Source organism: Cottoperca gobio, chromosome 19, assembly GCF_900634415.1.
Source record: "Cottoperca gobio chromosome 19, fCotGob3.1, whole genome shotgun sequence".
NCBI classification, from domain to species: Eukaryota; Metazoa; Chordata; class Actinopteri; order Perciformes; family Bovichtidae; genus Cottoperca; species Cottoperca gobio.
In genome coordinates, this window is record NC_041373.1 from 7,434,322 (window position 1) to 7,540,724 (window position 106,403).

At 39.4% G+C, this 106,403-nt stretch overlaps 6 protein-coding genes and 1 pseudogene across 9 annotated transcripts; 4 read left to right on the plus strand and 3 right to left on the minus strand.

The window, feature by feature from the left end:
- Positions 1-4,179: 4,179 nt before the first annotated feature.
- LOC115024718 (interferon a3-like) lies at positions 4,180-5,390 on the plus strand. The gene is made up of 5 exons (XM_029456509.1): positions 4,180-4,311; positions 4,406-4,486; positions 4,642-4,788; positions 4,915-4,998; positions 5,295-5,390. The coding sequence occupies exons 1-5, from the start codon at positions 4,180-4,182 to the stop codon at positions 5,388-5,390; spliced, it is 540 nt and encodes a 179-aa protein (XP_029312369.1).
- A 322-nt stretch (positions 5,391-5,712) lies between these two features.
- Positions 5,713-10,706, minus strand: cd79b (CD79b molecule, immunoglobulin-associated beta). Of its 2 annotated transcripts, XM_029456397.1 has the most exons (5): positions 10,541-10,706; positions 8,939-9,256; positions 8,714-8,832; positions 7,801-7,854; positions 5,713-6,240 (listed from the first exon to the last, which is right to left on the minus strand). In XM_029456397.1, the coding sequence occupies exons 1-5, from the start codon at positions 10,590-10,592 to the stop codon at positions 6,151-6,153; spliced, it is 633 nt and encodes a 210-aa protein (XP_029312257.1). In that variant the 5' UTR covers positions 10,593-10,706; the 3' UTR covers positions 5,713-6,150. The 2 variants fall into 2 exon arrangements, with proteins under 2 accessions (XP_029312257.1, XP_029312256.1); XM_029456396.1 differs by lacking the exon at positions 10,541-10,706 and having other exon boundaries at positions 8,939-9,740.
- A 2,233-nt stretch (positions 10,707-12,939) lies between these two features.
- Positions 12,940-40,381, minus strand: scn4aa (sodium channel, voltage-gated, type IV, alpha, a). The gene is given in 28 exon segments (XM_029455513.1): positions 12,940-16,834; positions 16,925-17,195; positions 18,167-18,268; positions 18,407-18,544; positions 19,351-19,404; positions 19,502-19,783; positions 20,855-20,977; positions 21,110-21,283; positions 21,400-21,554; positions 21,643-21,775; positions 21,920-21,961; positions 24,551-24,877; positions 24,879-25,007; positions 27,259-27,615; positions 27,838-28,011; positions 28,103-28,341; positions 29,253-29,382; positions 29,482-29,655; positions 29,899-30,096; positions 30,241-30,382; positions 30,583-30,646; positions 30,811-31,104; positions 31,298-31,389; positions 31,617-31,745; positions 31,826-31,915; positions 32,138-32,256; positions 32,553-32,859; positions 40,120-40,381. Coding segments are annotated over 27 exon segments (5,691 nt in total). The 5' UTR covers positions 32,811-32,859; positions 40,120-40,381; the 3' UTR covers positions 12,940-15,533.
- Positions 40,382-42,930: 2,549 nt separating this feature from the next.
- On the plus strand, positions 42,931-47,163 carry dydc2 (DPY30 domain containing 2). Its single transcript, XM_029456450.1, has 9 exons — positions 42,931-43,008; positions 43,283-43,437; positions 44,619-44,741; positions 45,128-45,286; positions 45,505-45,747; positions 45,916-46,063; positions 46,362-46,499; positions 46,732-46,878; positions 47,003-47,163. Exons 2-6 carry the CDS (start codon positions 43,291-43,293, stop codon positions 45,988-45,990), a joined length of 747 nt encoding a protein of 248 aa, XP_029312310.1. The 5' UTR covers positions 42,931-43,008; positions 43,283-43,290; the 3' UTR covers positions 45,991-46,063; positions 46,362-46,499; positions 46,732-46,878; positions 47,003-47,163.
- Positions 47,164-47,840: 677 nt separating this feature from the next.
- LOC115024631 (peroxiredoxin-like 2A) lies at positions 47,841-50,012 on the plus strand (annotated as a pseudogene).
- Positions 50,013-50,860: 848 nt separating this feature from the next.
- LOC115024592 (PDZ domain-containing protein 7-like) lies at positions 50,861-61,241 on the plus strand. Of its 3 annotated transcripts, none has more exons than XM_029456339.1 (18): positions 50,861-51,061; positions 51,586-51,687; positions 51,772-52,074; positions 52,859-52,996; positions 53,097-53,271; positions 53,348-53,524; positions 53,620-53,767; positions 55,026-55,086; positions 55,211-55,388; positions 55,828-56,051; positions 56,148-56,312; positions 56,714-56,829; positions 56,977-57,068; positions 57,476-57,567; positions 57,691-57,762; positions 58,307-58,906; positions 59,447-59,547; positions 60,129-61,241. In XM_029456339.1, exons 3-18 carry the CDS (start codon positions 51,912-51,914, stop codon positions 60,270-60,272), a joined length of 2,646 nt encoding a protein of 881 aa, XP_029312199.1. In that variant the 5' UTR covers positions 50,861-51,061; positions 51,586-51,687; positions 51,772-51,911; the 3' UTR covers positions 60,273-61,241. The 3 variants fall into 3 exon arrangements, with proteins under 3 accessions (XP_029312199.1, XP_029312197.1, XP_029312198.1); XM_029456337.1 differs by having other exon boundaries at positions 51,592-51,687; XM_029456338.1 differs by having other exon boundaries at positions 51,592-51,687; positions 51,846-52,074.
- Positions 61,082-94,488, minus strand: LOC115024593 (leucine zipper putative tumor suppressor 2 homolog). Its single transcript, XM_029456340.1, is given in 8 exon segments — positions 61,082-63,847; positions 65,224-65,370; positions 66,046-66,168; positions 66,949-67,521; positions 67,523-67,546; positions 68,411-68,944; positions 81,660-81,790; positions 94,236-94,488. Coding segments are annotated over 6 exon segments (2,082 nt in total). The 5' UTR covers positions 68,918-68,944; positions 81,660-81,790; positions 94,236-94,488; the 3' UTR covers positions 61,082-63,139.
- Positions 94,489-106,403: the final 11,915 nt, after the last annotated feature.

Sequence of the window (106,403 nt, forward strand, 5' to 3'; positions counted from 1 at the left end):
AATCACATACTCACCTGCCTCGCCCTCATCGCAGTCGACCACCCGGATGACTTCAGGGAGGCCGTCTTCTGAAGGACGTCCGATGAGGTCGATCATGGCACCTGAAGGGAAATTAAATGAACAACAAAGTTAAAGTTTGTGTTCATTTGAACTGTTAATGTGAACCGTGGAAACATTTTTTATACTATACATATTACAAATATATTTAATATGTAGTTGAAGAGTTGGACTTTCTGATCTATTCTTTAGAATTGCTGAACAGAGAAAACACAACAGTGATAATAATAAAAATAATACAATTAATTAATTAATTAATATAATAATTAATAAATTAATAAAAACAGTTTTATCATAAGATGCAATAAAGTGAATGACGCTTCATAATTATTGGACGACGAGAGGAGGAGCTTTTATGAACGGCTCTGTTCAACATTTCTATGAATCTGGATTCAGATTCCAGCCCTTAGAGCCACAAAGACATTTTTAGAATAAAAACTAAGCACGAGAGCGATAGGGGCAATGGGGAGAGAGTTACACAAACAATCACGGTGGAGAGTGCAACTACCAGACACGTAGATAAAAACAACAACTTTAATCCGTTGGTGTATAGTGAGGAATATCTGAAAACAAGTTAATGTTAATATGATAAAATGTGAGGCTGAGAGGAGTAGTTAGAGGTTTCTGCATCAATAGGTTAAAGCTTCAACAATCAAAACAAGCGCACTGCTTGTGCGTCTTGACGTCCGCTCCTTATAGTTCCATCGTTACCATGGTGCACATTTAACACATATTTATGGCATTTTATAAAATTAGGCCCAATCGCCATTTTGTTTCAGTCATTTCGATGTCAAATTTTGAAGATTTGATGCTCTCAAACCAAAATAACAGCGTTTAACGTCACTACACTAATTGTTCATACATTCTACACATGTCCCGGGAAATGTTAGACATCTAAATCAAAATACTCATTTTACACGGAGAAATCGTCGAATGAGTCTGTTGTCACCAAATCAGTTTTTCCAACAGGCCTAACAGCTGTCCAGCTTAACATTATAAAAGTTACACTCATTTATATACCAATACAACTTGTTAAGGATGTTTCAGGGTTGAATCAATGAATCATAAATCATTTAAATAACAACATATAAATCAAAAAGTGGTCTTACCTGCACGGTTGAAGTCCAAACTGGCGACTCCCAACAGCAGCAGGTGTTCCTCTCCGACCAGTGGACGACCAAGGGCCTTTCCAACAGTTCAGGGATGCAGAAGTTTTGTTTACCAACAAGATCTGTTTTCCTGTAGATTCTCCAGCGGTTTTAAAACTCCAAAAGTTCGCTTTCAAAAGTTTGGTTTTGCAAAAGGTCCAATCGTGTCCAAGTCCAAGTGCAAAGTGATAAATCAGAATGTTCGGCAGGGTCAGAGGATCTACGTTCTATTTCCATGACACATGACGCACGTGCGTACATGTGATTAGCAGGACAGAGATACTTTTAATCTAATATTTGTCATATATATTTTTATTACCTTCATACCTGCCTTTTTTTTAGATTCCAGTCACTTGAATGTTGCAGCAGCTTAAAGTGAAGCTGATGTTAAACTTTGTATACTGCTGGGTAACTTCTTTATTTCTTCCCGGGATCAGTAAATCCTAATCAACAATAACACATCATAAATTGTTTGTTGATTATATTTTGTATCAATGAATAATAACTGAATCTGAAATAATCATCAAATCCTCTGGTAACAGCAACAGCTCAGTAGCAGAACTTTGTGTGTTTGCTGTGTCTGTGTGTTAGCAGTTGGACGTATTTCGTACTGTAGTGAAAGAACAAAGAGGCAAACTATCAATATATAAAAACTATAAAGTTGTACTGAAAAATCTCCATCCCCAATAAACTCGATTTTATTTGTTAAATACTAAAACATAAGAAATTAAAAGACATATTTAATTATGCTCAAAGCAAATGTATGTCAAAAAACTAAAGAGCATGTTGATCAACATGAACAAATACATGATCAATAAATACACAAATAAATAAATAAAGAGACTGCATGTAAGAAAATATAACACATATGTAATGTGACAGACATATTGTAGTTGGTGAGCAGAGATGAAGCTCCATAGATAGAATGACTTGAGACTATTTAAACAGTCTGCACGCTCTTCAATACAATAACAATATAAACAACAACAACAATAATTCTTAAAATGCATCTTCAGTTCTGTGTTTATTCCTAAAATTCAATAACCAATACAACTGCAGACGTGATTGCACTGTGTCCATTCCTGCACGAGGTGCCATAAACAGGAAGTTCCCTTCAGGAGAAAATGAAAGCGGCTCCGTGACTGCGGCCTGCGCTGTGACGCTCGTTCATATGAACTGCTCAGTGACATTTCACGTTGTTTTAACAAAAGCATGGCGACTTTAAACGTGGGAACCAGAGAAGGGGATTCTCCTTCACAGTTTAATTCATTAACAGATAAGAGCACATTTTCAGCCATCGATATGCACAATGAGTTATTATTATTATTATTATTATTATTATTATTATTATTATTATTATTATTATTATTATATAAATCAGATTACTACAGTAGTTTACAAACAAACATAAATTAAAATGTATCAAACTGATGATAAATCATATAATGTGATTTAATTACTAGCTACACTAATCTGCTGTAGGCTACTTTGACTTGCATGAGTTTCACTGAGTGTTTCTACACTGTTGCTATGTTTGCCTTGTACTAAGTAAAGGATCTGAGTAATTCCTCAATCACTGCTGCTATGAATCTGAAGATGTTAGGACATAAATTTAGTTTTCAAATTGCACACATTAAAATGATGTTGTTTCTAGCAGGTAGGAAGACTCCTCCCATATTTCATTTGTAGAATATGAGCTTTCATCAACACAAGATTTAGAGTCCCACAGGTCAGATTGAACAGATTACAGACATGTTTGCTGCATTTGCAGCACTGAATGTGAAAGCAAGGTGATGAAACTGATAGCACTGCAGCAGCTCATTCATAATGTCTGATGTAATGTGTAAATGTTTGTTTATTCAGTTTTAATGATCTGACTGGACAGATGAAAGTCTATTCTATCTTGTACCTTCAGTGAGTACCATGAGAGGTTTTACAGAAACACATGTTCCTGCACGTTAGTTGATTGTATTAATTAGTTTGTGATAGGAATTAAAACAATAAACACAGTTCCATGTGATGGAATACATATTAATTTAACTGACTATAAAATCATTTTTCTTTCAATTAAATGTTGTTCTCAGCAAAATAAAAAAACAAATGATCTGCCATCAATATAGACAGATGCCCTTTAACTTAATATTTAAATATATTACAAATTAATGAACGCATACGTTATAAATAAATAAACTAAGACATTATAAATAAATAATTAAATACATCATAAATAAATAGATTGCATGTGAACAATTAAATGAACACATTCTGATTTCTTTCTTCTTTTGGCATGTTAGATATGTGAACACGCTGCAGTCATATTTACAGTTGTAATCATGCAAGATAAATGTTACGAAACCACAAAATACTAATGTGGCAATCACAACAAATCGAGAATAATTGTTTTTTTTTAACACATGATTTCCATTGCAGGGAGATCCTGCAGACCGAATTAAAACTAAATGAATAAACAAAAAGTAATTTCTTCCCAAAAATAAATAAAAGGTTTGTGTGTACAGTCCTTTAAAAGTCGAAAAATGATTCCCATGTTACTCATTGTTCCCTATGGGACACATCTGTGTGATAATATAAAGTGAACTGTGATTATGTTGAAAGTATTCTTTAATATGAAATGTTTAGTGCCATTACTGTATTAAGTTGTAGCCTTTTAAAACTCGGTGCAGTATTTTAGCTTGATCTGCAACATTATCTTATTGTGTCACACATATTTCATTAGGAGACTGATTAGAATCCGAAATGTGTGTGACATTATACATGTTTGAATGTTGAGGTTTACCTTGAGCGCGTGAAAGCCGCACTTGTTTCCCGCAGGTGTTTCCCGCAGGTGTATGTCAGGAAAATGAAATAGGTGCGTCCTGCTGTATAAATGAGGCACTGCAGCTCTGCTCCATCACATCAACTGGTTCACGAGAGAAATCACTATTTACTCCATACAAAGGAAATTTACCTTTTCAAAATGCTCAACGGGGTCTTCTTTGTGTGCCTGTCTCTCAGTCTGTACAGTGCAGGCTCCTCTCTGAGCTGCAGATGGATGGATCATAAATACAGAGAGCTCAGTGAAAAGTCTTTGGATCTAATAGATACGATGGTAAGTGCACTTCTTTTGGAAGTTGTTTAAAGTCATTGAATGAGTTTACTTTACTGTGTGTTTACTTCATGATGTGTGTTTGTGTGTGATGCAGGCTAATAACTCCACTAACACCACTGAGGATGCTGAAGTGGACTTCCCTAACCATCTATACAACCAGGCGTCCAAAGCATCAGTAAGTCAGCCTCAACTTTTGGAATAAAAATCAAAAGACAAACACATTGCTTGATTTTCTCTATTTATTTTCTTCAGTGAAACGTGTAGGTTTGTTTTATCTGTTATAAATAAATCTCTTCCTATTGTAATCTGTGATTGATCTTCTTTTTCCAGGCTGAGGATAAACTCCATTTCACAGTTCAGGTTCTGGAGGAGATTGTTTCCCTGTTTGAGGAGGATCACAGTAATGCATCATGGGAGAACAAAGAGGAGAACTTTCTCCATGTTGTAACCCAGCAGGTTGAAGGCCTTCACTCCTGTGTAAGTCTCAGTGTGTATCAACATACCTGTTGAATGAAAGAATCAATTCATAGTACATGTGCAAAGTTAACATGGTATCTGTGTAATGAAGCTGTTTCATCATGTTTGACTTTTGTATTCATTTAGTTTGGGAGCCAGGGCCACAAGAAGAAGAACAAGAAGCTGCACATGTATTTCAAGAGACTCTCAAGCCACGTCCTGAAAAAAATGGTAAGTCTGTCTATCTATCTATCTATCTATCTATCTATCTATCTATCTATCTATCTATCTATCTATCTATCTATCTATCTATCTATCTATCTATCTATCTATCTATCTATCTATCTATCTATCTATCTATCTGTCTATCTATCTATCTATCTATCTATCTATCTATCTATCTATCTATCTATCTATCTATCTATCTATCTATCTATCTATCTATCTATCTATCTATCTATCTATAGATAGATAGATATATATATATTTGTTATTATTTAATAATGATGATATTCTTCTGTCTGCAGGGCCACAGTGCTGAATCCTGGGAGCTGATCAGGAAGGAGATGAAAACCCATCTGATCAGAGCCGACCTTCTGGCTTTATCTCTACTCACCAACTAACATCTGTCCGTCACATTACCAATGTGTTTATTTATCTGCTTACATGCTATTTATGTATTTATCCTTATATTTATTTATTAAATGATTGAGTTATTTGTGTATTTATTGATCATTCGAGCAGCATGTGAGCAGACCAGCTGGCTTCATATCTGCTCACCAACTAAAATCTGTCTGTTATCTGTCAGATTAATCTATTTATTTATTGCTTATTTATGTACTGAGTTGTTTACACATGTATTTATTGATTGGTTGATACTGCACACAAGAAGTATCTTTATAAATGAATATGTTGCAAAAGCCAATAAAAAAAGACATTCTCCAGCACATGGAAAGGTTTTTATTATTTTTCTATTTGTGTTACATAAACAAAAGGCATGCCGATTTTTTAGATAATCAATGATGCACACAGATTTCTGTAACATTTACAAAACAGATATTAAACTCTCATGTCAGAGAAGTCTTTATGAAATAATACACCTCTTATATTTATAAAAGCCTCTTAACGCACCACCAATGTAATAATAATACATTTTAGAATGATTTATTTACACTTCAAATCACATCTGATAAATTCACTCCAGCGTTACTAAATAGCAAAAAATAAACTGAACATATAGCAAGCGTTTTAGAAAAGGTATGTTGTTGAACACTTATAAACAAACATTTAGCCTACTAGAACAAAATGTCAAATCTCCTCTAAGGACTCTTAATAATGTATCATTTGTACTTCTATAATCAAGAACGTGTAACTGTGTGTGAGTCACTCCCATGGGGCCTCAGTTCCTTCAGCCTCGGCGTACGGCGAGAGTTCCTCGTACAGATCTCCTCCACACGTCTCGATCGCCAAGCCCTGAGAGACGGGATCAAGTCAATTTAAAGTCATTCAACATGTATATGTGTATTTCCCATGAGGCTTTTAGGACTCTCAGTTAAAGTATGTTTTATGATTATGTTTGGGTATATTTGTACCGATGTAATTTGCATAGTCAGTGATTCAGACATGACTCAGAGATAAAGATATGCAGCTGCTAAATGTCACAGCAGAGCAGTTGGCATTCAAATATATTTCGTATTATATAAACATCTCTGCCAGCAGCGATTAATTGATTTATTTTCGTCTATTAAATTATTCTCCAACTATTTGAATAATCGATTTATTGGTTTAAGTAATTAAAAAAAAACAAATGTCAAAACTCTCTGATTCTTGCTTCTTAAATGTGAATATTCTCTGGTTTATTTGCTCCTCTATGACAGACCAGTCAGAAATGTTCTCTCTAACTGAGAAGCTTGTTTGTGCTTTTCTTACAAGAAGGCTTGACTGTAATGCTTCACTTTCCAAAAAAGTGTATAAATCAATAACAGCTTGTGCAAGTTGGTTGTACCAAATAGTCTATGTTTTTTTAAGGTGCCAGTCAAAAGCTGACCTTTTGACACCTAGAAACATCTTGGCCTCTGAGTATTTCATTATACATACTTTAAACTACTATTACTGTCTGGGTCCATTCATTTTGTATGCTTCCTTGTATGTTAATGTAATGTACTCTGAGCAACAATTTCTGTATAAAAGGTGTTTTTCGTCTAGCAATAATATCTATTTTTTCAAGCAACAAATGCTGCTATTAAAGTTCAGCCTACAGTATAGGCTATGTTTAAAATGAAAAAAAGAATCCTGAGAGCTGCATTGACAGAAGAAGATAAAACTGTGGTTATGAGCTCAGTGGTGCGAGGACACTGTGTGTGTGTTTGTGTGTGTGTGTAAAAAACACAGCTGTGATGTGTGTTCCCTGTGGCAGTAAATGACCACTAATGACAAAAATAAATGATCTCGTCAGTGTTGAAATGTCATTAAATGTGTCATTTTTCAACTTCTACTTCTACTTCCCTACATCTCAGAGGGAAATATTGTACTTTACTTTTCACTCCGCTAGATTGGTACTACAATTCTTCACACCCTTCCTGTTCAGTGAAAAGTATGTATCTCCAAATTTGGTGATCGTTGATTGGAAAATGTGTGATAAACTGAATGATGTAGTTTTCATTTATGTGTTGAGTCACTGGACAGAGACAAAGATATAAACATATGATGACCTTACAAAATGTGATGCATTTCTGTAGATTAAACTACCCAACAGTATATAAGGGAGTTAGAATTAGCAGTAAAATGCAATTTACACATTAATGCATCAGAAATATTAATCCAGAAACATCATATGTAACAGTAAAACACTGACAGGGAACATTTTACAGCACAAATTATATTTTAAGTAAAACTTTGCTAATAATACTTTTACCTAAGTAAGGTTTTGGATGTCACAATGTCGTATTAGGACTTTTACTTAAAGGATCTGAATACTTCTTTCACAACTTGTTTTGATGAATATTACTGTAAAATTTAGATTTTCCAACAAACCTCATAGATGTGATCAGTTTCAGGCTCCTCATATATAATGTCCCTCTTTTCCAACTGTTAAAAAAATTTAAGAGCAAGTAAAAAGAGAAAATGAAAGAGTTAGCACCAGCTATTGATAAACAAACTGTATGAAATACATAAAAAATGAAGAAATATAAATGCTAAAATAAAAAGAGGTTAGCTAACGTTAGATCATGAAACATTCTAATCAAGACTAGCTAGCTTTGCTGCTTCAAATTAAATTTAAGAAGAGCTAAAAGGTGTGTATCTTTTGGTTATATCTACATCTGCAATAGTGGCATAGCTTTACACAAAGGGACTAAAGGTTAAACAAATGTCTGAATAAATGCAAAGATCTCTTGAAAAATGAAATGAAAAGGAAGGAGAGATCTGTTGAGAAGAAGAAGAAGAAGAAGAAGAAGAAGAAGAAGAAGAAGAAGAAGAAGAAGAAGAAGAAGAAGAAGAAGAAGAAGAAGAAGAAGAAGAAGAAGAAGAAGAAGAAGAAGAAGAGACTTCCACAACTTCTATCTATCTATCATGACTAACCTTTACAGAAAACATGTCAAAAATCCAAACTATTCAGAATATTCTTAATTAAGGTGGACTGTTGGTCAGATAAAACAAGCTATGTGAGGAATGTTGATACATTGATAAATCAGAAATGTTAGCAACAGATAAATAAAGATAATCATTAGTTGCAGATAGGCCCATGCTTTGGCTGACCTGTCAACATCTCTATAGATCAGTTTTATTCTAAAAAGCTGAAATTCCTTAGAAAACAAAGTTTTAAAAAAAACTTTGTTTTCAAACTTCTCGTTGTGCACATCATCAGCTCTATTCCATTTAAACTCAGCAGTGCAGTCTGGTAAAGCACAGATTTTTCTCAAATGTTTTTGTTCATCTTCTTCCTCACCAGTTGCCGTTTGCGTAGCAGTACAGCAGCAATACACACAGCCAACACCAGGCCCTGGAGGATAATGAGACCGTCCTTCATCTTGGTCCTGTACAGTGCCTGGGGAACGTCAATGGGTCCTGTGAGAGGAAAAATATTCAAAGTCACCTAGTACAGACCTCAATAACTTATCATGGCATCATGTGTGTGTAGGTCTGCATAAGACAGGGTGTCCCGGACACTTACTGGCTACTTGAACTGCAGTCCCAGGTCCCCATTCATTTCCTATCTTGCAGAAGTACACTCCGCTGTCTTCTACGCGCACATCACGGATGAAGAGAAAGATGTTTTGGTTCTGGCTGATGTTGTGAAAGACAAACTTTTTTCCTTCCTTTATCTGGCTTTTGATTTGATAATCGACGTCGTACTTATCGACCTTGTACCACTCGGCCCTGGCTGGCTGGAGTTTCGTGGAGCACAGACAGTAAATGCCCACATTGCGTTTGGTTTCCACACCATAGAACCGGGGCTTCTGGGTGATGGGCACGACAGGGTTTATGGCCACTGAGCAGACAAAAGAAGGTTGAGGGACATTGTGACAGTAAAAGCAGCAGTAACTGCAAATCTTACACATGTATGTAGATCATTTGATAATCAGTTGATAAGTACACTGTGTGCCTCCAATGGGATGCTGGCTTGACGTCATACTATCATGACAGGAGTCTATGTGTGTGTGTGTGTGTGTGTGTGTGTGTGTGAGTTTCGATCTTGCCAACCCTCAGACCAATATACTTCAAGCTTGGTGTGTGTGTTGCTGAGGACCCGAGAGAGTACAATGCCACGTGTGAAGTTATGTGGATCAGCGATTCTGTAGAAAACTGCAACAACCCGGTCCGCCCTGATTTACTTCGGCAATAGACACTTTGGTTAGCGCATGCGCTATTGAGGCGCATCAAAATCCACACAACAGCATGGCCACGTTTGCTAGCGGCCACTATACGACGTCTCTGTATGTTTTCTTTCACAAAATAGCACGCCTGTCCGTGCCATTACGTGTGTGTGTGTGTGTGTGTGTGTGTGTGTGTGTGTGTGTGGAACACTTTAGACCTTTATCTGTACCGTTATGTTCCAGGTGCTCTGAGAGGCCGTGCAGCAGCAAGAGACCATCAAGGCGAAAGCAAGAAATATACACAAATCTCTCACATATGCTGTGCAGATTAATCTCATTCATCTGGCAGTAGAAGCTTCTCTATTTCTCCACTTGCCAGTGGCACAGTACCGCTATGAGGTCAGCAGAATCCCATTAAAAAACAAGGAAATACCAATTCTGCTAGATCAAATGCAGCCTACCGATAAAATTACATTCACCAGCTTTTTCTGAATCTGTCCAAACATCTCCTGTAATTCGGCAAACACATCATCCACCAAAGAGCTCCATTATCTTTCTCCATTAAACGGAGTAAAGGTCTGAAATAAAGTAACCTGAGTAAGTAACCTCAGTTGATACATAACTGGGTGTAAGTAAACTGTATATACAGTATATTAAAAGAACAATTATTTGTCTCTGAAGACAACTTCCTCTTTTTCCCCAGATGGCCAGGAAGTAATGGTTCTGTGGAGTCTAAAATAACATGCAAAACGCTTGTATGCATTGTAGCTATGGTTAAACAGCCGTAAAAAGTACAATTGAATGACTCTGTAAAGCATTATGAAACGTTTAAGCTAATCATATGCTTTATTAACATTCAGCTAAGATTTCATTCTTAGCACCAAGACTGTAAGATTGTTTGTTTGCATCATTTTCACTTTTCAGTCACTGATTAAATTGATCATATTAAAAGAGTTTACCTGAGATATTGATCAAAGCAAGCCCACAGCATCCAGCCAGCAACCAGCGCATGATGACATGCAAAAGAAAAGATATTTAGAAAATGCTGAGGTCTACGCGTATGTCTCTCTGCAGGCATGAATATGTTGTGAACAAGGAGAAGTGTCTGCACCAGTGGGTGGGCTGTCTGTCACCACACAGGCTTTAATGGCAGGCAAATAAAAGGGAAGAGAGAACTGTAATGTCGAACCAAAATAACTCTGAACATCCCACACGCATAATATTAACAACCAATTTCATTCACGTGTGCCATTTTTAGGGACGAGTGAAACAAGATTGTAAACTGAACATTTGGGGTTTTAGGGTTTGTGTGCCTTACATTTCATTTAACACAAGCAGCCAAAGTTCTCAAAGGTAAATATTGGATACAATAAAATTGTCTAAATAAATGTTAGAATAGTTGAATAGTGTATATAAGCCCATATATATCGGGAGAGTTGTGTTTTTAGTGATAGTGTGTGTGCATGTGTTTGTAGTGATGGTGTGTGTGTGTGTGTGTGTGTGTGTGTGTGTGTGTGTGTGTGTGTGTGTGTGTGTGTGTGTGTGTGTGTGTGTGTGTGTGTGTGTGTTTCTGTCACTGTCATTGGTTTGGTTCCTTCCTCGGGTTAATGTTCTTGTTGACTCCAAAGCCAAAAGATTAGCAAGTAGATAATAAAATATGTGATTTTTTAACAGTGTAAAATGCAGAGGAAAATGTGTGCTTTTATTTTGTCTGTGCATGCGTGTGTGCATTGAAGGCTACAAGAGTGTGTGTGTGGCCTATACCAGACTTATAAAGACATTCATAGTCCCCAGAGAATGAATCCTAATGATCCCATGAGGTTGACATTTGTGGTATTTAGTGAAATGTCTCAACAACTATTTGATGACTTTAGCAATTCATGTTCCCCCTAATATGGTGAACTTGGTGAACATTATACCTGCAAAACATTAGCATGTGAACATTACCTGCGTGCCTAAGTAGCAGTGGTAGTAGTAAGCACCACAGAGGTGCTAGCTTAGCTGAACACTCTCTTTCAGGTCAGCCATGCTGATCATATTTCTTTAATTCCCTAAGCGAATATGCATCTGTACCCTCTCAATTTTTTTGTATACTGTATAGAGCTTGGTCAGTTTTCAGTGTGTGAGCAAGAGATATACTGCTGCCTCCAACAACCATGACAGGAAATTATTGTAATGATGGGGACTCAGTGAAAACTTGCAGTGAAGCTGCAAGTTTTTCATTTTCAGTCATTTCATTTTTTATAAGCAATGGTGGCTGCCCAAAAAAGATTTCAATCAAACATAGCAGTAAGAGGTGGGAACTGTTTTTTGTAAAGCTGCAACACAAAGTCTTAATCTATTAAATATATTTAAAACTATTTTAATAATTCCAGTCAATTTTCAGGATGCAATGCAAAACATTTTATGGTTCCAGCTTCTAAAATAGTGAGGATTTGTGGCTCGTCTTTGTCACATTATAGTAAATAAAATATATTTTATTTTGCAGAAGTCGCCTTGGACTCTAGATAATTGTTACTGACATGTTTCACTGACTTCTGAAGTTTTGAAGACCAAATGTCAAGAAAAGAATCAGCAGATTAATTGTTAATTTAAATAATTGTTAGTTGCAGCCCTAATTATTTTAGCTTGCTGGACATAAAGATATCCTGATGAAAACAGCCACAGTGAATAAAGCAGCTTTACTCTGCCAGGCAGTCAAACCTGAAAGCAGCAACATGTCCCTCTAAAGTAACTCCAGTCAGCACTGGGAGGCAGAGCGTGTAACCACAAAAATATGGAAATAAATCAGACACCCTACCTCCTTATTTCTTGTAAGAGGCAGTGCTTATTTTCGTCTGTTGACACTCATGTACAAAAAATAGCAACTGGGCAAGCGAGCCACTATCTAGTGCTGAAATGAGCAGCTGTTTAAGAGACAAGATGTCAGTAATGGAGATGAAAACATGACAAATGTATATATCTTAATAGCTAATATACAGTAGCTTATTCCTCTGTGCCATAGAGCTCCATTGTTGCCTAAACATTTATTTTAAATTCAGTTTAATAATTTTTTTATTCCTTCATTACCATGAGGACATTGTTGATGTTGAGTCAACCCCACATACATTGTCCCACTGCTGTAAATACTCACTGATGCACCAAATATGTGTTAATTTTCACACAAAAAATACACCATACAAAAAGATAAGGACACTCTTGATTGATTTCCAATTTGACAAGTCTACTTTCAAGTTTAGAAATTAAATGTGACAGAATGAAACGTTTATCAGTCAGCAGTGTGGCCTTTTCACTGTACAAACCATCAGAGGGCCTCAGTGCACCGGTGTAGTTTCACATAACGCAGCTAGTGACAACATAAACTCACAGCTTACTTTTCCCTACAAGATGTATTTTATTCTCACATAATAGTAACAATTTTTACAATAACAAAATGATATAAATATACAATACAGAAAGAAGAAAGAAAATGTTTTTATATACAAGCAACACTGACTGTGGATGTACCAGTAAAGCTCTGCCTCCGTTAGAAATGTAAACAAAAGGAGGACACCATCTTGTGAATTTCACTGTACCATCAGAGGAGACTATAGCTAAGTGCAGCAGCATGTCAATCTCATATAGGACGGCTGCAGGCCACATCATTAAGAACTGCCAGGCTGCGCAGCAGGATAAGACAAAGAGACCCCTTATAGAGGAAACATTCATGATTTTCTTTTATCCCCCAGGGTTGATGTTAAAACAGTGCTGAACACAGAAACAAGAGAAGAGACAACCTGCTAAAGTCTATTGTAAAAAAACAAACTAGAAAACTGTAAAAGTGCTTATGTTGATCATGTATATATATTCAGAGTAAGACGTTTTAAATTCAGTTAAGACTTACACAACGGCGAGTGAAGCAACCTTTCTACTTGGGACAGACTTCAAGGACAGATCATCAAGATTTTCTCTGTAAATATGCAGATGTGTGTGATTATCGACACCTTGGAAAGTTGGGTAATCCTTTAACTTCAGAGTCATGTATTTAACTACACCAATGCTGTGTTTCAGAAGATCAGGTTAAGTCAAGATCAGGTCAAAAGACAAAACATGTATATCTTTACTACAATGGTTGTTATTAAGTAGACAGATAAATCTAAATACTGAAATGGAAAACCAGTGGCTGCTTGGTTTGAGTTTTGATATCTCTCTGAGGGGACTGAAAAAATAGACAAAACATTAATAAGACATGCATATAAGGGATGAAATCATCTTAAAAACAGGAAGGTCTTACAACTGCTCTAACTTGACCTGGAAGGGATATAAATAGTGCAATATAAACTGGGCCTTCAGATGTTAACTGCATTAGCCGGCCCATGTTATTGTTTACTAATAACGAATGACAGATCAGGATTTCACTGCTAGAAAGGGATAAATGATCATGATTAGCCTAAATGTTCAGTTATATGTACAAAACTAACTCCACCATAGAAAATCATTGAGTGTCTAATTGAAATAATTAACATGTAGAGCCTGAACATCGATGAGATTCCACATAAAAGTGACGTAAAGTAAGCAGGAATTTTGCTGGGTTTTAATTTTTCAAAAATGAACACAAATGAGGGGACTCCCAATAGTACCATTTTAACCATGAAATGGTCGTGTGCATACTAATTTAATATTCAATTATTGCTCTAGAGTTGGATAATAGTGCTGAATTTATGTCATATCGGAGGAAGCAGAAAAAGACTGGATATCGTATTGCTTTTAAATGTACACACCGTGTACAACATAAACACAGCACTAAATACTATAAAATGATCATTCAGGTTTTCCCATGTGTTGTTCAAGTTACTCTTTGGTTAGAAACTGGGGCACATCGTTTGGTTTTCTGCTAATAATCATACAAAAAAAGTTATTGCTGGCCTAAATGAAGCCATCAACCATAGAGTGCATTAAAATGAAAATTCATAGAAGAATTACTGAAATATGTTTAGGATTCTTCAGACATACATGGTGCTGTATCTTGCCCTTTTGAAGATAGGTTTTTCACTAGAAAGCTAGCGTATTACAGATTCTGCTATTCTACTATTGTGTTTAACCCTGCAATAACAAACACTAGCACATTTTTTCGGCTGACAGTAAGTGATGCAGTTCTCTGCAGTCTACAGTTAAAAGCTGAGAAATCATATCTAACTGTGACCTTAATTTGGAAATGTCAATTAAAGCGTCACAGGCACAGAAAAGAGAGTAATACAATTAAACTTACATCAAACACATGGTTATGAATATTGTGGTATTTTAAGGTCTGTTTTTACAGAAATTAATTTTCATTTAACATTACACAAAGTGATTTGTATATTTTAGGTTATTTACCTACCTAGTTTGGCTGAAATGTGAGTTTTATATTTTAGGAATAAACACTAGTCCCATGTCTCCAAAGACTAAATAAAGAATGATAAGGAAATGGCTGTATTCAGAAACTACAAGGAGTACATTTAAGTATTTGGTATCTATGAACTCATAGTAAGTTGAATATCAAAGATATGGATACAGTATAAAAACAATTTCATATGGAAGACATTAAATAAACACAATGGTAGTGTTTTTACAAATGTTTGAAAAGTCCTGACCTTGACAAATTGATAAAAGTGTGATTTTACATGTACATCTAAAAATGTCAGAGTTGTACTGTAGATACCTTTCCATAGTATGTCCTTACCAGATTTCAAGACTTTAGAACAAATGTCAAAGAAATCCATGTACTCCAGTTTCATATTTAACCCAAAAAGACACTTGAATATCACACTAAAAAGCAGGGATTGTGGATGAGGTTTAATAATAATAATTATAAAATGCAGTTCAAACATTCATTAGCACTGTGTAACATCTAATGTGGAAATATAACTGCTAACATTACTTCCTTGGCTGCTGAAACACAGGGGGAGGACATGAATTGTCTTATGCTGTTTGTTATACAATTGTCTCTCTCAGATTTGCATGGAGGTTAAAGATGTGTGGGTTGGGGGCAGAATGTAATAAAACCTCATTAGTAATTTCTACAGGTACAACCATGATATTTGGCACGGAGGATTCAGAATCACATTGGGCCTCTGTGCCATGTGACAATGTCTCAGGATTAGGAGGCTGTTGGTTTGCTAGACTTTCTAAATCCGCCTGCTCCATCTCCTCTGCAAGGTACACGTTGCTCCCATAGAGCACCCCCATCCTTCGTGCGAGCATGCCCTCTTTCTCTAGTGGATCTGCACCTTCGTCTTTTCTACCCATCCTCTTACAGCGATGCATAAAAGCGGCGTGGCATATGCAACGTTTCAGCAGGTGCTTGCGGTAAGCCCTCTGAACGACTACAGCAGCCATCTGCTCTTCTTTGTGGCGCATTGTCGTGGTAATCGGCGCAAAGGAGTCGGAGGTGGGGTTGCTCAGGAGGAACTTGGCCTCAATGCTTAACCTCATTGCCGCCATTTCCACCGTGTCTCCCAAGACCATCTGTGTGACGGCCAACAAGACATCCAGGCAGTGGATCCTGTCCCCGATGACCAGAGGCAGATCCATTTCCATCAGGGGAAGCCGGTTGGGCTTGGCAACCTTCAGCGGCTGCTGCAAGGCATCACAGAAATCTGAGAGCCGGCTATACTCAATGAACTGAGTTCCGTCTACGTCAAACTTCTCCCAAGTCTCATTGAACATCTCAAAGTCGTCCTCACAGAGTGCGTCGCCACTCTCCTCCTGCGCCACATTGAAGTTCTCCAAGATGATAGCAATATACATGTTGACCACCACTAAGAATGAGACGATGATGTAGCCGCAGAAGAATATCATGCTCATGAGCGGATTGCCACAGTTGCCCGTTACATCCGTGCCTGGGTTCTCGAAGTCTGGATCACAGTCTGGGAACTCTTTGTTCAGCATTGGAAGTAAAAGCGCATCCCAGCCGGCGGACGTCGTGATCTCAAACAAACAGATAATGCTGCCACCAAACGTCTCAAAATTAAATATATCATCGATTCCAGCCTCCTTTTTGACATAAGCAAAGTTTGACATGCCAAATATGGAGAAGATGAACATAATGAGGAAGAGCAGAAGGCCAATGTTGAATAGGGCGGGAAGTGACATCATTAGAGCGAAAAGAAGCGTCCGAATGCCCTTGGCTCCTTTAATAAGACGCAGAATCCTGCCTATTCTGGCCAGTCTGATCACTCTGAACAGAGTTGGTGACACAAAGTACTTCTCGATTATGTCTGAGAGCATTGTACCTGAAATAAAAAGGAGACAATTTATGAACACCTGTTGTCTGTTTGAACACAGTAATAATTTGCAGTTTGTAAGTAATGTTATTCACCCACCAGCTATGGACAAGATGACCACAACAAAGTCAAAAACGTTCCATCCGTTGGTGAAGAAGTATTGTCGCAGGGCAAAGAGCTTCAACACACACTCTCCGGTGAAGACGATAATGAAAGCCACATTTACTTTAAAGAGGAAATCTTCCTTCTCTGCGCTTTGATTGTCCGTCTCCACCATCATGGTCACCATGTTGAGGCAGATGAGCACCATGATGAAGATGTCAAAGAACTGCTGACTGATGAAGTCAAACACCAGTCCCTGGATTAGGTTCTGCAGGTCAAAGGGAAGGCGAGGAACACAAACACAAATCCAATAGGTTCACACCAGCAGTGTGTAGTGTGAAGGGTCAACGCAGCGGTCACAGGTCAAGTTGTCATACCACACGTGCTGTGCTAATGTGTCATTACTGCGGGTTGCCTCGTTTGTACACTGAACAAAATTATAAATTTAACACTTTTGTTTTCGCTCCGATTGTTCTCCCATGTAAATTAAAGAGCTAAGACTTTTTTTATGCGCACAAAAGGCTTATTTCTCTTATTTCTTTTGTGCACAAATTTGTCAAAATCTGTATTCGGAGCACTTATCCTTTGCCAAGATAATCCATCCGCTTGACAGGTGTGGCTGATTAGACTGCGTGATAATTACACAGGTGTGCCTTGGGCTCATCACAATAAAAGGCTACTCTAAAATGTGCATTTATTAGGCACTCTGAACTTTAGATTGCACGTGACAAGGGCAAGAGATATGCAGGTTTTTTTCATCACACAGCATACATCTGTGAAGAGAACACTACTTCAAAGTACCAGGCCCCATCGAAGATAAGCTTTTCCCCACTTAAGTCGGTTACAATGACAAACTACAGTCAAGTCAAGATCCTGCTGAGGACGATGAGTACGCACATGCACTGGTGTGGTCTGTGAATGTGAGGCCGGTTGGATGTACAGCAAAATTCTCAGAAACGACTTATCGTAGTGAAATGAACATTCAAAATCATGGGCAACAGCCCTGGTGGACATTCCTGCAGTCAGCATGCTCATGGCACGCTCCCTCAAAACTTACAACATCTGTGGCATTGTGTTGTTTAAAAGGGCACATTTTAGATCGGTCTTGTATTGTGACCAGCCCAAGGAAGGTGTCATAATCACGCTCAACATTTAAAAGAAATATTCAAACAATAGTCTTTCCCAAACAATATAACACATATTGTGAATAAAACTATCAGTTGTAAATGAATGACATACTGTTGGACGTGGAATCGGCTTCTGCGGCTTCTTGGAACCAAGTTTCTTCATGGCCTCGTAGTACTTTTTTTGTTCCTCAGTCATAAAGAGGTCTTTATCTCCGTGCAGACACAACATAATACAAACATCATTACAAGAATTTAATGGAGATAAAAACAAGTATAGATGTAACTTAATAATCCAAAACATTAATCGCTGTTGTATTGGTATAGACTACTTCTTATAAAGTGGAATACTTATCTTTTTCTTTTGTTGGTTGAAATTGTCAATAATGACACCAATGAAGAGGTTGAGTGTGAAGAAAGAGCCGAAGATGATGAAGATGACAAAGTAAATGTACATGTAGAGGTTGATCTCATAAGAAGGCTGCTCCTCTACCTAAAGAAGGAAGAAAACATTTAAATCACAGAAAATAATTTGAGAAAACAGCCGTTTCCCGTTAATAAATGATTAAATAGATGGTTGTGAGACATAGTGGGGAAGACACAGGATTAAAGGTTGTACTGGAATATGATACCAGTCAGGAAGGACACATGTTGATCCAAAGACTGGACTCATCACCATCTGTCACATATATATTACATTTATATTTAATTATATAGGGGGAAAGGAACATATTTAAACTCCTGACTTGTATTTCTTAATGTTATTTATTTTATATCTACTCATATACCCAATAAAAAAAGCTACTTAGTATACAAAATCAAAAAAAGTCATTCAAAAGTAATTTGGGATTTCTTATATGTAATTCCTCCTTTCTCATAAATTGTCATGACTGTTTTTCTAAATACTACTATGTAATTTTCTAATTAGCAAAAATAACATATGAATAATAGACTAAAATGAAGGGGCTTCTGTACACTATATATCGCAACGTCAACTGGCGCGATATTGTTTTTTCTGAGTTGGTTGAAAGAGACTATCAGTAGAAAACTGCACTTTAAAATCTAAAGTACACTCTAATATCTGTTTCTTTTTTGTTTGTTTTCTATCGCAAGTTAAATCGTTTTGCAATATTCAACATTATCGCATGTTTTCCTTACATCATGCAGCCCTACTATACACAGGCTTATTTTAATTTAATTAGAAAGTGTTAACCTTGTATTCAGAACTGATACATATGACTATAAAACAGGGCTGCCAACATATTGATTGCTAAATGTACTACTGTAAATAATAACTACCTCTCTTGAGTCAACCGCAGCATACATGATGTCCATCCATCCTTTAAAAGTTGACTGAAAATACAGAGCAGTGTTTCAATATCATCGGACATAAAAGCTTTTACAACAATTTTACTTCTAAGTGTATAACAATAGAAACAACACCCCTCACCACTTGAAGCAGTGACAGGTAGCCTTGTCCTACATTGTCATAGTTGACCTTGACATTGACCCAGCGGGCCTCCTGCGTGGCCTCTTTGATGGCCATGCAGTCGCTCTTGTTGTTGACTTCCGACATGGGGAACAGCTCCTCTGTGGTGGTGTTGATGCAGCGGTAGAACTTCCCAGCAAACAGGTTAACTCCCATGATGCTGAAGATGAGCCAGAAGATCAGACACACCAGCAGCACGTTGAAGATGGAGGGAATCGCTCCAACGAGAGCGTTCACAACCACCTGCCCGAAAGAGAGGACTTTGTTAAAATAAAAAGGGATTATAATAAAACGTATATAAATATTAATTTAGTTTTTAAGAGTGAGCAACAAGATCAAGTTCTACCCGTACCCTTACCTTAGTCAGCTATGATACAGCAGCCATGGTGTAAGCATGCATTCAACACATTGTAGAGGAAAGCCAGTCATATTGGTATCATAATGCAATTAACATCACAGCTTTTGCATCATCTATGTTGGAATAAGTGTTCAGATTCTTTACTTAAATAAAAGTACTAGTGGAGCAAAGCAAAACTACTATATTACAAGTAAAAGTCATGCATTTTAAGTCCCACTTAAGTAAAAGTACAAAAGTATCAGCAGCAAATGTACGTAAATTATCAAAAGTACTCGTTTTGCAGTAAAGAAGCCCTCGACTGGCAAATTCTTATATATTACAAAATCGATTGTTAATCAAGCAGAATTGTAATGTTGTAGCTGCTTGAGGTGGAGCTAGTTTGAACTACTTTGTATCCAAAGGGTCACTAAAAGAATCTGAGGGGTAGTGAGTAAGAAGTAAAAACGAACGTCTGCTACACAAAATTGTTTTCAGTTTTTGGACGTTTGTCTAGTTTTCTTTTGTTAGTGAAGTATTGATTTATTTAAACAGTTTTAGGAATCAAACCATTTGTTAAGAGGGGAAATGTCTATTTGATGGAACTGTTAAAAACTATAGACATCAGAAACATTACTAGGGGCCTCCACTAGACTGTTATGTTTTTATGTAAGTCAAAAAGATTGGAAAACACTGCTTTAGTCTTTAATGTTGTAATAATGTATAAACTCATGTGTTTTATGTAAAACATGGATCTGAAAAGCAACTCCAGCTGTCAAATAAATGTTGTGGAGTAAAAAGTACAACATTTCCCTCTGAAATGTAGTGGAGAAGAGTATAAAGTAAACATAACATGTAAATACTCAAGTAAAGTACAAATTGTACTTTAGTACAGTACTTGAGTACATTTACTTAGTTACTTTCCACCACTGGTTAGCCATGCACATTGCACAAACATGGTCGCACAGCCAAAAACTGACCCTCATCCCTTCAAATCTTGACAGCGCTCGAAGAGGCCTCAGCGCCCTGAGAGTCCTGAGGGATTTGATTGGTCCAAGGTCAGAGTATCCCATCAAGTTGGCGGCTAAACTAATCAGGGAAATCTGTGGCAGAATCAAAACATTTCCTATTCAAGTGTTACCACAGACTCTATCTGTCATAAAATATGTTTGTACTTATGCTCTGTTTAAAGTTACACAAAAGGATGAGATCTAAAATAAGATGCCATAACTTACATCTACAATGAAAAAGTCTAACCAACACCAGGCGTTGGTGAAGTAGGTCTTGAAGCCGTATGCGACCCATTTAAGGATCATCTCAATGATAAAGACGTAGGTGAATATTTTGTCAGCGAACTCCAGAATAATTTTGATGGTTCGGCGTCTTTCTATGTATATGTCTTCAAAGGCCTGCCAAAGGAAGATATGAGATATCTAGATACACGTTCTAACAGTAATACAGTATCTAAACATTATCATAAAACAGTCAAAATTTCTAAATGTGTTGCACTGATGACAGCACTCACCAGAGCTCCGCTGCTGAGGAGGATCATAAAGATTATGAAGGTTTCAAACCAGTCATGCTCCACAATAGTGAAGCAAGTCCTACGGAGGTTCCACCATTTCTTGCCTCTACCTTTTGTGATGTCCACAGTCAGACACGGCCAGCGCTCCACACAGTCTGAGGAGAGAGCAAAACCAAAAGGTTCATTCTAGATAAATGTACAGTTCATGTTTAAATTGTCCTGTTTTACAATGGTTGTTCATACTGTCAGTGAAGCAGGCCTCCGGCTCCACGGGTTCCGGCTCTTCCTCTTCCTCTTCTGCTGGCTCAGGCTCAGGCGGTTGATAGTCCACTGTGCTACACACTGAAGAATCCCCATCATTGAAAGCACCCATCAGCTAGTCAAGAATTACAATTAAAGCTCAGTTACAAAGCCACCATGCAAAATATACATTATTGATCCCCACACACACATTTATTTTGTGCAGATCCCCATACAAAGATGTTTTTTTCACCATGTGAGATTTTTTGGAAATACTCACTTTGACATTTCCCAGCAAATTACTTTCATCTCCTAAGTTTTCCTGAAATAGCACAGGAACAGAGAATGAACTTGTATCTTGCAGACAAGTTTCTTTTACCCAAAAATAACAATTGTAACATTTGATTAGCTTTGTGTTATTAGTTTATATCTAGCTCCAGGCTCCAGGCTCTGCACAACGCCTGCACATGTGTTCTCGCTTATGTCACCTGAACAGACCTCTTCTCTGGACGCTGAAACCTTACATCTTTACCATTTATATTATTACTCAGACTTGGGTGGCATCACCAAACGTTAATGTAATCTTAAAAGCTATTATCATTTATTCCAGCCACCACTTTTCCGCTGGTCAGAGTTTACCTTTGTTCATCTTTGACTGAAAAAGTCTGTGTGTTTTATCACAATAATGACTTTGTTTATATATCATATTTCAAAAGAAAGTTACAACGTGCTTTACAGTAAAACGTATCAATAAAAGTACACAAATCCAAAACATAACATAAAACTTGATCCAATTAATTATATTTACAACAAATAACATTAGTTAAGAAAAAGATAAGAGTAAGTTTTAAGTAGAGGATACTGAGTTTGCCTGCCTGAGATTCTATATTTAGTATGTCATCACACTACTAGACTACAAATTCAGTATAATATCAATGTTTATTTATTACCCGCATCAGAAACATGACAACATGTCCTTTTCTAGGGCTGAGTGTAGGTACATTTTGTTGAGCAGAAACATATGTGACCATTGTGAGGGGAATAGAAATAGAATAGGAAAAGAACGCACATTCCCATTCAAATCAACGTAGCAGAATGGTCAGAGCAGTAGCCATTTTTTATGTGTAACGTTGCCATTGCAACAATTGCAACGGGCCAACTTCCATATAAACTGACTTGCACTAAGTTGAGGTTTTGCTGTAACAATTAAAACGAGCAGTGGAGTAGTAATGTTATGAATCATTGAGAGCCACAGTAAATGAAACTTAAAGCTTCATTGTTGTGTCTCGTCAGCTATGTTAAATGTATTCATGTTCATGTTTAGGGTTTAGATCAGGCTTTTGTTTAATTTCATGTTAGTCTGTGGTTGTCATGTGCCTTTTGTGTAGTTAGCTTCACTCATGTCTTGTCTCGTCGTACACTTGTTGTTTTGTTTTGAAATGTTCCTTTCCCCTTGTGTCATGTCTTGTTTTACTTCCTTCCTTGGTGTGATTGTCTGCCCACCCCTGATTGTTTCCATCTGTGCCTTCTCACCTCATGTTTAAATGGTCCTGTTCCCCCCCCCCTTGTCTTGTGCCAGTTCGTACTTGTTCATGTGTTGTGAGTATTGTCTAATGCAGGGGTCTTCAACGTTTTTCAGGCCAAGTACCCCCAAACTGGTATAGCATGGAGCGGGGACAACCTACTGCGGCGGTATTCAACAAGGGGGGGGGGGTGCTGTCGGAGTTCTGTACGAGGGGGGGATGTGCATGTGCAAAAACAATAAAAAATATTTGCTTTATCTACAAACAATTTTGTTTGTTTGTATTCCTCCTTGTGAGCGCTATCACTTTGTACTTTGTTTGCAGTAAAGCATTTTATTTTGTTACTTTACATCCGTCTCGGAGTCGTGCATTTCAGTTCACCATTCTTGTGTCTGAGACACAGTGTAGGGAGGAACATTGCTATTGCCAGATGATCGACAACTCTAAACATATTTACTTTTAATTCAATTCACAACGTATATGTTTGTATGAAAAGTACTATACAAATAAAGAGTGTCATGACTCTTTTTAATGTCACAGGTCAACTAACGGTATCATTAAAGCATGGAATCAGCAAACCAGCTAGCCAACTAGTGGACAGCTGGCTAGTTAGCTAGCTTGCTAATCCCATGTTTTAATGAAACACTGGTGACAGAAAATTAACCAAACACATGAGCTGGGTCTAACAATCCCTCTGCTTAACTCCCAACAGCTCCGGATATGGACAAGCTAGAAACCCGTCTCGGGAGCTGCGTACTAACATGTGTTGTCATAACAACAACTAAAAACAAACGCCATTTTCTTTTGTACTAGTCAAATGACCACGGAAAACAGCTCAATGTCTGTTCTTCTCTTATTCTATTTGTATGGTGAGAGAAATATCAATGCCAAAAGGCCCTGCACACCTGTAGTGCTTTGATAGGCAATAGTCAAACCAGAGATAAAAACTTATGCTTACTTTCAATGTGGCTCCGTAAGGGTCTCTCACATGGCTCATAATGAGGGCCATGAAAGTGGGTCATTAGTTGCATGCCACGTTTTATTTTGTAAGTGCAATTTGTATAGCATGCCGTCATGAAAAGTGAGGAAGTTCTTAGTGTCGAATAGGCTCATCCAGATGATTGTCAAAACAAAAAGCCTGCCAGAGAGGTCAGCCTGTGTGCAGAGAACTTTATTTATACTGTTCAACCTGTCATTTTGACATTTACGCTGAAGATAAAGTGAAATATCTTTGAAATATAGATGCTCGGCCTATAACTGCATCTCGTTGACAACCCTGTGTTGTACAATGACAATAAATCATCCTTGTAGATGCTGTTGGTAGGGGATGTATTATTAGTGCACGTAGATGGATAAATAGATTGATATTGTTGATTCACTGTACTTACCAAGTAATGTGGGTTATGTTTCTCATCTGAAATCACTGAGTCATCTGAGTCAGCATCATCCTCAGCCTTATCCTCATCCAGGTTTTCAAAGTCTGACTCTCCATGAGCGATTGGCACATTGAGACTGAGCTCTCCATCCACAATAAATCCAGTAACAGCAACCACACAATTAGGTATACCATCAGCTGTTTTGAAATTCTGACTGGAGTACAAGTGGTTCATTTCAATTCCCTCCGTTTTAGGGTCCTCGTCGTCCGTCGGACTCTCCTCAGGCTCCTTGGACTTTCTGTTGAGAATCTGCTTGCACGGATCGAACAATGAACGCTTTGAACCAGTCGACGCCTCGTGTGATCCTGCCAATGGCAATCTGGAGATTGTTCATCTCTCCGTCGTCCTCCGTGGAGAGGTTGTCTCCGCTGAACGAGCTGAGCAGCAAGGCTAGGAAGAGGTTCAGCACCTGACGAAGGAAACGTGAAGGGAATGATAAATATACACTGAAAAGTAAATCTGATACTTAAAGCATAGTAAATAACATAATATGAACAATTTTCTTTTGTACCTTGAAGTGAAAAACAAAAACAAATTACTGCAAGAGATGCACACAGTCTGTATTTAGTATGTAGCTACAGTAGGCCGATGTGAACTATCCAGATGTGTTCGTATCTGTGGTTAATGGATGAAATTGTAATCCTCATAATAACTTTTTCCTTATCAGCATTAAGAGTGAGTGAATCCCCTCTGAGTTTACAAGTTAAATATTTGTTGCTGAAAACAGCATTATCTGACACTTCTGCATAAAAAAGTACTTTAACGATTAACCTATTGTCAAAATTGCTGCCAATAATTTTTTCTGTGGATCCACTAATTGATTAGCCGACTAATCCTTGCAGCTCTAATGCCGACATTGCTGAACTAAACACAAGTCCGGACTATCTTAAATACACATATCAAATTGGTCCTGTGATGGAACATCAAGGAATATCATGTCGTCTGCCTCCTGTTGCAGGCGAAGCTATCTTTAGTGACTAAACCTGTTAGTAAATTTCTCGGTTCCTATTTCCCAGGTTTAGCAGGAGATCAGGGTTACACGGCAGGCTATATCTCCCTCATTCCAGTGAGGGAGCTGTGAATCAGTGAAGAGGGCTGACGGGAAAGGATGAGCTGCACAATACACACGCCTGACAGAGGAGGAGTGGATACAGACATGATCATTTTTGATAGAAAATAATAGGCAATTGTAGCAGAGCTTTTCAGTGTTAGTGATGCACAAAATAATGCTCTAAGATTTCCCAGTTTCCTTTAGAGCAGCTCTAACTGCTGACTTAAGAATTTAAGGAATAGTTTGACTTTTTGACTATGATTACCTCTTCATCAATTACACTTCAATCTGCTATCAAATTACTTTTCCTTAACACCCAGACCCTCTGCCACATGAGCCCTGCTTGCTCAGCTGTCAGTGTTTGTTCCCTTCAGTGGCAGCAAGCTTCCTTGAGCCGGATCTTAGCACATACTCAAGGTCAAAACCTCTGTTTGGTGGCTCAAGTCATTCGATTTAAATAGAACCCCCCCCCCCCCCCGACGCGACGAAGTACTATATGTCTTTATATCAGTGCAGATAGTGTGCATCACAAGAAAGCTTTGATCATTTTGGCACAGTGGGGCCATTGCAATACTTTTGTCAGTGTGATGATGGGCCATTTCCTTTCCATTTCTATGAATAACCTAACAGGAAATGGTTTTGGCTCTAGTCATTAAATACAATGTTGAAATGATGCCTGAGAGTAATCATCTGTATTATCTGTCCAACGTCCTTCTTCAGTGAGGCCAAGTTAAAATGTCAAGGACAGTATTTCCGTGCTCCAGACATTCAGGATTTTTCGCTGAGCATGAAAAACTCTGCTGTGCAAATTCACCCAGACAGACACTGTGTGAAAAGGTTAGTGAACAGTTATCATATCAAGTAAAACACAGTGTGATATGTTTTATATTAGAATCTAAACACATCTATGTTTACAGTGCATCTCAAGCCACTTTTGAACTTCAAAAACATGCAAATATATGATGTATTCTCTCTTTTGTGTTTATGTACAACTTATAATATATAATACCTAAGATACTACAGTGTCCCCTAGTGGATATAAGTTCCTCCCCCAGCTGTGTCTGTCTGTCCTTGGCATCCCCCAGCTGAGGGGTTAACAATAGACTGCTGAGATATGCAGGCAACAGAATCTCCTGGTATTATAATAAGATAACTGTTAGATTTAGAAAGATTTTACAAAATAGTTTGTCAGCTTTACAGCTTCACGGTAGTGACAGTTGCAAGTTGAGTGGCAGCATCTGTGAGCTCAGGAATAATCATCTACTTAAGATTTACTGCATGTTGATATAAACTCAGACTATAAAAGACACTGACAACACAGCCACAAGATAAGAATCATGTCTATTTAGAGAAGTGGGGTGTGTGATTTTAAATTGTTGTTTGATTAAAAAAGATTGTGGACCCCAGGAAGACCAGTGACCACTTTGTGTAAGAAAGAGAGAGTTGGAGAAAGAATAGAAGAAAAAAAAAAACACTCAAACTGGAATTTCTGGATTGTACTTCATTGTCTCTGTGGTACCTGAAACCTGAAACGACATGCCCCACCAGCTATTTTATTTTAATTATATGGCGCCACTCTTAAGATAGGGATCAACAGTGATGCACTCACCACTAGATTTCCAATGACCATGACCATCATGAAGACAATTAAACACATTCCAGTTCCGGCCACCTCCATGCAGTCCCACATGGTCTCGATCCACTCTCCACACAGGATGCGGAACACGATGAGGAACGAGTGGAAGAAGTCGTTCATGTGCCAGCGCGGCAGCGTGCACTCTGTGGAGATCTTGCACACGCATTCATTGTAGTTCTTGCCAAAGAGCTGCATACCCACCACAGCAAAGATGAAGACAATGATGGCCAGCACCAAAGTCAGGTTTCCTAAAGCTCCAACTGAGTTACCGATAATCTTGATCAGCATGTTGAGCGTGGGCCAGGACTTTGCTAGTTTGAAGACACGAAGCTATCTCCAACACAGGACAGACACAAGCAAAGACAGTGAATGATATTGTAGGAAGTAATCTCATTGTGGTCAATGGATACAATTGAATGTACAAAATATTCAATTATTTGCCCTTATTCCGAAAAAGACAATATTCCTACTAAGCTGTTTATATGGCTGAATATTGCCATATTCAGAATAATAGTGAAATATTAGTGTGCATTATAATGTAGTCGTTCTCACCAGACGGAAGGACCTGAGGACAGACAGCCCTTGGACATCGGCGAGACCCAACTCCACCAGACTGAGAGTGACGATGATGCTGTCGAAAATATTCCAGCCAACTTGAAAGTAATAGTAGGGATCCATGGCAATCAGCTTCAAGAACATCTCCGCTGTGAAGATCCCAGTGAAAACCTACAGGGGCATACGTTTCAGTTCAAATCAAGCCTGAGATGTGCAAATAGTTCCTGTGATGAAATTTAAATGTAACGGGGCAGATATTCACCAGATTCCCAACTGAGAGCATGTGTTCAAACTCTGGGGTCATGGGGTAGTGCTCCATGGCCATGAAGAGGGTGTTGAGCACAATACAGATGGTGATGCCCAAGTCAACAAAAGGGTCCATCACCACAAAGAGCACCCACTTTTTAAAGAACACCCATTGCGGGAAGCAGTCCCACTTCAGGAACCTGTCCGCAAACTTGTACCAGCCGGGTGGACACGGCCTCTGACCCTCCTCCAACTCTAGACAAAGAAAAACAATTAGGTACTTTAACTTCATTTTATCAAACCTTTAAATTATATGTACAATACAGCTAACAGAGGGCAATGATGAGGGGCATTGAAATGCATGTCTGTGCCAAGTTATAGTTGGGCTGAAATAGCCAGAGCTTAACACGATGAGGGCACGACACTGAATGTTGACAGGGATTTCTCCAGCACACAATGTGATTATGGCGAGCTCAAGACAATGCTACTGTATTGGCCTTGGATAAAATGAGTGTACAATGTTAACAACTGCTTGATAATCTAAGCAATTGGAGCTCACATTAGAGCATCATCTCTAAGAACCTGCAACTAAGCCTTGTGTATTTCTTCATTCCCTGGAGGAACTTGACACTTATAGATGCTTACACCCTGCCACTGCCGTGCTGTGTCATCTACTTATTTGTGTTTAATCAAAGCTAAAAAAATAAATCCTACATCTAGGGATTTTGACAATTGTTGGTGCATTATCAGTGTTAAAGGGGACACATCAGGAAAACATTTGGGTATCTGGAGTGCCTAAGACAACCCAGTCAGTTGTTTGCGGACTGCCAAAGGTCAGAAAACATAGGATTCAACAAGCTTCCTATGTCACATGCAGACTCATTAGAATACACCGCCCCTCATCTCCATCAATGGCTTGAGAACTGCTTGCAATTCTTTTCACAAGTCAATTTGTGAGCTGGGTTTTTTGGGAGGGTGGCTTAAAGAGACAGGTGTTAAAACGAAGCGTTTCAGACAAAGGGTGAACAAGTATATTCAGATGGACAGTACAAATAAAGTAATGTGTTTTTTTAATATTAAAGCATGTGAACATGTTCTAGTAGAAACACAAAGTATGAACCTGAAAATCAGTATGATTTAACTTTCTATCTCCATTGGCACTGTACCTTCCATAGCAGCTGCAGTGAGCACAGACAGAGCACTAGCAGACCTCTGTGTCAGGCGTGGTTCGTCCAGATGAAGCATGCTGTGCACAGAGCCTAATGACTTCTCTTCGAGTTCGTAATCTGAAGGAGACTGTAAAATGTCGATAATTCTGTCAGTCACAAAGCAAAACAAGAGGCTTTTTAAAAACAAACATTTTTGAGATTGCCTATCACGAAGGGACCGATTTACCTTGACCATGGTGGGCGCTCTAATTAACAGACGGGGAATGATTCTCCCGTTACAATCTTTGATAATTTCATCACGTTCAAGGCTTCGTTCATCATCTGCCAACTCAGATATGGTGTGATGACTGAGCGACTTCTTACTAGTTAGTGTGACTCGGCTCCCGAGATCTAGAGCCTCCTAGAAAAGTATAATAATACAGTGTTGCTTTAATTTGAACAGTTTTATACATTTTATCACACTTATATCATGAAATTATGGTATTATCACAATTCTGAATTACGGAACAAAACAAAATTCCCTTAATTTTGGCTATATGTTGTCATATGGCAGAATTCAAAGTCAAGCTTAAAAACTACAATTTCGACATTATGTTAAATTATATATATGGTTAACTGTCTTCTTATTGCTTGTTAAAGTTACCGCTTCCTGATTCTTGAGTTGCGCTAGTAGCCGCTGGAATTCTTCCTCTTTCTCTATGGCCTCTCGCTGAGTTGCCTGATTCTGTTCGTCATAAGCCATAGCTACCACCGCCAAGATGAGGTTGATGAGGTAGAAGGAGCCCAGAAAGATAATCACCACAAAGAACAGCATGTATGTCTTACCAGCCGCCCGCAGGATCTGTGTTTGGAGCAAAAAAGAAGCTACGAGAACTAAGGACAAATTTCTTTTCACAACTTTTTTCACAACTTTTAAAAAGTTAGGGTCATGAATAAATCATAAGTTAGACATCATAAATGTGCAAGAAATTAAAGAAGTGCCAACCAGCTGGAAAAGGTTCTCCCAGTAGTCCTGGGTCATGAGTCTGAAGAGGGCCAGGAAGGCCCAGCCAAAAGAATCAAAACTGGTGTAGCCATAGTTGGGGTTATTCCCAGCTTTCATGCAAGTGTATCCTTCTGGGCACTTTCTATCAACAAAAAAGAAGAGTCAGTGTGCTGCAAGGGCTGCGGCCTATTAGACTTCTTTGCCTTGGAAGGTCCGTAAGTGCGGTCGGATTCTCTTAGCACCGCGGTCGTCTTTGTCTAAGTCCTCTTGAGTTCTCCTTCACATCTTTCCTTCCCCTCATGACTACAACATTATCATGGTGTCAGTGTGGATAATACATACCCAGCATCAGAGCTGTTTCCACAAAGTAGAGCATCAAGGCTGCCTTCCAAATAATAGTGATTATCTAAAAGCAAACATGTAGAAGAAGAAGAAGAAGAAGAAGAAGAAGAAGAAGAAGAAGAAGAAGAAGAAGAAGAAGAAGAAGAAGAAGAAGAAGAAGAAGAAGAAGAAGAAACAATGAGGACAAAGTCTGCTTAAAATAAGAGATGTAATATGTCTTAAACATACCTGAGTTTTCCATATATTCAATGAAATTGAAGGAACTGTTGGAATATGTTGTATTGTTGAAGCCCATGGTGTTGTTGAAGGATAAGGTGTCGTTAAATGTGGCGGTGTTGTTAAAAAATTCAAATGCAGTTTCATTTGTTTCGATGGGCCATCGCACACATTTCTGACGCAGATTTCCCATAAAGAGTTGAAGACCAATGAGGGCAAAAACAGCGAGGGCAAAGACGGTCAGAATCATGACGTCCACCATTTTCTTCACTGACTGGATCAAAGCAGCCACAATGGTTTTCAAACCTGACAAAATACAATTGATATGTTGGTGGCATTTCTCTGACAAATAGCTCTGCAACAACAAAGGATAATCAATATAATAAATTATTCATTTACTATTGCATACAGTTAGGCTACTAATCCGTTATTAATCTCGTCACAAAACATAATGTTGTCACACACAAAAAACATAAGATAAATAGAATATCAAAAATACCAGGAATCACAGTAATTGTTTTGAGGGCTCGGAGTACTCGAAATGTCCTGAGGGCTGACACGTTGCCAAGGTCAACAAACTCAGTGACATATCTGCAGAAAGACATAAAACATTCATCAAAGCCAGGTCATTTACATTTTTCGGCTTTCATAGGAGTTGAGAATTTGTCTCAAAAATGTTTAGTTTTTGAACTTTCACTTCTGTTTAGCAGCAAAGTATGCACTCAAATCTTTGATTTAATGTAACGATGTGGAGAATGTATAACAATAAGACTGATATCAAATACGTATATTATGAAGACTTCAAGTAGTGCACTTACGCCATGCTGATCACCATGAAATCCAGCCAATTCCATGGATCTCGAAGGAATGTAAAAGATCCAACACAGAAACCTCTTGACAACACTTTGACTGTTGCTTCAAATGTATAGATGCCAGTAAAAACATACCTTGGAAGGAACACAAGTTAGTATGAATTGTATTAGATTTAACACTGGAATGACTGAAACTACAATAATGTAGTACTTACTCAACAGTTTTACTCCATGCTGGTGGGTTGCTCATCGTCATGAATACACAATTTGATAGAATCGTGAGCATGATGAACATGCTAAATAATTTATATCAGGATTAAGGATACAAACATTTTGTGTATACAATATATATATATATATATATATATATATATATATATATATATATATATATATATACACACAGTATATATATATATATATACTGTATATCCCCTTAATTCATGGCTCAACATCACTGTATGTCCAGTTCAAACGTAAACACACAAATATTTAAAAAGCTCAAGCATCAATAGTTCAAAGGATATGAATGTATGAGAATTTTGATGGATCCTCTTCTAACCAAACTACAGGGGCTCAGAAGGTAGCAAGCCGGCTCAGCGTTGAACCTGAAGATTGTGTTTCCATTGCTGATCACAATGAATGTCTGAAAAACACAGAGATTATATCTGTATAAATGCCGAGTCTAAAAATACTTCCTACATTTCACTAAATACTTAGTGATGACAATCTTGAAATGATACTACTAGAAATCTTTAACTGTAACATTTGCATACCGCAGATGAAATGGTGTACATTGCGTAAGGGATACTGTATGCAGCTGAAATTTATGTTAAGTAATACATCCTGTCGTATTTCAAGGTTATGTAGGGACGGAGTCAAGCTCATTAAACACTGTGTGTGTTTCATTGCCACGTGAGTCCCAGATGTGTTCAGACTGACCGAGTTTTGTGCTTTGTAGAAGGGGTCCAGGTCCTCCAGAGGTGTGTTGAGCATCTCTGGAGGAGGGTTTCCGTAGATCATGGGCAGACTCTTGCCCGCCTCCATATTAGCGTTTGGGGCCGTTGGCTGATCCTCCGCCTGTACTTCTACTTCTGTAGCCTTTTTTCTTTCCTCCTTGAGCTTCTCGATCTCCGCCAGCAATTCCCGGGTGAAGGGGTGGAGCGCATAGGTGACTCGGGGAGGGAGCAGGGGCGCCATCTTCGCATTGCGAAGGGATACCGCCACACCGGGGTTTCCCTAAAAGGAGCTGGAGGAAGAACGAGAAGTGAACACAGAGAATACATTTTGAGATGGATTCGGCTGTAGCGTAAGACGAGACAATGCAAGCCGTAACCTTAGCCATTGTAACTTCAACCATTAACATTTGATTTGATTTGAATACTATATACAGATAATTATATAAATAAAGACTCTTCCACTGGTGTGTATGTAATGTAGTGTCGTGCTCGACCAACAATTACCATTACTTTCATTATTGATTAATACACCAATGAAAAAAATAACAAATTCCCAATACAAGTCACCAGAACCAAAAATAATGGGATCAGACCAGCTGCGATGACAAATTGGGCCAGGGGTGTAAAGCAGGGGGCCAATGGCCCCTTCCCCACTTCCTACCCCCTACTTCCGAAGCCCTCACCACACCTATCTTCAAACTCCTTCATTTAGGTTTAGTGACGCCCAATCAGGCCAGTAGTGTAAAATGGGGACGTAAAGTGTGTGTGGGATGGGAGCAATGGCCCCCTTGCTTGTACCATGCCCATTTCAGTAACTCAACCTTCATTTTTGATCTCAACTACACATTCATAAAGGTAATGACTGCACGGACTGTTGCAACGCTATTGCGGTGACAAAATCTGTTCACAGAATGAAAGACAGAGAGAAATATAAACACGGGGTAAAGTACTCAAAAAAAAAGTTTTCTTTTGATTATTTGGTTTGACCAACATTCAGAAACCAATTTACAGTGATATAAAAAAGAGAAATGTTGGTGTATTTTTTGGGGCAATATATTCTTTTATTAAGACCGATGACAGTAGATGATTAGAAATGAGGGGAGAGAGAGAGATAAGGAATAACATGCAGCAAAGGTCACCTTAACCCCTAGGCCACCAGGGCAAACCATGTTTGGTATTTTTACTCTATAAATTATTTTTAAATGACTGTGATTTACTAATATCCCTTGAGCACAAGTATGTTGCCGATGTGATAGCCTAGAGCTACTGTTCCCAACCTGGGTGTTGGGACTACCTCAAATAGGTCCCAAGATAAATATTTTCATATTGCTGCCTCTTCCTGTGGCAATTATTTAAATGACACAATCTGAAAGGTTTGGTGGAACTGCTCAAAACATTTTAACCCTCTTATGAGGGATCACATGTATACACTTTTGTTTTAAGGGGTCAAAAGCCAAAAAGGTTGGGAAATACTGTGCTAAACGTTTATGTCTCCATACCTGTCTTTGAACTTTGTACAAACCCCTCACCCTCTGCCCTACATCTCCCTGCAACCCCACTACACCACAAGCACTTAAACTTGTCAAGATGGTAATAAAATGACTAGTCGCTCTCGGGACAAGAGCTCGGACTTTCCCACCGTTCTAAAGAGCCCATGATATTACTTGTGTACATCAGATTACTTATTAGCTTAGCAGACACTCCATTTCAGGTCTAAGTGGCATTCACTTACATCCTTTGATGTGCAACCAGTCTAGTTTCGTCTGGAGCAGCTAAGGTTAGGATCCTGCAAGCATGGACATAATAAAGCAGGAAATTATCCTTTAAATTAGCTATTTTACTTATTAAATGGATCTCCAATACAAAACAAAAGATACCACTGCTTAATTTATGGTTGTTTACTATTGTATAATTTTACAACCAGAAGGTTTATTGAAACAATATCAATATGCATTAATTAATCTTGCATTACTTGAATGAATTGCAAATAAGCTTTGATATGCAATTGAACATATTAAGAGTACAAAACACAACATAACTATAAGTGGGCCTTAAGCTAACAATACAATGATTTAAGGAAAGTTGTTTGGTACACAGTTGTCCAGCAAAGAAAAAACTCAGAAACTCAGATCAAGACATCAAGTTTTGGCTGTCGCCTTTACCACTTGCAACAACTGCAGTTTAATGTCTACATGTTGAGATACTGAGACAACACAAAGAATCCAGACATGGCATTAATGACCAAAACAGACCAAAACAAGCTGGTAACGCTGTGCAAAGAGAAGAGACATCAGAGGAACCTATCAACATGGCAACAAGAGACAGACACAGTGATATCCACTGATCACACACATTAGGTAGCCTCCTCAAACCGCCTCACTCCAACAGAAAATTATGCATTCGCACAAATGTGAGGAGACGCACACGCTCGCACAGATACGGTGGCTGCCCAGCTGCTCCAGGCAATCAAGGCGGAGCGTCGTGTTACAGAGGCCCGATGACTCTGCTCATTCCTTCCTGGCTGAGCCTTCGCTCTGCGCCTCACATCCCTCTGATAAACAGGACAGCATGCCAACTTATCTTACCGAGTTGACTCCTCTCTCCACTGACTTCTATTTTACACGGGGGCCCCAAACACACTAAGCTTCCGCCTCCTTACCCCTTATCTGCTACTTTACAACCCCCACACCACCTCGCTACAAGACACTTGAGCCTCTAAATCCCTCTTTCATACAACGCAAGACTTCATTCCATCTCAACTCCATCACTCATCAAACCACCATCCTCAATCACACACACACACACACACACACACACACACACACACACACACACACACACACACACACACACACACACACACACACAACTGACAGGGTCTCTTTTCTCCTTTAGCACTACATGGGTCAGTGTTTCCTCTATCCAACCAAAAAGAAAACTTTTATATGTATTACTAATATCACCCTGGGAAGCCCCACACTTACCTACTACTCCCTACCAAGCCCTAGTTTCCCCCCCCCCCTCATCATCCTGTTTCAGAACCCCCATTCTGGGAGCCGTGGACCCCGCCGCCCTCGACCGTGAGCCAACCTTAAAATACACATCCTGAGAATGGATGTGTTTCTGAGTGGCTTATGGGGCACATTTCCTGATTGCATTACATCACAACGTTACTGCTGAAGCCATCAAAGGTCCTTTTTTTTAAGAACCTTCAATTGAAAGCCTGCCAATCTCAAAAAAGTCCTCCAACCGAAGAGGTTGTTGCCTTGTCTCTCACGTCAGTTAGGTAAATAATATGTTTTGGCGACGCGTTAAGTTTTGTAGCTGCATTAATCAGTGTGCGCTTCCTCACATGAAAGAGCCAAGAGTACAGGCAAGAGTGCGATATTCAGTATCAGTCAAAATAGATTCTGTATATCACGCTTTAAGTCATCATAAAACACATCCAGAATATACAGTGATGTCTGCAAGCTAAATGTCAGTGTTTTATGTGAAATAGTGGATAATTTTAGCTCTTTGGTACGGTGTTCTGACTCGGGCAAATGCGGTACAATGGCCAAAAACATTTTCATAGGAGAAACATGCAGCTTCAGAAACAATGTCATTTCAAAAACATATACCAAAAATATTCAAATACAGAAACATGCTGCAGATAAAGCCAATGTAAATACATTAACAGAAAGAACTCTGCAAATACAGTAACGATGAAGGTTAAAAAACACATAAACCCCAAATGCAACAGAAAAACTGCATATCCAGTCAATACAAGCGGAAGCACTTAGTGGAACAGCTTGATTTTCCACCCGAGAGAGAGACCAGACGAGAGAATCGGTTTGTTTTTGAAGCGGGAAGAAGAATTGAGTAAAGAGGCAACATAAAATGGTACCTATTCCTTTTTGCCTTTGGTCTTTTACATTGCATTACAATATCAAAATCGATATTGGAAGTGTTTTGGGCCGTTTGCCCTTGTTGGCTATCGTACTTTGAGCATCAAACAATCATTTGAATGAAATCATCTGAGAAGTTGAGAGGAGAGTTGACTCTTTGGTAGAACTGCTAACATTATCTGAAACTTGGCAAAGGGCCCTAAACCTCTGGTTTAATCTTAATAATGTGCATAACAATCTGTAACTAACAGTCTGTCAAATAAATGTAGTGTAATAAAAAGTACAATATTTCCCTCTGAAATCTAGTGGAGTAGAAGTATAAAGGAACATTAAATGGTAGTGCAAGTACCTCCAAATTTGACTTAATCACAGTTCTTGAGTAAATCTACTTGATTTAAAGGCTCTCTCTAAAGACAATCGAGTCATTTCATGACCACGCTGGTTCAGAGGCTCTGAGGACAGGTGGCAAACCGAGGAAGAGGGAGTGAATGTTAGATTTCAGAAGCCTTCCCGACAGTAATATATATATCACCTTGCATGTCAGCGAAGGCCATGTGACCTTCGCCATTCCGGTTGAGGATATAGACGATGTAATGTAGACACCTCTCCGTTACACTAGCCGACTGTGGAATGCCAACGCCAATATTCACCTCCGGAAACTAGCCGAACTAGCTTTTGTCACTAGGGTAGCTCGAGTTCATACGGCAAGAGAGACTGTGCAGTAGAGAAGTTTGCTAGATTCCAGCATTGCCTGTAATGTGAGTGAAAAATATGTTTAACTTGAGCAGAAACTTTGCTTCCATAGTAGGAGACACCTTCCATGTTGTCTTGTACTAGCTGTGTTTTTAACATAGAGGTCAAGTGGTATAATATTTTAATCAATTTTAATGACTTGCCGGCTTAACTCTGGTGCCCTGAAGCATTTAAAGTCCTGTGGCAACATGACAAACGTCTCAGTCCCCTCACTACACAGCGCTTACCACTCCTGGAATGTGGTTAAGTTGTAAACAACAGATCTACAGAACAAACAAGGGCTTTTTATCCACACGTCCTTTGACATTTGCCGTGCTCCTGTTCCAGCTCGTTTTCTCACGGGGTCAGATCGCAACACTGTGCTTCGCCCTGTCCCAGCTTGCTTCAACACCCTGTCACCCACCAGTTAACCTTGTATTTCAAACTCTATAGGGAGCCACATTAAAAGCAGACCTTTCCACCTGTTCCTACTTCCTACCGTGTCATTGTATGTGCTGCCACCAGATGCAGTTTTGCACGACTGAAAATGATCAGCCTGTTCAGAAAGTAAGGGTCAATCCTTGGAGTCTTATTTTGATGTTTTTATCAGATGTGTGCACAGTAGACTTAGTCCGCATTATATCCCTGCATGCATTATGTCTCTGCTAAGAGGACAGCTGTCGTCATTTGCGGTATGCCTCTGTCGCTGCATACCGAGGAGTTGTGAAGACCTAGCATAATCTCCCTGCATTCGGATGGTCAGATGGCTACCAGAGACATACAGGCCTACTGATCTATAAATCCAGTCTCTTATTGAAAGGACACAGGCTGGCTGACCAAGGCCAAGCCAATGTTTCACCACAAACACCTTGGTCTTGTGGATAATGTCAACATAATAATATGATGTTACTATCAGAATGTGAGCCTTTAGTCTACTAATAAACAGTTTAGAGCTGCAACTATTAGTCTGTGAATTGATTAGTCGATAGACAGGAAAATAATCGATGATCGAATTGATAATTGTTTCAATAATTTTTCATTCAGAAGTAACTCAAAAAATGCTCTTTTTAGCAAACATGGACATTTCCTGCTTTTCTTTGTTTTATATCATATTAAACTGATTATATTTGGGTTTTGGACTGACAAAACAAGACATTTAAAGACATCATCTTGGATTTTGAAAAACTGGGTTGGACATTTTTCACTATTTTCTGACATTTTATAGAGATAATCTAGAAAATAAATGACAGATTAACAGATAATGAAAATAATTGTTAGTTGCAGCACTAAAACAGGTGAATAGTCTTGGAAATAAACTAGTAGATAAATAAAGTAAATCAAGTTTTGGAATATACCAGAAATAAAGTTGGTATTTGATATAGTCTAATGCATCTTTCTAAACAGATTTCTGCTGCATCAAAGTGACCCATTTGGCCTTTGCCTCGCTGCATAGAAATCTGAGTAGATTGCATGTGAAAATGATATGCGGAATATTCCATCCAGCTTGTGAGGGACCAGGGGGAGCTATTATCATATTCGCAACGCCAATCAAGTCCTTAAAAACACAGACATACATGAGGGAGCTGCTCGTGTTTGAACCACATGGCTTAAATGAAGCGTTAACAACAAAAAATAAACATTATTTCTGTTACATAATCTTCAACCTTATTTCACTTTTTGAGTACTCTGGAAAATACAGAGGCCTGGCCAAGCAGTCACATGGGCTCACTTGGTGGAAGAAACTCAAAACCGACACCTTCTGCGTCCAAGAACATGTGATGCGAGACAAACAAACACACTCAGGGAGGGGAAGACCATAGAAACATCTCTACACGTTATATTACATTATTTTATATCTGTCACATATGTGACAACACAGGTAAGGTTGTCATTGAAGAATGCAAAAAATACTTAATATATGCAATGTGCAAAGAAAACTCACTCTAAGAACTTAAAAATCCACTACTCCACTGCAGGAGCTACACACGAGTTGACAAGATTTAATACGAACACCATGTCTCCATGTTTTCCACTGTGTCTAAAGATCTGCATGGAGCCAGGCGGTCTCTGTAGTCACACACCTCTGATTCGGGCTACATGGATTAACAGCAGAGAACTGGTGAGTATCCACAGCATCACAGTATCTTGCCCATTTGCCATGAAGACATGAGCTAAAAATAAAACGTTGTCCCTGTGGGAGGAGGCATAGTGGGGATTGAGAAGGTTGCAAAGTGTCCACACTGGCCATTACAGCCATGTGCCTCCAATGAAATATTCACCTGGCAGGTGAAGAAAACCTGGTTATGATGCTCATGCTCAGTTTTCCCTCTCATACTGTACATACTGTAACATAAAACAATAGATCAGCACTGCATGTGGGTGCACCTTCACAACACTGACAGCCACATGCTTGCTCATACACACATTTAAAAACACTGCTGAGAAGCCATAAATCTACCAATTCCAAATTTGACCTGATCTCAATTACAGGTCCGTGTTTATTATTAGAACAAAAGGCACTCATATTAAAACACTTCTTTGAGTTTAATTTCCTCGGCAGTGCTGCATGTTATTTTCAGCACCAAGGAAAAAGATACCTTCTTTATTTACAGTTTACAGCCACATTTATCTAACTTTACTCCATAGAAAACTGTTTCACCACAGTGCAAATGAGAACGAGGAAAAGTTAAACCATTACACCAATAGCATAACTAAAACCTTAAAACCAGGAAGGTTTTAATTGTATCCACAGAAAGGGGAACATAAAGATAACTCACGACCATTGGAGATATAAAAAAGCACCAAATAATCATCAAATCAAAGTAAACTTTTCAACCTGCGGCCTGACAGGAAACTGTTATATTCTGAGCTTCATGCCGGACTCATCTTTACGCTCACAAAAGACAACAGACACGGGTGGTAGTGGGTTACCTTGCACGGTAAAGCAAATATTTCCACAGAATCCAAACAGAAACTTGGAGAGAAAAAAAAATCAAGTCTCCCACTCGCCTTCCACTGGGGACGTAATTCTCCCCTTCTGGCAGCCAGTGCGCGGCTGCAGGACAGCTGTTGCTGACGCAGTGGTGTCCTGCAGTGAAACCGGAGGAGTCGCTCCAGGTAGGATCAGATCAGACCTTTGACACTTCGTCAGCGGAGCCGCTTCCCCGTTCCCACACAGCTGGTCGCTCCTGCAAGCATTTCCACAGGCAAGGCGCTTTCACAACTTAGTCGCAAAGTGAAGCCAACAGTGTTTGAGCGGCGCAGATAACACGTGCGGGATGTTCCTGCTGCAGCCAGAGCGCAGACTCCTCTCAGCATGAAGAGTTTTATTCAACCAATCCACCTGCACGATCCGATTTAGAAATGTTTTCTTCCCACAGATTACGAAATGTAATAATTATGTTATTACTATAATAAAGCCTACGTTTTATCAGATTCGCTCACTTACTTATTTCCTGGACCCGAGAGGTCATACATTGTATTAAATATTTATCGCTGAATAGCGCGTTTATTAGACTATTTTCTGAAGTTCTACCACTATTATTATTATTATTATTATTATTATTATTATTATTATTATTATTATTATTATTATTATTATTATTATTATTATTATTATCATTATTATTATTATTATTATTATTATAGAGTGTAAAACACACGCACATAGCCTAATAGAAAGTCAATTATTTAGATATCCATGTTTCAGTTCTTATTTTTAATGTGTGCAATAAAAAAAACAGTTGCCAAAAGGTATACCTATTACATAGTTGACTTTTGTGAATGTGCAATACGAGTAACAAAATCTTGACCAGCTGGTTTTAACATTTGACATTTGAGGATTTAAGTAGTGTAGTTTATGCTTTTCAGGTGCTGCATTTGTGGTTTTATTTTCTTTATTTGTTTTACCAGAAATAAGTGGAAGGACGTGATGTGCCTTACTTTCTTTTCATTCAAATACATATTTTCAAGAATAAACAATAAGAAACTAATATATTAACATGAAATGAGAATAACATGGAAAATAACATGAAATAAAAATGTTATAAAATAAAGCAAAAACAGACTAGGATAATTATGGTGATGAAAAGCACAACAGAAGTGAGAACCAGAGTCAGGAAATTAAAAATGATGGTGTTTGATGCTTTCTGATAAACAAGTCTGAACAGTTCTACCACACTAGTAGTCTACAACTAAGATCTATGCACAAATAATTAGAAAATAAACCTACCCCCCCCCCCACCAAAAAAGAAAAAATCCAGATATTAGGAACTAATAAAAATAGTTTAATGCCAGGGGATGGCATTATGACTTTCAATGTCCTATAGTCCATTTATTCAAAACATATATAATTAAAACTCATGTAGCTCTTGATCTCTCCTTGTTAGAAAAAGATCATCTTGAAAAACAGGTGGACATATTAAAATGTCAAAACGTCATCCACCCTCGTATGGTTAATGAAAGTGGAGATTAACAGTTCCTTGACATGTTCAGGGCCGATAAGTGGGCCAAAAACTCCTTACGGTTCTGATCTGATGTTTTGCCTTACAAATGAGAGACACAATACATTTCATGACATTGGAGTGAAGCTGTCAAAATATGAAGATTCTTTGATTACATTTGATCAAATATCCTGTGTATGTGCAGTGAGAGGGACAGGACTGCACACAGCCTGAGTCCTCCTGTTGACATGAAGGCTATATTTGGCTGAAAGGTGTGTAGTATGATTATACAAGGAAAATGATATCTGTGATTACATATGTTAACTGGGTGTTATCTGTTTCATGGAAACTCAGCCTGCTGCAAATTTTCCCACCTTCTCCCCTCCCATGTGAGAAAACTGTGCCAGTTTCAGGACAGGGTGCAAATAACATGACATTAAATATTGAAGAAAACTGGCCTTGGCTATGTCACTACCAAACATAGCCTATTAAACAGATATTGTTCCATATTCTACTTATACAACTACTCTTGGTGACATTCGGCTTAAGCAACAAATCATCTGTATGATTTGTTGGATTTGAGTGCTGCATTCAATACAGTTGAACTAAATTTGTGGTGGACCGTAAAGTAACACTGTGTGGTTGTCTGCAAGGATACATTTACAGTGTTCTCATGCCACCAGTTGGTCACATTATTTAAAAAAGAAAAATAGCTATGACAATTAAGACACAACATTTTACTTTCAAAGACTGGGTGAACATTGATTAACATTCAGTGACATCAATACATTAGTCCTTTTTCAACCAAAAAAAGGCTTTACATCTCTTATCTTAGCAGCTGTGACAAAATGAAGGACTAACCATTGCTCTGCACAATAATGTCTCCAAATCTGCTTTCTATTAACTGAAAAAATACCTAAGTTTTTCTGTCTTTTTTGCTTTTTTTGCTTTTTTTTGCTTTTTTGTAAGAATTGTGTGTCCATGAGGACATAAGGGGTGTACTTTTTAGTAGAATGACCTCCATTTATGTTTTTTTATTTTTGGCAGGATGACTATAAAAAACTTGAGATGTGCACCTTTTTTGTATTTTATTTGCCAAACTTGGGAGGGAAGGCAGAATATTTTGTATAAGACCAACTTGTAAAATAACTTGTAATTTTGTGATGAAATAAACGTTTTGACCACTGTAACTGTATTTCTGGTGTCTTGTAACCAATGAGTAGTAGTAGTCGTATTAGCAGTAGTAATAGTAGAGTAGTAGTAGCTAGTATCAACGGTAGTAGGAACCAGTTTAAATTAATTGAAGGGAGCATTACTGGCGTGACACCGTTACCATGGAGACACAACCATTACATCCGGACGACGCTCTGTGAAAAAGGTTTGTTTTGACGATGTCGTTTTATTGGTTTGGCTGCTAAATTGATTAAATGATTTATTACATTAAGCTAACGGCAGACATAATACACACACAACTTACATATACTTATGTATCGCTGAACGTCAAAAGGAGGAAGTTAAACTTGATTTCTTTGGTTATATTCCTGTTAACTGACTCAAGAGGTAGGTCGGTTTCTCCTCACTTTTTCAGTAGTAACGATATACGTTTAACATTAACAAAGTGGATTTACGTTGTATATCGATGGTTCACGCAGACAAAAACATGGACTCTGACTATATCAAACGGCACTTGGGGAAATGTCTGGCAGACGGACTCGCTGAAGTGGCCGAGCAGCGTCCCGTTAACCCCATCCAGTATCTCGCGCACTGGCTCTACAAATTCAACTCAAATGTAGAATATGAGACAAAGGTAAGCTGCTGTTCTGTTATCTGTCAGTAGAGGGCAACATGTGCAACATATTGTGAATACAGTGTTATGGGGTGTAGGCTCTACTTTTTGTACAGGGGGTACTATTGTATTTCTTTATGCCTATTTATGACCAATTCCTTCATTTTCATAAGTCTGTGTGAAAATGTATTTAAGGTTTAGGTTTTTATTGTTAATACAGGATTGTACAATGAAATGCAGTTGTAGCCCCCTCCATGCTACACACACACACTAAAGGAAAAAAGAAAAAGGAAAACTAAATTATATTTACAAGGAATATATACAGTCAAGACCATGTATATAGTATACATATACAAGTATACATGTACAGTATATACTGTATATTTACACACATGCATAACAAACATATACAATATGTGTAATACAAACTGAAAGTAACTAAGTACACCAAATTCTATACTTAAGTACAAGTCTGAGGTACTTTCGTTGAGTGATTCCATTTTCTGCCACGTTGTACTTTTACTCTACTACATTTATCTGGCAGCTAGTGACATTTAGTTACATTTGTTGAAAACTCATCATTTTCAAAATATGATACTTACATACTTACACTTAAGCCAAGTTTGAATGCAGATGTCTAATGTCATATGTCTTTTAAGCTACTGGATGCCTAAATCTAATCTAAATCTATCTAAAAGTACTTCTTGTCCCACAAGAAAAGAAAATAACTTCCCTATCAGAAGTTATCTTATGAATGCAGTAAGTGGGAAACACAGATGCTAGCTATTGAACTGTTAGTATACTCAAAGCTACTTCTACTTATACCTCTACTGCCATTACTAAAGCCCCGATCTTCAAATAGGTTTTGAGAACTGCAGTAAAGGATGACACAGACTTAGACTGTGTAAGCTCCCCAAGCTGAGTGCTATAACGCTTATAGGAGCTGTGACAACAAACAAACACTCACCTTTTACCTTTAGCTTGGATTCAGAAACTGATAACAGAGTTCTGCATGTCTGGAGATCTACGGCTGCCTCAGGCTCTTGAGATATAAAAGGTCAGAAAGTCAAAGCATTTACCAGCCTTAAATGGTGTCCTTTTTTTGTAAAACTACAGGTACTGTATCAATGGTGACAAAAGAGTAGGAAGGTCCCTTTTCTTAATCAAAGGTCATGTTGTTGTACCACTTTTTTTATTGACAGAAAAAGGCCAATTTGGCACTCCTGGAGCAGGAGCGGGCGAAAGCCAGAGAAAAGGCATTGGACCAGGAGAAGCTGAGGGACGAGGAGCGAAAGATCACCGAGGCCGTGGAAGAGTCTAAAAAAGTATGCTGTGTGACAAATTCCCTGTTTTAACTTAGACTCTGATTACAAAGAGTCAATGTAACTGAAGCTCCATTTACCTTTGTTCATATAAACCTCCTTCTAATACAATGTTTCTGTTCTGCTGGAGGGACTGAAGTCACTTTTGTTCCATTTAGTCATTTTCAGATACTGTTTTGTTATCCTTTAGAAGGAGAATTATCCCACACCTTCCGGTTTTGAGAAGTGAATTTTAAGCAAAGACCAAAAAGCTATAGGAGGAACATCATCAGGAGAAAAGTCATCACTTTAATTTACTTACACATGATCCAATAAGAGTACACTTTTTATTTTACATTACATTTTGAGCAAAATCCTTCAAGAGAATATCAACATCACCACATCAACAGATCTCTGTGAAGGATGATTCACCCAAGTCAGCCCCAACAGGAGCTGCTGAGGACAACTCACCTGTGGCAGAAGAGAAAACAAACACTCCTGAACCAGAAAAGCAGCAGGACACAGACAAACTCCAAACTGAAGCTAAGGAAAATGTCACTGAACCGGAGGTAATAAAAAACATAGAGCTAATAAATATATAAAATATAGATTTCAAATCTGTCCTTCTGGTGGTGGTGCCCGTCAGATCTTTTGCAATCACTTCTTTTGTTTATATTTTGATCTTTGATTCATTAGTTTTGCTGAGGTCTTTTCAGTGGTGCGGCTTATTCTAAAATGCATAACTCGCCCACCAAATGATTTTAAACGGTGTGTCTGTCCGGTGAAGGTTACAGATAATGTAACCAGTCCAGAGTTCCCTGAGAGAAAAGCTTTGGAGGCCAGTATTTCTTCCCTCTCTGAGGTCAAAGAGGAGTCTACAGAAATGCCTGTTGAAAAAACCAAAGTGGAGGTGAGGAGCGATCAAGAAGAAGAGAAAACAGAGGCGGAGCCAAGTGACAATCATCTAGAAGAGAAAACTGCAAACAGCGATCAAATAGAAGTAAAAGAAGTCGACCACGATGAGGAGAAGGTGATATGGCTGAATTACATCTATACTATTTTAGTACCATGATATACAATAAATGAGAAAAGCTAGGCGTTAATGTGAAACACTGAGAGAGCAGATGGCAAAACATCTGCTTAGGTTTCACTGTGACGCTGAAATGAGATGTTATTCTCTCTCACATTGGCTCTGCAGGTGGTTGGTGAAGCTGACACGACTGAGTCTGAGCAGACTGGAGCGTTACGGCTCGACTCCCAGACGAGACGCTGATGACTTAAAAACAGACAAAACAGAAGAGCTGCAGGACAAACAAAGCTCTCATTCCCCTCGAGACACAGTGAAGGTGATGAAATACACGTTATGTGGATGAGGATTTAGGTTGCAATGTTTACGCACTGAGCAGGACAGATAATGGACAGATGAACAGGGTGGTAAAGAAGATTTGAGGAAAAGTCAGCTGAAGATATATTAAACATTACAGGCCAGATGACGACAGAAAACAACATTTGAGAAGAGTAAGAAGATGTGCATTCCACTACATTTCACAAGTGATCTGGTGAAGAAAATACAGACAGGAGTCAGGCTGAGAAAAGGCAGATCTGCTAATCTAATTGTTCTACGTCACACCATTTCACCAACAGGTTGATGAAGATGAAACGGGTAAGTTTGAGTCAGCACAGCAGAGTGAAGGGCTCAAACCAGAGGAGACATTTTCTACTGAAGAAACTGAACAGGAGACACAAAAGTCTGGTTCTCCACTTCTTCAGGATGAGGAAAAGGTGGCTGATTTTTGCAGAATATATCTTCTGATATCCGTCTTATTTTTTTTGCAAACTAACCAGATAAGAAACACACATCGAGAGGGAGGCAGCAGTGTTTGAGTTTGAGAAACAAAATGTCCTAGCAACAGCAGTAGATAGTCAGCCAGACTGCAACAGAATCAAGAGACAGAAATGCAAAGATACATTTGTCTAATGCTTAACCAGAGCTGTTCTAACCACCTCATCTCAGGAGGCAGACGGGCAACGCAGCAGTCTGACCACTGTTAGCTCGGCTCCAGCTGACGGTGACGTAACAGTAAAGGGGACAGTGCTGAGCGAAAGCCCACACAAGGAGCCTGAACACTCTTCTTCTGACACGGAGGACGTCCAGGAGAAGGTAAAAATGAAAATGATTTATGATCAAGTGTGAAAACGACAGAGCTTAGATTGTACACTAAGGTTGGCCTTTTTTTTGTTTCAATGGTGGATAAATTGTAACAAAGCGTCGTGTTGCTTTTTAGGAAGAAGAACAGGATGCAGATCATACATGATCAAGGCAGTGTTTGATGAGCCATCTTTTAAGTTGAAATGATGTATAGCTTCAGTATATGTGTAGTTGGATGTGCAAATATAAAACATGCAAAGAAATAAACATTTATCCCCAATGATCTTTATTTATTTATTTAGTTTATTTCACTATCTCTGTGCCTAAATTGTGAAGTGTTTCTGACTGATTAAACTCCAGCTGAGCAGGCAAGAGGTGAAATTGTATTGTGATACGACTTCCTGCCTTGTGCATACAGTACAAGTAAATCTATAAATACACTTAACTTTAGGAATAATGGAATGTATTGCAACACTGTGTTTATTATTGTATAAACTTGCCACATTATTGCTGCCATGCAGTGGTGGAAGTAGACTTTTCACCTAAGTAAAACGTAGCAATTCTACAGTGTAGCAATACTCTTACAAGTAAAAGTACTGAATTCAAAATGTTACTCAAGTAAAAGTTATATTACCATCAGAATATACCTACAGTAACAAAATAACTTATTATGCAGAATAGCTTATTTCAGAATACTATATATCATATTATTGTGTTATTTCTTCTGGGTAGCTTAATCTATAACAATATATTATTAGTTGATATATATATATGTTTAACTTGAAATTACAGCTGTCAAACAAATGAAGAGCAAAAAGTACTATATTCACCTCCAAAATGTATTGGAGTAGAAATAAAATGGAAATACTCAAGTAAAGTAGGCTACGCATGACGGTGATTTTCTTCAGTGACCTTTGAACAGCAGGAGGAGGGCCCACGCTGCTGCTTATAATGACTGTTTTGTACATCATTTTTCGGTATCAGCTGCAGACTCGATGACGGCGCCACTTATCAAACACAGCTGCGTGTAATCAAGTCGTCCCTTCAGTATCTCGGTCAGAGACGAGGCTGTGTTTGGGAGGATCAACTTTAGCTGGAACATAAATGCGGTGCAGTCACAGAAGAATTGTCAAAGCCAAGATGCATTGAATTAAAACGGGCAGAGAAGAGAAATGGCGAAGAGAATCCTAACCAACTCTGTGGCTGCTATCGGCGGCTTCATTACTGGTGTTATGAACTATTTTACTGATATGTTTCTGACACCACCGCTTAGAGCCACTCTCAAACATTTGGAGGAGACTGAACTCAAAACCTTAAAAGGAGGTGAGTCACAACTTGTTTTTATCCACAAAGTATGCGAGAGTTATTATTTCATAAATGGTAAAAAGCGCGTGTGAGTGTTGAAAGGAGCTATTGTTAAGTTCAGTTGCACAACTCTTTTAGCCTTTGGCCTCATTTCTTCACGCAGAAATAAGAGTCCTGAAAGCGAAATCTCTGTGGGAGAGGTCTGGCGCTGTCATCATGGCAGTGCGAAGACCCGGATGATTTTTGTGCAGAGAGGTAATGTCATGTCAGTGTTTCCAGTGTCTAACTGTATTTTATTAAATAAGATATTTGCTTCATGAAAGGGGATTTTTAACCCTTTTACATCCCTTTTTCTATCTATCTATCTATCTATCTATCTATCTATCTATCTATCTATCTATCTATCTATCTATCTATCTATCTATCTATCTATCTATCTATCTATCTATCTATCTATCTATCTATATATATATATATATATATATATATATATATATATATATATATTCTCATTATCTCTCTCATAACCCCTGTCATAATTTTTCAGATTCTTACACAGCCCAAGTTAATCATGTTAAATAAATTAGGCAATGCATATAAAATGAAACTTTAAGAAATAACAACTGTACCCACAAAACCTTAAAAATGTGAAATGTACAACCCGTTTTCGATCTAAAATTGTAGTAGGACTGGTAGTTGTATACCAATTTATGTGCAGTGTATTTGTAGTAAATACACACTGAGTTTTTATTAACTGACCATTTATGTCCTCATTGGCTGCAGGAGGCTGCAGAGCTGTCCTCTCTGATGCCCCAGCTGGATGAGCTCGGGGTCCCTCTGTACGCTGTGGTGAAGGAGGATGTCGGCACCGAGGTCCAGAACTTCAGACCGTACTTCAAGGGGGAGATCTTCTTGGATGAAAAGGTTGACCTTATTTTCTCTAATGAATTGGTACATTGTGTGATCAGTTACCCACCCACCCCTCCTGAGGTTTTTCTTTTAATAAGAATCATTGAAGATCTGTGGAAAATCAGCTTTCGTCTGCATGAATGACTCAAGGCTTCTGGTTTGTCTTGCTTTGCAGAGGCGTTTTTATGGGCCCCGTGAGCGGAAATTGGGTCTGCTGGCGTTCCTGCGTGTTGGGGTGTGGATGAACGGCCTGCGGGCCTTTAAGAGGGGCTTCATGGGAAACGTTTTGGGAGAGGGCTTTGTCCTCGGTGGGGTCTTCGTCATTGGACGAGGACAGCAGGTAAAACCTCCTACAGTCAAGTTTGGTTCCAACAGTCATCCGTACACAATCAGTTGTTTAATTAAATGCATGTATTACATTACATGTCAAAGTTAAACAAGCGCACTTGGAACTGCATAATGAATTTCTTTTTGTTTATATTCTCCCACAGGGAATACTTCTAGAGCACAGAGAGATTGAATTTGGAGATAAAGTCAACACTGAGAATGTCATCCGAGCTGCCAGAAGAATAGCACAAGAACTTATGCCTTTGGAGAGTAAATAAGGCTTTGTATTATCCCTAAAGGATAAGATATTATATCTGTAAAACACAGAAAGTTTAGAACCATATAAATGACATCCAGCTATATGACCTCCAGCTATAAAGAATACGTTTGTTGGTGTACAGGTCTCGGGGAAAACCCAGGATGCATTTGTGGTATAACTGCGTAATAAGAGGCTCTGAGTGTGTTAATGATGGTCTGTCTTTAAACTCATGAGAGGGAGCAGACCTGATGTCTAACACTCTGTTTCCTGTGTAACGCTGTGGTACTGTTGTGTTATCTTGGGATCCAAGGAACCTTTGACTAATAAAACATGGCTTTGTGCTCTACATAGTTTGTTTGTTTGTATTATTACTCACTGCTTGGAAGTCATCTGAAGTCATCTGAAGTCCACTTGGCCGAGGCTGGGAATGTTTTCAGAGCCAACATCATCATGTACAATCAGTCTGGTTTCCTGCAGGGCCTTCTTTCACATTTAGTACTTATTGGTCAAAGTTTGTGGTTTCAGATTGAAAAGATTAAATGTAAAGATCTTCTCCTGAAAAAGGCTCCCTTCTTAATCAGCCTATACTTGTTGAGCAGAGAGAGAATTTGATCTTTCTTCCATCCTCAAGGCTGCAAAGAAAATTAACAAATTGGAGAATATTTTGAAATGCAAATTAGATTTAAGTTTGAGTATATGTTTCAGAGTATTATTAGGTTGCTTTACGGTTAATAAACCACAATGTACAATAAATATGTTTTAATTTAAAATGGATTCATTGAGACCAATTAATATAAGGTTATTTTTGCGTTAGAATCTGATGGGAATGATTTGCTTTGCTTTTTTTTTTCTACCAATTTTATTGATGCAAATTATGTATAGTGTTGTTGTATAATTGTAACTCATTTAGAGCTGCAACCCCTGCCATATTAGTAAATACAAAACGGTAACATAAAGTGGTGAAGCCCAAAATAAATAAACTACCGTTTTCTCTGAGCTCTCCACAACAGGTACAATTTCCATCATGTCCTTCTTGAGTAGGATCCTTTTCTGTCAAGTCCTCACACGCGGTCAGTAGATTGGCATATTAGCTGTCCAATCAAATACTCTCAATTAACTACAACCCAGCCAATACACATGGTCGGGGGCGGACCTCTTTACCAGTCACAGAAATGTCCCAACCAGGTGCGTTGGATCATTTTGCACAACATGGACTCCGGTAGGCTAGCTAGTTGACTTTAATTTAGTTATTTACAGAAGGGATATACGGAACATTTTTGCTGTCGCCTGTCGATGTTCTGTTCCTGTTAGCATCTGTTTGGTAGTTTTTAAGCAGAACACGAGAAGAGCTGTCTGCTGTCTGCTGTATTCTCGGTTTGAAACGTAACATGTTTGGTAAGTATTTTGTTTAGTTGTGAATGTTGGGCGAGATAAGTTTACACTTGTTCCCGCATGTCTGAAATACCGTAGCGGAATAAATGCTGAAGTTTCTTCGTTAAATTAAGACGCAAGTAAACTTAGTTATATATATCCTTGTTTCGATAATTATACGTTAAATAAATTTCGCCTTTCGTGACACTTTTTTTTTAACGTCGCTGTCCGGGGTGCTGAAGCACCGTGTGACTCCTGGGGGAAACCCCAAGCAGACGCGATGAGGACACACTGTTATCTCGTGTTAAGTTTAGTGACATGTAACCATGGTATCAACACCATGTGACATCTTGACTCTTAAGTGGGTCAAGTCTGAGCTAAATAAACCTATTAAATCCTACTTGCCTCACCTGCAGAGAAGAACACAGTGTATGTGTTGTGCTTTGTATTAATTGCCTAATGTCCTTAATGTAATGTAAGTTCCATATAATTAGATCTTTAATGTGTTAATAATTCATTGCTCTACTTGATTATTATTTTTATGTGAGACTCAGACAGGTGAGAGAGATGAAACATGGGCAGGAATGGACCAAAATGTGACTCCAGGAAGCCAAAGAGTCAGCTGTCATGTCACACAGCAACCTGCGTCGGTGAGTTGGATTATCCCACCATTTCACTCTACAAGCAAGCAACTGAAAAAGAACGATAACGATGCAAATGTAAACATAATATAGTCTCAGTATGCAGGGAACACAGCGGACAAATTGCCTGAGGATCCCCTTCCTTCTGCTGTATGCTGCTGCTGTAGGCTCCTCCACCCGGAGCTAAGTCCCCTGTGATGGAGAGTGTGTGAAAGGGGACCCCGCCAGCCTCCATGGCTCATTCGTCAGACCCATTGCGCAGGGAGAAGACCCCCGGGACCCAAGGGTCACACACGGCTACACGCAACCTCTTACGAAAGAAAGAGCAGCGGCGGCGTGGAATCCGATCCTCCTCGCCCATGGGCCGGGTCATCCTCATCAACTCTCCTGTGGATGGTAAGAAGTAGTCGTACTGACTGCTTGTGTAGTGCACGCTATACCTACAGTCGACAAAACACTGGTTTAATCTGGTTTATAAATCTGACAGACAAAGAACTGTTGGTATTTATTTTAGAAATTTAGACCTGGATTAGATTTGGATGCAGCAAAGTTGAGACTTACTTTTCAGGGTGCCTATTACTATCTTACATCTGCATTACACTGAACCTCAAACCTTTTTCTTCAAGAGAACAAAGGGTTGAACTCTTGGACATTGAAAAAGTAACGTTTTGATCATAGACACAAATTGAAACCTCTATACATGCACAACTAGGACCGAATCAATCAATTACAATGGAGACAATTCACAAAAACGAGACGGTAAAAAGTCAATAATTGATGATATACAAAATGAATGTGTCAATATATCCATAGAATACAACATTTGAAATGTAATTGCTGTATTATTAATGCATACTTTAATTAACGTTAGTTTCTTTGATGAAGACCTGATACTTTATAATAGAGAACATTTTATTTCCATCTTTACTGCTGATACTGATATTGCACACTGACTTTTTTCCCCACAGGATCGGAGAGATGGATGAACTTATTCAATCTTTTAGAAACAAGGAGTGAAAGAATATTTACGTGATGTTTGTTTAGTAAGAAGACAGAATCACTGCTGCACATCATGAATTGCCAAATATAAAAGATGATTTAGATATAAGCTTGACTGATTAATTATGGTAAGAATTTACTCAGGAGATTTGTGACCATTAATGGCTTATTATTTAATTAGGTGGAGATGACAGTGAGGACCTCCATACGATCACAGTAGATAAGAGTGTGGACGGCAAGCTCGGCTTCAGCGTGCGAGGAGGCTCAGAACATGGCCTCAGCATCTTTGTCAGTAAGGTGGAGGACAACAGTACAGCAGGTAAACCAGCCACTACTCGCTAGAGGCTAATGTTGTCTGTAACGGACTGATGTTGCTCGTATTAGGGTGTATTTTCACCCTTCTATGTGTGTATTCACAGAGGAGGCAGGCCTGCTTGTAGGTGATAAACTGGTGGAGGTGAATGGTATCAGCCTGGAGAACATCACGATGAGCAGCGCTGTGAAGGTCCTGACCGGCAACAATAGGCTGAGGATGGTGGTGAGACGCGTTGGCAAAGTCCCCGGCATCCGCTACTCCAAGGAGAAGACTACCTGGTGATGAAGAACTATATTTTTAATCTCTGTTCATCACAAAAATATTAGATTCTGACCGACAGTGAAAATCTTCCAGGGTGGACTTGATACACAGGCGTATGGTGGTGGAGGAGAGCGGACGCACACCTTCTGATGCCAGCTCGGGAAACGCCCTTCAACGGATCGTCCACCTTTCCACCACCTCAGACGACTATTGCCTGGGTTTTAACATCCGGGGGGGAAAGGAGTTTGGTCTGGGCATCTATGTCTCCAAGTAGGTACCTCCGCTATGGAAAACATTCATTTCATTTTCTTTGTAAAAATGTCATTAAAAATTCTCTTGGACTCACTTCTGTCTTGTGGTTTCAGACTGGATCCTGGAGGTCTCGCTGAGCAGAATGGAATAAAGATGGGGGACCAGATCCTGGCTGCCAATGGCGTGAACTTTGAGGACATCAGCCACAGTAACGCTGTGGAGGTGCTGAAGAGCCACACGCATGTCATGCTGACCATCAAGGTGAGAGCGTTGGCTTGACCCTCTATGTCCAGTGCAGCATGCAATAAGTGTTTGTTATGAATTCACAGCAGATAGTACGAGAAAACCACGGAGCCCAAAAAGTCGAAAAAGATGTCATTTTGCACAAAAGATTAAAAAATGTTATCTTTTAATGCAGGACTATACATGTTTGTATTACTATAACACAAGAGCCAATGTTTAAAAAAATAAAATTGCATGATATTTATGGAATGCTTTCAAGAATAAAAACATCTTTCATTTTCTTTCATTTTTTAACACCAAAAAGGAAAACTGCTATTTAGTGGTTCCAGTATTTCCAGCTGAAACCTGATATATAAAATATAAAGGGAAATTGACTTTTGTACAGAAAGGCTTTGTTTAAAATCTTGAGCTGACACAATTAATTTTTTTGTTATTTAAAATAAAAATTTAAAATTTGTCCAAAGAGCACATCTATGATGCCAAGAGAAAATGTTGTTTTACTATTTAAAAAAAGAAAAAGTGTTCAGAAGTCAGTGTTTTCCATGGGGTAAAAGTAATCCAATTTGAAACAGAAAATCAAATGTCTATAGTCATTTGGTACGTTGATAAAATGGGAGCCTACATCTTGTATAACATTAGAAGTCAAGTGGTCTCAGTTGAATGTTTGGTGTTGAATTCGATTTTAACCACAAGCTTTAGTATCACATTTCATAACGACTCTTTGTTATTAGAAAGCATGTCGGTTCTTTCATTACTGCCCAGGTTAGATGACCCGACACACATTTAACTTTCTGACCTGTTGCCTCCCTTTTCATCTTTAATTCTCTCACAAATACAAACCCTGTGAGCCGCGTCGCCGCTCAGCGGACGTAGTAGCAGCGGTTTGTGTGGCAGGGCCCGACAGCTGGCATGCAGTCGTAATATTCACTATACTTGCCGGAGCTTGGGTTTCTCGCTGTGAGAAATAGCCAGGCCGTGTGCATTATTCACCAGGCAGCTGGGATCAGGTGCTGATCAAAGCTTAGAGCCGTGTTCTGTGCAAGTTTTGTTCCGGGAGCCCACGCATTGCCTCGTGGAAAATGAAGAGTTAGAAAGCAACTATCAAATGTTACTAGAAAGTCAAGAAGGGAAATGTATTTCTCTTTGAGGAGGAACATGTTTGGTTTTGGGTCTCTGTGGGCTTCTAGAGTTACTCTTTATCAAATATAGCGATCCTATAAAAGTTTCAAGGTCTCTACTGTATCTCATTTGCATATCTGTGGCCATATCTTCACAGGAAGCAGGACGATACCCTGCTTATAAAGAGATGGTGGCAGAGTACAGGTGGCTCAATAAGCGTATGTATCTTTCTTTTTTCATTATAAGAAAGCTGTGAGGCTGTGTATGAATTTGTAAAGATCACAGGACACTGTGATATGCTTAGATACATTTGGGTTGGATGATCTTTCGTTCTCTCCTCAGTGGCCAACGGTACTCAGAAATCTTCCTCCCAGGGTTCAGAATCCAACTCCTCAGCCTCCTCTCTGTCGTCTGGGACTCCGGTGAGCTCTCTGAGTGGCCTGTCGCAGGTCATGTTCCCTCCCAGCCTGCCTTTTTGTTCAGACATGGTGGATGTCTGCATCTCTACGGAGGATCAGAGGTCAGGGTTGTTTATTTTCATTTGGATTCTCCCAAATTTGAACAAAACAACAATAAGAAATAGTAGACCCAAACAACATTGTATTTTTATAAAAGTTTTTAATTGCTCTAGGCTTTTAAAATGGTACGCATACTATACAGCTTCAACATTTTAGGGCTCTACAGAATAGTTTGAAGCTTCATTTACAACATTGACATTCAAAATTTCAATCAACATCCTGATTGCTGTGCAGCTTCATTTATTTTTTTGCACGTCTATTCATTCTGTTTAAAACCGGTATTTCTGAAATCTTTATATGACCACAGACATTCAAAGCTTCATTCGAACACCTCAATAGAACCTTCAAATGTTAAACGGAAGACATTCGGTAAAGCCCTACAACATGTGCACACTTACAGACTAGACCAGACTTGATCATGGTAGTTTTTATTTTGTCCAGGTCTGAGTCAGCGCGAACGGAGACCGCCATGCAGACGGACCTTCCTCAGAAGACTGGTGCAGAAACCACTCGCAGCCTTGGACGAACCACTCTGCTCAAAGACACGGTGATCCGTGGAGAGGAGGGCGGGGGGAGGCAAGAGTCCCATAAGACTGCCGTGCTGATGGCTCTCAGCAGACCGAGCCGACCAATCAGCCGATCTCAGAGCCAAGTCACCATTGCAGGTGAGGCAAGAAGAGAGAGGGTAACAAAAAAAGAGTTAATGGAAAGATGGAATAATTGAGCCACGTAGATGACCTAATGTTGCTATCCCACCATAGAGATCAAGCAGAAGAAAGAGAAGAAGCAGAAAGGGAAAAACCCAGAGGAGAAGAGCGCCCTGCAGCGCTCAAAGACCTTCGTCAACTCGCTATTCAAAGGTGGACGCAAGAGAGACACTTCCAGGGGGCGCTCCAAGTCACCGTCCTCACACAAGGCTGGTAAAGGTAGCTGCATCTGATGACTCTGTTCCTCAATATAGTAGAAGTGTGACTGTACATGTATGTGTAAAAAGTCCTGTTAGCAAGTTTAGAACCAGCACTATTTTGGCCATTTCCACCCTCTGCACGAGATGTTGCCTCATTTGCGATGCCTCACAAAGGAGACAGCGCACACTCTGATGTTTCAAGCCAAAAACTGTTTTGTTTTTTTCTACACATAAACACTGAATGCGGAGTATCTAAAAAAAATCTTCACCCTGGAAGTTGTTTTACAAATGTCCATTTTCAGTGACACACACTGAAGGCTGTGTTGTGTTAACAACTATTAACTGCTGGAGCAGATTTATTGAGATTGTATTCAGTAGACAAACGTATGACACATTGATTCTCCCCTGTAATGGTTTCAGGGGGACGACAGGTCGGTGCAATGCCAAATTCAGAGATGCTTGGTGTGGTGGAGGACATGGCCCGCAGGCTGCTGACTGAGCAGGAGGTGGCTGCTGTAATGAAGACGTGCCGAAGGGTAAGAAGACAAACTGAGACGTTGTAGTAGATTTGCTGACCTTTGTACTGCAAAAGAAGGAGTCGGTGTTTCACAACATAATTCACATGTAAGTTTTAAGTTAAATCATTATCAACTGGGTACCTAATCTCTATTGTTACTCAACAGTATGTGACAGAGCGGTCAGTGGAGCACTTGATACGCCACCTGCTGGCTGTGCTGGACAGACCTGAGAAGCTGCTGCTGCTGAGGGAAGTCCGGTAAGGAGAGCGAGGAAAAGGGAATAACTGGATATTTACTCCAGGGCCTTCTTTGATACAGCTACTGATTCAGTGATTATTATCATATCATCATCAACCTTATATCGCTGTTAAAATATATACAGAAAGATGCATTTACATGAAGATTTTCTTTAGGCCTGCGCATAATAAATGGATAAACTCAATTCACAAAATAAAGATTTCTGCCCTCCACTTTGTGTAAATCGAGTCAGAGAAACTGTATTACTAATACTGCCAGACGGGGTTTAAGGATTTTTCAGGATAATCTTCCCAAATCTAAATGTTCCACAATAAGACGCTGATGACTTAATTAAAAATGTTTTGTAATGCAACAGTGAAAATGACTCAGCATTTTTTTTCTTCTTTCCTGTTGTCTTGTTTCTCAGGTTGCTGCTTCCTCCTCCTGACCTGAGTGCATTCAATAACATGGTGACCCCGATCGAAGTCGAGGCCTACGATATCCTCAAGTATCGCTCAAGTACGTGTGATTCATCCGGATTTGAATCCCTGTGATGTGCAAAAAACATATAACACAAATCCACTCTGAACAGTCATTGTTGGCTCTATTCTGTAACTGTTTTCTTTCTTTTCTATATTGTAGTCAAAGCTCCTCTTCTTCGCTCTCCCACATCTGGTCGAGCACCAAAACGGCGCCTCATCACTCCCATCCCGGGTCAGTACCTCAGCTGTAATACCACTTCATTTTAATGTAGTTTGGACTTTTGATTTTATTTTTATGTTTTAATATTCCCAGAAAAAAAGATCTTGGAGTTTTTCATTTGATTACAATGAATTAGAATATCTTTCTGAAATGTGTCTTGTGTCCCAAGATGTACAGTTTTATTTATTCAAACAAGTGATGCTCTTTATATTGTTCTGAGAGATGGATCATCTCTATGGAAGTCTATTTCTGCAAAGAAAAAGACAAATACATGAAAAGTTAAGTGTGATGGAAAATAAAACAAAAGTAGTCAATGAAGAAATACTAAGACAAAATAATTATTCAGGAAGTCAATGATGAGATATTAAGCAGAAGTTTTGACTCAGTATCTGTTATATCTCATAAATCTTATGTCATGAGTATTTTTATTTTTATTTTTAATATGCATAACTTTCTATCTATGGGGTTCCATTCATTCAATTTTAAACCACACCTTCAGTTAAGACTGCTCGGCTCATAAAGAAACGTGCTGATGTAATCTCTGTTATCCCTCCAGATTACAGGGGAGGTTTTGAGCTCCACAATGCCGATGAGGTGGAGAAGGAGAGCCACCTACTGGAAGAGTTGGAGAAACTCAGTGTGTCGGGGCCTCGGGAGAGGCCTCATCCCTCCAGGTCTTTCACCCCGCTGCTGGACATACCAGTGGATGGATACAACGCAGAGTCCAGAGACTCTCCGCCCTCTGCCAGCCCCATGCTCCCCAACTGGCTACTGGCCCACAGCGATCACTCCCGCCCTCCTCTCCGAACAGACATCGGCACGATTCGCTCCGTCCACTTTGACGAAGTTTCACTGCACTCAACTTCAGACGCGGCCTCAGACAGAGGAAGGTCCCCGTTCAGAAACGGCTACTCCACAGGCAAAAAGGAGAAAAGCGAAGATGGGAGTAAAGAAAGTGTGTTCACGCTGCAGAGTGCTGCTCGCAGGAGTCGGCCCTTGTTGTCGCAGGTGTTCAGATCGAGTCCGGATCAGCGAGTGGGGAGCGAACAGATAAACGGACATCAGGCTTCCTCAGAGAATAGACTCAACAGCTCCGAGCCTAAACACGAGTACGAGCTCAAAACTGTCAGCATCTCCAAGACCAAACAGTCACTGGGTAAATGTGTTTGGTGAATTCTGTCAGAATCATATTATAAATGGGTACGATTTCATTTAACGGTTCAGTTCACCCAAATTACCCTGAGAGATGTTTTAACATGCAAATAGTTTTGGTTTTATTGGTCCAGATTTTGAGGTATTTGTCTGAGATTTCTGCCTCCACCCACAAATTAAATACTGCGGTTGTTGTTTTTTGGGGTGGTGTTTCTGGAAAGACACATGTTTGACGCAGACGGACATCTCAAAACCTGGAGAAAACTAGCTAGACACTACTAAGAGGTAGTTAATATAGTAAATAACTGACTTAAGCAGCTTCCGTATATCTCTCCTCCTCAGACACTTATCTATATACCTGTATGCAATCTTCTTCCATTGTCATGTTAATTAAAAATATGTAAACATGGATGTGCACACATCACAGTACAACATCTCACTTTGCCTCTCTACTGTACATAGTAAACCAGTACTTGTGAAACACTTGACGCTGTAAGTACACAAATATAAAATGCATGACTGACTCCACTCGTTTGTGTTTCAGGCATCAGTATATCTGGTGGGATGGAGTCGAAGGTTCAGCCGGTAGTAAAGATCGAGAAGATCTTTCCTGGAGGAGCAGCCTCCACCTGTGAAGTGCTCAAGGTGACTCAGTCTCTGACCAGGGTCACCAAATTAAATTTAAGCCCTTTTTAATACTTCACACACACACATACTATTCAAAGTAAGATGTATGATGGAAAACAAGTATAATTTGTCAAATTATTTTGCAGTGTGTATATATACCCACAATTCCTGATTATAAAATACATTAAATTAATGCAATCTTGACCTAGATGAGCAGCAGAAAATGGATATATGGAATAACCAATAAAACAATTAACACATTTAAGTTCTTTCAAGTTAAATTGTCTTTAGAAAACAGATGGTGAGCTTTCTAGCTGCTGTTAGCAGTAGTTTGCTACAGGTGATTAACATCTGCCTACAGTGTGCAACCCAGTACACAATGATTTTATGACTAACATTACTGACTTTGGCAAGCAGGAGCAAATATTTAAGACTTCAGGAACTACAATTTTAGCCTTTTAATACTATAAGGCCTTCAAGGAAAATTAATTTAATGGGGGTTTTTTTAAGACCTCCTGATACCCTGTTCACACTTTGTCTGCACTGTGTTTGTTGTGTCCCTTACGGTCTGACTTAAACTTTCCCTCTCGTGTCCCCAGGCTGGATTTGAGTTGATGTCAGTGGACGGAGTCTCGCTGCAAGGCGTGACTCATCAGCATGCTGTCGACATCATCCGAAAAGCCTTCAGCAACAAGGCCAAAGACCCCATGGTGTTTGTGGTCAAAGTCCGTAAAAGCATTTGAAAGGAGACTGTTTAGTCCCAGAAATAAATTCATGATGACAGTCTCAGAGACTTTAACTCTGGCCGAAACGCACTGTGCTGCTCTGAGGTCAGGTAGGTAGTTTTGCCATTCATGTTAAAGTTAGTTGTTGAATGATTACATGGACACTGCTAACTGTTGAGCAACATTGGCCTAAGGCAGCAGATTTACTGGATTTAAGAGAATTAAGCATATGAAATAATATAAGAACATTATCACTAAAAGTAGACGCACAAGCAACAAGTCAGTTAAATGTGTCCAGAAAGCCTGAAACCATAAAAACAAATGGTGCTCCTGATGCCTTTAATATTTCACTTTAATCACAACCAAGGAGCCAATGCCTGTCAAGAACATTTCTTTTTACATTTTGTTTCCTATTAACATCCAAATGTCAAAAAGAGTGCAGAAGTTTGTTTATATCAGACTTCTTAAATGTGCAGCACGACAAACTGCAAACTGAGTGCCTTTTTTAAAAGCCCTGTTAACAGTGTGCCTCCTTTTGACCTGCAGAGGGCAGACGAGACATTCAGAAACATTTGTTCTCTGCAGAAGCTAATCAGGAAAATGTTAAACGCCTCAAACTGCGAACATCTCCTAAATGTTGAGGATCGTAGGATAAATAATCTAGATTGTCTGGAGAGCATTATAACCCAGTTAAAACTCAGTGTTTACAAAGACTAAATTATGATCGTGTCTATAATGTGTTGTAATAATACAATTAAGGGAGAACATGCTGTAAGACTTTCAAGTTGTATGAAGTTGAACAAATCTCCATGTAAGACACACAGCTATTACATTTTGTCTTTTTTAATTAAAAACAGGTTTGTTCAAGAAATGTACAGCATGAAAATAAACATTTTATGTCTTCATACAAATATTGTGGATTATAAAATTATACTGAGGAACAAACAACCAACCATCCACATAAACATTAATATTCAGGCGTCTTTTCTGTAGGAGCAAAACATAATGTGCGACATTGCTTTGGTCTATTCACAGTGGCTATGTTTTTACTTTTTGAGATAAAGAAAACTTTGATTTGTTGGGGTTATTTACAGAGGAGGAGGAGGATGATGCAATCAGCAGTAATAGAGGAACAGGAAAGTAAATACACATGAAACAGATCTTAAAGGTTGGTAGAAAAACAGTCATGTCAAAGTAGTTTTACTTAACACCCATCATTCAGTGCATGATTTCCCTTCAGTTATGTAATCAATGTATTTTACCATCTTGAGTAGTAGTAAAGTACTTTCTCTAATTATCAAATACATTGCTGAGACACTTAATTTTAACCCTGGAACTGTCTCTTATTCCTGGTAATGGGAACGCAGTTATTAATTACACCTGTGCTTTTACTGGTATGACTTGTTAAAATTGATTTTCCTGAACAATTTCATGATTGCAGTATATATTACTGTACATATATTGTGGTACTCCTACACTACAGGAAAAGTGATATCTTATGATCCAAACCATGTGTGTGCACAAGAGAAAAGCTGACGTGCACTGGATGTAAGGTGTTAAGGGGGTATTTAATCCAGATGTTACTGTGTTTAATTACATTAGACTGTACAGATGTTCATATTATTTCCAACATTTAGGGTAAAGTGTCCAGGATATGTGTACAACAGGAGGCTAAAACTTTCCCTCAAATCCACCGTCATCAGCACCTAGCTCTGATTCTCACTCTTGTCATTACTTGCTGAATGTGTGGTGTCCCACTTTTACTGTCAATCGACAACAAACGTGGGCTCCAGCTAAAGTAACTGTACTAATGAGAGCTGACTGAGTGGGAGTGTTAAACCCAGCATGGAAGGTGGAGGAATGACCAACTCAAGAGAGGGCTGGGTGAAGCAACTCATACACAACAACTTCTCCCACAAATGTTTAAAACTGGGAAAGATGTCAGTTACAGACACTGATGGGATAGTTTGGATTGTTTAAAGTGGGGTTGTATGAGGTACTTCTCCATGGTTGGTGTACAGTAGATGGCAGTCAGCACGCCCCCAGGAGAAACTGACAGAGTACAGGCAGAAATGTAGTGCTGTGGAAGGGGGCAGCAACAAAATGTATTTTAGCCACCAAAAAAATATCTATCAGTTTGAGTGTATGTTATATTTTTACCACATTAGCCGCAGCCCATTCCAAGAGGGAACTGAATCCATTATATATGCTCTCTTCAAAGCCACCAGACTCCTGAGCACCATGGTAGCTCCCCTGGTAGGGTGGGTGCCCATGCTCTAAGGCTGAGTACTTCCCACAGTGGCCCGGTTTTTGAAATCCAGTCTGTGACCCTTTGCTACATGCAATCCCTCTTTCTTCCCCTTTTCTGCTTATCTTCGGCTGTTCTATCCAAAAAAAAGCAAAAAAACAAATGAAAGACTCCATTGTCACAAAGTCATTTTAACTTGCAGAGAACAGGTTGCTGGTCTACACCACCAAACTAACAGATCAAGGCAGACCAGCAACTCCTGTAGTAAATGGAGCCTTGTGGATTTGAAGAGTATAAATGGATATAATGCCTTCCTGTCGGGAAGAGCCGTCTGGTGGCAGGGTAAAGGGTACAAATATTCAAAACAAAGTGTATACTTAAACTGATTGAAGTACCTCATACAACCCCACTTGAAACAATCCAAACCATCTTTTTAACAGAGGAGCAGTGGACTGAGGTGGCTTACTGACGTTTAATAGAGATCATTGGGTTTTAAGTGGGGCAGGCAGAACTAAAGTGTTTTATTTTTTTACATTTTGTGATATCTGCTTGTTGGCACAAAAAAGATCAGTTCTTTGACTTGTGGGTGACATACTTAGCTGACTAGTGCAAATCAAAAGATGGGGAGACCCACAGGTCAAATTTCCGTGGCGGCGATCTCATCAAAGTTGATCTCGTTGCCGCTGCCCTCGTCCTCCTCTCTGCTCTCAAGTTCGTGACTGAGCTCCTGCAGGAGCTGCTCCAGGTCTCGGTTCCTGCGATACATCTGCACATAGTTCTGCTGCAGCTGCTTCTGGTAGCGGATAACTTTTTCTTTCTCCTCCTGCCATATCCTTCGCTCTTCTTCAAAGCCTCCTGTTTGCTGCTCAGCCCGCTGACACTCAAAGGCCAGCTCAGCCCTCATCCTGTCCATTTGCACCTTCATGTTCTGCAGGGCCTCAGTGCTGCTCTGCCGCTGGGCCTTCGCCTCGTCACTCTCATAGGCAAGCAGGTGTTCTGCTGCCTCCTGGAACACCTGACACTGTCTGTTTCCTGGGCCCTGATTGGCCAAAGCATCTCTGAGATGAGCCAACTCTCCCTCAAGGCGTCCTACCTTTTCTCTGAGTAGCTCCGCTTCACTCTTGCGGCGCTGGAGTTCATTTTCACACACTTCCAGCTCCAGGGTTCGTGTGCGGGTTGTGCTGTGAGCCTCCTGGAGCAGGACCTGGGTGTTAGTGAGCTCACCACGATTTTCTCTGAGTTGACCCCGCAGTGAGACGATCTCTCCCACACGCTGGGCTAACTCCACCTGCACCTCCTTCAGCTGCTGCTTCAGCAACGAGATTTCCCCTGACTTTTGACAGACCTGAGGGAAGAAGAGAAATGTTCAGTTCAGTAAAGCAACATTTTTTGATGCACATGCTCATCAATAATGAAGAGAAGTAAAATAAATAGGGTTGCAACTGACAATGTTCATTATCCTCTAAAAGTCCTTCTAAAGTGTGATTTGGTCTATCAAATGTTGCAGTTTGCATCTAACATTTGAAACGCAAAGATATTCAACTTACTATCAAAGAAAACCAGAAAATAATTTTCACTTCCTGTAGTGAGTGAATGAATGAATGAATGATAAGAACAATAATCATGTCCCAATTCCATTTATTTGAATTAGAGAAATAAAACACATCCATAAATGTATTTCGGGGAAGCTGCAATGGTCAAATTGATGCTCTAAAGCAGGGGTGGGGAACCTCCGGCCTCCGCGAGACCATTTGATCCGGCCCTCGGGGTAATTCATAAACACACGCAAAACAATCGACTAGAAATAAAAACAAAGAAATCTAGACTGCAATAAACGGGCGATTGACTGTTTTTCCTGGCCAAGGTCAGGGTCCTTGAACACAACACGAGCAGAACGTGTCATCACGTGGTCACGTCATGTCAAAAAACTTCAATATTAAAACGAGACTGTCATTAACATCAGTGAACGCAGCGTGGCGAGTGTAAAACAGAATGCAGGATGCAGAATGTCACTTTCCAGGAGAAATGGACGAACGATGATTTATTTGTGGAAGTAAAAGGCCTGTGAAACTAGTTTGTGCGGACGCGCTTGCGGTGATGAAAAATAATCTTGAGCGTCATTACAGCACGAAACATGTCAAACTGGACGAGCTGAAAGGACGAGTGTTTGGATAAAGTTAACGCTCTTCGGCGGAGTTTGGCCCAACAAGCAGCTCTCTTCAGAGCGGAACATACAAACATGGAGAGATAGAGAGGTAGACCACCACACCAAGAACAGACTGTTCCACCACTGCTGTGCAATATTCACTTTATTTTCCATCAACCACTTGGTACTTAGATTATTTTTTATTCTCTTTAATTATTGTGTACTGCCTTTTTACTTCATATGTTCTTTTGCTGTGACAAGATAAATGTCCCCGTTGTGGGACTAATAAAGGATTCTGATTTCTGATAAAACAGAAAGATACATGGATAAGAAAGATGCTTTTTTGCACAGCATGAAGGAAAAGTTAAATGAATGGGCTATGTCTTAAAAACCTTTGCAGAGGTTTTGAGTTCAATAATTAATAGGTTTAATTATGGTGTAATATTGAGTTTAGAGAAGGGTGGGGAATGGTAAAATCATTAAGGATGACACTGTGATAAACTTTAACTTAACTGCTCATACCTTTTCATGTGGTCATTAATATTCTTAATAAAATGTCAGCTTGGGCAGCTCACCTCCCACTTGCTCTCCTCCAGTCGCGGCCCCAGTTGGATCTTCTCGTGCTCATAGGAGCTGCAGCGCTCCTCTAGCTGCTCCCGCTCCTTCAGAAGCTGAGCAAAGTCCTCCTGTAGCTTCTTCTTCTCCTGCTGGAGCTGATAAACCTGCGGCCATGAACACAGCCAGTTTCAGTACAAGATTATTTTAGCAATTCCTAGTTGGTTGTGGTCGTATAGTCTTTTTTGCATAGGGAGGCTCTTAATGTAGTGAAGAAAGTGGCAGTCATGGTAAGAGCTGGTTGAATGTTCTAAAAATTCAAAAGGAAAGGTGCTTTAATGCTTCCTTTCTTATCTCCTTAACATAGGGTACACTAGACCATCCTTTACTAAAGGAAAGGAGACAATGCCATGCTACAATTCCTTCTGGCAGCAACATTTAATGTGACATCCACCATTGCATAATGACGTAGCCTAGTGCAAACATGGACAAGCTTGTGACAGGACTCCCAGCTAAACGCAAAGCAGAGGATGAACATTCACCAAATGTACCAGCTTCCCAAGCAAGTCAAGACCAGAAAATATGATGAGGCATATTATATCGCCTTCGGCTTCACCAGTACAACGGTGGGTAGCGAGGAATTTTTGCAAAGAAAATGTTCAGGTTTTAGTTTTTTCTCTCAGGGAGCTGGTTAAGTTTTAAAAGCCAGAGGTCATTTTGAGAAAAGTATTTAATATGCTACACACGTCTGTAGTAGCCCTGCACGATCTTCCCCTCCAAGAAAACCAAGAATTTATATTGCTTTTTAGAACCTGATTGAGCTTTTTGTCAGAGGTTCTGACCTGCAACTGAAGCACCTGCTGTGCACGCTGGGCCTTCTGCGAGGCTATCTGCATCCTGGTGGCACAGCCCTGCCTCAGCTCCTCCAGCTCCAGCTCAAACCGCTTCTGCTTCTCCTCATAAACCTGCAACGAAAGACAGAACAAATCCATTAGGATTTACAGAACAAGACAAAAAGATCCTGTCATCGTAAATAATTCCAAACTCATCTTTCAGTTCCCCAACAGAGCGTAATTTTAAAATCAGGGCTGTACCGAATGACTTTATTTTAAGCTTCTATTGTAATTTTCAAATGAAGCTTCAAATGTCGACGTCATACAATCACCCAAAAAAGAAAGAAAAGAATACAATTGTTTTGTGTGCAGCAAGTGGGAGAGCAAACAGTTTTTTGACGGCCGTATAAATGTTGTTTTTGAAAAGCTCAACGCCAACAAATGTGGAGTGAAGCAGAATATTTTGTTAAATGAATTTGTCCATCTTTTTTTAATACATTTTGACTTTGAACGCTCTAGATATTGGAAATCAAAGAGTTGGAAACAATCCTCTGAGCCACTACTGGAATATAATTCTACAAATAGCATAATTCTAATAATAGTGTAGCCTAATCTTCATCTACAACGGTGCAGAAATACCTGGTTTTAACAGAACAAATAGACATGCAAAAGAAGAAAGCTGCGCAGCATTCCAACGTTGATTTAGAATGTCATGTTATGAATTGAGTTAAAGCCCCGTTTTAAATATTAAAAATGTGAAAATTAGATAAGCTTTGAAAAACACATAATCATGGATTTTGAAGCTACAGAAATTTTAACCGAAACATTTCTTTTATTATTGCACACTCTTGAGAACAGGCCAGAGTGACTTGTGTGACTCATCGAGGTGTAAAGTCTGTACAGTCTACCAACCTGACAAATTGCAGCTTCATTCTCATCCAGGTTGTCTCTGAGTTGATGCAGCTCCAGCTCTCTCTCCCTCAGCTTGTCCTCCAGGTCCCTCACCACCCCCTCGTAACCCTCCACCGGGCCAGGGGAGCGCCCGCTGGACCCGCTGTCAGACAGAGGCTGACCTCGGCCGCTTATCGAGCCGGAGCCAGTACTCTTACTGGAAGATGAGCGGCCGCTGTCCGAGTTGGAGTGTCCGTGTCCGCTGACTGCCGGAGCACTTTTCATGGGCTCCAGGTGGCCAGCAGTGGCCTCTCCCGATGCCAGACTGTAGCCGGTGCTGTTGTAAGGTGGGAGGCTGGAGAGGGAGTTGCGTCCAGAGTCTGTCAGTTGGCAGGAATGGCTGCTGCCGCCGGCACCGTTACGGGCCCTGCTGTATGAGCTGCTTTTCTCAGAGCAGGAGGGCGACACCTCTATGTGTGTGGGGCTCAGCAGGTTCAGGTTGTTTTGGCTTTCTGATACGTTGGCAGAATGGCGTGGCGATAGGTATTGCATGGAGGTACGGTTTTTGGGAATGACTGGTTTGAAGGCAGTGGGGCCGCAGCACTGTTTTCTCCATGTTCTAGAGAAGGAATATAAAATGAGATGAGTCTGCAGCAGGAAAGCAAAGATTTACAACAAGTGCATCTGAATTCAAGTTCTAGAAAGTTAACATCACTTCAAACTCATTTACTAGATCACACCAGTAGTGCTGTCTCAAAACTAAAATGATTAGTTACTCAAGTATTGTAAACAAAATCTAAAATGCACCATAATCTTGATATTAATTGGCAGAGTATACTGTGAAAGGACGAGTCAGATTTTGCCAGTTGAATTCAAACTAAATGGTTTTGAGACGTTTTTTGCCAACTACTCTTTTCAAGATAAAGAATGAACTTTGAACGTGAACAAGAAGCATCTAAAGTGCTCAAGAAAATACTTTGTTTACTTTTTGCGTGCAAAAGGCAGACATCGGTCTTTGGTTTGCATGTGCAAAATCTGCTATTGACATCAGAATATCTCTGGTTTGACTACTGTAGTCAATGTTGCTAATTAATGTGTGGGATTTCTTTATGGCAGTATTGGATGTTTGCGTTGCTCTCTGGTTATTTTAGCTGTAAACTTTTTTTCTTAATAATAGAACAGAAGATGTACCGTGTGGATTTACTCTCAGTACACCAAGCTAAAACAGTTCTGCAATAAATCCAACATTTGTGACATTATGTTTAGTTTTTGTTGAAACTGTTTTCGTGTGGCGTTTATTCAACTTAACGGTCATTTTAAAGGCTGTAGGTTGTGGTGCTGTTTATTTGTATTGTGTTACACTGACAGTAGGTGTTTCTATTATTTACCCCATTTATATCAATGAGGACAGGGAAAATGCAATACAGTTTAACAGCACCACACTTTTATTGTAATCTCAAATTTATTTAGTTTAAAGACACACCTTCTCAAGTTTTCCTGACACAGGGATCAGTTTTGGAGGAGGTCCCCCCATGTTCCCATTAAACCCTGATCCTTTAGTCTCGTATGCGTCCCTTCCTGGGCTCGCACGCGTTACATTGTTGTCATTCCAGTCGCCTACATAGTCCTCATTGAGATAGGTAAAGTTCCCATCCCCACTCTCCTTCTCCAGCCCCCTGCTGGACGTCATCAAGCTCTGCTTCTGGATGCTCTGCAGTAATAAGGGGTCCAGGGGTGACTCGGAGCCCATGCAGGAGACACCTGGTGTAGGCCGTCGGACCCTGGCTCCCAGCTCAACCATAGATCTGTGGTCGTGGTAGTGGCCGGGGCGGGTGGTGATGAGGCTGCTGACAGAACCCATAGGCTCCAGAGTGGAGGGTGGTGCGTTGATGGGGGGTGAAGAGCCAGAGGCGTGTCTCCTGCGGGGTCCTCCACTGAGGCCTGAGTTGTGGGGCTCAGCAGATATGGGCAGAGCCTGAACCAGGGCCATGGTGGCAGCTCAGAGGAGTCACTCGCTCTGAGAGAGACACATAACAGTGAGAGTCATACAAAGATGTTTTAATACATGTCTAAACAGTTATTCTCAATTACAGAGAACTCAAGTTTCTAATAAGTAAAGTCTTATAATACGATCAGGAAGTCTGAAGTCTAACAAGACAACTCCAAGTCAAGTCTAATAGAAAGTCTCAAGTCAGGTCTGGTCATTTGAGAACTCAACTCCAAGGCTACTCAATTCCTTAAGAACAAGTCCCAAGTCAAGTTTAATGGACTTTTGTTGAATGACTTGAGACTTAACTTCAAACTTATTACAAGTTAGGGGTCACGCCTCGTAATAGCAAGTCAAGTCTGGTCATTCGAGACAACTCCAAGGCTACTCTCAGGTCCATGACAAGTCTTACACTAAGTCTTGTAATAACACGCCTGAAGCCATTCATGACCAGGTCAACTCATACTCATACAAAACAGGGCTCAGGTCCTTAAGGACAGACCACGTCACAAATCTTCATAACCAAATTGCTAGTCATTTGCAAATTTAAGATCTCCGATTGCTGATCAATTGAAATGACTTGGTATTTGAACATGTTCCTGTGTTAATTGTGTGTTTTTGCATAAAACTGACAACCTGAAGGCGTGGTATTTAATCATCTCATCTGGGAAAGTAAATACAGGTTGAGATGCCATGTTTTTCCTCCCAGATACTAATAAGGTCAAATTCTAGCTGTTCAATCTCCACACCAGGGTGCTTTCAAGGAATTTTCTAACTTCTAACAACTACAACAAAGGCAAAACAGAGACGACATACAGTAGACTGAAGCATACAAATGTTCCACAAGCCCATGGTGGCCCACACACGGAGAACCAGGACAGGCTATTCATGAAGCCCATTCAAGCAGCACTAACAGGGCTTGAGGCATGAGGCTTGCGAGGCATGAGGCAGCAGAAGAAAAGGGTCTCTTTTCATTTGAGATGTAAAAAGGCTCCTAACATGCTGGTATTTCCCCCTGACAGCAACAAAGGCTACCGTCTCCACACATCTTATCAGCTTTAGGAATAACTCAAAGTTCATAACTGTGGATAATAGAAACACAGAGAATATGAGACAGGTTGAACTTGCTGTGATACTGTAGCGGAGGGTGTTTAAAGGGACAGTTCATCCCTAAGTCAAAAATGCATATTTTAGTCATTACTCAAAATAATCCACAGACCTTGTTGTTTTAGCAGTTTCATGTAGAAAATATTTTCTAACTACAGCCACCAACGAGTGAGCACGAGCCTCTCTTCCATGCTTCCTTCTGCAAGGTGATGCGTCGGTCCTACATGAAACTGCTCATAACAAGGTCTGTAGATTATGAGCTTTGAGCACAAAAAGAGTTCCATCTATTTTGATTTTATTAGAGAAAAGGCAGACATCTCTACGGTTAATATCTCCAACACTCGTCAACTCGCACAAAAACAATTTTACACTGATAAATAGCACTACAGGTCATAGGGAAATTTTGTATTTTAGGGTGAGCTGTCCCCTTTTGAAGTTGCTTATTAAATCTAAAAGCACACAAAAAAAACATAGTTGTGAGAAATAATATGACAATGTAGGAGGCACAGGCACTTACTGTTTCACTCTCACAGGACTGCTGGTAAATATTGACACTTTTAACAGGCACTATTCCCGTGGATGGTGAACAGTTGAGTGTGAAGAACAATGGCTAATAGGACACATGATGATGAGGTCATGATGCACAATGGACAACACACCAAACTGCAGAGCCACCTGTGCTCCAAAAACATGCTGACGAGTCACATAATATGCTGCTCTCGAGTTTCAGGCTTGTCTAGCAAGTTACACAAGATATGACCGAAGGATTTAAAGTATGGCAAGATTGCAGTTCTCTCTACGTCACTCACAAATGTGTTTGTTAGTGAATCCCTGCTACGCAGGAAAACAGCCAGGACTTTCCCTCTTGTTTCACCTACTCTGTAACCCTCTTAACCTGGGGGGAGAAGACTGTCCATGTTCCCTAATAAGGTGAAAGAAAGGCTGACTGACAGCAGGCATGCTGGCCAGACACACTTCTAGACTCCACCTGCCATGGCAGGGCCATGCCAAGTCGTCTTCCAACCTGCCAAGTTTACCGAGAGCCTACAAGGCTACCACTGCGATTTAACTGTGATTATCACGCGTTAATATGCTTACTCAATGTCGGGCTGATCCCTACTTAGACTCATAACAACTGACTGAGACAAATCCGGTAGTGCAATATGTTATATGGAAACACTGTGAACAAATAAAACAAAGACATATATAATATATACACCACTATCTGTGGAAAAAAGAATAAAAAGAGTTTTAGAATAGAATAGGATATTATCAGAAAGTTTGGTGCGGCAGTAACTCACTTGTAGGGACTCGGCTTAGAAACTGGAGGGTCGTCTGTTCAAGTCCCCGAATGGAACAAGTATGGAGTTTGGATTGGTACTTTGAGAGGTATCAGTTCACCTTCTGGGCACTGCCGAGGTGCTCTTGAGCAAGGCACCGGACCCCCTCACCAAGCGCTCATAATAAACAGCTGCTCTTAATACTAGGATGGGTTAAATGCAGAGTCTAAATGTCACAGTGTGCTGTGTACAAGTGTGGGGCCATTAAAAGAGGTTTCAAAATCCTCGATTTCCATTTTAACAAAGCAGAAAATTATCTAAAATCCATGTGCTCACTTCTGAGTTAATAATTAGATTATAAATGCTCAGTTTTTATTTATATACTTTTATTTTATTCAGTATCATTATTTACCTTTTTTTTCTGTTGGTAAAACATCACACTCTTCTGTGTACTGTACATTTGTATTGTACGACACATACTGCTAATTACAAGTGTATAATTCAAATTATACTTTGTATTGCCTCTCATCTGGCAAGTTGTGTTTTACAAGTTTCAATTGTTAAAAGCAAAATAGAAACTGTTTAAAATGCGTGTCAGTGTGTCGTTAAAAGACTCATACTGCATATTCCAATTACTGCTCCAGTGTCGGTATAAGGAAAACGTAGGTTAGCGGCAGCAGGAGCAACATGTGGTGTTTTGTGTGGCAGAATTAACGGTCCTAATGAGCAGAGCCTGTAGGATTAATCTGGTGTGATTAATCTATGCACTGAGAAAAGCTAATTAGTCCATGACAATACTTATTACATATAATCCTTTTTGAAAAGGAGGAAATCAGCCCAACTAAGGTACATTGCTAACATCGAGAGCGTTTAGCGGTCGGATAAAAGTCCTTATAATCAAAATGTCTCAATTTCTTTACAACGAGGGTCTGAAACATAAATCACGGAGGAACCAAACACTACAGGTGTTCTCAATGACTTTAAGAGCTGGCTTAAAGTGGATCAGTCAGTGAGCTCATCTCGTTTAGTAGGAACAAATAAAATAATCCCTTTCAGACATGGTATATGGAGAGGCTGCATCACTGATGGATTTTAAAACTTATTTAGCTGTTGAAGCATTAATTAATGACCGTCTGATACATTTGCATCAATTTAAAATGTAACGTTATACAAGAGTGAATTCTGCAAAAGGGTATTTACTATATCCTCTAGTTTGAATCCTATTTGCTCACATGCTGTATGTGAAGCGCTTTGACAGATATACATTTATTCATTCATGCAGTTGTGTATTGAGGCATGAGTGAAAATTAAAAAATATTGTCAGATTATTACAGCGGTTGTAGAGGGTTTTTAACCTCATTTCCCCAGGAAAATTTGTTTTTATAGACTGATCTGATAATAAAAAATGGGCTCTTTCTCAGCTTTTCATAGTTTATTAAAAATGATTTTCTTTGAGCACAAGAGCTTTCTCTCTCTGTTCATGTTTCAACTTGCGCTGCAACAGCCTTCACCTAAATCTGATTTGTGCCATCATAACTAACAAAAAGGTGACCTGGGTGTTTATTCAGACATCAGAGCAAGTTGTTAAATTGCCATATTAAGGGGTCCATGTCTGAAAAGGACTGCGCACTCTTGGCCCTCAAACAATTATATTCAAGGTTTCCTACACTTAAGAACTACACAAACCTCTGGTTAAAGTAAAAACTAACCAAGATATGTTAATTCCACCTTTTCAAGAGTGTAAAGCCTTCACGTTGTCATGGCTCTTCTCAGATCAGTATTTCTGATCGGAGGGGGGCGTTTGGTGCCCTCCAACTCTCTCCTGATAAGTGAATAAGCTCTAATCCCTCTGGACTCGAGATGGCTGAAACTATGCAGGGACTCTGAGGAAAGCCGAGGGGTCTCACACAGGTTTTAAAGCCCCCGTCATGATCATGCGGCCCTGGTCTTACTTTTGTTGTCATGGTGACCAGGGCCTCAAACATTAGAAGTGGGGGGGGGTCAGAGGGCTGACAGGGAGGCCAGGACCCCTCCTTAGCATCTTAAAGCCTTCAGTCGTTCTATAGCTCTCCGACGATCTTCCATACGCTCTCAGTGGAAGATAGATGCAGCTAACAACTAATGACTGGTGGATGAATCCGATAATATTCAATATATTATGGTGTGTAAATAGACTGCAGTGTGGCTGCAACTAACTTCTTTCTGTAACAATTAATCTGTCGAGTAGCATTAATGATTAATTGCATAATTATTTGGTTTATAAAAGTCAGAAAATGGTGGAAAATGCCCAAAGTGTTGTTGGTTTTGGGCGACCAACAGTCCAAAACCTCAAGGATATTTAATTAAAAGCATAAAGGATGAAGAACAGCTACATATCCTCACGTGTGAGAAGCTGGAATGGTAACCGTTAGGCATTTTTGATTGATAAATGACCGTTTTTAATGTTTGTTGCGTAAAATAAAACAAATAAAAAATCTGTTTCTGGCTGGAAACCGTTCTTTTCACTCAGCAGAACTATAATTGTTAAATTATCAAAACTAATCATTGCAGCACTAAAATACAAATGCATAACAATACATTTACACCCCAATATACACAGCAAAACCACACTGCATGGCACGCAAATTATATTTTAACCACCCCCATGATGTCTGCAGTCAGCTGACTGAGCAGACTGTTTTTGTCTGGGAAAGCCCTTGAAGGTTTTAATGCCCCTCAGCAGACTCAGTCACTCCTCCATCAGGAGGAATGTGCAGGCACACCGGTTAATGAGAGTTAAGACTAAACATGGACACAATTAGTATTGGTCAGTGTGAGGACAAGGCCCCTCTACAGCCACTGCTTTTCCAATGTCCCATCATTTACACTGCCACATGCTTGAGAGAAGAGATTTAAAGTAATATTTCCCCTGTGTCGAGCATTTTTCTCTGCAGCAGCCAGCAGTAGCAGTTCTGGGGATCTGCTGTCACACCAAAGCTTCAGGGTTTTATCTCCAATCTTTCAGCACTGACACTTTTATTTATAGAATTTCTCATATAGAGAAAAGCAGCAGAGAGCGAATCTGCAATTGCTGCAATTGTATTAAATTGTGATCACGCTGCATAAAACTGGCTCAACACCCTTCAAACTAAAGGCTTACACACATGCTACACACTTGAGTTTGTTGTTTTAAACTTGTTTAACCATATAAGCACAAACCAAACCGGGTTTAAACACACATTTATTTTGGAATATTTACCATACTGTGACACACAGCCCCTCTTCAAGACAGGAAGACCGGTTACTATGCAAGTTGCTTTTGTGATTTATGTTTTTTACTAAACACTTTGCAACTGACACACAATGAAATTGGGTCATCAGGACTGGTGGTAGATCCTGCCCAGATAATTGCATATATTTTTACAATATATACAGTTTTATCGAATCAGAATCCAGAGCAAAATCGGCTTATCAAATTTGAGTCTATTTAGGCTTATCTTTAATCTAATCTATTGAGCAACAAAAAAGTTGTAAATACAAAACAATACCCAATATTTAAGAACTAATAGTTTAAGAATACATTAAATGAGTGTCTCTTAAGTCACTCATTTATCCCTGGATGAGGTAATGATTGAGCATATGGCCCACTGATTAAAGCGCTAGCATTTGCAGTATTATGAACTATCTATGTCTATGGCGACATTCCAGGGAAAGATCATAAGTAGCCGTTAGTGACGCAATAGTTTCCATCAGCCAGCAGTGGTTGGTCCACCAGAGAGGGAAGGTGGAGCTGACGCAACAGACTCGCTCTTCAACTCACTTGTGCATTAAGAGGTCTCTGCATTGCGAGCTAACATTTACTATGGCCGAACAAACAATGAAAAATGATAACTACAATTGGTGCCTAGGGCAAAAACGGACATTGTGACTTGACATGACATTTTAAGAACTATAACCTAGAATGTGTCCAGTTATTTGCCAAGATAGCTACAATAACTAACTGATGTTTTGTATATTGCTCTTTCCTAAAGGCCCTGTCACACATATCCGTATGACAGAAACATATGCCGGCGTATACGAAAATTTGTCAGACTCCAAATACGTCCAACTTTTCATCGGATCGGAAAAGTGAACGTACACAGATACGCATGTCTAACCTATTGATATCGTATCACTTCCTAATACAAAATGTATCAGACGAATGCCCAATGAATGCATAAGATATACAAAAATATGGCGTATACAAAATATTGGCAACACGCTGGTGTACGTTGATATAAGGTAAGGTATAAGTAGTATTCGTTAAGAGCAGGCGGTGAACACTGATGTTTTGAGCATGTTCAAAATTAACGGACATACCCGACATGTGCTTCATAAGATATGCAGACGTTACGTGACGTTAGACATACGTGAATACGTAGTTGAATATTTACCTACGTGAATATAGTATGTGAATACCTACGTAAATACCTACGTGACTACGTTAGAGGAACGTTAGATATAGGCTACGTCGGCTGACGGTGAACCCTACAGCCAATTTATTGATAACGAGTGGATAACCTATTCCTACCCTATGTTAACATTATGCCTGACGACGGAGTAACTTATTAAACGTGTTTCTACAGTACAGCTAGCGTTCAGCATTCTATCCGTTCTCCAGCATCAGCATGACGTGAACCAGAGGGCACTTTTCCAGCTCCGTTGGCCAGACGCTCTGATACGTTTTAAATAGGTAAGTGATACGCTATCAATGTTTGACATGCGTATAATAACTTGTTATGTATTCGCTATGTATACGTCAGCTACAACACCGCTGTGGAAAAGTTGGACGTATTTGGACTCTGACAAATCTTGAGCTAATTTTCATATACGCCGGCATATGTTTCTGCCATACGGAACTGTGCATGTCTGGCGTGTCGTCTGCTTCCTTCAAACGATCACAATTTACCCTTAATTTATATCAACCTATTGCCGATATTTCGTATGTGCCGGCATACATTTCTGTCATACGGATATGTGTGACAGGGCCTTAACACTGTTAGATTAGATTCAAAGCATATCAAAATCCAGATATTCTTTGAACCAGTCCCAAAATGTCCCTTTACTTTTTACACGTTTTATTTCCGTGATTAAATGGGAGCAGCATCAGAGAACAGAAATATATATTCTGAGATCAATACATTTAAAGATTCTTCTTCTCAAGATCTCACTGGAATGTGAAACAAGAGTCTGTTGTCACAAACTGGTCACTCCATTCAGTGTATTTCATTACGCATACAGCAGTAAGTAAAGATAAATGCTGATGCATTCAGTGGCATTCAGAGCAACATTTCGTCTGAGACCGGCAATCAGAGCAGCAAACAGTATAAAAGCTTTTTTATAGAGGTCGTATTACAAAGGTACAGTATACACGGCTTGCTGGCCCTGCCCTGCAATACTGCAACGTCACACAAACCTGCTTTGAGACAAACTGAAGGAGCACTGCTCTAAATCCTTCTTTGTTAGTACCACGCCATAAGCACACATCCACAGCCTCAGAGGTGAGAGTCTAAAAATATTTCTCACACCAGGTGAAGTGTTGGGGTTGAGGAGGAAAAAAGAAACTCTCCTTTTTATACTGGCCCACATCTCTGAGAACACCACCTCTGACTCGAGGAAGACCGAAAGAAGTAAAGAGACGGACTGGAAGGAAGGAGAGGGTGTCTCAGTTTTCAGCTTGTATGAGGGAACAAACAAATGAGTCTGGAGATCCCCTCCTCCACTCTCCATCTCTCTGCCCAAATTTCTGAATCACACTCCCCCCCCCCCCTCCCATCACCTTATTATTCCCCCTCTCTCTAGAAAGTGGAACATAGAGGGAAAGTGTAACAAAGCTATTTTGGTTTTGTAGACAACCTACCTTTCCACATGTAGACACCTCGCAGCCCTGGCAGACACTACGGTCACCATGTCAAATGTTAATGTTCCCAATTAGAGAGTGGTTATTTTTACTGTTGATTGACTGTCTAGTCTATAACGTGCCAAAGCTGACATCTTCCAATTACTCAAATGTATTCCATTTACAATGCTCACATTTGTGTAGCTGACATTTTTGCTTAGTAAATGACAAGAAAAAAAAGTAATTGATTGTTAATACTTTTGAGGATCGACTGACCGATTAATCGACTATTTGTTTTAGCCCCAATTATGTTGCAGTGTGATAATACATTTTGTGGCATATTTTGTGTTATCTGTCACTGTTGCCTTTATTGGACAGGATTTTTTAATCTCAAGGACTTTCCTGGCAAAAATAAATAAATATAAAAACATTACGTTTTTGATTTTAAAGTGCATGGTGTACCATTATAACCCATATAACAAGGAAATGGTTAACTAAACAGGGATTTCTCATGAGTGGCCTACAGGCTTGTTGGTTGGTGCACTGAACACTTTCAATGATCGCACGCACGCTTCAATTTCCAAGACAAACAGCAAATTGTCACAATTGAGAATGGAGAATGTTTGTGATTTGGCTTCAAATATAGTTGCCAACCAATAGTTGCAGCTCTAATAATTTGTCTGCAGAAGCAAACTTGCACATAAAAGATCAAGTAATTTGTTCAAAGTGACTGTATAAGTCAAACAGTGAATGAAGCTCAAACAGCTATCACCAAACATTACTGTCACTTTTATTGTCACGGTAATAAATTCAACTTCCCTTTACACCAACGTCCCTCCTCACAGAGTTTCTTACCCCAGTTTGTTCCTTGCATATCTGCCCTGGTGTCTGAGCAGCTCCTTGTTATTTTTCAGCCTCAGCTCCTTCAGCGGCTCAAACATTCACTATGTTCCTGCTCTCCTGGATGTTTGGCTCCGTTTCTGACCAGCCCTCCAGAGGAAAACTCCTCTAACAACCCCCCCCCCCCAGCTCCTTCTCAAGCCAAATGCCGCCAATGTGAATAGAAGCACAGTCCCCTCCCCTGCCTCTCTCTCTCTATTGCCCCCCCCCCCTCTCCCACCTCCTCCTTCTCTTCTTAGCACAGCCCAGCCTCTCTCTAACAGATACACCTCCTCTCTCCCTGCTCCACTCCTCCTCAACCATTTCCTTTAACCAACGAAACTACACTCTGCAAAGTCCTCTGCTGCCTTTGTCAGGCAATAAAAAGAAAAGAAAGAAACGGAAAGCCAGGGAAAGGCGAGCTGTCAGTTAAAGACCCTTCTACTTTCTCTGCCCATTTCAAGTAGAAAGGAATGGAGAGTAAAAAGAAAGTGGAACTGCATTAGGATATCATCACACTTTAAAAAGTCTGTTCTTGCCACAATTGCGCTTTTTGGATTTCAGCCCTTTCATCTGTCAAAATTGAGTCTTCATCTAAGTGCGTGAAAGACAAAAACTAAATAAGATGAGAGTGAAAAGAAGGAGAGAAAACAAGCTTGAAGGTGTAGAAGAAAGAGGGGAAACTGGTGGGAACTAAACACTAAAGTTTAAGGATGCAAACGTTATAATTAAGTATAAAAACTCTCATGTAGAAACTTCAAACACAGCACAACTGTCAATCTGATCTAAAAACACAGCAAGGCACACACACACACACACACACCAAAGCTCAGTTAATTACTGAGCAAATTCTTAATTAAAGAAGACGTCACTATGAATTAAAGGAGGTAGACCTGGCAAAGATCAGTACTGATGTTCCTTAAAAGCAAAGACAAGAGAGGACCGTAACCTTTCAAGAGGCAGCGCTGGATGTTTGAAACATATTGTATTTTATATATTCTTATTGTCTGTTACTGTGTTGCCAGAATGCCAAAGAAAAAATGTCCATTTCCTGTAATGTAATGGACAGTAAATGTTTCTTATCTCATCTTCAAAACATCCCACAATGATCAATTCAATCAAAACATATTGGTAACAACTAGGGCATGCCTAACTCAACTCTAAATGTTCTGATAAAAGAAAAGACCAAAGAAAACTTTAATACAAGAATCAAGGAAGCTTTCATTTATAACTCTTAAGATGTCAGTCCATTTGAATAACACAGGTTCCAGGGTTCAGTTCGAGATGACATGTCTATCAACTACAAGGGGCAGCAACAAAAAGCAAAAGAAGAACTTGTGTTTCTCTTCACAGCACAGCAAAATCCTAGGCTAAGACGGTTCATTGTATTTTAAAGTGAGACTAGGTAACTCTTGAAAGAACAAATGAACAAAAGAAAAATCATTCTTTCACATACAAACAAAACGTTGAATTCATGAAAGTGCACTGTTTGTGCATCGCACACAAATCACAGAGTTTTGCTGCTACACCCTTTACTTGGGCTGGTATGACCACTATCTTATTAGATACCAATATTAGACAGAGTAAACAAACTTTGAAAACAGTTTACTGCTCCTGGAAATAAGGTTGTCGAGAGCGGTGAAAGTGGCGAGTGAACCAAAATAGCAAAAATGCAGGTCAGAAAGTTTTTCAGCTTATAACAATAACGCCATAACGTAACAACCGTTTTTAACATTACGTGTAGTTGTTAATGAAAATGCTGATTGGCGTAAATTTATGGAACACAAGTTGTGAAATTGAATGTATACATTTTTGTTTTATACCTCTTTCCTGCTATAATCAATGTGGAATATCCATGTGTTATATAATATTTAGGGTCTAACATCCTGTGTAACCAGTGGATGAGAGTATTTTCTTGTGATAGCAACAGCATTCAGCTTTTGCCTTGACCTGTAATCCACCATCTGGCCAAAATGAATTTTAAAAAAAAGAGATACAACAGGATGAGATGGCGCTGTCGGAGCTCAGCAGGTCAGCTCCAGATGAAGAGGGGTAAAGTAGGGTACGAGAAGTAGGCTAGGCCTTACACGCACGCACACTTCCCTCTCTCTCTTCCTGCTCCTAAAACTGGGTCACACTGGTAGGCACAAAGTTTGTCCTTCAAGCAATGAGACGTAGGAGAAGGACTTCAAGGTCATTCTCGGTCACATCGGTCTCAACGGGAGGTCTGGAGAACACTGAATATGCCACAAGTTAAGTCCCGTCCCCTGCAGCCAAAGCAACAGAAACCACTCTCTGTTAAGAGTCCAAGATTGGACAAACAAACACCATCAATCAGCCGCCCCAAGGCCACCAGTGCTGGGATAAAGAAGCAGGCTGCAAATCACCTCTGTGAATGCCACCATTAACACTGCCTCTTTATAGGCTAGAGGGGGGGCCTAACATGACTCAGCCCCTTTTGAGCGAGTTGATTTACAGGTGGAAGCAGTAAAGTAAAATGACTACTCTGTGGCTTCCTTCCTCTCATCTCCAGGATAACCAAGGGAAAACCATGAGGGAAATAAAGTAAAATTCCACTTACAACACATAATTCTAGTGTGGTTCATAAGAAATGTTTTGTACATCTGTCTGGTGGTTTATCCTCGTAAGTCATATAAAGTTTATTATCCTACAGGAGATACACAAAACATTTGTGAGTGCCGTCTGTGGGCCAATTACTGGTGAACATTGAAAGTGGCTCCTTAGAGGCTTCAATTCTAGTTAATCTGGATCTATAGCAGATGCCCAGCAGGGGGTCATCCATCATAGGCTGAGCTGCCATCTCTCTGCGGTCCCCCAGCCTGCTTCCATCTATATTTTCATAACAACACCTCACGTCTGGGACAAGAAACCGACAAAGATCTAGGTCATCCATCAATGTCCGCACTGACTGTGTGGGGACATCACTCCCTCTGGACACTGCAGCTAAAACTGGCCTCGACCAGCCGGCCCTTACTTCCAAAATAATCCTCCATGTCACAAAGCAGCCCAGGAACACCTCCGAAATAAAACTAGTGTGAACGTCTAGCACTTGGCAGGGGGTAGCTCATCAGTTTCAAACACAAATGAAAACAAGGGAGAGAGAGAGAGAGAGAGAGAGCTTTGTAGATTGAAATAACTACTCCTAGTAAATCCTTGTCATAAATCCACAGAAATGGGATGGCTGTATTGAGTTGGCAGGGACCCGACTTAGCCACACTCTGATTTACTGTATAATGTGCCAAAGAGATTAGGGTTACGCCTCCAGCTCTGGAATTACAGCAGAACCCTATCCATGATTAAGATCTGTTGCTAACTCCCACACAGCAGGAATGTGTTAACATCCACACATGATAGGATGTGCACTGTTATGTGTGTGACAAGCTGCAGCCAATTCTTAATGTCAATAAAGTTTCTACCAGAAATGCTTGGTTTCAGATGTCAGAGAATTAACACAACTTAACGCAGCAGCTTTGGGAGAGAGAAGATTCCTGCAGTAATCAGAGAACGTTTGCAAAACAATCAAACTTCAAGAGCAGCTCAAAGTTAAAATGTCTCTTTTGTTCAAATTTTAACCACATTTCATCCAATAGATTCCACTTACCTTTTAATGACACCCTGTCTTTAGCTTCTGGAGGCCTTAGAAAAGCATGGCGTACAGGTCTGTCAAGCATCCCAAGAACTCACACTGGAGAGCAGATCCTCATTCTCTCTTCGTCCCTCTATTCTCCCAGACTGAGGGGAGAAAAAGCAAAAAAACAATTAATGTCGTTGAATCAGCAGAAGAGAAGCAGTGAGACTACTATCACTGTGGTGAGTTGGAAAACCTGAAATATGACATGTGTGTTTATAGAAGTCAGCGGGAAAGAGGAAAATCTGAGTCATGACGGCAAAAAGGCTTCACATGGAGGAAGGTTGAGACTGAGGGGATTTTCCATGTCAACAGGAGTGAAGACAGAGTCCAAAACTAGCACCCAGTTCAGTAAACAAGAGTCCTCAGAGTAAAGTCAAAACATTGTCATTTTCCCCAACAGGTTTTTTCTTTTCTATGGTCCTATGAGGTTTAAACTTGAGAAAAACACAGTTTCTAAGTAAAAAAATACATGTGTTATGGTAATAATAAAATGAGGATCAAATTCTTCCTTTACATCCGAAAAGAATTAAAGTATTAAGAAGCACACTGTCACCATCTGGAAAGAAATTACAGGGTCCATCTGTAATTCATTAAGCTAGTGTATAAGTGGTCAAATATTAGAATATTATAAATAAATAAAGAGTAGAAGAGCCTGAGAAAAGTGCCAAAAGTGAATAGACCAGACAACCATTATTTCAGACATACTTTAGATTACATTTGGCACATCATGTTTTCAGCAAGCGATTTGTGTCGGGTCGAACGAACTGACCAATAGAAGAATAAACAAAAGCAACATGGTGCCAGAAAAGAGTGTACAGATCAAATCTACTGTATGTGGATACAGCCACTGACCTTAACTTCGCAACTTCAATTCTGCAGTCTCCCAATACCAGGCAAATACTTTACATGCAGTGATGTAGAAAATAACGTTTTATATTTCTTGATATATGGTATAGCCCCAGTGGTTACCTCAGCCTCTACATTACTGTATGTTTTTCTTCCAGATATTAGATAAAAATACAAAAATCTTATAAAAAGTTAATAGATTTAAACATTCAGGGATAATAAAACCCCACAAAGTTACTGCATTAAACCTAGAAATAATACAGCACATAACTCCCACAAAAACGACAATGTGACATTTTTATGCTTAGTTTTAAGTAAGTATTAAACACATGAGATATAACCTGCTCATTTCTTGAGCTTTAGAGGTGCTGGTGACTGCTTTAAGCCAAAGCTTAAACCTACATGATTGTGTATGTGATGGAGATCCAACATTTCAGTATTTTCTTTTATAAACATTTTTTTTTCAAAAAGATTGTTAAGACTTTGGCCGAGGCATGTACTCTCAATGCTTTCTAGTTATATCTGTAATAACTACACCTTATGCATGCGAGTTTTGTATAAAAAAATATAAAATCAATATGTCAACCAATCATTTTATAAATGAAAAGAAATACCATCAGACAGTGGTGCACTGTGCTCGGAGCAGAAACAGAGTGGAGAAGCAGCTCATTTGTTATTGAGCATCCTGGTTTAAATCAGGAGGATCAGAGGTGTTTGCTAAAAATGAACGATACCATCTGCCTGTAGTGCTACAACTAAGTGTAAAGGCTTTACTAAAAACGAAAAACCTTCCGCTCGTTCATCTGTGCCCAACATATTGTACGTTACAGACAGATGGAAGTGCTGAGGAGACTGTGGCTTCCCACATGTAATGTAGCTCAATCCCGATGGCTTGAAGACGGCTTCTTACAGTAAATGTTGCACTGTGAAAGTGCCATAGTGTATACTGAGAGCCCTGTAAAGTACTAGTATTAATAGTGGTTTGCTTGAAAGACAATCAAACCACAGATTATAATCAGATGTTTACTTAAGAGGGCCGCTCCCCACACCTGCCATTCCACATTGAAAAGGAAAACCAAACAGCAGAGGGAGACCTACAGAAAGAGGAGCATGTGCACTGAATGAAAAGAGAGTAGATTACCATTTCATTACATTATTAATCTGCTGAATGGACACCTTCAAAGACAGCCTTCAATACCACTAAACCTCACTATGACCTGTTAAATGACCCATAAATCAATCAACAATCAATAGCTGGGGAGTAAATATGAGAAGTTACTTGTTCTTCTCCATCAGAGGGTAAAGTCATTTTATTTGGGAGAAATTCGTACGAGTTAACCCCTCTCAGAAAGTTCCTTTGAAGGAGACAAGAAGTGCTTTAATGACGGTTCAAATCAGATAATGTACATGTAACTACCTGCATTGAACAGAGGCCCTACTGTTTGAAATGGTGATTGATTAAGCAGGTAACAAGTGTCATTACAAGGGTTTTATGTCCACATTAAGTGATTGGAGACAAATAAAGAGTATTTAATTAGTAATCGGACACGTACCTAATTTATTTGTTCCTTGAGTATTTATGGATTGTGTATATGGGAGGTAAAAATATGACGCCTGACGTAAAATACACTATTTAACATCGCAACTGTATCCCTCTCTTCATCCCTATTTAACAATAAAACAAATACAATCTGCCTCAGAGTGCCACGATCAATAAAAGGTCAAAGGGGAACAAAGGTACCCATTTGTGCATCCTAGCAGTGCTCAAATTGATCTATATCTATTGATCTATTGATCTAAGGGTTTGGACATCTATGAGCGTGTCCTGGAAGTTTTCATAGCACATTCAAAGACTGTTAATATCTTTTCAAATGTGAAACTGGAGACAGACAGATGAGAGAAAAAGAGAACAAAGATTTTGGTTTATTCTGTAGGCAGGATTGTAAAAAATAATACAGAGCAGGTTGTCTGTTCAGTATTTCATAGAGAAGTGCGAGATCAGGCCTGTTTGGACAAAATAAGAAAATAGGCATTATCTTAATTTATCTCATCAATACTGTTACGATATTTGACATAATTACTTCAAAAGTAAAGATTACTCTAATTACCAAGTACAACAAATAGTACATGATACATCACAGGGACAAGATTGTGGACAACCTGAGGCATCACAATAAACAGAGCACACAGGGTGGCGACCCACCTCTCCCCTATCCAAACACTGCTACACCACAGCACTTAGGTTTATTATCCTAATGTTCAGCTGTGTGCCAAAGGTTTCAGACAAGTTAACAAACCGCATAAGAGATGCAATAACAACACACCCTGAACAAAGGCCGCTTAGGATATAGGGAAGTGGTGTAGCATAAAAGGGAAATCATACAAACAGATGTGTTGACAATTCTTTACTAAATAAAACAATGCTTCTTTTTTTAAGCACACCAGCCCATTAAGAATAACTGAAAACATGATTCCTTTTCATTTCACAGCTGTTTGCTTGTACATAGTTGTGTGAACATAACAGCATACACTGTTATAGAGAAGACTGGAAGGTCATACAGCTGTGTATTTTAAAGAATAAAATGGGCAGAGGGTGGAAAGTGAATCCGTTGGGAAAACTGGCATGTCTGCCTTGTTTGGACAGCAAATGATGGCCCACATGGAAAGCATCACATTCCATCTTAAACAGCACAGAATCTCTGTATTTTGTCAGACATCCTCATTCAGGACCATCCAGGCCAAACCTCAAACATCCTCCCACATTTTGGAAACCTACAGAGAGAAAACTGCATCCACTTCTAAAACTGAAGGACCAGGAGTGCAGCTGTTAGTGAAGAGGTGCAGTTTTTCTGGAATAAATGTTAAATCAGATTCGTACCATTAAAAGAAATACTGAGAATTAACCGAACCACTTTGCAACAGGCTAGTGCAGACTGGCAATCAGATCGCATACAGACGATTGAAGGGATGATCGAGGATAACTTAACCAACTTACTATTCGAAATAAGAAATAACTAAAAATATTATCTTGAGAATCATTTAGAGATGTTTCTGTAGGAGCAGCGGGTCCGCCTACTGAGCCCCATTAAACAGCACGCGTAACGGTGCAATTTTAAATCCTTAATTACAAACCAGTTTGCAGTCGTCTCTTTTTGAGCCGAGGCCCTACATCGCCAGTCGCCATTATAATGTTAAATTATTTGTTAAATAAAAAGTTCAGACTTTATTCAGGTTACCGGTACTTTAACTGTATTGCATTTAGAAAACTTAAAGGTTCAAATATTTCATAGAGTCCATGCTGGCATTTCACTGGGGCAATGTGACGTAACTCCCCCCACCCCTACATAGAAACAATCGCCCAACGCTAATATTGTATGGTTTCAAGTATCGAAGGCCTTTTTATTTTTGAGCAACTTACATTTTCTAACTAGATTGTTGGAGTGAATACATAATAGACAATAAGGCAAAAAACACTGTTGTGTGTTCAGACAGAATGCAAGGGTAATTTTAGACGTTGCAAAATTGCATTAAAAGTCAATGAACAGACTTAAACTGGCCCGAAAAGATTCTATAGTTCTGAGGTAATTATCATTTAGAAGGCGAGTAAATAATTGATACATGTGGCTGTATTATGTATAAAACTGAAAATAGAAAGTGTCATATAAACTGTATTGTATGTAAAAATGACGGGAGAGAATGCTTTTATTTTGAGATTTATAAATTCAAGGAAGTGTGCACAGGAAGGCAATAATGGCTCATCTGTCAACTAAAAAGAAGAGGTAAAAATAAAACGATACATAATGAAAAAGTCAGGCAGCTTTGACTGTTCTGTTAAGTGTGGATGGATGAACTGTGCATTGTTTGAGTAATCGACATCTCTCGCCCTCTCCGAGTGCGCAGGCAGGACTGACGTCTCTCCACACTAATTTCTTCAGACCCACTGCCTGTGTAAGCTCTTATGCAACGCTGTGACGCAGTTACTGCCCGACCGTGCATCCCACCACCCACGTAGCGTCTGATCCTCACCCTCGTTCTTTCCTGCCACCTCTTCCCCTCTCAGTCTGCCTGCCTCCCACCACATAGTCAGCCTCTCCACTTAAAAAACCTTCACTTCAGGACTCACTGTGTGTCTCGTTTGTTTTTGTGCATATTAATACCGGTGTTTAATGGAGAGTGTGTTTGTGTGCCGTCCATCTCTTGGCCTCTCAGCAGGAGATTATAGTCAGGTCAGAAATCACACACAGAGAGCGAGGAGAAATGTATTTAAAAATACCCAAACAACCAGCCTCAGGGAGGGGCCGTCCCACTTACACACTGTGCCACTAACTGCAAGAAAACTAAACAAAAAGGATGGAGAGTAAAAGCATTGTTTTGGTCAAACCGGTGAAAAAGCCATGTTTGGTGTTTGACCACGTTTGAAAACTGAAAAAAAGAAAAGAAAAATAAGTTAAATGACCTTGTTGAGTGATTGAAAAGGAGGAAATGATGGCAAAAGTGGATAAAAACTGAAGTAGCGATTGAAACAGAGAAGCGTGAAAGAGAGAGAAGATCAGTGACTCCAAAGATTTAAATGTAATGGAGAATTGCGGTTAAGTTGGGTCTTGTTTTCATAATTTTGGACATTCTTTCTAAGGGTTATGATAGATCTGTATTGGGATCTGGGAAGACAGCGGCATCACAAAGTTGAGACAAGAAACAGACGATCAGACGGGTTGTAAACAAGTCTACAGTTTAGAAATATTCTGCAAACCACTTTATTTGAAGGGAAAGCACAAGTCAAATGTCAGTAATAACCTCATAATGCACAGGAAAACTGCATGAGCATGACTACAACAAGTTAGAGCTGGAAATTCAAAAGATTCATCGTCACAGGCTATGTAGTTTGTTAACTTTATTTCTAAGCAAAACGAGTGCATCCCCATTTAAGTGCAATTGTAATAATCTGGATTTTCTGCAGATGAACAGGACACAGGGATATTTGTTTTTATCTTGGTTGGGAACTATTTCAATCTGATACACAACTCTATCTCAAACTGCTTACCGCTTTGTCTGTTTTCTCATGTGACTGACCACAGTCTGAGAACGACTGTGGGCTACGCAGTCAGAAGGTGTGAGATGGATTATAGCAGGACACCGGGCAGTTGACACAGCTGATGAGAAAGTGAAAATGATGGTGGTGGTGAGAGAGGACAAAAAGAGCGTGAGAGCAAACTAGAAGTCAGAAAGGCTCCAGGCCTGTACATCAGCACATATGGGCCTCCCTGCAGCAGCTGTGAATGTCATGATCACACTAACTACCTCCGCCAATCACAGCTGCTCATGGGAACATGGCATGTTGTTTTTCATGTACTTTTAAACTCTCATAATCATGCACAAGTGACAACAGATGATGGAGCCCAATACGTTTACATCCAATGTAAAATATTCTCCTGACAACTTACTTTTGGGATCATGGCCAAACAAAATTGTGCCTCCGTCCTCTGACTAACCTTGACGTCTGAGCCCATGTAAACCGGCCAGTTACACTGTACTTCTCTTTCCAACAATCAAAGAAATATCTCATCATTCGGAAGGCTGTACTTTGAGCTAAATGGTAGAGCTGCAAAGATTACTCTACTAATCGATTAGTCGTTTGACAGAAACATAAATCAGCCCTACTACATAGTAACGTCAACATTACACAATGACAATTATAGCATGCTGATTTAATGTTTACCATGTTTAGCGTGTTATCATGAGTGCTAAACACTAAATCATCCTGATGGAGACATGGATGCATGTACCAAATTTTAAAAAAGGTAATACATAGCTGTTGAGACACTCAAAACCACAAACTTCATCCTCATGGTGAAGGTGGAAATGGGATCATCAAAGTCAGTAAGAATTTCATGCCAATCCATCCAAGAGTTTTTGAGGTTTTTAAATCTCGACCGAAGAGGTGGACAGAGCCATGCCACCGCTAAACTGCTCAGTGGAGTTCCTACCAGAACTGATGCAGTACGAGTAATTCAATGACTTCAGAGTCCCCTTTCAGGTTATCCTGGATAAGGGTTCCCCCCCCCCCTCCCCTCCAAGGACACTTTCACCCCAGTCACTTAGTGATGTCAATGGTGCTTTGCTGTGAAGGCAGCAAAGTCCAGCCGCTCTGGCATCTTATCTGGACTGTTTACAAAACTGTAAATCTAATCAGTACTGCAGCAGTGGTTCTTTGGGACCAAATCACAAAGTGGCTGCTGGATAAATGCAGCAGCGTGAGTCAATTCTGAGGGGAAAAAAGGGCACAGATTTGGGAGATTTTTTTAAATAATGTGTTTATAGTAGTTGAGCAGGGAGGAGGTTATTTATTATTTCAGTTATTACTATTCAAGGGATGAACACTGCACTGTTTGTAGAATAAAGAACAACATTGGTTGCAATCATTTCCACTTTGCGACATGTTCAGATAAAAAACAACCCTTCATTTTCAGATTCAGCCAAGACAAGACAAGTGGATGAGACCGAACTGTGGCGCACCTGGTAATTAATTATTATTCTGCAAAAAATTGATTGATAAAATGAAGTTAATTTTTTCAGACAATATAATCAATCTGAAAAGAAACACATAGATGAACTCAACTAAAACAATTAAACAACAAAACATTATTTGATAATCAAGTTCACATTTTATGTTCTTTTGTCATTGGGCTTTGGACTGTTGATCAATTATGATTGGCATTTTGTGACATTTTAGAGTCTGAACGAATCATGGAGGTAATAATTGGTTGGAGCCCTAAAGTTCTTCTCTTACATTACAGCTCAGATTGTCAAGATAATAAGGTTTTTATCCCAGTTTTACTTTTTCTACAAGATTTACAGGTATTACTAAAAACATTATGATGACTCCGTTCTATTTAAGTGTCCCAGTAAGCCATGACAGTGGGGCCGTGATAACATGACCCTGAAACTAAAGCAGCCAAATGAAGTCATTCATTTGATTTTTTTACACTGATGCTTTTCCAACGGTGACATGTGAAAAAGGTCTATTAGCACACAGGCTCAGCTTTACTGTATTCTCCAACGAGAGGATTAAGACACACCGTCAATTAGGAATCACAACAAAATGAAAAACATAAATGCACTGTGATATATGACATAACTTATTGTACAGGTAAAGAGGTAGGGAAAGTTCTGGCTCACATTTTTAAATATGGATGGGGGTTTGTTGTGGTACCACGGTCCATTTGCATTGAAATGGGGCCATTAGCCATAGCTCTAGGAAAGTGGGTGAGAAAATATGGCAATATGGGAGGTAAAATAAGTTGACAGATTAATGACCGCTGTGCTCTGTAACAGAAAATTGGGACAAAGCAAAAATCCCGCAAGGTCTGACCAGAGGTGTGTGTGTGTGTGTGTGTGTGTGTGTGTCTCTATCTTCTTCAAATAATTATGTTCAGAGATGTCACCTGCTCGGGTCAGGACAGACACTCAGCCAGGCTCCCAGATCTCTGAAACCTTGGCCGCTGCCTCCCAGTGCCCTCAGACAGCTGTGCAGTCCAGCTGTGCTCAAAACATTGGCTAAGAATACCAAACCAATCCAGCAGAGTAGATAAAGTCTGTAAGGAAGGTTTTAAGGACGGGAAAGATTTCTTTATACTCGTCTAATAAATTCAGCACTAATCATCTCTGCCAAGGAGGTAATGTATTCGGTTTGTTTGTCAACCACCAGCCCGATTTTTGTGAATAATGACAGAGACTAGATCGATGTCTGTCTTTGTTTTATACTGTATCATGTACATAGGATTGAAAGGTAGATTTACACTAGGGAGAGTGTGAACACTCCATGATGAAAGGAGTAATGTTTGGATGAGCAGGTCCCCGTTTTGTTTAAATCTCATCCTCTATTACCACACAGATGAGTACAAGTACTGTGTTGACTTGTAGGGGGTGGTAATGCAAATATTGGACATACAATTAAACAGGGGCTGTGTGACGTCCCTTGGCAAACAGAAAAGAAGAAGAAGACTGCTGGATGATGTAAACAGGGATGTAAAGAATGCTGGTTCTAAAACATATAGATTAAAATCAGCTTTGAAAATGTTTTGAGGAAAGAAAATGCATTGAACACATTTGTTAGGCTTTAAGGATACACAAAGCGTGTTTTGTTGAGAAATACTGAATGTAAATATTAGACTACAGTGTTTGTCCTGATAACTCTGCAGGGTATCTTTCAATATTTTGACTTCGTGGTCTCAAAAGCTACATTACAGCTGAGTGACACAAATATCATAAGACATATCTGAGTGGAAAGAAATGCAAACAATTCCCCATCAGCCACCTGTAGTTGCAATCAGTTTGTTTATTTATACCAACTTTCTTATTGTGGTTAAAATATTTGGTTTAGAACAAAAAGTAAAGTATACATTTATGATTAAAGAGACTATTAAAGTATTAAAGTATTAAAAATCATATATATTTTTAATGGGTTTTAATCAACTACCTGTGGCCGAAAGGTAAGAAGAACATGAATTGCCAGATCTGAATCACTGTAAAGCCCGCCTGGTATACCACGCAAGTTCAAAGAAACATTAGAAGCTAGATAAAAACGTATCTGCTCTGAAGGAAGAGGAAGGGAGGAGTGATGTTAGGCCACATCTGCGCTCATGGTGTTTTGTCAACATACAGCATGTGTTGTGGATTCAGCATATTGCTGAAGAGTTTTATACAGCGTGTTGTGATACTACAGCAGATCCTTAACAACCAGCCGTCTGCCAACCACACCACGAAATCAAACTTCCTTCCTTCCTTCAGCAGATTGAAATGTAAGTAAAACTGTTGATGTATGCCTTCTTTTGTTATGTACAGACTAAACAGACGTAATAAGCTTGACAACTATTTTTGCGTCACGGCTCATTGTTTAAAAAGCTGCACTGAGTCACAGTGTCATTATTTTTTTGGACTGTTTTATACACTGTGGTGTGGGAAACTGTGCAACAGCACTAATTACAGTAAGCAACCAGCAACAGGAGAGTAAATTCAACACAATGGGACACTACATAGACAAAGAAAACCCACAAAATACTAAATCAGCATTTCACATTTGACGTGACAGGCCCTCAGGAAAACTAAAAACACAACAAGGTCTTTATGCGGCCTGACAGCAAAACACTTCCCACTGTGTTCCCTGTGTTGTGTTGTCTTCTAAAGTTTCTCTCTTTCTATTTGTTCTTCAAGGAGACGGTTTGCGTAGCCGTAACACAAAGAATGGAGGAACTTGACCTCCAGTTTAAAAGACTCAAGGGGAAAAAGTCACAGCAGCAGCATGACACAGAGGTATCACTTACAGAAAAAACATCATCTATTATGAAACAGGGGCTTTTAGACTAATAAATACCAACACCTCCATCCCCGTTTCACCAATTTCACAAAGTCAAATAACAAGGTGAGTGCCAAAAGAAATCGGAGGGTAAAATAGGGGTGAGAACAAACAAGCTTTTAGATGATCAGACAGAAGGTTTAGCCAGATTATCAAAAACATTTTTATTTGGAGGTAAAGTGAAAGTGAGCACACCTGAAATGTCTAATAATCTCTCAGAACAAGAAAACTGTGTGCACGCATAACTACGGTTAATCCAGTTAAATCAATGTTAAAGCAGGAAGGTCTGTAAACTGTGATGGATGTTTACAACACAGTTTGGGTCAGAATTCCTCCACTCACCTTTGTTTTCTCATCCAAATACGTTTAGCATTGAATGCTTGGTCAAATTCTTATATTATTTAGACTTCTTTCTTTAGACTATTGTTTTAGTCTATTTATCACTGAAGCATTTAGTAGTAGTTTGACATGTTTTGTCAAATTAATAAAAATGGTTAAACAAAACCATGTAGTTGCTTTAACATTTGTTGAAAACTTTATTTTGTTACTGTACTGAGGGCAATGAAAATCATAAATAAATAATATTTATACTGGATTCAGATAGATACAATGCTATGAAACCCCAATACTAAACATGCAGAGTCATAATATTCCTGTCATGTAGAAGACAAGATGTCCACAGGGATGCTAAAACCCTGATATGCTGACAAAGCAGTTCCTCTGACGATGTTTGCGGGAAGCTTGCCCTGGGCTTAATACAATCATTTGAGACAACAATGCAAACCAAGTGTGGCCTCCCACTGTCAAGGCTCACAGTCCAGGCTTTTTTAAAGCTTGTGCTGAGGTAAGCACTTGACCTCTGTGTGCGTTTAAGCTGAATAAAACATCCTGTAGTTAGGGGTTCAGGGCTGGCGCTGGGAGAGTTGCTCCGCTGTTCAGCTTGTTTGTTCTTCTTTGTCGTGTAATCATCTCATTCCAAGTATTTGGCCTTTGTTTACAAATGAGGCAGCTGCGCACAATAAATAGACAAGGTGCTTTTTTTAGCTTCATTAATTAAATGAGCACACTTGGGGATTTGTTTGGGGTATAAAGACACTACAGACCTGCTGTGCACGTATGCAGCATAAATCTAATTAACCAACAAGCTAACTTTTGTCTGCAAAACACTGAATTACCGCCTTAGTTTCTCCCAGTAAAACACAAACCGGCGTTCTGGTCCCACAGTGCATCTGGCAATGCAAAAATACTGTGACAAGTGCCTCTATGTCGAGCCAAAAGTGGCTGCAGACACATCAGAGGGGGAATGCCATTCATTTAAAGAATTCACATACGTTATTGCTGAGCCCCAAGGCAGGTCAGCCAATAATTGTGAACCGCTCTCTCTTACATACAAGCTACAAAATAGACCATGGATTGTTTCGTGTTGTCACTGGAATTTGAAGTCTGCCACTGTGTCGCCATACACAAAGAATGGTCCTCTTGCACCCAAGAGATGCATACATTCTGGTTCCTGCTTGCCAACAGAGCTGGAATGTAAACCTTATATTGGTATTTAGCCTTTTTAGCTTATACAAAGTCAGCACCCCCATTTATTTTCTATGGGGCATACCTCATTTCAAGTCCCAAATGATGCTACACATTTATTTTTCTTGGAGATTTCCAGCTTTAAGAAAGAGTAGATCTAGCTCACCAACACTGGAACAGACTGTCCTATAATAGGGCGGATAAAGGGGAATTAAGTGCGAATGCGAAGGGTCAACTGTTGAAAATATAATAAAAACATCTGTCTCATAGACTTTACCAGTGGGACATCATTGAGAGCACAGGACAGTGTAATGGGGTTTTTTCAGGAGATGAATGCATGGTCCATGATAAGGAAATTGTTTAGTTGTGCTCAGAAAGGGAGCTGAAGTCTGAGCAGGAAATGAGTCTGTATCTAGCAGGCACTTTGTTATGTCTAAACCCAGCAAACCTGCCACGCCTGGTGCACACGTTGATAAAAGGGGAACTAGAGAGCACCATAAAGACTTCAAGGGGCCCTCCAGGCTACATTTTACATTGTAAATTAATTTGTTTGAGATATCTGAGCAAAGAGGCTACACTTTATTACCTCCATGATTTACAAATAGTGTGTTTTTTAAGCTAAAAAGGGAACAGCGACCCCGAGCAATTAATCAAACCTTCGCACACCTGTACGGACTCTCATACGTTACTTTCAGGATTGTCCATGAACTTACAAAAACAAACAAGACACACATGTAGTTTTACAGCTACAACCCTTTACTCCATCACTTACAATATTCTTATAAATTAGTAAAAATAAATCCAGTAAACCCTGGTTAATTTACCGTGCACGGTGGACAGGACAGTCCGGGACAGCTGCTCTACAAAGTCTGCCGGGAAAATCTGGATGCGACGTGTTCTTCGTCCTTTTTACATCGTCTTATCCACACACTCGTAACTTTACAAAGGTGTCTGGTGACTAAACCACATGTTAAATGTCCTTTTCTCTCTCTCTTGCGTCTCTTCCTGTCGCTGAAAGTGCGTTTGTTGTTGTGCGGGGAGCTGGACAGGCGCTGCTCTTGTTTACAGACGGGAGGCTAAGCTAGCGAACAGCATAACGGCTATATCCGGTTATATATTTCAAAATAAGATAGCCTACTTTTTTGACCCCTCAAGTATGAATCAGAATAGATAAAAGCGTATTTCCGCCAGAAAAGATGACTTAGCCTTGTGAAAAAAAACCTGTAAATCATTATACGGACAAACTTTTCAAGTATCGCAAAATGTTTACTAAATATCTCAAAATAATCACTTCTTATTTCAAAATAATGACTAAGTAGCCTATCGCAAAATACATATTTACTTAGTATCTCAAAATAATGAGAAGATTTTTCAAAATAATGACGAAGTATCTCAAAATAATGAGAAACTTTCTCTAAAATGTTGACCAAGTCTACCAGGCTACTAACTCATTATTTTAAGATACTATGTCTTTATTTTGAGAAAGTTTCTCATTATGATGACTTTTATGATCTTTAGTTTAGTTTAGTTTAGTTTAGTTTAGTTTAGTTTAGAGAACTAAAAGGCGCAGTTGGACAAAATTAGAAAATAAAGTGACAGTGGTGTGATTAATTGTAATAGTGCACCAGACTATAATGTATAATGTGATTGAGTAATGATATTTAGTGTTTATCTTTATTAATATAGAAATATAGAACAATTATAATATAGTATAAAGTTACATGACAATATAAAATATTAACACAATAAAGTATATTATAATATTAGATCTAAGATATATAATGAAATGTCTTAGTGCTAAATTGCATGCTTTTATTTTGAAGCTTCTGATATTATCCTGTGTGTGAGTAATTTAACTCACCTCTGGACTGATCTCTCTCTCGCTCTCTCACATACACACACACACACACACACACACACACACACACACACACACACACACACTCACTCACTCACTCACACACTGTAGTGTCTATTATAATTAAATAATAAATATTTTAAAAGCACTACACAAACACCTAGCAAACTATTAATTTCGTACAATATTTCATATGTATATGGTAGAGACAGCGATACCATAAGCACTTAGAACATTCAGGACCTATTAGACACATTATAATATTTGAGCAGTGTCCAGTAATGTGTAAATAAACAGATTGAACCAGTGTGGTTGGGTTGTAAAGGGATTACAGTACAGAGGCATTCAGTACAACAGAGTACCCTAGATTCCCAGCCTGTTCCAGCACAACCGGTTCTTTGCTCTGTTTTCTCAGTATGTAGAACGAGGTCATACCTGACTAACCTCAACCCTCATAGGCAAGCCTTTCTGCTCCAGAGGAGTAAAACAAGGCTATATACATAGATCCGCTGAGAGTTTTTAATCTGTTTTTTTCACATAGGAAAGAAAATGAGATAAAGAGAAAACTAATAATAATTAAAATTCCCCGTTTGCTCTGCATTTTTAGAGTTGAACTCTGACCCTCCATTCCCACATACCAAACGTTCATATTTAATTATTGACATTAAATAAATCATGATATCAATGACAATACTAATTTGCTGTTTTTGTTTTTTCAAATGATTGTGTTTATTTACAATGTTTAGTGTGTTATCATGCCAACACAAAGCAAGACTGAGGCTGATGGGAATGTCATTAGTTTTGCAGGTATTTGGGTCCAAACCAAAGTACTGGACAAATTAGATAAAATGGAGTCATCATAGTTATGACAAATAATCCTCTGGGGACCATCAATGTGTGTTAATAAATTCATGGAAATCCATTCAATAGTTGTTATTTTATACAGCAAAGCACAAAACATCTAGTGAAATAAACAACACAACTATAAAACAGAACAGAAAAGGGTTATTTAGGAGGATGAGTAGACCAGAGTGTTGGGAAAGGGGAGGGCAGTTTTCTATTTTGTATATTATATGGTGATTTTGTATTGTGTATACCACAATAATTCAATGGAGAGATGTTTAAAAAAACATACACAAAAAAGAAGAAAGAAAAGAAAAGGGTTATTCACATAAATATAACAGATAAAGAATATTTAAAGTAGGGCTAGTATAAATAAAAAACTTTGTTAATGCAATAAACACAAAATAAAAGACAGAAAATACAAAAGAGAAAAACATCAGGAAGACATTAGTGTTGTAAAAAATGGATTAACATGACAATCTATGTCTTCTTTTGTTCTGTCCAGTAAATAAACTTTCTGCATGCGAAGCAACAAAATGTGCACACAAAATCCTGCGTGTTTGCTTATTCACTTTGTGTGTACATTTCCTCAGTTTTTCTTCATTTTCAAAGAGCTAACTCAATTTGCGAGGAAATTAGCTTTTACTGAACTGGGCGGCTTTGTGAAGCTGGTGGGGCTCCAGCAATCAGGCCTGATGGGAATGGAGGAAAATTGTCCAGCACTTATCTGGCCACTAGAGAATTTGAGAAGAGTTGTTACAGTAATTGATAATTGTGTGTGGGTTGAATGTAGCGTGTCTGTTGATAATGACTCCCAAACTCAAACCTCTGAGTCTGCTCTTCGTCACTCGAGCATGAGGGACATTGTGATACCGCTGCTCTCTGCTCCTGGCTGGGCCTGGGCCGTGCGTGTCCAAGATGCCTATCATTGCCCAAAGCAGCCGGCATATCTGCAATTATGTTTTGTTGGCTGATAATGACATTCCCCTCTGCGTCCACTGTGAGCTCATTTTATTCATAAACATGCCGGATGGAGATAATTGGGGAAAAGTAATTGGTAAATGACGCTGCAACTCATTTCACTCAGAAATGGCCGCTAGATATCTTCTATGTGAGAGTCCATTTCCTGAAACTGCAGTTTCCATTATGATACATTAGGCAAGTGCAGAGGAAGCCAGGAAAATATATTTTTAAGGTATTCCCAGATGTGCTATTCGTGGGATTTGTGTACTTACTTGATATTCCCATTTGTGCACTTTGCATTTCATTTACATGATGCACAGTATTTTCTGTAGAAACTCCCTTTGTCTTCATGAACAGACCTTACATGCTTCTTTCCTTGAGTTTTTCAAAAATGCACTTGTCTCAGCACTTGTGATTGCAGTAAGAAAACAACCAAAAAGTTTTGTTTTTTTAATCTGGCAAAGAAACAAGTAGGAACTCGCACCCAAAAACCCCGGCCCTATATAATCCAACTAAAAGCGATGCCGAGTAAGGAGGAAAAGGGTTTAACCAAAGCAAATTGCATTAATGACAAGTTGGGGGGGCGAGGGGAATGACCCGCTGACACCTGAATCCAAACACACTGTCTGTTTTACAGTGGTCTGCTGCTCCCTCACTGTTGGGAGCCCAGATGAGGAACAAACTAAATGTAGCATGCGCTTTGTGCTCTCTGACATGCCTCAAAGCCCAGTGGCTCAGTAGTAAATGAAAAAGTTGTTACAATATGAACACCAGCAGATTATTACTACATGCTGAGGAAAAAGTATTTACTGAATCATAAACAGACATTTTAATGTGGTTGGCAGACAACAATGCATGCCATGGATAAAGGGTAATATTACAATGTGGGTCCTATTTTCATTGCATTGCCCATCACTCCTATGAGTTATGATCATAATGTACTCATTAAGTTAATTACTGACATCTGGGAACACAACAACATCGATTCAACAAAATTCCAGTTCCAGAACAGTTTAGCCAGATTATCTGAACCTCTTTATTTAAAGGGGACATCTCCTGAAAACTGAGTCCGTTGTTTTGTGGGCTGCATCTGTTCAAACACATGGAATTCACCAAGCCATTCAGATTTGACTCCCCTTTCTATGTCGCATGTAAGCTCTTTGGAATATATTACCCCTATCTGAGTATTTACACCAACGGCTTAAGAACTAACTTTGTAAAGGTAAGTGGTACACCATATTCTTCTCGCAAGCCAATCAGAGCAGACTGGGATTTTTGAAGGAGGGGGGGCTTAAAGAGACAGACCATTCCCAGACTGAAAGGGAGCAAACCCAAAATGTAATTGTTCAACTACTGTTAATAGGTCGACATTGAATCAACGTTGATGGAATCTTCAACTGAGCAGTAATTTCACTGTTCACCTTCATTTGATCTTTTTACTTTACAGGTCATTTAGCAGATGCTCTTATCCAGAGCAACTTACAACTAAGTGCTTAGGGGTACAGATATAGAACTCACAACCTTCTGGTGTTCTGTTTGGAAGGTGTACTACTAGACCACTAGGCCACCACCACCCCAAGAAGTCTTGAACTCAAGAAGAACAGGGACACTGCTGTGATCCTGTTCAGAGGTTTGAAAGCAGCACCTGGTCTGACAAGACATGCGTCGTTAATTATGGGCATACAAACCGAAGAAAAATCTATCTGAGCTAATCATGTGAGTGTTGTCTGATCGAATACTTTGAAATCTGGCATAAAACATAAAATAGTTATCTTTAATGATTTGGTTGTAGTGTTTGAAAATATAAGACAAAAAGCATATCATAAAATAGAGACCAAATAAAATGTAAAAGTTTGATTTAATGACAATTTTGATGGACAGCAGCTATAAACTTTATTTCCATGGAAGCTGCAGAGCATTGTAATTAAGTCAATTAGATTTAAGAGTTTGTCCCTCAGCTTCACGGAGCATATGGTTTTTATTCTTCTCCTAATCGAGGACAAGTTGATTATGAATCATATTTCCATATGTGTTGAAATAACAAAGCCGTCAGTAAAGGTCTACACATGTTTTCACTAATCTACAAGACAGGTATTACAAGACGTGAGTATTTCCGCAGGTTCTGTTAGAATAGTTTCAAATTTAGTCCGAACATTTCACTTGATATAAATATTAACATTTTTGGCCTGGCTCCACGTTGGCTCTGCTTGTTTTCTGCAGGAATTCAGCTTCTTTTGTCGTTATTGTCCGGAGCTGCAAGGTGCCAAAGACTCCCTTAGCCATTTAATCTGGGTACCGCTGTGCCAAGGGAATTGTTTTTGTCATTTATTGAATAGTACACTCACTTTGATCCCTATTATCAAACGCTGTCCTTTTGTAATTGAGGAGCTTAATTAAAATGTGCAATCATTTCATGCAGAGAGTGAGAGGAATATTCAAGAGATCGGAAAAAAATACTCTTGTCCATGTTCTATCTACACACACGATCTACACACTATCCCAGCTGATAAAAAAATGATCACATTCAGCATTAGTGGCATGTGATCGGCTCTATTTTATATGTATCTCGATGCACTGTTAGATAATCAGCTTAATTGACCATGCTTATGGTGATAATGCTTTAATTAACTGCTGAACTGGGCAACCACTAGCTCTGGTTTTCCACGCTCAGGCTTTCATGAAGCAGACGGTCAGTGTGTGCACACAGTCTGAGAAGATTAGGCAGAGAGGGGCCTCCTTTGAAAGTGGCCATGCAGACGGCTAATTTGAGAGTGAATGGGCATTTTCTTTGGCCAGGCTGTGGTGTATGCCTGGTTGGCTGGGCAAAGCTGTCTCCATCTCTCTGTCTTTCTCACTCTCAGAGTGAATTAAAAGAAAGTCTAGTGTGAGGTGCTGGAGCTCTGCCAGGAGCCTCACTTATCCCCGGTGTAGGCCACTAATTCTGACCACTTGCTTGAGAGGAATGAGGCCCTCCACTCATTAAATACAGAGATGGCTGCCCTCAAAGCCCCATTTAGCAGTTTCTTCACATATTCCCTCCACCTCAGACTCCACTTTCCTGACCACAAAACCCACCACCACTGTAATTATGCTGTTATTGTTACCCCACCTGCCCCCCGATTTAGCCTCTATGGTTTCTCCAGCATCTAGGACCACAGAGTAAGATGGTGCACTCTCTCCAGTCCCCTCAGGGCTTTTGAACAGCCTCCACACCCACGGTGCCAGGGCAGATTAAGCCCCTCAGCGCTGTCTTTGGCCGGATCTCGGTGTTACATAAGCCCCAGGCACGCTGGTGGTTTCTCTCAAAAGCTTTCCCTATCGTGTTCAAAAGGCAGAGCATGGCCAGTCGAGCATACTGAGTCGGCAGGTGTTTACAGTACAGCTCTGTGACTGGGGGTGGATGGTCAGCTAAAGGCCCGTTGCTAATGCTACATGACAGTTCAGCATCTGAGACATGAGCACAGGGGATCCTCAGAGTCACTGAGGAGGATCAAGGGGGACACGTGAACCGTGAGAGCATCTGCAAGGATGGTGGAGCTGGTGTGAGACTACATCTCAAAGTGAGCGCATCCAAAAGCCAATACATGCTGGTTGACCTTTAGATGTTTGTAGGTGAACCGCTCTACACAGAGAGGTAAAGCACTGCAGGTATTCTCAGAGGGGTTCAGCTCACATTCAGTACACTCAGCTGTACTTTTCTCACACACAAACATCTTTACAGTCCAAAGCCATGAAATGGACTTTGAGTCACATGTAGTAATTTGACACACTTTGTTCAGGATGCAGAAACCCACTCGGAAATGTAAGTATACACAACACTGGCATATCATCATCTTTAAAGGTATAATATGTACCATTTCTGCATTAAAACGTCTAAAAACGTCTCGACCGTTGTCATTGATTTTGTTGAGTTGTGTATTTACATTATCCCAAATGTTTTTAACAATGTTCAAACGGAGATATCTGTTTCATTTGGTTGCCTGTCAATGATGTCATATACCCTTCACTAGTATCTCTAACTTCTGGGAAAACACGGGAAACAACAGACGATACGTCGGAGAGGGAGGAAGTCAGCGAGCCACTCCATTGTTAACTGTTGTTTGTATTGCTTACTTGTGATGGAGTACAATTGCCAATTTGCCACATAACGTTAGCAACAGTAGCTGTATGGATAATTAAGCATGTTAACATAACATTAGTTAATATTACTTGTGGCTATTGCATTAGAATGAATTGAAATAACGTGAACAATGGGGGTTATTTAACAATTTCATTTGGAATCATGTTTATGTCCACCTGATCAATATAATTCCAAGGGGGAAAACCTGTCTCTTTAGCGTCTAAATGCTTCTCTTTGTTCACCAGCTAGTCGCTAACTGTGTCTGTGGGCTGTTTGGTGCTGGACCCCTGGTACACAGTGGGTTTTTAGAGCCTTTTCACTGAAATCAGCCACCTGCTACGGCCCAAAACAAAAAAGAGTGAATCATAACAGTAAAGTTGCGCAAGAAGTCATAAGATTCATTGTTAATACAACATTATATCGTATTGATTACAAGCCACAAATAGGTCACAAATGTACTATTAGCTTGACAAAAACAAATCCAACAATTTCCAACTTACTTATTGTTTCCAATTGTTTCTCAGAGGAAGGACATAAGATGTGGTCGAAAGCTCCAGAAAGTTGTCAAGCTGTTGTTTTCCAAGGTCAATCATCAACCTTCAAGCTCAACAAAAATATGTTGTTTCTTTAACGGGTAAAACAGCTGGTCTCTAGTTTTTAGTAAACGGTACTCAAACAAGAGTAAATGGTGTATTGGTTGGGAAAGGTTGTCAGCTGGAAGAACACACAACTTTGTCTTTGCAGTTTTTGTTTTTTTCATGTGATTTGTTGGTAATAACAAAAATGTAGAACTGCGTTAGATTTAAGTTTCACATGAAACACGAGCCTTCTCCAGGTCTGGGAGCAAAGAAGGGATGCAGTGCACATGGTTATTAATATACACAGAGGCAGGCATACTGTTGGATAATGTGGGTCAAACGTGCAGAGTGAACATGAGTAAGTGAGGCAGAGTAACCCCCCCCCCCCCTTTGGTCCTGACATCAAGGGGATGGAGGGGCATCTTGAATCAGCTTTGAATCTGAAATAGCCTCTGGTCTTTCCGCAAGCGATGCGGGCTCTGGCTGCAAATATACAGAGAAACAAAGCCTGTGCTTTGTGTTGCTACGATGGGAATGGTGTTATCTATGAACGTTTCAGACTGATTATCCGTAGAACCATTGTGTCTGATGCAAACACTGTGCAATGATTCTTGTAAAAGTGCTCAGTCCCAGTTTCCCTCTTTGAAGAACAAGAAAAGTTACTGTGCTTGCTTCAAAAGAAGAAACTGTAATGTGACAGACACAGTACTGGTGAACTTGCTCTACATACTCGGTGTACCCTTCCATGCACTCAATGTTCTCCCAGCATGTTCTGTCATACTTTCTATTTTAAATGTCAGTCTGGGTCAAGTAATGTTCTCAATCTCTCTTAGAGCTGCTGAGGTCTATAAACAAAACTAAATATTGGAATGTTTCAGTATCCAAAAGGCATTTAGAACTCAATGAATAAAACCTGTTTTAACAATCTTAACTCAAGGTCTACTTACTCTTTTGTTCCGAAGCTTTCGATTGTATCACAATGTCTTCATGCTGGGTGAGTTCACTCAGTTTTAATTGGACTAGATGTTAAAATCCTTCGTTTTTATGAGCACTTTTAGGACTTCACTCTTGACGTTGGACAAAATAATCTCAATTGAAGTCCCACTTACTTGATTCCTCCAGAGCTTTCAAACATATCAATTTCCTGTCTCTCGCCACTGTCTTACTGTTCAATCAAAGTGCATGCATAAACATGCTTTAAATGACTAGTTTGGTGTTTATTTTAAATGTGTTTATTTGTTTTCTTGTTTAAAGTTAGATGGGAAGATCAAGACCACTGTCCTATTATGCACTAAAAATTAAGCTAGCAGCCAGTTAGCTTAGAATAAACACTGCAAATAGCTAGCCTGGCTCCAGGAAGTCACTGCGTCCAGCCAAGAAACAGTCCTGCGGATAACCACCCGTAAAACCACAACTTGTTATGTTTACACTTCGGTTTTTGTTCAAATCAAACAAACAAGTTGTGACCTTTTAATCAGTAAGTTGTATGTGCTAGGAGATGTTACCTTTGAACAGAGAGCATTTCCAAACATTTCAAACTATTTCTTTACATTTAATAAAGAAAAGAAAAGAAGACCCTTTTTTCCGACAAAATTAAGTAAAACGCTTTTTCAAGTTTTCTGAGTTGTCCTTGCTCTAATCAATATATTACTGTGTTGTCACCATGTCCAAGAGGAAACGCACTACCATAAACACAATTGGCTGAAAATACTCCTGATCCTCTCTCGGACGTTGAGTTAAGTCCCTTTGCAGAGCCAAAGCCCCCGTCTGATTAACTCTGATTGAAGGTCCTGAAATTACCTCCAGATTTGGTCAAATAGTTGGCTTAATGAAGGGCAGCTAATGGGGCGGAGAGCTATGCATGCATGTCATGTAGCCATGCGTCCCATCATCAGCAGTGCTGGGAGCAGCTGGGGCCTCAAGTTTATTTTTCAGACAGGATTTTTCCTTGTTTGTGGAAACAGTTTATGAAGTAGATGTTTTTCTAATACTCTGTAATAATCTTGATGTTTTCAGTGGACTTTAGGTCAAATACTTCACAAGACAAAGTGTTTATCTGAAGCTGAAACATCTTTTCTTTGCCTCATTTGATTCACATCCTCTCATATCTTGTAGCGTTCTGATGAAGTGGAATTCTTTTGCACAATTTGTTTCTTTCATGATTAAGAGCTGCGTAACTCAAGTTGTTTCATCTCCTCCCCTCTCCACATGGCAGCTATTTGATTAGGCATGCAAAGCCCAGATCAGCACAGGTCACTCAAAACAAAGACAACAATCTGCCATACACAGCAGCTTCAGTATTTAACCATGTTATGTATGTTTACTCTGGGAAAAGAACTTGAAAACTTGAGCTATTATCTTTGAAACTTACTTGGATGAAGCTCAGTAATGCTATAAAGTATGACTGGCAGCTAGAGAGTGTAAGTATTTAGGAAAGCTCTGTGCATGCATGTGCATCTGAATGCATTTGTGTCAAACTCATTCATCCCAATTTGTGTGTTTTTCCCTCTTTTGAGAAGCTGGCAGGAGACAGAGTCGCCATCAAAATGCTTCAAAAAACAAAGAGCCCCATTCAGAGTCCTCTGCAGCCGTATCCCACACCCACACAGTGAAGAGGACACCCAAACCCGTTCAGCACACAGCCTGGAGTCATTATGGAAAGCAATGTGTACTTACACAGCAGTAAAACATTCACAGGAAAACATTAACCAGTAAAGGAAGGCTCGGAGAAGAAGCAATGGCAGCAAAAGAGTGGAACAAAAACCTGGCATCTGTATCTGTCTCCCTCCTGCCCTCTCATCTGCAGCGATCTACGTTCATCATATCCATATCAACATACACAGGAATTATTCCCACAGCTTACAACAATATCTTCGGCTATCCGAGGAGCTCAGGCGTCCACATACCATGCGTAAAGTGAGTCTGGTGCCAGGAGCTTCCCTGGACCGGCCTTTCAGAGATGGAGCCAGCAGAGATCTCAGAGGCAGACAGAGAGGCCCCGATCTCTGTGAACTCTAGACAGAGGCAAACAATGGAAGAACAATATTTAAGGAGAACTCCAACCATTTTTCACATCATAGTCTCTTGACAAGTCTTGGGGAGTACTACTTGGGTGCTAGAAGATGTGAAAAAAGTAGTTTAAAGCCTTATGTGGCTGTCACTTTAGTCAGCGTCGATAAGGGCTGAAGACAGCAAGTTAGAAAATTCAGAATATCAGCATGGAGTTAAAAAGAATTGAGTTTACAAGACGTGTGTAGCTCCTCATCTCAGCTGCAGGCAATAACACACCTGAATCTCTGAGCCAACTGTCTGCAGTCGAGTTGCTTTGTGGGTAATCAGGGTTGGTTCAAATGACTTACTTACTTGCTTACTTACTTACTGTAATTAGTAACGTAGTCCATTATATTACAAAAACATGTAATTTAATTTTGGATTACTTAAAAATCTTACATCAAAAGTATTGAAATATTATAATATTATACAAATGTTTTTGTTTCTCTTCAAACATCTAAAAATAAATTAAATTAAAGACAGTACTGGCACAAACTACAGGTGTACTGTTTGTATTTTGGGACGCACTTCTCATGAGTTAATAACATTGATTAGCATGAAAAGAAGTTTCATTATTTTAAAATTGCCATATTTTAAAGACGTAGTCAAAATGTACTCAAGCGATACTGACAATGTAACTATAAACTAATTGCAATTTTCTTTCAATAGTAATCTGGGTTGATTATTACGTCTTTTGTAATCGTATTACGTAATCCTGATTACATGTAATCCTTTACTACCCAACCCTGTGGGTAATGTAGGTGGCAGGTTTTGACAAGGAAGAAGAATGAATGAATATGAATAAACAATACGGTCTCTGGTTCTGCTGCATTCATTTTGATATATATATTTATATGTGTGTGTCGTAAATTTCAAAAACGATATCGGTGTGTATGACAGTCATCTTTGGTTGATGTTTCATGTCTCTTGCTATGGGCTGGTTTCTGATGCGACTGGAGTCCAGAAGTGTCTTAATGAGATTTCCAAGGTGCAAAGATCTTTCATTTCGTTAATGAGTGTGACTCCCAAGGCGAGACAAAAATCTGCTGTGTGGATTGCCAAGGTTGAAAATCATCATAGACCCTGATACAAAACACTCTGGCACTTTCATATGCACACACTGAACCTTTCCCTTTATATCGTAAATCTGAAATTTTATTTGGTTTTGCAGTGACTGCGATGAAATACGACTCTTCAAGCATCAATACATCCTGCAGCAGCTCGCAGCACAGACCTTCTGAAAGCTGCTGATTCCACATGTAACCACACACCGGGGCAGCGGGGGCAGGGCAATGACTTTACCCATGAAATATTTATATGAAGATGTTTTGAAACACATTTGCATTTATTAAAAGTCACTGAGTCTAAATAATAGATTGTGTAATGTGAGACTGGAGATGGCTCAGGCTCAGTCTCAGCGTTGTGCAGGTGCATGAAAATATATAGAACCTTTTTAACATAATGTGTAATTTTAACAAGTAAAAGTCCTGTATTCAAAACTTACTTAAGTAAATGTAAGTATTATCAGCTAAATGTCCTTAAAGTTTAAAGTATTCACTGTGTTAATGTCAGTGTTTTG

Bases quoted from the DNA above. Each gene is read 5' to 3' on its own strand.
- dydc2 (XM_029456450.1), top strand. From the start codon at position 43,291: ATGGACTCTGACTATATCAAACGGCACTTGGGGAAATGTCTGGCAGAC. The intron at 44,742-45,127 runs GTATGCTGTGTG...CCACATCAACAG, and splicing joins CCGTGGAAGAGTCTAAAAAA to ATCTCTGTGAAGGATGATTC. The intron at 45,287-45,504 runs GTAATAAAAAAC...TGTCCGGTGAAG, and splicing joins AAAATGTCACTGAACCGGAG to GTTACAGATAATGTAACCAG.
- cd79b (XM_029456396.1), bottom strand. From the start codon at position 9,326: ATGTGTAAGATTTGCAGTTACTGCTGCTTTTACTGTCACAATGTCCCT. The intron at 7,855-8,713 runs GTGAGGAAGAAG...TTTTTTTAACAG, and splicing joins TGCTACGCAAACGGCAACTG to TTGGAAAAGAGGGACATTAT. The intron at 6,241-7,800 runs GTTTGTTGGAAA...CCCGTCTCTCAG, and splicing joins AAACTGATCACATCTATGAG to GGCTTGGCGATCGAGACGTG.
- LOC115024718 (XM_029456509.1), top strand. From the start codon at position 4,180: ATGCTCAACGGGGTCTTCTTTGTGTGCCTGTCTCTCAGTCTGTACAGT. The intron at 4,312-4,405 runs GTAAGTGCACTT...TGTGTGATGCAG, and splicing joins TGGATCTAATAGATACGATG to GCTAATAACTCCACTAACAC. The intron at 4,999-5,294 runs GTAAGTCTGTCT...TTCTGTCTGCAG, and splicing joins GCCACGTCCTGAAAAAAATG to GGCCACAGTGCTGAATCCTG.
- LOC115024592 (XM_029456339.1), top strand. From the start codon at position 51,912: ATGGCTCATTCGTCAGACCCATTGCGCAGGGAGAAGACCCCCGGGACC. The intron at 56,052-56,147 runs GTGAGGCAAGAA...ATCCCACCATAG, and splicing joins GAGCCAAGTCACCATTGCAG to AGATCAAGCAGAAGAAAGAG. The intron at 56,313-56,713 runs GTAGCTGCATCT...TAATGGTTTCAG, and splicing joins CTCACACAAGGCTGGTAAAG to GGGGACGACAGGTCGGTGCA.